We start from the raw sequence: 140,359 nt of genomic DNA, 5'->3' as shown, positions 1-140,359 counted from the left end.
CGGGTTGGGTACATCCGGCTCAGTAACAGAGCAGATTTGAAGAGCAGGGCACTGTGACTGACTGACTGATGCTCAGAGCCTCAGACTCCAAATACAGGACCAAACTATCAACATCATATTTGGTGAACACACATTGGCCTAAGCTACTTTCTTATTGGAGGGTCTAAAGTGCACTTACCAATTAAAATATTTTGTAACACTTCATTTTAAGGAGTCCTTATTACAGTGTAATTACACTGTAACAAGTATTGTAATTAATTGTAATAAGTCATAGTTACACTGTAATAGCAACATGTAACTGGTGGTAATTGCAGTCAGTAATTACAGGGGTGTAACAATGAATGCTTGTTACCATGCTTGTTACCATGCTTGTTACAAATGTTAAAGTTTCCGATAGCATCCCAACCGAACCATATTTCAGCCTGTGATAAGTGTTAGCCAATTGAAAACTGACTTCCTCATTGACATAACTCTGCAGTAAAGGGCTCTGGAGACTGATGCCCAGGCCCAATGGCAAAAACGGGTTCACAAACAGTTCACATCAAAAAATACTTTAAATTGTTAAATAATTTAACGGTGCATTTGACAATGGGTTAATTACTTTAACCATCAATAAAAAAAGTGATACATTAATAAAATGTTATGGTTAAAATTGTGAGAGTAATTTGTGCTTGTCAAATTGTAAGCCTATTAAGCTTGGTTGAATAATTGGTTTATAAATCCACTTAAAATAATCATAAGACAAACTCTTATTCCATCATGCAACCTTGCAAGGGTTTCACTGTTGAGGAACACTCTCAATTTTGGATGGGATGCATTGTTGTAATTATATATTTATCCCAGGAATTAAGGCATCATGTCAAGATCTGCCTATCTGCGCAACACGTTCGAAATAACGACGACCTCGAACGTACCCACGTGTTGACACAGATGTCATGTAACAGTGCGCAAAGAACAGGGTCGAGAAGGTCAGTGTGCTAAATCCAGACATAAAAGACTGTCGCAAAAGAACCAAAGTGTTGTAGATCAAAAACGTCAACACAGGAGAGCGAAAGTATGTTTTCCATGCAATTTGTTTAGCTTTTTTGGATACATGAATTCTGCTGAACGATTTAGCATAGGTACATTACATTACCAAAAGTATGTGGACACCTGCTCGTCAAACATCTCATTCCAAAATCATGGTCATTTATATGGAGTTGGTCCCCCCTTTGCTGCTATAACAGCCTCCACTCTTCCGGGAAGGCTTTCCACTAGATGCTGGAACATTGCTGCAAGGACTTGCTTCCATTCAGCCACAAGAACATTAGTGAGGTGGAGCACTGATGTTGGGCGATAAGGCCTGGCTCGCAGTCGGAGTTCCAATTCATCCCAAAGGTGTTCGATGAGGTTGAGGTCAGGGCTCTTTGCAGGCCAGTCAAGTTCTTCCACACCGATCGTGACAAACCATTTCTTTATGGACCTCGCTTTGTGCACGGGGGCATTGTAATGCTGAAACAGGAAATGGCCTTCCCCAAACTGTGCCCACGAAGTTGGAAGCACAGAATAATAATAATAATAATATGCCATTTAGCAGACACTTTTATCCAAAGCGACTTACAGTCATGCGTGCATACATTTTTTGTGTATGGGTGGTCCCGGGGATCGAACCCACTACCTTGGCGTTACAAGCGCCGTGCTCTACCAGCTGAGCTACAGAGGAATCGTCTAGAAAGTCATTGTATGCTGTAGCGTTAAGATTTCCCTTCACTGGAACAAAGGGGCCTAGCCCGAACCATGAAAAACAGCCCCAGACCATTATTCCTCCTCCACCAAACTTTACAGTTGGCACTATGCATTCGGGCAGGTAGCGTTCTCCTGGCATCTGCCAAACCCAGATTTGCAGACAGATGGGGAAGCGTGATTCCTCACTCCAGAGAACGCGCATGGTGATCTTAGGCTTGTGTGCGGCTGCTCGGCCATGGAAACCCATTTCATAAAGCCCCCGACAAACAGTTATTGTGCTGACGTTGCTTCCAGAGGCAGTTTGGAACTTGGTGGTGAGTGTTGCAACCGAAGACAGGCGATTGTTATGCGCTACATGCTTCAGCACTCAGCAGTCCCGTTCTGTGAGCGAAGTGGTAGTATCTGAGCCGTTGTTTCTCCTAGACGTTTCCACTTCACAATAACAGCACTTACAGTTGACCGGGGAAGCGCTAGCAGAAATTGACTTGTTGGAAAGGTGGCATCCTATGACGGTTGTCACACCCTGATCTGTTTCACCTGTCTTGTGCTTGTCTCCACCCCACACCAGGTGTCTCCCATTTGTCCCCATTATCTCCTGTGTATTTATACCAGTGTTTTCTGTGTGTCTGTGGCCAGTTCGTCTTGTCTCGTCAAGCCTACCAGCATTTTTCCAGTCCCTGTTTTCTAGTCCTCCCGGTTCCGACCATTTCTGCCTGCCCTGACCCTGAGCCCACCTGCCATACCATTCTGCCTGCCTTGACCTCGAGCCTGCCTGCCGTCCTGTACCTATCTGACTCTGACCTGGTTTACGAACTTCTGCCTGTCCTTGAGCTGCCTCTTGCCTGCCCCTTGTCTATTAATAAATATCAGAGACTCTAACCATCTGCCTCCTGTGTCTTCATCTGGGTCTCATCCTGTGTCGTTATAATGGTGCCACATTGAAAGTCACTGAGCTCTTAAGTAAGGCCATTCTACTGCCAATGTCTATGGAGATCCCATGGCTGTGTGCTCGATTTTATACACCTGTCAGCATCGGGTGTGGCTGAAATAGCTGAATCCACTAATTTGAAGGGGTGTCCACATAAAAAAAGGCTATTCACTATACTATAGGCTACATATTTTAGTCACCACACGAATAGTTATTTTTACATTATTGAGTAGGCCTATATCTTTGTTTAATCTAATTAATCAAATTATTAATCTAACAATACAATTCGTTTTATTTTGTATGAAATGTAAGCTATTTTATATGTTGCAATAAAGTTGACTAAAGTAGAAGCTCATCTTTTGTTTGTATGTATTTTCACTTGGTAATGAGTAATAAGTAATTATATAGAAAATGCTCATAGGTAACTATAAAGTTACACTTCATTTTAAATAGCTAAATCCTGTGTAACAACTAGCAACAACCATGTACTTAATGCAGATATCCCAGATATGTACTCTGTGGTGAATTATTGTGTTTATTTTTTCACTTGGATGGCGATTAGATTTTCATAATGGGTAACTTACTTTGTAGGTGCACAATAATTACAAGTAAGTACATCTCAAGATAAACTTCATTTAAACTAGCTAAATCCTGTGTAACACCTAGTAATTGCACTGTACTTATACAGATATGACATGTACTCTGTAATGTACTAGTGTATTTATCCTCCCACTTGGACGGCGCTTCCAGAAGTCTTAAAATGAGGGCCAGGTTGTCAGGATGGGTAATATACTATATAAGTACACAGTATAAGTACCCCTCAAGCTATTTTTCATTTTAACTATCTAAATCCTGTGTAACACCTAGTAATTACATTCTACTTATGCAGATATTACATGTACTCTGTGTGTACTAGTGTGTTTATCCTCTCAATTGGATGGCAAGAAGGTTCAGGTTGTCATAATGGGTAACGTACACATTAATTATAAGTTATTTCTTTATTATAATCTGGGATGACACCCTTATGGTAGACCCTAGTCAGTGAGGTTGACCTCTATCTGATCTGTTTTTGTAAACGCAACCAAGTTAACCCAGATGGGACACTTTTTGGGGGCAAGTGCTAGCAACAACATTGAGTGGAGATTTTGAAGAGTGCGTGCTCGCGGGTAGCTAATTGGAGCCTATTGAGCCTCCAACCTTTGTAATCTCAGACACCCAGCGCATCTGTCCACAAGAGATTACAACCTTGTGACAGTTATTACTGAATTGGATCCAGCTGAGAAGAAACTAAACAATAAATTGTTGAATTTAGTTTAAACTTGCCCATTTGTAACAAGCATGGTAACAAGCATTTGATGTTACACCTCTGTAATTACAGACTGCAATTACCATCAGTTACATGTTGTTATTACAGTGTAACTATTAGTTATTACCATTAACAAAAATATTTGTTTTAGTGTAATTACACATTTAATTACACTGTAAGAAGGACCCCTTAAAATGAAGAGTTACCAAATATTTTGTTTGCACATCTGGAAGGTTTGCAGTGTTTGGGATTTGTAATTGAGACTTCTACTGTACTTTGTATGTCTGTATGGGCACGAGTCAGTATGCTGTATTGGCATTTTGAGGCCCAAGCAGAATCTCAACCATCAACACAACAATTACTTACTTTCACTTTCGTAACTCAACCTTCGCTGTTTACATCATCCCAGAATTTAGTGACGCTTGAGTTAGCTGAATTCCCATTGGCTCTAGAAACATGCACAAAATCAGTGCGAATCATTATTCTCTGGTCATTTCTGCACAAAATCAGTGCGAACCGTTATTTTCTGGTCATTTCTGCCTGGAGGTCAACACAGAGAGCCTTGCAGATAAAACACACTCCTATTCGAACTACATTTGAACATTAATACAGTACTGACGGGCCAACGACGTCATGAAGTGTTTCATCCTTCTGCTCTTAGGCATAAGCCTTCATGCTACATGTGCAGGTCAGTGTATGAAGTTTCTATTAATATTAGATTCACCTTTGAGATGTATTTAAAAATATGTCGTTATATTTAATATTACATCATTGTGTGTTTCCACAAAGTTTGCAACCCTTTTTTATTAACTAGCAGAGGTGGGACCAAGTCATTATTATTCGAGTCGCAAGCAAATGTCAAGTCACAAGGTGTGTCTCAGTAGAAGGGGAGAAAAAAAATCTATACATGCAATGACTTGTTCAACAACAAATCTGTATCAATTTATTGAGGCTACCAGACAGCCCTTTTCATTATTTTGTCTACAACACATTTTGATTATGTAATAATTAATTTGAACAAAAAATTCAAAATGCAAGCTTCATAACTAAATTATAAATGTCAATCAATCTTTACATAACCGAAAGACCAATAGGCATATGCTAGTAATTGTTCCTTGATGCCCCATTGCTGGTGAGCTTGCAAAGTAAACAGTTAATATTATTTTGGAGCTGCATATTTATTTATTGCAGTCATATCTCTCTACAATTTGACGTTTGCGCACCACCCGATCCTAAAGCTGTACAGCAAATCAGCAATCTGTTCGTTAGATGATCAGTTCTCAAACTTTTTGACCTGCGACACGCGCACGCACAAGCGCCCACGCGAATACAATCGCTGCGCAAATGTAGCCTGTCATTACAGCCATAAATGGTGATGCATTTTCAAAACGCAAGATACAGAAATAAACTGGGTTTTACACCTGCATTTTGAGCTGAACTTTATTCATGTTAGCAGTCAATATCGACTAGGGCAGTGGTCATCAACCTTTTCTGAGTCAAGATCACTTTAATAGTCAAAATGAAGGCCAAGATCTTTTAAGCATGACTTAAAAAACGTAAGCCTATGCAACATAACCTATTAAAAACAGTACTGTACTAATGAGGTTTGTGCAGTTGGCTATAGGCCCAATACATTATCACCGCATATTGACTTTGCTTGAATTTCCCTGCCAATACATTGTTGTTAGGACCACTTAAAAATATATATATTTCCAAATTTGAGGTGGGCTACATGATCACACCGGTAATAGATTAGTTGTTGTATTACTTTTGAGGCACAGCTGAGTGAGAATATGTTTAAATAATTTGCTATTTATTTTTATTTTGTGGGCTGATGGTGCCTGCATCTGATGGTCAGTCTCAGCGGAGGGAGACAGCAGCAGAGTGAGGGTCTGCCTCTCAACGCAGCCTGGTCTCATAGACTAGACGTAATATAGTACATGTAAATCTAAACTCTAAATACTATGATTGTGTAACGACCCTGGGTTTATAAGCGCGGATATCGACTCTGCCACGTGAGCATGCTTTTGGGGCACAGTCGATGGCGCGCTGGACTTCGGGCTAGAAGGTTGAGGGTTCGAGACCTGCTCCCTGCCTGTTTCATTACATTGATGTCAGAAGTGATCGGACCTTGCATCCACGAACGTGCGTGTGCTTGGCCGTTGAACGCGTTCCTGTAAGATGTTGAGTTGTAAGCTAGCGCGAGGACACACACTTTGAAAGGAGGGAGTTTTGTAACGACCCTGGGTTTATAAGCGCAGATATCGACTCTGCAACGTGAGCATGCTTTTGGGGCACAGTCGATGGCGCTGGACTTCGGGCTAGAAGGTTGAGGGTTCGAGACCTGCTCCCTGCCTGTTTCATTACAATATGTTGCGTTTGGTATGGTTACATAAGACAGATGGTTACTTGGTCAGGGTGGATGGGTGGTGTATAACGCAAAGGTCTATCAACCCAAAGGATGCGAGTTCGAATCTTATCACGGACAACTTTAGCATTTTAGTTAATCAGCAATTTTTCAACTATTTACTACTTTTGAGCTACTTTGCAACTACTTGGCATGTTAGCTCACCCTAACCTTAACCCTTTTAGCTAACCCTTCCTCTAACCCTAACCTTAACCCTTTAACATAGCTCCTAAACTTAACCCTAACCCCTAGCTTAGCTAACGTTAGCCACCTAACTACAATTCATAACATATACGTTTTTCTAATTCGTAACATATTGTACATTTTGCAAATTCATAACATATAATACACATTGTAATTCGTCACATTGTAATTTCATTTGAAATGAGTGATGGACATCCACTAAATGAATACCAACCATAGGAAACGTAACATACAGTATCATAATAAACGGTATGTGGCGGATTTACTGTCAAGGGCTGATGTGGATGTGGTGTTGGAGTCAGGCGCAGGACACAGAAGCTTAGTCGATCCGACTTTTAATAGTCACAGGAGCAAAGTACAATCCAAACAGGCCTCATAAACAGGAGGCGAGCGAATACGCAAAACAGTGCGTAAAGTGCGAACAGCACTAACAATAAGCAAACAAAACAACCTACACCAAACGACAGGCGTACAACGACACACAACTACAAACAAAACCAAAGGAAACTTATAGGTGACATAATCAAGACGTGATAAGGAACAGGTGCACTAATCAGACAAAACCAAACAAACATAGATAACATCAAACAGTGGCAGCTAGTACTCCGGGGACGACGAACGCCGAAGCCTGCCCGAACAAGGAGGAGGAGCAGCCTCGGCGGAATTCGTGACATTTACGTACATAATAATATGAAATGCTCTGAAACCAGGTTGGAAAGCATGGTCTGACTGTAGTCTTTTTTTCCCTCACAGAAATCTTAATAAATTCTCCAGAATATGTTACATCTTCATCTCATAAGTATTGAAGGCAGTGCGATGTTACAGCTATCTTAAGACATATAGCCAGTATGCAGAACTGCGGTATATAGACAAATTAACTCACCCAAACTAGGCCTATCTGAAATATGATAATAACAATGAAATCGGCAGGTAGCCTGTTGTTCTGGCAAAGATGTGTCCGTAGCAGATTGCTAACTTTTATTTTATATGGATAATATAAACATAGGCTATTCTGTTTTTGTCAGGCAAAACCGGAGAAAATGAAACCGGTGCTTTCTGGTCACTAATCTGGATATGTGCGCCGCCATTGCGCAAATGCTGATGACTGGTAATTGGTCAACAATCAGGACGTTTAACTTTTCAGTTCTGAAGCACAAATAAGATGTATTTGAGACAAGAATTTGGTGTAATGCCGTAGGCCTATGTTAGTAACCAGATCGAATAGGCAAAGGTATACCTATGTAGCCTATTAAACAAATGCTAGGCTATACCTATGTAGCCTATTTAAATATGTATGAAAAATATGTGTTCTTCCCATTCAGTTTCACACTCGTAACCCCCCCAAAACCTTCTTGCGACCGACTCCCACTTTGAGAACCGCTAGCTCACCCGACCTGTGTTGATTGACAGTTTGCTGGTCCAATCAGAGGACCAAGTGTGCGTTTCACTAGCCAATCTGTTGCACACTTTTTTGCAAGCTACTGTCTCTGGCTGCGTGGAGAGTAATCCTTGGAGACTGTGGCACAAAATAACTGACAAAACGTTACAAAACCTGGCCAGATAATTTCAAGTCATCAGTCTCAAGTCAAAGTTGAGTCTTGAGGCTCCATGTTCAAGTCAAGTCTCAAGTTATTTTATTTTCTATCAAGTCTAGTCTCAAGTCATCAAATTTGTGAAAAGTCATACATCCACACCTCTGTCAACTAGATATTAAATCTTTTTTAATTTGTTATTTTAATTTGTTCCAACTCTAATATGAATCTACCTACGGGACTTGGCAGGTGGTCGCAATGACAGGCAAAATAATCCCTCATAGAGCATGTGCGTTGTAATTAAAAGTGTGCAAGAATCACAAGCCATGATACACTTTTGAGGTTTAGAATATAAAAATATGATCATGGAGTTGTACAATTTATGTATTTCCTCAGCTTCAACTTCTATGAAAACGCAAGGCCAAAAGCCGAAACGCATTGGTTCTACTTTTACAGCCCATGTACACTAGCATGCGGTAAATTGCTGCGTGCTGCTTCGGCCGCCCAGAGTGGCTCGCTTGTGGGCGTGCAGGCAGCATATAGCAGCACGTTCGGTTGTGCACCAAGAATTCAGCATAGCAAATTTGTATGAAGGTCTAGTTATTAAATGGGTAAATAGTTTAATCCATTCTCCTTTTAATGAATTTATTCACAGGTAAATAGTAATACGCTCTAAACCGCTCTGGTGGTAAACAAACTTTGTTGCCCTGTCTCCAGTCGTCCACATGGCTGGGAGAACGTATTCAAGTAAGTAAATACATTTTGAAAATGTTTTTAAAAACAATGTTTTATTAGCTATAGCGAGCTACAGTGCAGGCTAACTCAAATGAGCTGCTAACGTAGCTAGCTAGCTATCTAGCCAACTTTACATACTGTATAGCTAGCTAGTTAAGTTAATTAAATATCACCAGCTACCTAACTTCATATTAGCTAGCTATCTTGATGTATTTATCGTTGTAAATTAAATACACAAACTCCAAATGCATTTGTAGATAGCTAGCTAACAGCCATGGAAGAGGGTGTAAGGATAGCAGCTCCAGCTGTCAAAGAAGGGAGAGAGAAGGCTATTTTGGATAGGGCAGGTACTTTTGTATAGTTCCAGTCCCTAAAAAGAAAAACTGAGGACAGAGATAATAGCAACATGGTATTCAGTGCTGTCTAATTTGTGTATAATTAAACCTGTTTCTTGTGATGTTTTCTGTCCTCAGATACAGAGAGCTGTGAAATCCTGTCTGCAGACGAAGAGGTCCCAATGAAGAGCAGTGGTTCTCAGTTCTGGTCCTGGGGACTCAAAAGGGGTGCACATTTTAGTATTTGCCTTAGCACTACATGACCTGGTGATGTAAAAGTCTAATAATGACATTGTCTTCCATATTCCTACAGATACTGTACCTTGCAACTGGAGATTCCTTCAAAATGATTGCCTACAGTTACCGTGTAGGGCACTGCATGGCAGTGGTGGAAAAAGTATGCAATGGTCATACTTGAGTAAAAGTAAAGACACTTAAATAGAAAATGACTTAAGTTAAAGTGAACGTCACTCAGTAAAATACTACATGAGTAAAAGTCTAAAAGTATTTGGTTATAAATATACTTAAGTATCCATTTGTTTTCAATTTTTTTAATATTTTATTTTTTACAGATAGCCAGGGGCACACTTCAATATTCAGACATCATTTACGAACTAAGCATTTGTGTTTAGTGAGTCCGCCAGATCAGAGGCAGTAGAGCTGTCCAGGGATGTTCTCTTGATAAGTGTGTGAGTTGGACAATTTTCCTGTCCTGCTAAGCATTCAAAATGTAATGAGTACTTTTGGGTGTCAGGGAAAAGTATATGGAGTAAAAAGTACATTATTTTCTTTAGGAATGTAGTGAGGTAAAAGTAAAAGTAGTCAAAAATATACACTACCGTTCAAAAGTTTGGGGTCGCTTAGAAATGTCCTTGTTTTTGAAAGAAAAGCACATTTTTTGTCCATTAAAATAACATCAAATTCATCAGAAATACAGTGTAGACATTGTTCATGTTGTAAATGGCTATTGTAGCTGGAAACAGCTGATTCTTAATGGAATATCTACATAGGCGTACAGAGGCCCATTATCAGCAACCATCAGTCCTGTGTTCCAATGGCATGTTGTGTTTGCTAATCCAAGTTTATCATTTTAAAAGGCTAATTGGTCATTAGAAAACCCTTTTGCAATTATGTTAGCACAGCTGAAAACTGTTGTGCTGATTAAAGAAACAATAAAACTGGCCTTCTTAAGACTAGTTGAGTATCTGGAGCATCAGCCATTGTGGGTTCGATTACAGGCTCAAAATGGCCAGAAACAAAGAACATTCTTCTGAAACTCGTAAGTCTATTCTTGTTCTGAGAAATGAAGGCTATTCCATGCGAGAAATTGCCAGAAACTGAAGATCTCGTACAACGCTGTGTACTACTCCCTTCACAGAACAGCGTAAACTGGCTCTAACCAGAATAGAAAGAGGAGTGGGAGGCCCCGGTGCACAACTGAGCAAGAGGACAAATACATTACAGTGTCTAGTTTGAGAAACAGACGCCTCACAGGTCCTCAACTGGCAGCTTCATTAAATAGTACCCGCAAAACACCAGTCTCAACGTCAACAGTGAAGAGGCGACTCCGGGATGCTGACCTAGGCAGAGTTGCAAAGAAAAAGTCCAGTGTCTATGTTTTTTTGCCCATCTTAATCTTTTCTTTTTATTGGCCAGTCTGAGATATTACTTTTTCTTTGCAACTCTGCCTTGGTCAGCATCCCGGAGTCGCCTCTTCATTGTTGACGTTGAGACTGGTGTTTTGCGGGTACTATTTAATTAAGCTGCCAGTTGAGGACCTGTGAGGCATCTGTTTCTCAAACTAGACACGCTAATGTATTTGTCCTCTGACACCCTACAACCCACACCTACACACTCGTGTATCAATCTGATTGATGTATTGTGCTGTGCAGTAAGCAGGCTCAGGAGTCCAACTGTCTCCTTCCACCTTCAAAGAATAGGCAAGAGGACCAACCATGGAGAATAGTAAGACACTCCATCATGTATGTAACTACGCTATATTGTTTGTCCTCGTGTGTCTGTGCATGTTTTTCAGTATAAAGTACTCTGCAGCCACTCAGTGTGGACAATGTGGACACCAGGTGAGGCCAGACACATAGATAGATTCCTGTTGAAAACTCTTTAACTACCTTATTTTCTCAAAATCAGTCTCCCTCCATCACTTCATCCCTCTCCCCCTTTCTCACTAAATCCTCTAGGTCAGTGGTATTCAATTCTTACCTTCTTATCCTCTGAGGTCTAGAGCCTGCTGGTTTTCTGTTCTACCTGACAATGAATTGCACCCACCTGATGTCCCAGGTCTAAATCAGTCCCTGATTAGAGGGGAACAATGAAAAAAACGCAGTGGAACTGACTTTGAGTTGTGTTTTAGGGCTCTAGGTTATATCAGCTGTGTCGGTGAACCCCTCCCGCTTCTGAACTGCCTGACACATAGAGGGCACAGCATGATCAGAGGTGAGAGGTCACTTGGTCAGGTCAACATGAAGTATTATTGAAGAGATGCTTTACATTGAAATACAGATAGAGATGTAGTAGTAGCAGAGTTAATGATCCAAGGTCAGTTTTGCATTTCACCTTCTGATGATTATGATGTCTGACAATGTTATAATTAAGAAGACACAAGGCTTAATCATGTCATCTGTCTCTTGTCTGCAGGAAGGTTGTTATTTTTATGTATTTTCTACCCTCTTTTCGTGATATCCAATTGGTAGTTCCAGTCTTGCGTGCATGCGCCCAGCCCGCCACAAGGAATCGCTAGAGCGCGATGGGACAAGGACATCCCAGCCGGCCAAACCCTCCCCTAACCCGGACGACGCTGGGCCAATTGTGCGTCGCCTCATGGGTCTCCCGGTCGCGGCCGGCTGCGACACAGCCTGGGATCGAACCCAGGTCTGTAGTGACGCCTCTAGCACTGCGATGCGTCACTACAGACCCCGTCTGCAGGTATGTTTTGATGCGAGAGAATTTGCCAACCCCCAGTCTGGTCATCGCCACCTCCCCCGCTCTAAGATAACCCTGGGGGCCCAAGGCTGGTTAGGAGACACCGCTAAAGACTCTATTATGTAATTGTGACACCGCTAAAGACTATTATGTAATTGTGACACCGCTAAAGACTCTATTATGTAATTGTGACGACCTGAGAGAATATGTAGCACTGTAATTCATGAATCATAATATGCCATTTAGCAGACGCTTTTATCCAAAGCGACTTACAGTCATGTGTGCATAAATTTTTACGTATGGGTGGTCCCGGGGATCGAACCCACTACCCTGGCGTTACAAGCGCCGTGCTCTACCAATTGAGCCACAGAGGACCACATATGCTGTCTTCCCTGCTCCTCTGTTCTTTCTGTCTTTGACACTCTCACACCTCTCCCTACCTTCTCTTTCTTCTTTTCATAATGCACACCAGATGGCATTGAAGTACAGATTGAACTTGTATTTATAATATAATATTACAATTGTAATATTTGTAATGCTTGTATTATGTATTAATAACACTTGAACTTCTTTCAATAAAGCTTTTCACATTCTCTACTGGAATTGGTTCACATTCACATTGAAATTAAGTCTCTCATTCGATGAAATGCTACACCTATCCCCCCCCCCCCCCCCCCGCTACTTTATTGGAGAAACTTGTACTTACTATGCCTGTGATATGTGGTTGTCCCACCTAGCTATCTTAAGATGAATGCACTAACTATAAGTAACTCTGGATAAGAGCGTCTGCTAAATGACTAAAATGTAAATCATGTGTTCTAGTCTACTGCAGAGTTACAATGTGTAACCATTGATGTCCCAGGACCATGGATCAGTAAACACTGTTGAAGTGCGTAATTGTAATAAACACATGCAGATGCAGCATCATTCAAAGACTGGAGTTTGATACTCCTGGTATTGGATATGACTGAAAAAGAAGACATTCGTACCTGAACCGCACCTTTATTCGCCGAGGTAAAGTACATGATCAGTGAATATATTGAATGTACAGGCTACAATGTGGGGAACTCTTGCTTGGTAATAACTACATTAATATACGACTTGCATACTTGGCACAATAAAGTTATGTTATATTGTACTCAATCCATAGGCTTCATTAAAGCCATTCAGAGTGTCTTGATGTCAATACAACCGGCTGTGATAGCTGAGGTTCACAGCTAGCCAGTGGTGGAAAAAGTACCCAATGAGTCACCTAGTAAAATACTACTTGAGTAAAAGTCTAAAAGTATTTTTATACTTAAGTATCAAAAGTAAATGTAATTGCTAAAATATACTTAAGTTTTAAAAGTAAAAGTATAAATCATTTCAAATTCCCAATATTAAGCAAACCAGACGGCACCATTTTTTTTTTTTTACAGATAGCCAGGGGCACACTCAGACATAATTTACAAACAAAGCATTTGTGTATAGTGAGTCCACCAGATCAGAGGCAAAAGTGATGACCAGGGATGTTCTCTTGATAAGTGCATGAATTTGACCATTTTCCTGTCCTGCTAGCAATTCAAAATACTTTTGGGTGTCAGGGAAAATGTATGGAGTAAAAAGTACATTATTTTCTTTAGGAATGTAGTGAAATAAAAGTAAAAGTTGTCAAAAATATAAATAGTAAAGTAAAGTACAGATATCCAAAAAAACTACTTTAGTACCTGAAAGTAGTTTTACTTAAGTACTTTACACCACTGTAGCTAGCTAGCTAGCTAATATTTACATTATAATATTGACATGTAACAGTCGTGTGTAACAGTCATTTTCTGCAATTTCTTGGGGATTATTGATTAACTGGTGGAAGCAATTAAAACCACTGTTCTGAACTAATATTTATACAAAACATTTTAGGGTTCATACACAGATCGGCTACATAGCTAGCTATACATCCATAGGCATACAGGTCTTTTTATCCCCCATTACACAATAAGGAAGAAAATAGTTAGCTAGCTATGTTACTTCAGCTGCATTGCATGGCAAATATCAGCAAGGCAAGTTTACAAAATTGTACATTAAATTTGCAGTAAATGCTTTAGCTAGCTAGCTAGATTATTTACATCAACTGGTTCACAAGATGACAGCCTGGTTTGCTGGTTTTCTCAGGAGACCCTAAAACATGAAATAACACGAATTACATTTTCCTACTGATGTCAAAGCGCCCATAAAGCTAAATAGCTAGCTAGCTGTTTAATTTTAGCTAGTCAGCTAGCTTGCTAAATAGATAATTTCTTAAATTAACTTCATGACAAAAGAATATGCATAATCGTTTGTCTCTACGTTAACTAACATAGTCCTCTCAACTGTAAATTTTTTTTGCATGATTCGTTATGATATTATAATTAACCAATAAGGCCCAAGGGGGGTATATGGCCAATATGCCACGGCTAAGGGCTGTTATGCACAACGCAACGCAGAGTTCCTGAATACTGCCCTTAGCCGTGGTATATTGGCAATATACCACAAACCCCTGAGGTACCTTATTGCTATTATAAACTGGTTACCAATGTAATTAGAGCAGTAAAAATAAATGTTTTGTCATACCCGTGGTATACGGTCTGATATACCACAGCTGTCAGCCAATCAGAATTCAGGGCTCGAACCACCCGGTTTATAATTACTTACATTTGCTTCCATCGTAGTATTTTGTCAGCCATCTGCTGAAGAAAGTCTCCAGTGTTGGGTCGCAGAGCGTCAAATTCGTCAGGGGAACCACGCAATATGATTGGTCATCGCCCACCTTTCCCCGCTGGTGATTTGTATAAAGTTGGGAAATGCAGAACTTTTTCACCTCCCACACCACGTTCGCACCGCCCAACGGTCCCCCGCCCACTCTGCTTCTTACCGCTTTTCTTTCATTGAAAATGAATGGCGGTGCTGCCCCTAGTGTATGCCGGTAGATGTTTTTTTATTTAATGATATTGTCCTCCCACGAGTTGCTGAATCTCCTATTTCCTCAGCTAAAATACCTTTCAAATAGAAAATGTCATTTTCTAGAATATGAATCTCTTTTCAAAATCACTGATGTTTGGTCTGCTACCAAATGTTTTGTCACACTAGGCTACTTCCATTAGTTGTGCACATAGTATAATTAAGCAATAAGGCCAGAGGGGGTATATGGACAATATACAGTGGGGAGAACAAGTATTTGATACACTGCCGATTTTGCAGGTTTTCCTACTTACAAAGCATGTAGAGGTCTGTAATTTTTATCATAGGTACACTTCAACTGTGAGAGACGGAATCTAAAACTGTCATGAACCCTGCATCCTGAGTCGGTTCCTGCCTGTGTTGCCATTTTTCTGCTCGGAATCTCCAGTTTCCTGAGGGTTCGTGAACGCTCCCGGCCTGGTTGCCGGGCGACGTTGCTAGGCGGGAGATCTCCCGATTAACCGCACCTGCATCTCATCAGCGGTCTGCACACCTGGTCCTGATCATCACCCTTCTTAAGCCCTGACCTGACATCCATTCCCTGCCGGATCGTTAGCCATGAACAGTATGTTTGTCAGTGTATCAGCCTTGGAGTTTCTAGCGTTAGTTTTGTTGTTTTGCACCTTGTTGGCTTGCCGTGTACTTACCTCCGTTTTGTTTCTATCTGCAGTCAATCTCCCGGAACCTTCACCCAACCCCTGCCTGGTTGTCGGCGGCTGCCGAGCCATTCTTGGATCTACCACTGCACCTCCACCAACTCATCTCCGCCGTCCGCTCTGTCCCCTGGATTATTCTACATCGTTTTTTTGAATCTGTTAAATAAATACTCACCTTCGTTTCAACTCACCTTGTCCTGGTCTGCTTCTGGGTTCTGGCTTAGTAAACCGTGACAAAAACAAAAATCCAGAAAATCACATTGTATGATTTTTAAGTAATTAATTTGCATTTTATTGCATGACATAAGTATTTGATACATCAGAAAAGCAGAACTTAATATTTGGTACAGAAACCTTTGTTTGCAATTACAGAGATCATACGTTTCCTGTAGGTCTTGACCAGGTTTGCACACACTGCAGCAGGGATTTTGGCCAACTCCTCCATACAGACCTTCTCCAGATCCTTCAGGTTTCGGGGCTGTCGCTGGGCAATACGGACTTTCAGCTCGCTCCAAAGATTTTCTATTGGGTTCAGGTCTGGAGACTGGCTAGGCAACTCCAGGACCTTGAGATGCTTCTTACGGAGCCACTCCTTAGTTGCCCTGGCTGTGTGTTTCGGGTTGTTGTCATGCTGGAAGACCCAGCCACAACACATCTTCAATGCTCTTACTGAGGGAAGGAGGTTGTTGGCCAAGATCTTGCGATACATGGCCCCATCCATCCTCCCCTCAATACGGTGCAGTCGTCCTGTCCCCTTTGCAGAAAAGCATCCCCAAAGAATGATGTTTCCACCTCCATGCTTCACGGTTGGGATGGTGTTCTTGGGGTTGTACTCATCCTTCTTCTTCCTCCAAACACGGCGAGTGGAGTTTAGACCAAAAAGCTATATTTTTGTCTCATCAGACCACATGACCTTCTCCCATTCCTCCTCTGGATCATCCAGATGGTCATTGGCAAACTTCAGACGGGCCTGGACATGCGCTGGCTTGAGCAGGGGGACCTTGCGTGCGCTGCAGGATTTTAATCCATGACGGCGTAGTGTGTTACTAATGGTTTTCTTTGAGACTGTGGTCCCAGATCTCTTCAGGTCATTGACCAGGTCCTGCCGTGTAGTTCTGGGCTGATCCCACACCTTCCTCATGATCATTGATGCCCCACGAGGTGAGATCTTGCATGGAGCCCCAGACCGAGGGTGATTGACCGTCATCTTGAACTTCTTCCATTTTCTAATAATTGCGCCAACAGTTGTTGCCTTCTCACCAAGCTGCTTGCCTATTGTCCTGTAGCCCACCCCAGCCTTGTGCAGGTCTACCATTTTATCCCTGATGTCCTTACACAGCTCTCTGGTCTTGGCCATTGTGGAGAGGTTGGAGTCTGTTTGATTGAGTGTGTGGACAGGTGTCTTTTATACAGGTAACGAGTTCAAACAGGTGCAGTTAATACAGGTAATGAGTGGAGAATAGGAGGGCTTCTTAAAGAAAAACTAACAGGTCTGTGAGAGCCGGAATTCTTACTGGTTGGTAGGTGATCAAATACTTATGTCATGCAATAAAATGCAAATTAATTACTTAAAAATCATACAATGTGATTTTCTGGATTTTTGTTTTAGATTCCATCTATCACAGTTGAAGTGTACCTATGATAAAAAATTACAGACCTCTACATGCTTTGTAAGTAAGAAAACCTGCAAAATCGGCAGTGTATCAAATACTTGTTCTCACCACTGTACCACCGCTAAGGGCTGTTCATAAGCACAAGTTATAGGCCTACTCAGGCTGGTTATAGGCAGACTATCACGGTCCTATTTAAAAAGGACTGAAGACAGAAACAGATCATTTTGTTTCCATTGAAACCAAAGTGCTGTAACATATATAAATTAAATCAAATAGCCTAGTATACACACCAAAACTTTTTCAAATGTTCAAATCAAAAGGCTATTGCACAGAAAAACGTGGACAGTCGGGTGCATGGCAAATTCAGAACCGCTGGACAGCAACATAATAAACTAAAGCATTGATCATTGGGAATGAGATCAGAATGATGCTAAGGCTTGATCCATTAATTAAATAATTAAATAGGTAGCCTAGCCTATAAAACTAAAACAATCAATTTTCTTAAATCAGAAGGCCTGATTAACATGACATTTATAACGCAGCCACATCCCAAACTCCGGTGTCGATGTGGTGAGATATATAGATTTGTTGGATACCAATAAGGGGATACCAGAGGCTCAGTAAGCCACACCCCTGTGGGCAGAGGCATGTTGCACTGGGACACGTTTTAATACAGAGAAAAGCCTCTCGTTTTACTATGGGTCCGCCATGGTTTTGTGTAGCCTAGTTATGCTACTATATTTGAGACCAGTGTATTGCAGTTCATTTAATCTTTGACTTAATAAGTTAAATATCTTTGAGTAGTAAACTGGGAAACAACAAGGAGTCCCGGACAGTTCACAATAGAACATACCGGAGGGGGGCATCGTTAACTAGGCTACCAAAATTATTGGGATCATCTGGTTACCACCAGTGTTTGGAATACATTGAGCTAGTTGATAAAACAGACCATGGGACGCTTTTTCACAGATTTATTAAAAATTGTTTTCAAAGATGTAGCCTACGATGCAATACTCGTGATTATTTTAAGGAGAACTTAGCCTACATTTGAACACCAACCGGAGAAGCTTCGCTATTCGACATCTTCCCATTCAAGTAGCCTAGTTTTGTTGTTTGGCTACTTGAAGAGAACTAGGGTCTGTCACTCGCAGCCCACCTCTTCCAATGCATTGTGGAAAAGTGTTCATCGAATTCTACTAGATGAATAGCCGAAATTAGTATAACACCCTGTTATTTAAACCATACCATTTATTTGGAAAATTAATATACTATAAAACATATTTTTGCATACTGAGAATGCGTCATGCGTGATTGCGTTGTTTCCCACTATTCGTTGATTTTGGTAGCACATCCCACATCTAATTGATCAGCTGTTCTCAAAGCCAAAATGAGTATGACATCCGGGCACTTAGAGTATACTCGATTTTCTAAATGCCGCATTATGGTGTTTTCTAATAGAGTTGATCAGGCTGTTGATTGTGGCCTGTGGAAGGTTGTCCCACTCCTCTTCAATGGCTGTGCGAAGTTGCTGGATATTGGCAGGAACTGGAACACGCTGTCATACACGTCGATCCAGAGCATCCCAAACATGCTCAATGGGTGACATGTCTGGTTAGTTTGCAGGCCATGGAAGAACTGGGACATTTTCAGCTTCCAGGAATTGTGTACAGATCCTTGTGACATGGGGCCGTGCATTATCATGCTGAAACATGAGGTGATGGCCGCAGATGAATGGCACGACAATGTGCCTCAGGATTTCGTCACGGTATCTCTGTGCATTCAAAATGCCATCGATAAAATGCACTTGAGTTAGTTTTCCATAGCTTATGCCTGCCAATACCATAACCCCACCGCCACCATGGGGCACTCTGTTTACAACGTTGACATTAGCAAACCGCTCGCCCACACGACGTCTGTGGTGAGTGATTTTGAAGGAGTCAGGCGCAGGAGGATAAATCACAGAATAAATGGTTTATTCCATAACACAGTGGTACACAGCGATGCGTAAAACACTCCAGTGCGGAAATACGGCACACTGGAAAACAACAAGGCACACGGGAGAATATCCCGGCGATACACAATACAAAAGAGCTGCACCGAGCTATATTAATCTCCACAATAAACAATCACACACAAAGACAAGGGGGCAGAGGGAACACTTATACAGGTACTGATGATGGGATATGAACCAGGTGTGTGAAATAAACAAGACAGAATAAATGGAATGATGAGATGAGAAGCGGCAGTGGCTAGAAGGCCGGTGACGACGAATGCCGAAGCCTGCCCGAACAAGGAGAGGAGGCAGCGTTGGAGGAAGCTTATGCTAGAGAAATTAACATTAAATTATCTGGCAACAGCTCTGGTGGACATTCCTCCAGTCAGCATGCCAATTGCTCGCTCCCTCAAAACTTGAGACATCTGTGGCATTGTGTTGTGTGACAAAACTACACATTTTAGAGTGGCCTTTTATTGTCCCCAGCACAAGGTGCACCTGTGTAAGGATCATGCTGTTTAATCAGATTCTTGATATGCCACACCTGTCAGGTGGATGGATTATCTTGGCAAATGAGAAATGCTCACTAACAGGGATGTAAACAAATTTGTGTACAAAATTTGCGAGAAATACGCTTTTTGTGTTTATGGAACATTTTTGGGATCTTTTATTTCAGCTCATGAAACATGGGACCAACACTTTACATGTTGCGTTTAGATTTTTGTTCAGTATATTAAACTTTATTTTTCGCATACTCAAGCAGCCTACTATTTAGGACGCAAGTAGCCTATGGGTATTCGGACACTGCCAGTATTTCCCATGACTGTTGGAATGGAGTTAAATCATAGCATTTTAGTAATCTTATAAACGTTGTCTACCTTACAGCTACGCATTCACTGCGTTATGTGTACACTGCGACCTCCGGAATACCAGACTTCCCAGAGTTTGTGACTGTTGGGTTGGTGAATGGAGAGCCCGTGTCATATTATGACAGCGTCATCCGCAGAGAAACCCCCAGACAGGAGTGGATAAAAGAAGCAGTTGGCCCTGATTACTGGAATAGAAACACTCAGTCCTCCATTGGTGCCGAGCAGACCTTCAAAGCCAACATTGATATTGCCAAGCATCGCTTCAATCAGACTGGAGGTGAGTGATGCACTATCCTTAATAAGTTATATTTCAAATATGCAAAGAGTAAACATCTTTTGTAAATGGCCAATTCAGCCAGTCATTCCAGGGTAATTTTCTTCATGATGATGATGGTGATGTTGATGATGATGGATGATGTGTGTTTGGTCTTCTCTGCTCTAATTGTGTGTGGATCTGGCGCCAACGAAAATGGCGGCCTCGCGACTAGCTCTTAGGAAACTTTGCAGTATTTTGTTTTTTTATGTATTATTTTTTACATTATTTGCTCAGAAAGTGTTTTGTATCATTACATACAGCCGGAGAAAACTATTGGATATCAGAGCGGCGGTAACACACCAGCATTACGACCAGGATTACGACTTTCCCGAAGCAGATCCTTTGTTTGCCCTCCCCAGGGCAATTGAACTGATTCCAGCGGCTGACCCAAAACATTGCAGGCGGAGGAGAGGCACTCGGAGCGGCCTGCTGGTTCGACTTAGGAGGCGCGCACACCACCCACCGCTTCCAAGTATACTACTCGCTAATGTTCAATCTCTGGTTAACAAGGTCGAAGAACTTAGAGCAATGATTTCTTTCCAGAGAGACATCAAGGCCTGTAACATACTTTGTTTCACAGAAACATGGCTCTCTTGGGATATTCTGTCGGAATCGGTCCAGCCAGAGGTGTTCTCAGTTCATCACGCAGACAGGAATAAATATCTCTCCGGGAAGCAGAAGGACGGAGGTGTGTGTTTCATGATTAACGACTCATGGTGTAATTGTAGTAACATACAGGAACTCGAGTCCTTTTGGTCACCCGACCTAGGATATCTCACAATAAAATATCAACATATCGACTGTTGTACTCGCGCTGCCAAAATCCTCGACCATTGCTATTCGAACTTCCGGGATGGTTATAAGGCCCTCCCCCGCCCTCCTTTCGGCAAATCTGACCACGACTCCATTTTGCTTCTCCCTTCCTATAGGCAGAAACTCAAACAGGAAATACCCGTGCTAAGGACTATTCAACGCTGGTCTGACCAATCCGAATCCACGCTTCAAGATTGTTTTGATCACGCGACTGGGATATGTTCTGGGTAGCTTCCGAAAATAATTTAGATGTATACACTGAAACGGTGACTGAGTTTATCAGGAAGTGTATAGGTGATGTTGTGCCCACTGTGACTATTAAAACCTACCCTAACCAGAAACCGTGGATAGATGGCAGCATTCGCGCAAATCTGAAAGCGCGAACCACCCCATTCAACCATGGCAAGGTGACTGGGAATATGGCAGAATACAAACAGTGTCGCTACTCACTCCGCAAGGCAATTAAACTGGCTAAACATCAGTATAGCGACAAAGTGGAGTTGCAATTCAACGGCTCAGACACGAGACGTATGTGGCAGGGTCTACAGACAATCACGGACTACAAAAGGAAAACCAGCCACGTCGCCGACACCGACGTCTCGCTTCCAGACAAGCTAAACACCTTCTTTGCCCGCTTTGAGGGTAACACAGTGCCACTGACGAGGCCCACTACTAAGGACTGTGGCCTCTCCTTCTCTGTGGCCGACGTGATTAAGACATTTAAGCATGTTAACCCCCGCATGGCTGCCGGCCCAGACGGCATCCCTAGCCGCGTTCTCAGAGCATGCACAGACCAGCTGGCTGGTGTGTTTATGGACATATTCAATCTCTCCCTTTCCCAGTCTGCTGTTCCCACATGCTTCAAGATGGCCACCATTGTTCCTGTACCCAAGAAGGCAAAGGTAACTGAACTAAATGACTATCGCCCTGTAGCACTCACCTCTGTCATCATGAAGTGCTTTGAGAGACTAGTCAAGGATCATATCACCTCTACTTTACCTGTCACCCTAGTCCCACTTCAATTTGCTTACCGCCCCAATAGATCCACAGACGATGCAATCGCCATCACACTGCACACTGCCCTATCCCATCTGGACAAGAGGAATACCTATGTAAGAATGATGTTCATTGACTATAGCTCAGCATTCAACACCATAGAACCCTCCAAGCTCATCATTAAGCTCGAGGCCCTGGGTCTGAACCCTGCCTTGTGCAACTGAGTCCTGGACTTCCTGACGGGCCGCCCCCAGGTGGTGAAGGTAGGAAACAACATCTCCACTTCACTGATCCTCAACACTGGGGCCCCACAAGGGTGCGTGCTCAGCCCCCTCCTGTACTCCCTGTTCACTCATGACTGCGTAGCCAAGCACGCCTCCAACTTAATCATCAAGTTTGCAGACGACACAACAGTAGTAGGCTTGATTACCAACATTTACGAGACCGCCTACAGGGAGGAGAGGTGAGGGCTCTGGGAGTGTGGTGCCAGGAAAATAACCTCTCACTCAACGTCAACAAAACAAAGGAGATGATCGTGGACTTCAAGAAACAGCAGAGGGTGCACCCCCCTATCCACATTGATGGGACTGCAGTGGAGAAGGTGGAAAGCTTCAAGTTCCTTGGCGTACACATCACAGATAAACTGAAATGGTCCACCCACGCAGACAGTGGGGTGAAGAAGGCGCAACAGAGCCTCTTCAACCTCAGGAGGCTGAAGAAATTCGGCTTGGCACCTAAAACCCTCACAAACTTTTACAGATGAACAATTGAGAGCATCCTCTCGGGCTGTATCACCACCTGATACGGCAACTGCACCACCCGCAACCGCAGGGCTCTCCAGAGGGTGGTGCGGTCTGCCGAATGCATTACCGGGGGCAAACTACCCGCCCTCCAAGACACATACAGCACCCGATGTCACAGGAAGGCCAAAAAGATCATCAAGGACATCAACCACCCGAGCCACTGCCTGTTCACCCCTACCTGGTTAAATAAAGGTGAAATAAAATAAAAAATAAAATATCATCCAGAAGGCGAGGTCAGTACAGGTGCATCAAAGCTGGGACCGAGAGAATGAAAAACAGCTTCTATCTCAAGGCCATCAGACTGTTAAATAGCCATCACTAGCACATTAGAGGCTGCTGCTGCCTATTGAAATCACTGGCCACTTTAAGAAATGGAACACTAGTCACTTTAATAATGTTTACATATCTTGCACAACTCATCTCACATGTATGTACTGCATTCTATTCTATAATATTCTACTGTATCTTAGTCCATGCCACTCTGTCATTGCTTATCCATATATACATTTACATTTACATTTACGTCATTTAGCAGACGCTCTTATCCAGAGCGACTTACAAATTGGTGCATTCACCTTATAGCCAGTGGGATAACCACTTTACAATGTTTATTTTTTATTTTTATTTTTATTTTTTATTTTTATTTATTTTTGGGGGGGGGGGGGTTGGGGTAAGGGGGGGGTAGAAGGATTACTTTATCCTATCCCAGGTATTCCTTAAAGAGGTGGGGTTTCAAATGTCTCCGGAAGGTGGTGAGTGACTCCGCTGTCCTGGCGTCGTGAGGGAGCTTGTTCCACCATTGGGGTGCCAGAGCAGCGAACAGTTTTGACTGGGCTGAGCGGGAACTATGCTTCCGCAGAGGTAGGGGAGCCAGCAGGCCAGAGGTGGATGAATGCAATGCCCTCGTTTGGATGTAGGGACTGATCAGAGCCTGAAGGTACGGAGGTGCCGTTCCCCTCACAGCTCTGTAGGCAAGCACCATGGTCTTGTAGCAGATGCGAGCTTCAACTGGAAGCCAGTGGAGTGTGCGGAGGAGCGGAGTGACGTGAGAGAACTTGGGAAGGTTGAACACCAGACGGGCTGCAGCATTCTGGATGAGTTGTAGGGGTTTAATGGCACAGGCAGGGAGCCCAGCCAACAGCGAGTTGCAGTAATCCAGACGGGAGATGACAAGTGCCTGGATTAGGACCTGTGCCGCTTCCTGTGTAAGGCAGGGTCGTACTCTCAGAATGTTGTAGAGCATGAACCTACAGGATCGGGTCACCGCCTTGATGTTAGCGGAGAACGACAGGGTGTTGCCAAGGCTCTTCGCACTCTGGGAGGAGGACACAACGGAGTTGTCAACCGTGATGGCGAGATCATGGAACAGGCAGTCCTTCCCCGGGAGGAAGAGCAGCTCCGTCTTGCCAAGGTTCAGCTTGAGGTGGTGATCCGTCATCCATACTGATATGTTTGCCAGACATGCAGAGATGCGATTCGCCACCTGGTTATCAGAAGGGGGAAAGGAGAAGATTAGTTGTGTGTCGTCAGCGTAGCAATGATAGGAGAGGCCATGTGAGGATATGACAGAGCCAAGTGACTTGGTGTATAGCGAGAATAGGAGAGGGCCTAGAACTGAGCCCTAAGGGGGATACCAGTGGTGAGAGCACGTGGTGCGGAGACAGCTTCTCGCCACGCCACTTGGTAGGAGCGACCGGTCAGGTAGGACGCAATCCAAGAGTGAGCCGCGCCGGAGATGCCCAGCTCGGAGAGGGTGGAGAGGAGGATCTGATGGTTCACAGTATCAAAGGCAGCAGACAGGTCTAGAAGGACAAGAGCAGAGGAGAGAGAGTTAGCTTTAGCAGTGCGGAGAGCCTCCGTGACACAGAGAAGAGCAGTCTCAGTTGAATGACCAGTCTTGAAACCTGACTGGTTTGGATCAAGAAGGTCATTCTGAGAGAGATAGCAAGAGAGTTGGCTAAAGACGGCACGCTCAATAGTTTTGGAGAGAAAAGAAAGAAGGGATACTGGTCTGTAGTTGTTGACATCAGAGGGATCGAGTGTTGGTTTTTTGAGAAGGGGTGCAACTCTCGCTCTCTTGAAGACGGAAGGGACATAGCCAGCGGTCAAGGATGAGTTGATCAGCGAGGTGAGGTAAGGGAGAAGGTCACCGGAGATGGTCTGGAGAAGAGAGGAGGGGATAGGGTCAAGCGGGCAGGTTGTTGGGTGGCCTGCCATCACAAGTCGCAAGATTTTATCTGGAGAGAGAGGGGAGAAAGAAGTCAAAGCATAGGGTAGGGCAGTGTGAGCAGGACCAGCAGTGTCATTTGACTTTACAAACGAGGATCGGATGTCGTCAACCTTCTTTTCAAAATGGTTGACGAAGTCATCCACAGAGAGGGAGGAGGGGGGGGGGGGATTCAGCAGGGAGGAGAATGTGGCAAAGAGCTTCCTAGGGTTTGAGGCAGATGCTTGGAATTTAGAGTGGTAGAAAGTGGCCTTAGCAGCAGAAACAGATGAAGAAAATGTAGAGAGGAGGGAGTGAAAAGATGCCAGGTCCGCAGGGAGTCTAGTTTTCTTCCATTTCCGCTCAGCTGCCTGGAGCTCTGTTCTGTGAGCTCGCAATGAGTCATCAAGCCACGGAGCTGGAGGGGAGGACCGAGCCGGCCGGGAGGATAGGGGACATAGAGAGTCAAAGGATGCAGAAAGTGAGGAGAGGAGGGTTGAGGAGGCAGAATCAGGAGATTGGAGGGAGAAGGTTTGAGCAGAGGGAAGAGATGATAGGATGGAAGAGGAGAGAGTAGCGGGAGAGAGAGAGCGAAGGTTGCGACGGCGCATTACCATCTGTGTAGGGGCAGAGTGAGTAGTGTTGGAGGAGAGCGAGAGAGAAAAGGATACAAAGTAGTGGTCAGAGACATGGAGGGGAGTTGCAGTGAGATTAGTAGAACAACAGCATCTAGTAAAGATGAGGTCAAGCATATTGCCTGCCTTGTGAGTAGGGGGGGACGGTGAGAGGGTGAGGTCAAAAGAGGAGAGGAGTGGAAAGAAGGAGTCAGAGAGAAATGAGTCAAATGTAGACGTAGCGAGGTTGAAATCCCCCAGAACTGTGAGGGGTGAGCCATCCTCAGGAAAGGAACTTATCAAGGCGTCAAGCTCATTGATGAACTCTCCAAGGGAACCTGGAGGGCGATAGATGACAAGGATATTAAGCTTAAATGGGCTAGTGACTGTGACAGCATGGAATTCAAATGAGGAGATAGACAGATGGGTCAGGGGAAAAATTGAGAATGTCCACTTGGGAGAGATGAAGATTCCTGTGCCACCACCCCGCTGACCAGATGCTCTCGGGGTATGCGAGAACACATGGTCAGACGATGAGAGAGCAGTAGGAGTAGCAGTGTTTTGAAATATATGTATATTTTCTTAAATTCCATTCCTTACTAGTTTTGTGTGTATTGGGTATATGTTGTGAAATTGTTAGATATTTCTTGTTAGATATTACTGCACTGTCGGAGCTAGAATTTGTAAGTCGCTCTGGATAAGAGCGTCTGCTAAATGACGTAAACGTAAATGTAGAAGCACAAGCATTTCGCTACACCCGCTATAACATCTGCTAAACACGTGTATGTGACAAATAACATTTGATTTGATTTGATTTGATTTGGTCTCTCCATCTCTCTCTCCTGTTGTTCCTGACTGAACAGAGGATCCTCTCTCACTTCATCTATCTATGACATCATCACTAGTGGACAGTCTTCATTTAGCAACAGTGTTTTATTAATTGACATACCTCACTGAAAACTACAGTATTCTACAACATTCATTTGTTAGAGTAACACTACTGTAATGAACACAATGTGTATCTTCAACACAGTAGATAGAACCAAGCCAACATCAGCTGGTGTAGAATAGATCCACACTCTCTGAGTCTCCTCATCAACTCTCTCTGTCTCTGTGGTGAAGGTGTGACGTCATCATCACACTGTAGAGGTCTGAGCTGATCTCTCTGTTTTATTCCAGTCTGGTTGAACAACTAATACATGATGATGGAGATCCCACTGGCAGATGGAATCTGGAGGACAGATGGAGCGATGATCCTCTCTCTCTCTCTTTTTCCCCTCAGGTGTGCACATTGTCCAGAACATGTACGGCTGTGAGTGGGATGATGAGACTGGAGTCACAGAGGGGTTTGATCAGTTTGGATATGATGGAGAGGATTTCATAGCATTTGACCTGAAAACATTGACATGGATCGCTACAATGCCACAGGCACTTGTCACCAAACACAAGTGGGACAGTGACAAGGCTTTCAATGAGCAGAACAAACACTACTTAATGCAGACCTGCATTGAGTGGCTGAAGAAGTATCTGGACTATGGGAAGAGCACTCTGAAGAGGACAGGTACAGAGACACTTGATATGACATAGCTCTACTTACACAGCAATGATGTGATATTTCATTATCAGAAACCATTTCACAATGTGTTGTATTGACCTCACATTAACTTGAGATTCATGTACAATATGATTATAATGAAAAGCATTTGTCATTTAACTCTCATGTTCTCTCTTTTTCTGCCACCCGCTCTGTCATTTTCTCTCACATATCTATCTCTGTGTGTCTGTCTATTCCCTCTATTTATTATCTCCCTCCAGTTCCTCCTTCAGTGTCTCTGCTCCAGAAGACCCCCTCCTCTCCAGTGACCTGCCACGCTACAGGTTTCTACCCCAGTGGAGTCATGGTGTTCTGGCAGAAAGACGGACACGATGAGCATGAAGATGTGGAGCATGAAGAGACTCTCCCCAACGAAGATGGAACATTCCAGAAAAGCACCCACCTTACAGTGACGCCTGAGGAGTGGACGAAGAACAAGTATCAGTGTGTGGTTCAAGTCACGGGTATCATGGAGGACTTCATCAAGGTTCTGACTGAGCCTGAGATCAAGACCAACTGGGGAAAGACCAACATCAGTAAGAGGGAGAAATATACACTATACCCAACCCTCCAACTGAATGTGCCCAATATTCCTAATCTTTGTTCACTTATCTATTCAGTAACACTACCTTTCTGACTGCATGTTCTCATTGACCTCATGAACTTTTATTGACATTGGGGATGCTGCTTGGAGTTCATTTGAGATGAAAACGCACTGTTCTGTTGAGTACAGGTGCAATTGACCCAACCCCCATCATTGGAGGGGTGGTAGCTCTCCTATTGGTCATTGTTGTTGCTGGGGATGTCATTTGGAAGAGTATATTATATAAGAGAATATTCCACCAAACCAAGCTATCAGAGTCAATAATAACATCATGTTTATCTCTGTGTTTCAGGCTTCATTCCGGCCAACAGTAAGTGCCTGCCTTTATTCTGCTTCTGACTTCATCACTGAAACTGAAACACAAACGCTTCATCATGTAGTTGTTCACCATTTAGCTTCTGACTTTGGATTAATTGTGTTGGAATGAATGCATTTTAGAATGTGGTTGTGTCTGTTTTCCTTGTAGCTTCTGATGTTGGTTCCAACTCCTCCCACAACTCTGCTCCAAAGGAATGAGCTTTCTCTCTCACTAATCAAACAGGTGAATATCTCTCTGGGTGTCTGTCTTTGAAACACCAATGTCAACTTTACCACCAATCCTTAATTGACATGAATGCATGTGATGATGTACACAGGTTTCAGTTATTAGTGGATATCTAAAGTTAGGATTTGGAGTCTTCAGTGGAACATGCTGTATTAGTTTGTCATCTTCACTGACCTCTGTCTGTCTGTCTGTCTGTCTCTGTCTGTCTGTCTCTGTCTTTCTCTGTCTTTCTCTGTCTGTCTGTCTGTCTTTCTCTGTGTGTCTGTCTGTGTGTCTGTCTGTCTGTCTGTCTGTCTGTCTTCACAGGAGAGAAGCACAGAAAAGAGAAGAAAGACAGTGAACTCTTCTATTTTGAGTCAAAGTAATGTGCACCCAGCCACAGACACCTTTCTCTAAAGCACTATCTGGTGATATAACTAATAACTGCACAACTAAACTATACAATGACAAAAATTGTGTTTTTTACACTAAATGGGTCTGATAATGGCGATATTGGTGTTTAAACTATACTGAACAAAAATATAAACAACATGCAACAATTTCAAAGATTTTACTGAGTTACAGTTCATATGAGGAAATCAGTCAATTGAAATAAATAAATTAGGCCCTAATCTATGGATTTCACATGACTGGGAATACAGATATGCATCTGTTGGTCACAGATTCCTTTAAGAAATGGGCCTCACAATGGGCCTCAAGATCTCGTCACGATATCTCTGTGCATTCAAATTACCGTCGATGAAACCGCTCCCCCACACGACGTCATACACGTGGTCTGCGGTTGTGAGGGTGGTTGGACGTACTGCCAAATTTTCTAAAACGACGTTGGAGGCGGCTTATGGTAGAGAAATTAACATTCAATGCTCTGACAACAGCTCCGGTGGACATTCCTGCAGTCAGCATGCCAATTGCACGCTCTCTCAAAACTTGAGACTGTGGCATTGTGTTGTGTGACAAAACTGCACATTTTAGAGTGGCCTTTTATTGTCCCCAGCACAAGGGGTACCTGTGTAATGATCATGCTGTTTAATCAGCTTCTTTATATGCCACACCTGTCAGGTGGATGGATTATCTTGGCAAAGAAGAAATGCTCACTAACAGGGATATAAACAAATTTGTGTACACTTTGAGAGAAATACGTTTTTTGTGCGTATGGAACATTTTGGGGATCTTTTATTTCAGCTCATGGAACATGGGACCAACACTTTACATGTTGCGTTTAGATTTTTGTTCAGTATAGTTTGAAAAGCAAAAACAAATCTGTCATTTTATATTCACTTAAATGTTTTTCTATTTGTTCATTAACGTTGTTTTGCTGTATTTCTGTTTTTACATTCTGTAAACATTATAAATAGCAGGATGTGTGTTCTTGATGGCGATGTGATGATTTCACCCACATTTTGAAGAGAAATGACAAGTTATATGAAAACTATACTGGACAAAGAGTTTTCACGTTTGCTAATATGCAACACTGAAGTTGTTAGATGTTACAAACTAAGTGCTAAAGCTATGCTGTGCCACACTGTCAACACCCTGGAATAAGGAATATCACTATTGTCATAATAATAGACAATATTAATAACTTCAAGCTTTTTGAAGCTTTTGGAGTTTTCTGCTACACAGGTATAGCAATTAAAAAATGTAAACCTGGAAAGTGATTACATCAATGTGAAACTAGTGATAAAACTATAATGATGCCACCTTTTTATCCCACAAATACATCCCTGGGTTTTTGTGATACATACTCCATGGTGTCCAGTAATGCTCTGCTACATCATTGTATAGTCATTTTTATTCTTAACATTGCTGTACAAATTATTTTCTCAGATCTTTAGTTTTATTCAAAACAAAAAAACTCTCTATTAAGTTAGAAGTAGGCATTGGTCTGAAGCCGAAAAAGAAAGGAAATTCACGAGTACCACATTGCCTACTCCACCCATGCTCTACCAAGGTTTTCCAGCACACAGCTTTGACCTAGCTATGTTGGTATTGTACTTCAAACTATGTGTAAGCAGGTTGCTTAGGATTCAAACCTTCTCAAACAGCCTAATTCATACTCTTAGAGGTGCTTTCACAATAATGTGATTTGTACAGCATACAAGGTAAAAGTATTAGATTCTTCACACACCACTGTAAGACATAATCCCATTACGCTACTGTTTCAAGCTTTTTTAATTAAATGAAAGCAAGCTTTGCTTTTATACTTACAAGACCATCAGACTTGATGGAGCTGTTTTGTCTTGTAGTAACGTGGTGCATGTCTGTATTTCCTTAAACCTTCCTGAAACCTTTATTTTAGCAATACATGGCATTGAAAAAAAATATTATAATAACATTTGGTCAGGTGCCCAACGTTACAACAGGTGGTGGTGTGTTGGAAACAGTAGCTCAGATAGAGCCTGTCTGCATTCTCGATTTCTGTAACTGTTAGCTTACCTGTGTTATATTGACGTAAGCTCAGAACCACTTGCGTTTCAAACATGGTCCTGTTTTATCCATTTCTGTGCTGATCAATGGACAGTTCATTACCTCTGTCAAAATAATATGTAGCTTAAAGTTGTTTGTATTTGTATTTATTTTTGTAATAAAGATAGTGACGCAACAATACACATTTATAATAGGCTAATATCTAAAAATACATACAGCCAAATTATATATATATATATACACCAGTATACATAATTTTAATAGCAGGACGCTGTGAAGTCCATTATCCCTCTGAAAAGTATGAATTAAGCTGTTTGAGAAGGTTTGAATCCTAAGCAACCAGCTTATACATAGTTTGAAGTACAATACCAGCATAGCTACTGTAGTAGGGTCAAAGCTGTGTGCTGGAAAACCTTGGCAGAGCATGGGTGGAATAGGCATTGTGGTGCTCATGTGAGTTTCCTTTTTTGTTTTGGCTTCAGACCAATGACTACTTCTCACTTAAAACATAGTTTTCGTTTTTTAATTCCCATGGTTTTTACACCAGAAGGTGATTATGCAACATTATTATACAACATTATAGTACAAAATAACACAGCAATACAAGTTAAGTAAAAGTAAACTATGACCAATGGCAACAGAAATAATATAGTACTGAAGAAATGCCTAGTACAACATTACCTGTAAAATAAAAAAGTGAGTTATCACTAAAAATATAATGTACAAACAAATGTATATTAATCAGATATAGTCAACTTTGTAAATACAATTCAGGTATGGCCACAATTGCTCTTGACAAGCTATAGGTTTATGCTGGCTTTTTTGTTAAAGCCCAGTTCTACCACATCTGATTCTACTATTCATGGTCTCGATGAACAGGTGAGGTCTTGATAAACAGCTTAGTAGAATCAGGTTTGGTAGCACTGGGCTTGAATAAAAAAAAAAACATGCATAGATAACCCTGTGGATCGTCAAGTACAATTTTGGCAACTCCTGATACAAAGACTGCTGAGAAACACCTGTAAAATACAAAGTCATTAGACAAGTACAAAACACTCTTAAGAAAAATGAAATAAATATTTACAAATCTGACATCAGAAATACAATGTAAAAAATATGGATACATTTAGCCAGAATTGTCTTGTATGGTGATGATTAATCGTTTTATGAGTCGTTGTTGAAGATTAGCCTATTGCAGAGATAAAAAGGGAGAGTGAAAGTCTGACAGGAGATCCTCTCAGTGCAGAGATAACGCCTTATGCTCAAGGACATAGAAATACAGCAGGTAGAACAGATTGGAATTGGTACTTCAATATGTATGTTCGCTAGAAAAACGAGAAACATACAGAAAATTGTTTATTGTCCTTGCAAAAGTCTAAATTGTACATTTAAAGCTTCCCTGAAATGGGAGCAAGAAAGGAATCTGGGTATGATATTTTTCAATTGGAATGGAGTTCTATTTATTCCACATCTATACTGCTACTACATTTTGCACCCTTCTTTTTCGCGGGCTTCCAAGCAGATACTCATTCATCAACATGGACGTCGGCATGAAGACTGTGTGAGCGCAGTGGTCTACTGCATCGCAGTGCTAGCTGTGCCACTAGAGATCCTGGTTCGAATCCAGACTCTGTCATAGCCTGCTGCGACCGGGAGACCCATGGGGCGGCGCGCAATTGGCCCAGCGTCGTCCAGGGTAGGGGAGGGAATGGCCGGCAGGGATGTAGCTCAGTTGGTAGAGCATGGCGTTTGCAACGCCAAGGTTGTGGGTTCGATTCCCACGGGGGGCCAGTATGAAAAATAAAAAAATAATGTATGCACTCACTAACTGTAAGTCGCTCTGGATAAGAGCGTCTGCTAAATTACTAAAATGTAATGTAAAAATGTGTGGCTTGTTCGGCATTCGTGGATACACTGGTTGGAGAGGCGTGCCAGGGCAGTCGGGAATCATCACAACCTTGGCCTTGTTGACTGACATAGGTGGCTCGGAAAGCGAGAAATGAAGTGGGACGAACTGCTCAGTGTTCTGCGCCATCATACGGCCTGTGCTACTTCTCCCCCTGACATCGTAGTCATCCATCTAGGTGGAAATGACTTGGGATACATCAAGGGGATGGCACTGGTGCGGCAGATGCACGAGGATTTCGAGGTGATTCATCCGAATGTTCCCGGTACAACGGTTGTCTTCTCAGATATCGCGCAGCGGAGGAGCTGGATGTTTGAAAGGTGCATAGAGAGGGCCCGGCGCTCTGTCAATCACCTGGTGTACAGGGACATGCACACAATCCGCCACCCTGCCATTAAGCAGTGTGTCCCTGGGCAGTACTGTAGGGATGGAGTGCATCTGACGGATGAGGGCAACGACGTATTCCTTGAGGGTTTGAGAGTTGGTCTCTTCACTGTTCTCGCCCCTGTTGTAGTAGCAAGACACGTGCAGTAGTACACACCACACTCCCTGTCCATTTGTCACTCAACGATAATCAACGAACTCAAAGGTTCTTTTAATAACCCCCTCAAATCAAAATCGAATCAAATTTTATTGGTCACATACACATATTTAGCAGATAATGTTGTGTCACGGGACTCGCCTGAAGGTACTGTCACGGGACTCGCCTGAAGGTAACCGGTACCGGTAAAAAAAATGATGGAAGTATGGAGGTAGTTTTTTGCCTACCCAAAAAAAGGGGTTAAATATGTGTAAATATATATATATACACTACCAGTCAAAAGTTTGGACACACCTACTCATTCAAGGGGTTTTCTTTATTTTTACTATTTTTTTACATTTTAGAATAATAGTGAAGACATCAAAACTATAAAATAACACATAATCATATAGTAACCAAAAAAGTGTTAAACAAATACAAATATATTTTATATTTGAGATTCTTCAAATAGCCACCCTTTGCCTTGATGACAGCTTTGCACATGAAACTCTTAACCAATACCCTTCCTCTTAAGGATGGTCAATTTAAAGCGACACTTCCGTTTGCTTTCTAATGGCACTGGAGGCGGAGAGATGGCCATAAGTGCTCACTCTACCACAGTAGACTTCTCAGGGTATTTGATGACTCTGGTAAGTAATAAAGCATTTGTTTAATGATATCTTACAGTAAACAAAAACCTTTCTCTACATAAAAACACTGAGTATACAAAACATTAAGAACACCTGCTCTTTCCATGACATAGACTGACCAGGTCAATCCAGGTGAAATCTATGATCCCTCATTGATGTCACTTGTTAAACCCACCTCAATCATTGTAAATGAAGGGGAGGAGACAGGTTAAATAAGGATTTTTAAGCCTTGAGGCAAATGAGACATGGATTGTGTATGTGTGCCATTCAGAGGGTGAATGGGCAGGACAAAACATTTAAGTATCTTTGAACGGGGTATTGTATTAGGTGCCAGACACACTGGTTTGTATCAAGAACTGCAACACTGCTGGGTTTTTCATGCTCAACAGTTTCCCGTGTGATTCAAGAATGGTCCCCCACCCAAAGGACATCCAGCCAACTTGACACAACTGTGGGAAGCATTGGAGTCAAATTGGGCCAGTATCCCTGTGGAACGCTTTCGACACCTTGTAGAGTCAGTGCCCCGACGAATTGAGGCTGTTCTGAAGGCAAAAGGGGGGTGAAACTCAGTATTTGGAAGGTGTTCCTAATGTCTGGTATACTCAGTGTATACCCCTTGATTATGGCTTGTGCCTTTATTGTAGTACCGTCACTGTGTTATGAGATCATAACTAGAACAATAAGAAACTATTACTGGATATAGTCAATGGGATAGTTGTTGTTGTCATGAGATACTTTTAAAACATTATGTGGCTGGCCACCCCTTTACAACTCGGAAGGCATGGTTTTGCAGATATTAAAAGTGAACAAGACAGTTTCGGTAAGCGATTGCCCTCAAACAACTTGTTTCAAGGTGAAATCATTGAAGGAGAAAACCTAAAACCTCGGTTTTGAGTTACAGCAGCTGACAATCTGCAGCGGATGTTGTTTATTTAAAGCAGAATGCACCCATCAACTCAGTGGCCTTGGGGATAGTGTCGGCCGTGAGATTGGAAGGTTGGGTTCAATCCCCAGTTTAGTCATACCAAAGACTCTAAAAAGCGGGACCCAATGCATCTCTGCTTGGCACTCCGCATTAAGCAGATGGATTTGGGGTAAGACATACCAGGTGGTATACTTGTATATCAAATTGTCTCACGCTACTGAAACAGGAGACAGGCTTCTGCTCCATGGGCTGTTATCCAGAGGTAACGTTATTTCCCATACATTTTTCACCAAACCTAAACTTTACTATGTGAAATGCAAAGTTCTCTACGTTGTTGACCCCGAATGATGGTGAAACTGAATTCCCGATTGCGAATTGTGCCTTTACACATCACAGATATGTCAAAGAAAACAATGTATATTTGCATTGGAAAATGTGTAGTTTTTGCTCCATTCTATTAACAGTTTATTTGTTACTTTTTAATGGAACTTTTTATGACTAACTATTTTTCTTCTTTCAGGCTGAGTGCATGATGTGAGAGTAGAGCTCTGCCAGTGTGAGCCGGAAGCAGTGTCATTGGTCAGGTACATGCTCTGGCCTTGCACACCCTGCCAGCCTCAGACTGCAGTGGTCTGCTCACTACTCAAGCGGATAACCAGCCTGCAGCTTGAGAGTGCTGTTTCTCTGAGGGCCATAGCCCTGTCATTCAATTTTCCTCTTAGGACAGTATGTAATCACTTTTATAATCTGATTCTATAATGTGTCTACTTTGTCTGCAAAAGTTCATAACCAAATTCCTGTTTTGGTAAAAAGGATCTGTCATAGAAACCAAGTGCTACTTGTATGTGAAGATGCATTTGCTGTGTGTTGATGGCCTACTAGATGGAATGCAGTAATGAATCAGAGTGCCTTTAAGTGACTCTGTTTATTCATTTCAGGGAAGAGACTTGTATACTACCCTGACAAATGAGTCCTATGAGGAGTTCCGACATACTATGTCAGAACTTGACTTGTTGCGCTGTCTGGTCCCAGAAACTGCCAATGGAATCCAGTGCCTGCTCTCTCCCAAGGTTTGTTGTATCTTATTGGCCTATTAAATGTTTTACCTCTACGGGATCGGTGTCCCTTATACGGGACGGTTGAGCTAACGTGCGCTAATGTGATTAGTAAACCTTCCAGGACATAGACATGTCTTACATAGGCAGAAAGCTTAAATTCTTGTTAATCTAACTGCACTGTCCAATTTACAGTAGCTATTACAGTGAAAGAATACCATGCTATTGTTTGAGGAGAGTGCACAACAACAACAAAAATTATCACGGCAACTGGTTTGATACATTCACCTCTGAAGGTAAATAATGTACTTACATTCAGTAATCTTGCTCTGATTTGTCATCCTAAGGGTCCCAGAGATAAAAATGTAGCATAGTTTTGTTTGATAAAATCCATTTTTTTTATATTCAAATGTCGGAACTGGGTTCTACATTTTGAACCCCTGCTGTCTCTGGCTCTACACCCACCCCGCCCAGGCATCTAGATGTGTGAAAGATAAATGAAAGTTAATGTATAAGCTAATGATCGATCATGTATGACATTCCTGGTAGTGTGTAAACTTACATTTTGTATTACCATATACTTTTTGTATGTTCTCTATAGTTATGTACTTGAAAATGTATCAATTGACCAATTCGGCACATTTGGGCAGACTTGATACAAAATAGTCCAGTATTGCAATGCTTCACTGGATCAATCTGAAACTTTGCACACTGCTGCCATCTAGTGGCCAAAATCTAAATGGCGCCTAAACTGCAATATTATATTGTGGCCTTTCTCTTGCATTTCAAAGATGATGGAACAAAAAGAAAAATAGAAAACATTTTTTGTTTGTATTTTCTTTTACCAGATCTAATGTGTTATATTCTCCTACATTAATTTCACATTTCCACAAACTTCAAAGTGTTTCGTTTCAAATGTTTAGCAAGAATATGCATATCCTTGCCAGGTCCTGAGCTACAGGCAGTTAGATTTGGGTATGTCATTTTAGGCGAGAATTGAAAAAAGGGTCCGATCCTTAAGAGGTTAATCACCCCCCAAAAACACTTCAAAGCATAATATATCAATTGTGATATGTCCCTCTTTTATAAACACAAATTATCTATTAGAAACATCTCTGTTACATTTTTGTCAAACAATTGTACAGACTAACAGACTTCTAGTCTTTTATTTTAATTGTTAATTGGGATCCCAGATCCAAGTATATTTGACATCTCTTTACAGGACAATGGAACAGTGGTGGCAGCAGCGGATGGGCGTTTTGGTTTGCCTAGGAAAAAGTAGTATAATATGCCATTTAGCAGACACTTTTATCCAAAGCGACTTACAGTCATGCGTGCATACATTTTTGTGTATGGGTGGTCCCGGGGATCGAACCCACTACCTTGGCGTTACAAGCGCCGTGCTCTACCAACTGAGCTACAGAGGACCACATTTTTGGATCATGAGGAAAAGTACTTTGCAAACCAAGCTAATGTGGATTGATTTGTTTATAAGCCCATATCACCAACAGGGGTAAAGTGATAACATTATAACTTCCATTGTTACCTTATGCACAACTAGAAGGGAATGTGAATGAAATCTATAATTATTTGATATCAAACCTTGCCACTAATTCATATTTAAATGATGCAGTTATCCCTCCACTTCATCTGTTTGACTCAGTGGTCTTAAGGTTGGATACAGTATGTTGGTATTGTGTGTTGAATGTAATATTATTGGTTGTCTCATGCAACATCCATTTAGGCACTGATCCTGGCACCACTGTGTTTGATCTGCTTCAGGCAACAGCTCAGTACGTTATACCTGTACTGTACTTGATATTTTTTTTAAATGTGTAGGGTTGCCAGGGAATTTGAAGCAGGCAACGCCATCAGGTCCAAACCCAAAACAACGAAATTGGACGAGACAGGCGTGTTGGTGCTCATGCCTGCAAGCATGAGCACCTGCTTCACTCTTTGAACATGAAAAATTGATAGGTGCGATGCAGTAATAATGAGGTTTTTTTTCATGTTCTTTTTCAGTATTTTTTGCAGTGTTTGATTAATTTAGTATGCAAATAAAGATGTATCTCTTCTGTAGTTTGTCAAATGCAGTGTACCTGCTGAGAGATGAATGAGGAGATGGGAGGCAAGAACATCAATCTCATCTTCATGGAGGACATTGTATGCAAGATGCATGTCACGATCGTTGACGAACGAGAAGGACCAAGGCGCAGCGTGAGATGCATTCATGTTTATTTAATTATAGAAATAAACACCACGACAAAATAACGATACGTGACGTCCTACGGTACACACAACAAACCTCACACGGAACAAGATCCCAAAACCCACTAGTGCCAAGAGGCTACCTAAGTATGGTCCCCAATCAGAGACAACGAGCTACAGCTGCCTCTGATTGGGAACGACACCGGCCAACATAGATCTACACATACTAGATCTAAACATAGACAATCAACATAGCACAACACGACACAGAAAATACACACCCTGACTCAACAAATACGAGTCCCTAGAGTCAGGGCGTGACAGTACCCCCCCCCAAAGGTGCGGACTCCGACCGCGCCACATAAACATAACAGGGTAGGGGCCGGGTGGGCATTCCGCCTCGGAGGCGGATCCGGCTCCGGGTGTGACCACCACTTACTCTCCACCTCCCTGTTGCGCCCCTGGTCTGGTCTGGACCTCGGCGCGCTGCTTCCCCTCTCCTTCCTCCCACGACTTACCAAGCCCTGTCTGGACCCTGGTGTGGGAGACCCTGAACCTGGAGAGGGGCTGACATCTGGGTCTGGACTGGAACCGCTGACTGGAGCTGGACCACGACGAAGGTGGATCGAACTGCTCTGGCTCCGGAGTGGAGCCGCTGACCGGAGCTGGACTGGACCCCGGTGGAGCGGATTGCTCTGGCTCCGGAGTGGAGCCGCTGACCGGAGCTGGACTGGACCCCGGTGGAGCGGATTGCTCTGGCTCCGGAGTGGAGCAGCTGGAACAGGCACGGGCCGTGCCGGACTGGACACACGCACCACTGGCTTGGTGCGGGGAGCAGGAACGGGCCGGGCCGGGCTGGCGACGCGCACCACTGGCTTGGTGCGAGGGGCAGGAACAGGCCGGACCGGGCTGGCGACGAGCACCACTGGCTTGGTGCGAGGGACAGGAACAGGCCGGACCGGGCTGGCGACGCGCACCACTGGCTTGGTGCGAGGGGCAGGAGCAGGCCGGGCCGGGCTGGCGATGCGCACCACTGGCTTGGTGCGAGGGGCAGGAACAGGCAGGACCGGGCTGGCGACGCGCACCACTAGTTTGGTGCGAGGGACAGGAACAGGCTGGACCGGGCTGGCGACACGCACCACAGGCTTGATGCGAGGAACAGGAACGGCCGAACCGTACTGGGAACACGCACCACTGGCTTAGTGCGGGGAGCAGGAACGGGCCGGACCGGACTGGCGACACGCACCACATGATTGGTGCGAGGAGCGGGACTGGGTTCCTTCATTAACCCCAGCTCCTTCTGCTGCCTAACCAGCTCCTCTCGCCGTGCCTCTACACTTTCCTTCTGCTCCCTCTGAACCAATGGCCCCCCTAATCTGGTGGCCTCCTCTGCTAACCAGCGCAACCGCCCTATCGCGGACTCCTGCTGCCTTGTTGTCCACACCGTCTGCCCCCAAAAATTTTTTTGGGGGGATTGTCTCTCCCCCGTGATCAGGGCCTCCATCCCTCTTGCCAGCCTCTCGCTCATCTCCTCCCAAGTCCATCCTCTCTGCTCCTCATCGGCACACTGCTTGGTCCAGGTATGGTGGGATCTTCTGTCACGATCGTTGACGAACGAGAAGGACCAAGGCGCAGCGTGAGATGCATTCATGTTTATTTAATTATAGAAATAAACACCACGACAAAATAACAAATTAACGATACGTGACGTCCTACAGTACACACAACAAACCTCACACGGAACAAGATCCCACAACCCACTAGTGCCAAGAGGCTACCTAAGTATGGTCCCCAATCAGAGACAACGAGCTACAGCTGCCTCTGATTGGGAACCACACCGGCCAACATAGATCTACACATACTAGATCTAAACATAGACAATCAACATAGCACAACACGACACAGAAAATACACACCCTGACTCAACAAATACGAGTCCCTAGAGTCAGGGTGTGACAATGCAACCACATGTGCAAGTAATTCACCTTTTTTATTCAAGATCTCGTTTATTTTAACATTTGAATAGCAGTTTTCACCAAAAATATTATTTGACATTAACATTTTGTCCATGACTTTTTAGAGAAACTTTCCTGAATTGAAGCATGTGATCAAATTTGTTGTGCCAGTTTTCCATGCTTATGGACATGACTTGCCATGTCAGGTACTTGAACATGATCATTAATGTTGTCAGTAGGTATTTATTCATATTTTATACGTTTTAACCAAATAACCCTTTTACCATGGTTTGATATGATTTTATATTTCTAGATGAAATTCAACACAAGATATGTCGAAGGTGCTGTGGGGCTGTGGTCGTATCTGAGGCATTTTGGTCAGGTCACCAAAGGGATGACGCCATCCCATCGTATTGACCTCCTGACTGATGCCCTTCTCCACCATGGGAAAAAGATGCCCCAGAGGAAACGTTAGTACACTTGGAATTGTTATTCATTTACTTGACTCTAGTGATGTTCCTAACATTTCCTGTTTTTTTGTTTTAGTGGACTCTCTGCCACAGAGGCTTTCCTGAGCAACAGAAGTTGCAACAGAGTCAGAAAGGGAAATGGCAGAAATTGGACAGTCTCTAACAGGTAGACCATTGCATCAGTTCTCTAAGCATAGAATTTCAGTATTGATTAGAATTTGTTGTCACATCTGTCAATGTTGTTATGTTTTAGGAACAACAAATCAAATCACATTTTATTGGTCACATACACATGTTTAGCACATGTTATAGCGGGTGTAGTGAAATGCTTGTGCTTCTAGCTTCAACAGTGCAGTAATATCTAACAAGTAATATCTAACAATTTCCCAACATATACCCATAAGCTGGAAAGCTTGCTGAGCACCAGCATGCAGAAGGACAATGTTAATTATTCAGAAGGGCTTTTATTGAAGGCAGTGGCAGAAACTTTGAAGTGGAGGACATCGAGGAAGTGGATGAGGATGAGGACTATGACGATGACGATGATGGTGATTATGACGACAATGATGGTGATGGTGATATTGATGAAGGAATAGATTAATGAGGCTGAGTGTGGCGGGGGCGGGGGGTTACATGATCTATTTGTTGTTGTGTGTTTATTGTTTATTGAACATGTCCATTCTGTTTTAATGTACAGTACCAGTCAAAAGTTTGGACACACCTACTCATTCCAGGGTTTTTCTTTATTTTTACTATTTTCTACATTGTAGAATAATAGTGAAGACATCAAAACTATGAAATAACACATATGGAATCATGTAGTAAGCAAAAAAGTGTTAAACAAATCAATATATATTTTATATTTGAGATTATTCAAATAGCCACCCTTTGCCTTGATTACAGCTTTGCACACTCTTGGCATTCTCTCAACCAGCTTCATGAGGTAGTCACCTGGAATGCATTTCAATTAACAGGTGTGCCTTCTTAAAAGTTAATTTGTGGAATTTCTTTCCTTCTTAATGCGTTTGAGCCAATCAGTTGTGTTGTGACAAGGTAGAGGGGGTTTACAGAAGATAGCCCTATTTGATAAAAGACCAAGTCCATATTATGGCAAGAACAGCTTAAATAAGCAAAGACAAACGACAGTCCATCATTACTTTAAGACATGAAGGTCAGTCAATACGGAAAATTTCAAGTTTCTTCAAGTGCAGTCGCAAAAAACATCAAGTGCTATGATGAAACTGGCTCTCATGAGGACCGCCAAAGGAATGGAAGACCCAGAGTTACCTCTGCTGCAGAGGATAAGTTCATTAGAGTTACCAGCCTCAGAAATTGCAGCCCAAATAAATGCTTCACTAAGTTCAAGAAACAGACACATCTAAACATCAACTGTTCAGAGGGGACTGTGTGAATCGAATTGCTGCAAAGAAACCACTACTAAAGGACACCAATAATAAGAAGAGACCTGCTTGGGCCAAGAAACACAAGCAATGGACATTAGACCGGTGGAGAATGCCAAGAGTGTGCAAAGCTGTCATCAAGGCAAAGGGTGGCTATTTGAAGAATCACAAATATAACATATATTTTGATTTGTTTAACACTTTTTTGTTTACTACATGATTTCATATGTGTTATTTCATAGTTTTGATGTCTTCACTATTATTCTACAATGTAAAAAATTGTAAAAATAAAGAAAAACCCTTGAATGAGTAGGTGTGTCCAAACTTTTGACTGGTAGTGTATGTAATTGTATTCCTGCACTTTGTTTAAAAACAGATGTTTTATTGTTATTTTGGGGTTAAAATAAGCACTTTAAGCATCTGTGGACATTTCGGTTTAATTGTTAGATGTGATATAGGCCATGTCATTTACCATTTATGTCATGGTGAGGGGAACCTGATGTGAGCCTGGTATACCCCAACCTGAGTCTAATGGAATAGACAGGTTTGTTTCCGCCAAAGTATTGTCTTTTCATTGACCTGTTAGTTGTGGAGTTTGTAAATATCAATTTAGATTATTTTGTAAATATTGTCATTTGAACATCTAGATCACCTTTGTCATCTTTAAATAAAAGAATAACTTCTGCACCTGATCCTGCCTGCCTCCTGCAACATTTAACTGTCCAAAAATGGATTTAGCAACTAAGGATTCTAGCTTTGAAGGCTACAGAGATAAAACAATAAAAGAAATAGAGATCAAGCCCTGTAGAAGTCTGATAAATTGACTTTGCTGGAGAGAGGAGACACGGGGCCATGGTGTGGTCCAAGTAGCACATTTAATAAATAATTATTCTCGGTACATGCATTTAGGGCCCACATTCAACATGCAAGAAGTGAGAACAAGTTAGTCCTACATCTTAGATGCAAGGGCATAGTACAAAATGAATAGCATGGCATTTCCATCTACAGTTTGGTGTCAAAAGCTGTGGCAAAAAATTATTGTATCCTTTACAGTGTCTAAACAAACCACAGAAGGGGTTAGAACTACAATTTTGGCGCCATTAACCGGTCGCCGCCGATGGATGTGAAGCAACGTGAAACGGAGTTGTAGTTCTTCACAGAAAGCGTAGGTGCATTCAAACTATTATACTTCCTAAGCACTGAAACATTTTTCCATTTTTGTTTTGGAATCACAATCACGAAACACCCCTTAAACAAATTACATAATGTTCTCACTACAATTTAGGACTTACAGTGGTGAACTTTATTTTTTATAAATAGGCCTATAGGCTTTTAGCTAGGATTGAATAAACTCATCAATAAACTTTGGAAAAAGCTTGATTGTACTACTAGAGACTTTTAATGATAAGAATAAGCACATATTTGATTGATCAGCGGGGTTATGTCCACATGCCAAGCCAACAGGCTCTGGGCGAGAGCTTAAAACGCATCAGTTTCACTATCTGAACGCTTGAATCACTACATGGGCTAGGGTTGAATACTCATCATATAGGCAAGACTACACATATTCATATACAGCATACATAGGCCTACAAGTTGTAGGTCATACGAGTTTTAAGTTTTAGGTCAGAGCGGTGGAGCCGTGAGGTGTTGCCTCACTTGAAGCTAACTGCTGCGTGCCTGAGTGACCTGAGATAGAAGAGAGTTCTGTATGACCATCTGAACTCTGACTCTCCCATCTGCTGCGGATGAAACAGGTTTAAAGGGCTCTCTATTCAATCCACGTCGCTGAAGTTCAGCTTTACAGCGTGACTCAAAATTAAAGGAAATGTTCCCGCTTTCGCCGAGACTGCATTCATGGTAAATGCTGCATATGTCAGCTCAATCTGAAATGACCTATTCATTTCTATCGTCTATGTTTCAGCTGTGATTCTGTCGGCATTTTCTGATTAATCAATTCTTGTTGCTCCATCGGTCTTTCGTTTGAATCACAACTACGTTTTGTCATGATTCAACTGGATTTGAACCCAAATGCAGACAACTACACCGAGCCAGAGAAGGTTTAACAGGTTTATTTACATAGTTCAATTTGTCCAGGTTTCCAATAATAGGGGAAGAGCAAGTCCAGGTTTACAGGGAGGGTAACAGATCCAGGTGCAGAGCAGGAGTGGTACCGTAACGTCCTAGTGTCCGTGGTGAGTCCAAAAGGAAGGTCCGGTAGTGGAAAGCAGGATGGTGGTGGCAGGAGTGAAGCGGAGGCAGGAGTCAGGTTCCAATAATATGGTAGTCTTGACTATGATCTGACGATGAGTGGCAAGTTTGACCGGGTCTTAAAGGCTGAGGTTATTATGGTAAATGAGCTGCAGCTGGAACCCTGACTCCCGCACACCAGACTTCACTCCTGCAATCAAAAACAGACAGAGGGGAGGGGGAGAGCAGAGAGAGAGCTACCTAGCAGCAGTAGGCCTAACACGTTTTCGTATACAATGTCGGATTGTTTTAAATAATTTATGTAATAAATAGGCAAACAACTGACATTGTTACAGAGTTGTGAACAAATATGCATCCATTTTGTATTTTACTTCCTAACCCTAACCCTAGCTCGGTTGATCTCTTTATCAATATCTTCACCAATATCATTCCAATTGACGTGTAACATGACATGTACCTTCATTAATACCTAAATAAAGCTGTACTGCATCAGCACAATGTCAATGTTTTAAGTGGTGCACTTTTTTAAATGTGTTTTTCGGTCATTAAAATTCATTTCAAGTTTGAAATTATGGGGCCGACATTATTTAATAAGGGTCCCTTAGTGAACCTTCACCTTATGATATGTCAATCTATTCAGGATTTACAAATCATCAACGTTTGGTTAAAATTGACCTTTCGGGGGCACCACTGAGCCCCCCCATGTGCACCAGGGTTATGGGGTTGGAAAATTATCCCAGAGATGTATTTGTGCCAAACCCCAAGTCTGAGCTACAACAGACAAGAAAGTCAATTTTTGCATACATGACCAGATCTGGTGTCATGCTCGTGGATTGACGGACCGGACCAAGGTGCAGCGTCGTAGGCGAACATATTTCTTTATTCAATGAACACCGACAAAACAACAAAATACACACGAACGTAAAGTTGTGTAGGCTACAAAGCAGCTATACAAAAACAAGATCCCACAACCTAAGGTGGGGAAAAGGCTGCCTAAGTACGATCCCCAATCAGAGACAACGATAGACAGCTGCCTCTGATTGAGAACCATACCCGGCCAACAAAGAAATAGAAAAACTAGAATGCCCACCCAAATCACACCCTGACCGTCGCCGGAAGCTCCGGACCGCGGACTGTCGCCGGAAGCTCCGGACCGCAGACTGTCGCCGGAGACTCCGGACCGCAGACCGTCGCCGGAGACTCCGGACCGCAGACCGTCGCCGGAGACTCCGGACCGCAGACCGTCGCCGGAGACTCTGGACCGCAGCCAGAGACTCTGGACCGCAGACCGTCGCCGGAGACTCTGGACCGCAGACCGTCGCCGGAGACTCTGGACCGCAGACCATCGCCGGAGACTCTGGACTGCAGACCGTCGCAGGAGGCTCCGGGCCATGGATCTTCACTGGAGGCTTTGTGCCATGGATCATCACAGGAGGCTTCGTGCCATGGATCATCACTGGAGGCTTCGTGCCATGGATCATCACTGGAGGCTTCGTGCCATGGATCATCACTGGAGGCTTCGTGCCATGGATCATCACTGGAGGCTTCGTGCCATGGATCATCACTGGAGGCTTTGGGCCATGGATCATCACTGGAGCCTGGCAAGTGCGGGGCGCTGGCACAGGACGCACTGGGCTATGAAGGCGCACTTTAGACTGGCAAGTGCGGGGCGCTGGCACAGGACGCACTGGGCTGTGAAGGCGCACTGGCGACACAGTGCGTAGGACCGGCACAGGATATACTGGGGCGTGGAGGCGCACTGGAGGTCTGGAGCGTAGAGCTGGCACAACCCGTCCTGGCTGGATGCTCACTTTCGCACAGCAAGTGCGAGGAGCTGGCCACAAGCGCACCGGGCTGTGAATGCGCACTGGAGACAGTGCGTATCACCGCATAACAAGGTGCCTGAACGGTCACACGCTCCTTAACGCGAGTGCGGGGAGTTGGCTCTGGTCTGACACCTGGCTCCGTCAACCACCCCGTGTGCCCCCCCCAAAAAAATGATTTGGGGCTGCCTCTCGGGCTTCCGTCGTGGTCGTGAACTACGGAGTCGCCGTTGATCCTCCCTCGCTGCCTCCGTCTGCTCCCATGGAAGGCGATCCCTTCCTGCCTGGGTGTCCTCCGCCCAGGGTCCCTTTCCGGCCAATATCTCCTTCCAGGTCCAAAATGTCTTCCCCACCTGTGTCCATGATGTCTGCTCCTCCTGGCCACGTGCTTGGTCCGTTTGTGGTGGGATCTTCTGTCACGCTCGTGGATTGACGGATCGGACCAAGGTGCAGCGTGGTAGGCGAACATATTTCTTTATTCAATGAACACCGACAAAACAACAAAATACACACAAACGTAAAGTTCTGTAGGCTACAAAGCAGCTATACAAAAACAAAGATCCCACAACCTAAGGTGGGGAAAAGGCTGCCTAAGTACGATCCCCAATCAGAGACAACGATAGACAGCTGCCTCTGATTGAGAACCATACCCGGCCAACAAAGAAATAGAAAAACTAGAATGCCCACCCAAATCACACCCTGACCTAACCAAATAGAGATTCAAAGGGATCTCTAAGGTCAGGACGTGACATCTGGCTTGATAAACACATAGGGTTTTCGGCCGTCAAAAGCTGAATAATAGGTCAAACAAGTATTTAAATGTATGTATAAAATCATAATTATATCAACATTAGAGCCTCAACAAACAAAAAAATATACATTATTTAGGCATTATATTATATGTGTGCCCATATATGTGTGCCCATACAGCCTATACAGGTGCATTATCATAGGCCCTACGTCTATTTCGGATATTGCTTGACAATGATGCACTGAATTCATTGTCATGCAGATGGAGGTGTCATGATTTGTGTTTTAACTTTTGATGATGTTTGCCAAGGACAAATAGGGCTCAAGCAGATGGACACATGTTCTCCACTCGCATAATATGCCTTGATGCAGCAGCGCCATATGATGCAAGTAGCCTTCCACCATGAATGTTAGAACATACACTTATTTGCATGGCTTTAATATAGGCTATGTTGACATATAGACTCAATGTCAAGTTGTAGCCTATTGAGCCAAAGCAGATAGATGCACCTGTCGCATTCTTGCACCTATAATAAACTCCACTATAAAGATGTGCTTATTATCGCATAGGCCTATAGGCTGTTGCATAGTCTATTTGAAGGTAAGACGGCCATATAATAAGATCAACTGTTGTTCCCTGTTATGAGTCGATTAAATATATTGGCCTTAAGTAGACTGCAATTTCTACAAGTAGGCTAATATAATGGACAGTGGACTACCAGTGGTTCATACTGTTGTGCAGCTGCATGTTGTCACGAATGTTGGTGGAATGCGGTAGGCCAGAGTCAAGCGCAGGACACAGAATGAGATGAAGAACCACTTTACTGAGTAGTGAAGAAAATACAAGCAAAACCCTCCAAACAACAAAGGAGGAGCAAAACCCGCTCACAGAATGACACTCGTACAATCCAATAAACACGCACACCAAACAGTGGACGTGAACAGGTTAAATAGGAAGACAAACTAACATAATAGGGAACAGGTGTGCAACAACAGACAACAATCAAGTGAACATAGAAACATATAACATAGAGCGGCAGCAGCTAGTACTCCGGTGACGACGAACGCCGAAGCCTGCCCGAGCCAGAAGGAAGGGCAGTCTCGGCAGAATCCATGACAGTACCCCCACCCTGACGCGCGGCCCCAGCCGTGCGTCGACACCGGCCTCGGGGACGGCCAGGAGGACGCGGCGCGGGGCGAGTGTGATGATTCTGATGGAATTCTCTCAACAAGGAGGGATCGAGGATATCCCTCCTAGGAACCCAGCACCGTTCCTCCGGACTGTACCCCTCCCACTCCACGAGATACTGCAGGCCCCCCTCGACGCCCGCTCGATGTCCGCGTCAACCTCCCACACCACCGGTGCCACCAGACACGACGCCAGAAGTATGGGAGTGGGCTCCACTGAACTCTCCTCCATGTCATACAGTCGGGACAGAGCATCTGCCTTAGCATTCTGGGAGCCCGGCCTGTAAGAAAGGGTGAAAACAAAACGGGTTAGAAACATGGACCACCTTGCCTGGCGAGGGTTTAACCTCTTCGCCGCTTGGAATTGCTCCAGATTGCGGTGGTCAGTCAAAATGAGAAAAGGGTGTTTAGCCCCCTCAAGCCAATGTCTCCACGCTTTCAGGGCTTTCACCAACGCCAACAAATCCCGGTCCCCCACATCATAGTTGCGCTCCGCCGGGCTGAGCTTCTTCGAAAATAAAGCACAGGGGCGGAGCTTGGGTGGCGTGCCCGAGCGCTGAGAAAGTACAGCGCCTATCCCAGCCTCGGATGCGTCCACCTCAACCGTGAAGGCCAAGGAGGGATCCGGATGAGCCAGCACTGGAGCCGAGGTAAACAGGTCCTTCAGGCGACTAAAAGCCCTGTCCGCCTCAGCTGACCACCGCAGACGCACCGGTGAAGTGGATGGCCGAATGTATCCCTGTCTCAGAGACTCTGTGACATATGTCTCCATAGCCGCCCTCTCCTCCTGAGACAAAAGATACACGTGACTCCGGGGAAGTGCAGCTCCTACCTGGAGATTTATCGCGCAATCCCCCGGACGATGAGGTGGTAATTTAGTCGCCGTCTTTTTACTGAAGGCGATAGTCAAATCGGCATACTCGGCAGGAATGTGCATCGTGGAAACCTGGTTTGGACTTTCCACCGTAGTTGCCCCCAAGGAAAATCCGTGACACATGTTTTGGATGTTAGACCAATAAATTGTCTTTATCATCCTTTTTGGACGTTGCTTACTGACTGTATATTTCTCTGACTCCTGTCTGTCATACCATGCAAATTCATCAGGGGAAAGTAGGCCCACGGGAGGCTCGCACTCCCAGCTGTAGCCTAAATGGTACAACATTCAGCCCCTTCAAAACACCCTAATTCATCACACCCCTCACGCAGGTCCACTGATATCGGAATCACTATTTCAATTTGCCTACAGATTCAATAGTATTTGCATTTCAAAATGCAATATTCTCATAAATGTTGATGATTTTTTCTCATTAAGAGACTCACTAAGAGGCTATAAGTTGTTCAGACCAATGTGCTGCTCTAACATGTTAACATCGTGCCATGTGACTATACTGTAGCCTACATCTATAGTCTACTGTAAAATCATATGCTGCTTTAGGTTAAATACTATCGTGTTCTGTAGGACAAATGGAAAGAGTACCTATGTCCTAGCATTAGAAATTGTGGTGTAGTGTACCTACAATGCACTGCTTCAATGTATATGTTGGGTAACATTCCACTCAATAGGAGTGAAACGATTGGATAGGCCTTACTAGTGTTGGATTTTGCAAGTCACATTTTAGAAAGATTTATTGTCCAGTGTTGCAATGGGCAGAGATGGCTTTTACATACAACATGCTGCACCAACACTTTTTATTGCAACTAAATAATTCACACACACTTGCTTATGTGGATGATGTCTCCATAGTCTAGAACCGGAAGGAAAGTTGACTGAATGATCTGCTTCTACTTCTTAGTTAGAGGCATTTTTCCTGCTGCTCCTATGAGCCGTTCTGGCTCACACAAGCCAAGGCTCCTGCAAGGTTCCTTCTTACTTATCTACATGGAGGCATTGGTACCCTGAAGCACACTCCACCACACCCTTTGCTTTATCTGGTGAGAAGTGAAATATTGTCGATCATCATCTACAGCCCATAAATTAACATCCTAAATCATCATTTGAGAAACATGCAGTTTAAAGTCATTTGCCAATGGATTGGGAAAGGAAGATGCTACGTCCATCGCAATAGATGAACATATGATTCATATCTAGTTTTTACATACCGAAATATATTGTGAAATGTTTATTGTTTTCACAACCCTTTAAGTAATGACAATAAGGACAGTGACCAGAGTAAAGGTAGTATGCATGTGTGCTATGACTACTGCTTCCAGAATTTATTCAGCGAAGATGTTTACAAGAAACGTTAACAGTAAATGACATTCTATCTGGACCAAGGATGACAGGGCTGACAGTTTTAAGCATGTGGCTCAGTTGGTATGAGCAATACGAATACTTATATGTCAAAAAGAAAAGAATGGGCAGATTGTTTAAAAATTGTATCTTTATTAACAATATTCTGAATAGGATTTATACATACATTCAACAAAGTGATTGCAGCATTACTGCAAAAAATGAGAAGGCAAGTGACAAGGGGAGAAAGTAGAGAACTTGTCTGTCTGCCCTATATTAACCACCACAATACAGAAATACAAATAGGAATATTTCTTTTATTTCAAATGTTCATAAAGTTGGGAGATGTCCCATGTCACCAGGTTGTCTGGATATACAGTGGCTTGCGAAAGTATTCACCCCCCTTTAAGTTTTTTCCTATTTTGTTGCATTACAACCTGTAATTTAAATTGATTTTTATTTGGATTTCATATAATGTGGTCCTCTGTAGCTCAGCTGGTAGAGCACGGTGCTTGTAACGCCAAGGTAGTGGGTTCGATCCCCGGGACCACCCATACACAAAAATGTATGCACGCATGACTGTAAGTCGCTTTGGATAAAAGCGTCTGCTAAATGGCATTTAAAAAAAAAATGGACATTTTGGACATACACAAAATAGTCCAAATTGGTGCAGTGAAATGAAAAAAATAACTTGTTTCAAAAAATAAAAAATAACGGAAAAGTGATGCATGCATATGTATTCACCCCCTTTGCTATGAAGCCCCTAAATAAGATCGGGTGCAACCAATATACCTTCAGAAGTCACATAATTAGTTAATAAAAGTCCACCTGTGTGCAATCTAAGTGTCACATGATCTCAGTATATATACATCTGTTCTGAAAGGCCCCAGAGTCTGCAACACCAACCAAGCGGCACCCACTCCAATTTGCATACCGCCCCAACAGATCCACAGATGATGCAATCTCTATCGCACTCCACACTGCCCTTTCCCACCTGGACAAGAGGAACACCTACGTGAGAATGCTATTCATTGACTACAGCTCAGCATTCAACACCATAGTGCCCTCTAAGCTCATCACTAAGCTAAGGATCCTGGGACTAAACACCTCCCTCTGCAACTGGATCCTGGACTTCCTGACGGGCCGCCCCCAGGTGGTAAGGGTAGGTAACAACACATCTGCCACACTGATCCTCAACCCTCAGGGGTGCGTGCTCAGTCCCCTCCTGTACTCTCTGTTCACCCATGACTGCATGGCCAGGCACGACTCCAACACCATCATTAAGTTTGCCGACGACACAACAGTGGTAGGCCTGATCACCGACAACGATGAGACAGCCTATAGGGAGGAGGTCAGAGATCTGGCCGTGTGGTGCCAGGACAACAACCTCTCCCTCAACGTGACCAAGACAAAGGAGATGATTGTGGACTACAGGAAAAAAAAGAGGACTGAGCATGCCCCCATTCTCATCGACGGGGCTGTAGTGGAACAGGTTGAGAGCTTCAAGTTCCTTGGTGTCCACATCACCAACGAACTATCATGGTCCAAACACACCAAGACAGTCGTGAAGAGGGCACGACAAAGCCTATTCCCCCTCAGGAGACTAAAAAGATTTGGCATGGGTCCTCAGATCCTCAAAAAATTCTACAGCTGCACCATCGAGAGCATCCTGACTGGTTGCATCACCGCCTGGTATGGCAACTGCTTGGCCTCTGACCGCAAGGCACTACAGAGGGTAGTGCGTACGGCCCAGTACATCACTGGGGCAAAGCTCCCTGCCATCCAGGACCTCTATACCAGGCGGTGTCAGAGGAAGGCCCTCAAAATTGTCAAAGACTCCAGCCACCCTAGTCATAGACTGTTCTCTCTGCTACCGCACGGCAAGCGGTACCGGAGTGCCAAGTCTAGGTCCAAAAGACTTCTCAACAGCTTCTACCCCCAAGCCATAAGACTCCTGAACAGCTAATCATGGCTACCCGGACTATTTGCACTGCCCCCCCACCCCATCCTTTTTACGCTGCTGCTACTCTGTTAAGTATTTATGCATAGTCACTTTAACTCTACCCACATGTACATATTACCTCAACTACCTCAACTAGCCGGTGCCCCCGCACATTGACTCTGCAACGGTACCCCCCTGTATATATAGCCTCCCTACTGTCACTTTATTTTACTGTATATATAGCCTCCCTACTGTCACTTTATTTTACTTCTGCTCTTTTTTTCTCAACACTTTTTTTGTTGTTGTTTTATTCTTACTTTTTTTGTTTAAAATAAATGCACTGTTGGTTAAGGGCTGTAAGTAAGCATTTCACTGTAATGTCTGCACCTGTTGTATTCGGCGCATGTGACCAATAAAATTTGATTTGATTTGATTTGATTTGATGATGACCAAGGAGCTCTCCAAACAGGTCAGGGACAAAGTTGTGGAGAAGTACAGATCAGGGTTGGGTTATAAAAAAATATATGAAACTTTGAACATCTCACGGAGCACCATTAAATCCATTATTAAAAAATTGAAAGAATATGGGACCACAACAAACCTGCCAAGAGAGGGCCGCCCACCAAAACTCGGACCAGGACCAGGCAAGGAGGGCATTAATCAGAGAGGCAACAAAGAGACCAAAGATAACCCTGAAGGAGCTGCAAAGCTCCACAATGGAGATCGGAGTATCTGTCCATAGAACCACATTAAACCGTGCACTCCACAGAGCTGGGCTTTACGGAAGAGTGGCCAGAAAAAAAGCCATTGCTTAAAGAAAAAAATAAGCAAACACGTTTGGTGTTCGCCAAAAGGCATGTGGGAGACTCCCCAAATGTATGGAAGAAGGTACTCTGGTCAGATGAGACTAAAATTGAGCTTTTTGGTCATCAAGGAAAACGCTATGTCTGGCGCAAACCCAACACCTCTCATCACCCCGAGAACACCATCCATGTTTTTCATCGGCAGGGACTGGGGAACTGGTCAGAATTGAAGGAATGATGGATGGCGCTAAATACAGGGACATTTTTTAAGGAAACCTGTTTCATTCTTCCAGAGATTTGAGACTGGGACGGAGGTTCACCTTCCAGCAGGACAATGACCCTAAGCGTACTGCTAAAGCAACACTCGAGTGGTTTAAGGGGAAACATTGAAATGTCTTAGAATGGCCTAGTCAAAGCCAACACTTCAATCCAATTGAGAATCTGTGTTTGACACAAAGATTGCTGTACACCAGCGGAACCCATCCAACTTGAAGTGGCTTGATGTGCCAAGCTTATAGAGACATATCCCAAGAGACTTGGAGCTGTAATTGCTGCATAAGGTGGCTCTACAAAGTATTGACTTTGGGGGGGTGAATAGTTATGCACGCTCAAGTTTTCTGTTTTTAAGTCTTATTTCTTGTTTGTTTCACAAGAAAAAATATTTTGCATCTTCAAAGTGGTAGGCATGTTGTGTAAATCAAATGATACGAACCCCCCCAAAATCCATTTTAATTCCAGGTTGTAAGGCAACAAAATAGGAAAAATGCCAAGAGGGGTGTGAATACTTTCGCAAGCCACTGTATAATAGTCTATTCACAGCTCCAAACTGTAGGATATTACATTGTCAATTATATAATTAAAATATTTAATTAAGTGCTCCACACTGTAAGATATCATATTTTCAATCAGTTAATTATAATATACTATTAACAGCTACATAATGTTGGATATTACATTTTCAATCACATAATTATAATATTTAATCAGCAACTCCATACTGAATGATGTTACATGGTCAGTCATATAATTATAATAGTCTATTCACAGCTCCGAACTGTAGGATATTACATGATCAATCATATAATTATAAAATGTAATTAAGAGCTCCAATATGTTTGATGCTACTTTGTCAATCATACATAGTAAAGTTTATAATTATAATATTTCATTAACAGCTCTGTACTGGATGATTTTACATGGTCAATCATATAATTATAAAATTATATTAAAAGCTCCATATGGTATGATATTACATTTTCAATCATATAATTATAATAGCATATTCACAGCTCCATACTGTATTATATTACATGTTCAATCATAAAATTGTAAAAGTCTATTCTCCCCTCCATACTGTATGATATTACATGGTCAATCATATAATTATGATAGTCTATTCACGTCTCTATACTGCATGATATTACATGATAAATAATATAATTATAACAGACTATCCATAGATCCATACTGAATACCATTACTTGGTCAATCATATAAATACAATAGTATATTCCCTGCTCTATACCGTATCATATTACATTTTCAATCAGAAAATTAAATAGTATATTAACAGCTCCACACTGTATGATATTACATGGTCAATCATATAATTATAATAGTCTATTCACATGTGTATACTGTATGATATTACATTTCAATCAGATAATTATGATAGCATGTTCACAGCTCAATACTGTATGATATTTCATGGTCAATTATATAATTATAATATTATATTATATGCTTCAAACTGTATGATATTACATTTTCAATCAAATAATTATAATAGTATGCTCAAGCTCAATACTGTATGATATTACATACCAATCATATAATTATAATGTTTTTTTCACTGCTCCATACTGTATGATATTACATGTTCAATTATATAATTATAATAGTGTCTTCACACCTCCAAAGCTTATGATATTACATGGTCAATCATATAATTATAATAGTCTCTTCACAGCTCAAAAAATTATGATATTACATGGTCAATCATATAATTATAATAGTCTCTTCACAACTCCAAAGCTTATGATATTACTTGGTCAATCATATAATTATAATAGGATATTCAAGGCTCAATACTGTATGATATTACATGGTCAGTCATATAATTGTAATAGTCTATTTCCCGCTCCATAATGTACGATATTACATTATCAATCAGATAATTATGATAGCGCGTTCACAGCTCCATAATGTATGATATTACATGGTCAATCATATAATTAAAATATTATATTAAAAGCTCCATACTCTATGATTTTACATTTTCAATCAGATAATTTCAGTAGCATATTCACATTTCCATACTGTATGACATTACATGGTCAATCATAAAATTATAATATTATTTTCACTGCTCCATACTGTATGATTATGCATTTTCAATCAGATAATTATAATAGCATATTTAATACTCCAAACTGTATGATATTACATTGTCAATCAGATAATTATAATAGTATATTCACAGCTCCATACTGTATAAAATTAATGGTCAATCATATAATTACAATATTTATTTAACAACTCCATACTGTATGACATTAGATGTTCAATCAAATTTTTTTATAATAGTCAATTCATAGCTCCATACTGTATGATATAAAATGTTCAATCAAATAATTGTAATCGTCTATTCCCCACTCCATGATGTATGATATTACATTCTCAATCAGATAATTATAATTGTCAATTCACAGCTCAATACTGTATGATATTACATGGTCAATCATATAATTATAATATTATTTTCATTGCACCATACTGTATGATTATTAATTTTCAATCAGATAATTATAATATTATATTCACAGATCCATACTGTATGATATTACCTGGCCAATCGCTTAATTATAGTATTATTTTCACTGCTCCATACTGTCTGGTATTAAATTATTAATCAGACAATTATGATAGCATATTCACAGCTCCATACTGTATGACATTACATGGTCAATCATATAATTATAATTGTCAATTCACAGCTACATACTGTATGATATTACATGTTCAATTATATAATTACAATATTTCTTGAACAACTCCATACTGTATGACATTACATGTTCAATCATATAATTCTAATAGTCTATTCACATCTCCATACTGTATGATTTTACATGGTCAATTAATATAATTATGTTTGTCTATTCACAGCTCTGTACTGTATGATATTACATTTTCAGTCATATAATTATAATAGTATATTCACAGCTCCATACTGTATGATATGAAATGTTCAATCAAATAACCATAATAGCATGTTACCATCTCCATACTGTATGATATTAAATGTTCAATCATATAATTGTAATAGTCTATTCCCCACTCCATGATGTATGATATTACATTCTCAATCATATAATTATAATAGTCAATTCACAGCTCAATACTGTATGATATTACATGGTCAATCATATAATTATGATGTGGTCCTCTGTAGCTCAGCTGGTAGAGCACGGCGCTTGTAACGCCAAGGTAGTGGGTTCGATCCCCGGGACCACCCATACACAAAAATGTATGCACGCATGACTGTAAGTCGCTTTGGATAAAAGTGTCTGCTAAAATGGCTAATTATAATATTCTATTAACAGCTCCATACTGTATGATATTACATGGCCAATTATAATATTATTTTCACTGCACCATACTGAATGATAATTCATTTTCAATCAGATAATTATAATATAATATTCAATACTCCAAACTGTATGATATTACATGGTCAACCAGATAATTATAATAGTATATTCATAGATCCATACTGTATGATATTACATGGCCAATAGCTTAATTATAAAATTATTTTCACTGCACCATATTGTATGATTATTAATTTTCAATCAGATTATTATAATAGTATATTCACAGATCCATACTGTATGATATTACCTGGCCAATCGCTTAATTATGATATTATTTTCACTGCTCCATACTGTCTGATATTAAATTATTAATCAGGCAATTATGATAGCATATACACAGCTCCATACTGTATGATATTACATATCAATCAGATAATTATACAATTATTTTCAGTGCTCCATACTGTATGATATTACATTCTCAATCATATAATTATAATTGTCAATTCACAGCTACATACTGTATGATATTACATATTCAATCATATAATTATAATAGGTGATTCACATCTGTATACTGTATGATGTTACATGTTCAATCATATAATTACAATATTTCTTTAACAACTCCATACTGTTAAACATTACATGTTCAATCATATAATTATAATAGTCAATTCACAGCTCCATACTGTATGATTTTACATTTTCAATCAGATAATTATAATAGCATCTTCACAGCTCTGTACTGTATGATATGAAATGTTCAATCATATAATTATAATAGTCAATTCACAGCTCCATACTGGATGATATTATATGGTCAATCATATAATTATAATATTCTATTAACAGCTCCATACCGTATGATATTACATGGCCAATTATATAATTATAATATTATTTTCCACTGCACCATACTGAATGATTATTCATTTTCAATCAGATAATTATAATATAATATTCAATACTCCAAACTGTATGATATTACATGGTCAACCAGATAATTATATTAGTATATTCACAGATCCATACTGTATGATATTACATGGCAAATAGCTTAATTATAACATTATTTTCACTGCTCCATACTGTCTGATATTAAATTATCAATCAGACAATTATGATAGCATATTCACAGCTCCAAACTGTATGATATTACATTGTCAATCATATAATTATAATTTTCTATTCACATCTCCAAACTGTAGGATATTACATGGTCAATCATATAATTATAATATATTATTAACAACTCCATACTGTATGACATTACATGTTCAATCATATAATTATAATATTCTATTAACAGCTCAATACTGTATGATATTACATGGTCAATAATATAATTATAATATGTGCTTAACAACTCCATATTGTATGACATTACATGGTCAATCATATAAATGCAATATTTCTTCAACAACTCCATACTGTGTGATATTACATGTTCAATCATATAATTATAATAGTCAATTCACAGATCCATACTGTATGATATTACACGGTCAATCAGATAATTATAATGGTATATTCACATCTCCACACCGTATGACATTACATGGTCAGTCCTATAATTATAATAGTCTATTCACATCTCCAAACTGTAGGATATTACATGGTCAATCATATAATTACAATATTTATTTAAAAACTCCATACTGTATGACTTTACATGGTCAATCATATAAATACAATATTTCTTTAACAACTCCATACAGTATGACATTACATGGTCAATCATATAATTATAATATTCTATTAACAGCTCCAAACTCTATGATATTACATGGTCATTCATATAATTACAATATTTCTTTAACAGCTCCATACTGTATGATATTACACGGTCATTCATATAATTATGATAGTCTATTCACAGCTCCAAACTGTAGGATATTACATGGTCAATCATATCATTATCATATTCTATTAAAATCTCAATATTGTACAATTTTACGTTTCCAATCAGATGATTATAATAGCATATTCACATCTCCAAACTGTATGACATTACATGGTCAATCATATAATTATAATATTCTATTAACAGCTCAATACTGTATGATATTACATGGTCAATAATATAATTATAATATGTGCTTAACAACTCCATATTGTATGACATTACATGGTCAATCATATAAATGCAATATTTCTTCAACAACTCCATACTGTGTGATATTACATGTTCAATCATATAATTATAATAGTCAATTCACAGATCCATACTGTATGATATTACACGGTCAATCAGATAATTATAATGGTATATTCACATCTCCACACTGTAGGATATTACATGGTCAATCATATAATTACAATATTTATTTAAAAACTCCATACTGTATGACTTTACATGGTCAATCATATAAATACAATATTTCTTTAACAACTCCATACAGTATGACATTACATGGTCAATCATATAATTATAATATTCTATTAACAGCTCCAAACTCTATGATATTACATGGTCATTCATATAATTACAATATTTCTTTAACAGCTCCATACTGTATGATATTACACGGTCATTCATATAATTATGATAGTCTATTCACAGCTCCAAACTGTAGGATATTACATGGTCAATCATATCATTATCATATTCTATTAAAATCTCAATATTGTACAATTTTACGTTTCCAATCAGATGATTATAATAGCATATTCACAGCTCCATACTGTATGATATTATATGGCCAATCATGTAATTGTAATATTCTTTTCACTGCTCCATACTGTTTGATATTACATTTTCAATCAGATAATTATGATAGCATGTTCACAGCTCCATACTGTATGATATTATATGGCCAATCATATAATTACAAAATTATTTTCACTGCTCCTTTCTGTATGATATTACATTTTTAATTAGACAATTATAATAGTATACTCACAGCTCCATACTGTATGATATTACATTTTCAATCAGTTAATTATAATAGCAAATTCACAGCTCCATACTGTATGATATTACATTTTCAATCAGTTAATTATAATAGCAAATTCACAGCTCCATACTGTATGATATTACATTTTCAATCAGGTAATTATAATAGCAAATTCACAGCTCCATACTGTATGATTATACATGTTCAATTATATACTTACAATAGTGCGTTCACAGCTCCATACTGTATGCTTTTACATGGTCAATCATATAATTACATTAGTCTATTCACAGCTCCAAACTGTAGGATAGTACATGGTCATTCATATAATTATAATAGTCTATCCATAGCTCCGAACTGGTCAATCATATAATTATTATATTTAATTAAGAGATCCATACTGTATGATATTACATGGTCAATCATATAACTATACTTGTCTATTCACATCTGTATACTGTATGATATTACATGTTCAATCAGATAATTATAATAGTATACTCACAGCTTCCTACTGTATGATATTACATGGCCAACCATATAATTATAATATTATTTTCACTGCTCCATACTGTATGATTTTACATTTTCAATCAGATAATTATAATATTCTATTAACAGCTCCATACTGTATGATATTACATAGTTACATTTTACATTTACGTCGTTTAGCAGACGCTCTTATCCAGAGCGACTTACAGGAGCAATTAGGGTTAAGTGCCTTGCTTAAGGGCACATCGACAGATTTTTTCACCTAGTCGGATTGGGGATTAGAACCAGCGACCTTTCGGTTACTGGCACAACGCTCTTACACAACGCTCTTACCCACTAAGCTACCTGCCGCCCCCATTCACATAGTGAATCATATACTTATAATAGTCTATCCAGAGCTCCATACTGAATGCCATTACATGATCAATCATTTAGTTATAACTGTCAGAAACCATCTCAGGGAAGCTCATCTGCGTGCTCATCATTCTCACCAGGGTCTTGACCTGACTGCAGTTCAGCGTCGTAACCATCTTCAGTGGGCAAATGCTCACCTTCGATGGCCACTGGCACGCTGGAGAAGTGTGCTCTTCACGGATGAATCCCAGTTTCAAGTGTACTGGGCAGATGGCAGACAGCGTGTATAAGGTTGTGTAGGTGAGCGGTTTGCTGATGTCAACGTTGTGAACAGAGTGCCCCATGGTGGAAGTGGGGTTATGGTATGGACAGGCATAAGCTATGGACAACGAACACAATTGCATTTTATCGATGGCAATTTCAATGCACAGAGATATGGTGACGAGATCGTGAGCCCCATTGTCGTGCCATTCATCCGCCACCATCACCTCATGTTTCAGCATGATAATGCACGGCCCCATTTCGCAAGGAGATGTACACAATTCCTGGAAACTGAAAATGTCCCAGTTCTTCCATGGACTGCATACTCACCAGTTATGTCACCCCGACAGCATGTTCCAGTTCCCGCCAATATCCAGCAACTTCGCACAGCCATTGAAGAGGAGTGGGATAACATTCCACAGGCGACAATCAGCAGCCTCATCAACTCTATGTGAAGGAGATGTGTCGCGTTGTATGAGGCAAACGGTGGTCACACCAGATACCTACTTTTTTTAAAGGTATCTGTGACCAACCGATGCATATTTGCAACTCAGTAAAATCTTTGAAATTGTTACATGTTGAATTCATAGTTTTGCTCAGTGTAGTTAGTAATTTCGAAGCCGTAGTCATAGTACTGGCATATATTATGGTATTACAGTACTGTATTGGCCATTGGAATCTTGTTACAGCAGTGTGAACCCCCACATCAAAAAGACCCCAACAACTTCATTTTGGATACATGTTTACTGTATAGGGGATCCATTTCTTTCTTGTTTTGACCTTTCTGGAATACCTGGTTATTGTATTGTATTGATGTTGTATTACTGCACTGTAGGAGCTAGAAACTCAAGCATTTCGCTGAACCTGCTGTAACATCTGCTAATTTGTGTACCCAACCAATAAATGTTGATTTGATTTGTTATATACAGTACATCTCTGATCTTGTCAATATCAGAATATATATTTTTTTTTTACTGTGAAGTAAAATCATAAGTCATCATCACAGTAAGTACGTTTGAGTATATATCATACTTTTTATGTTTCTACTTTACAGACATACTGTACATTTTCATTATGCAGTTATCACAATCTGTAGTAGACAAACCAGTTTGAATGTCAAATCTATAGGTTTACCAAACATTTAAGTGATCCTCAATTAAGAGCAGTTGGATTAAGTAATATTAAAATGTATTTTTGAAACAACTGCCTTTTTGATGATCTGTTTTGAGTTTTGTACTACAGATGTAGGATCTTAATTTGATCACCCTTTTGCTGCTGAGAATTTTATGCACATCTGTAGTGTATTTGAGGTTGAAAAAAAAGATTGTAATTTCCACTTTAAAATGTCAGACTTGATTTGCCCTAACGAAAAATTTATCAACCCATACAAAAATGTACATTAATTATAATCCTCATAATAATGCACATTTCCTGTTGCTGCAGGATTATTTTACTGCTGTAGCAAACTGTCTCACATTAAGATCCCACATCTGTAAGAGTTGGGAAAATGTCACCAAAGTGATTTTTTAAAAACTGTAGTTTGAGCGATCTTCTTCACTGACCTCTGTCTGTCTGTCTGTCTTTACGGGGAGAAGCACAGACAAGAAAAGTAAAATGGTAAACTCTTCTAGAATTTGAGTCAAAGTAATGCAACCAGGCACAAAACCCTTTCTCTAAAACAGCACTATCTCGTGATAACGTCTTATAACTAATAACTGCACAACTAAACACTACAATGACAAGAATCTTGCTTTTACAGTAACTGGGTCTGATATTGGGGTTATTGTTATTTAAACTAGTTTGAAATGCAATAAAATATGGGGTTTTACAGAAAAATTATTTGTGTAATTTATTAACCTAAATCTGTTTCTATTGGTTTATTAACATTGTCTTGATGTATTTCTGTTTTTGATTCATTCTGATTTACATACTGTAAATATTATAAATATCAGGATGTCTTTTCTGTTGCGATGATGTCTCCCACATTTTGAACAGAGATGACCAGTTATGAAAACTATTCTGGAAAATGAGTTTTAACTTTTGCTGAAGTTGTTAGATGTTACAAACTAAGTGCTAAAGCTATGCTGTGCCACACTGTCAACACTCTGGAAAAAGGATTATCACTATTGTCTTAATAATAGACAATATTAATAACTTTGAGCTTTTTGGATTATATTTCTGCTGTACAGGTATACCAATCAAAAAATGGAAACCTGGAAATGGTTAACATCAATGTAAAACTAGTGATAAAACTATAATGATGCCACCTTTTTAGGCAAAAAATATATTCCTGGGTTTTTGTGACACATACTCCATGGTGTCCAGTAATGCTCTGCCACATCATTGTATAACTGTTTTATTCTTAACATTGCTGTACAAATTATTTTCTCATATCTTTACATTTTTATAACAGACACATTGGGTTTAGCCTGAGGGCCAGTATATTTGTGCCCTCATGCCAAGGAGTTGAAAGAGAGCAGAAACAGACTGGTACCCAGGCAAAATCTTATGTGCCATTTATTTTTCTATATAACTCTTAGTTAGAGGATTACAATCATACATTTATGTATATGGTTGATTTTCAGAAATAAATGGTTGCTAACTTACTAAATGTATCTTTGTGCTTCATATTGTTGTCAATGAGCTTTGAGGAGCTTCAATCAGCAGCCAAACAGAACATGCGCCCTGGTCACATGATGTAGTACTGAAGAGACTAAATTCAATAGTGTTTGCTACTGTGAATGGACAGACATTTCATAATAGACATCACACTTAATCAGATACCCTCCCCTTCATTCTCTGGTACATGGGCTATACTGTAGTCCTCTCATCTAGTTTCTTGACCTTTGACCCCTCAGGCCAGTCACCAGCAGGGCTGTTAAGACACAGTTACTGTCATCACTAATCAGACGTGTATGAAAAAGAAAACACACAACTACGACCCTCATTATAGTTCAGTCTTGGGAACAAACATGGCAGACCAGCCAGACCTACAGTGTGTCATAGACATGATTTGAATGACCAGTTACTTACTGGAGAAAGACTAGTGAACTGGTGTAGGCTATGTAAGCATTAGTGAGGCCTATATATCAGTGGTTCTCAAACCTCTTCCCAGGGACCCCAAACATTTCACAATTTTGTTGTAGCCCTGAACTAACTCACCTGATTCACCTAGTCAAGGGCTTGATCAAATCAAATCAAATCAAATTTTATTGGTCACATGCGCCGAATACAACAGGTGCAGACATTACAGTGAAATGCTTACTTACAGCCCTTAACCAACAGTGCATTTATTTAAAAAATAAATTAAAATAAAAAAAATAAAAAAAATAAAGTTAAAATTAAAACAACAAAAAGAAGTGTTGAGAAAAAAAAGAGCAGAAGTAAAATAAAGTGACAGTAGGGAGGCTATATATACAGGGGGGTACCGTTGCAGAGTCAATGTGCGGGGGCACCGGCTAGTTGAGGTAGTTGAGGTAATATGTACATGTGGGTAGAGTTAAAGTGACTATGCATAAATACTTAACAGAGTAGCAGCAGCGTAAAAAGGATGGGGTGGGGGGGCAGTGCAAATAGTCCGGGTAGCCATGATTAGCTGTTCAGGAGTCTTATGGCTTGGGGGTAGAAGCTGTTGAGAAGTCTTTTGGACCTAGACTTGGCACTCCGGTACCGCTTGCCGTGCGGTAGCAGAGAGAACAGTCTATGACTAGGGTGGCTGGAGTCTTTGACAATGTTGAGGGCCTTCCTCTGACACCGCCTGGTATGGAGGTCCTGGATGGCAGGAAGCTTTGCCCCAGTGATGTACTGGGCCGTACGCACTACCCTTTGTAGTGCCTTGCGGTCGGAGGCCAAGCAGTTGCCATACCAGGCGGTGATGCAACCAGTCAGGATGCTCTCAATGGTGCAGCTGTTTTTTTTTTTGTTTTTTTTTGAGGATCTGAAGACCCATGCCAAATCTTTTCAGTCTCCTGAGGGGGAATAGGCTTTGTCGTGCCCTCTTCACGACTGTCTTGGTGTGTTTGGACCATGATAGTTCGTTGGTGATGTGGACACCAAGGAACTTGAAGCTCTCAACCTGTTCCACTACAGCCCCGTCGATGAGAATGGGGGCGTGCTCAGTCCTCTTTTTTTTCCTGTAGTCCACAATCATCTCCTTTGTCTTGGTCACGTTGAGGGAGAGGTTGTTGTCCTGGCACCACACGGCCAGATCTCTGACCTCCTCCCTATAGGCTGTCTCATCGTTGTCGGTGATCAGGCCTACCCCTGTTGTGTCGTCGGCAAACTTAATGATGGTGTTGGAGTCGTGCCTGGCCATGCAGTCATGGGTGAACAGAGAGTACAGGAGGGGACTGAGCACGCACCCCTGAGGGGCCCCCGTGTTGAGGATCAGTGTGGCAGATGTGTTGTTACCTACCCTTACCACCTGGGGGCGGCCCGTCAGGAAGTCCAGGATCCAGTTGCAGAGGGAGGTGTTTAGTCCCAGGATCCTTAGCTTAGTGATGAGCTTAGAGGGCACTATGGTGTTGAATGCTGAGCTGTAGTCAATGAATATCATTCTCACGTAGGTGTTCCTCTTGTCCAGGTGGGAAAGGGCAGTGTGGAGTGCAATAGAGATTGCATCATCTGTGGATCTGTTGGGGCGGTATGCAAATTGGAGTGGGTCTAGGGTTTCTGGGATAATGCTGTTGATGTGAGCCATGACCAGCCTTTCAAAGCACTTCATGGCTACAGACGTCAGTGCTACGGGTCGGTAGTCATTTAGGCAGGTTATCTTAGAGTCCTTGGGCACGGGGACTATGGTGGTCTGCTTGAAACATGTTGGTATTACAGACTCAGTCAGGGACATGTTGAAGTAGTTGGTGAGTAGTTGGCAATTTGAATTAGGTCTGCTAGCTCTGGAATATTTCAAATACATGGAACGGCTGCCGGCTGGGGGTCCCCGAAGAAAGGTTTGAGAACAACTGCTATATATAATGGGATGTAGCTCAGTTGGTAGAGCATGGCGTTTGCAACGCCAGGGTTGTGGGTTCGATTCCCACGGGGGGCCAGTATGAAAAATATAATTTAAAAAAATAATAAATGTATGCACTCACTAACTGTAAAAATAAAAACATGCAGATATTTGTTATATATAACTATAAACAAGATATATTTAAATGTATTCATCAGTATCACCATTAAAACATCTCAAGAATAAATTAAATGTACTTGCACTTTCTATTTCAACTGATGTTTCTCAGATCTACCTGGTGCCTGATGGCATTGTACTTCTTTCATCTCCTATTGCATCATAATTCCTTCACTGGTGTGTTTTCATTTTACCTGCAGTGTCATTCCCAACAGTTACTCATTATTCAATGATGTTTTCTTTTTTATGTGAGAAATAAACATAACACCATAGCATACATTTGGTGACTTTATTGGCAAAAAAGAAAGACTTACAGTGGGGAAAAAAGTATTTAGTCAGCCACCAATTGTGCAAGTTCCCACACTTAAAAAGATGAGAGAGGCCTGTAATTTTCATCATAGGTACACGTCAACTATGACAGACAAATTGAGGAAAAAAATCCAGAAAATCACATTATAGGATTTTTTATGAATTTATTTGCAAATTATGGTGGAAAATAAGTATTTGGTCACCTACAAACAAGCAAGATTTCTGGCTCTCACAGACCTGTAACTTCTTCTTTAAGAGGCTCCTCTGTCCTCCACTCGTTACCTGTATTAATGGCACCTGTTTGAACTTGTTATCAGTATAAAAGACACCTGTCCACAACCTCAAACAGTCACACTCCAAACTCCACTATGGCCAAGACCAAAGAGCTGTCAAAGGACACCAGAAACAAAATTGTAGACCTGCACCAGGCTGGGAAGACTGAATCTGCAATAGGTAAGCAGCTTGGTTTGAAGAAATCAACTGTGGGAGCAATTATTAGGCAATGGAAGACATACAAGGTCTCATCCCTTTTCCCGCACTATATTCAAATGACAGTATGCATTCTACAAATGGTGGAAAAGGCAAAATATGATAATAACACAACAACAACTGATGGTAGTAGCTAACTACTGTAGCTAACTAGCCAGCTAACCTCTGTAGCTAGCCAGCAAGGTAGAAAGCAATGCTAAAGGGATTGCAAATGGGTTAGGATAAATCTAGCCAAACAAAAACGTTTTTTTTTCTTCTAATATTAGCTTGCTGGCTAGCATTTATGAGGCCGGCTAACACGTTCCTTACAGGCTAGGAACGTATTTCCTCCAACGTTATAATGAAACAGTGCCTCTCGGTCCCAAAACACACGTTTTCTGGAGACTTGTGGGAGGAGTGCTGATCGGTAGACTGACTGCATCCAGACTGAAGAGAAATCCGCACACATTGCATCACTAACCACCTCCTGAACTGGTCAGTCAGATCTGAACACAATCAGACCACAAAGCGACTTTTGTGCGTCTAGACCCGTCTTTTCAATGTGATCTTTGTATTCTGATAGCAGAAGTTGCATGTATGTTTCAAGTGTAGACATGACCTAAGATAGCTCTATTGTGTTATCCTCCCAAACCACAAGCCCTCTGAGAATACTATAGGAAGAATACATTGTTTCTCCTCTTTCACATCAAAGTAATCCTCCTCCCATGTTATTGATTTGAGTCAAGGCCATTGTAAGAACTAAACATTTACATTTTAGTCATTTAGCAGACGCTCTTATCCAGAGCGACTTACAGGAGCAATTAGGGTTAAGTGCCTTGCTCAAGGGCACATCGACAGATTTTTCACCTAGTCAGCTCGGGGATTAGAACCAGCGACCTTTCGGTTACTGGCACAACACTCTTAACCACTAAGCTACCTGCCGCCCCGGCAGACCTCCCTGTATGTAGGCCTACCACAATATGCTTGCAGGTTATCTAGACTGGCTTGTCTTAGATTAGAAAAATATTACTTTATTGTCAATTGTCACAGACTATTTTTATTTTTCCTACATCAGATATATGCCAAAGAATGACCTGTCAACACTTTGTGGAACATTTCAGAGGTGAGGACCTACAGTATAACTACATGAACCTGGCAAAGATCAAGATATGGCTTCTCATTCACAAGTCTGACCATAATACAGGTCATTCTAAAGAGTGTTAGGACCTCTCAGTGATGTGGTGGCCTCTTACTGAATGTTTTTGCATTAACGCCATATAACTATCATAGACTTGGTATAATTACATTATGACTGTCATCAGACATTTTCTTCTGTTTCAGACCAAATACAGTTCAATGAGTTTGATTATCTGCTTGTCTCAATCTTCTGTCTGTCTGTATGTCTGTCCTCATTTGCCCCTGCAACATGTGCTGTTTTTTCATGACATATTGATACTGAAACCCAGTGGCGGCTCCTGAAAAAATTCTCAGGAGGGGCAATTTTTCTGATGATTTAGGTGACCTACACACATTTTAAAAAAGATATGTCCAGCAACAACATGAAGACAGGGGCAGCATATAAGTCAATACCAGAAGCATTTATTGACTGATCTGGGGAGATGGATTCCAGTTTCTGTGACAGATTATAAATAATCTCTGATGCCTTTGTTATATTAGCTTTTGGTTGAATGTACTGTCGTAGTAAATATATAATGTTATAGCTTGGTCTGACTAAAATCTTGTGCATGACCCATTTTGTGTTGGGCGTTTGTTTTCAATCAATGCTGTTCCTATCCTATAACAATGGACAAAAGAGTCCTATCTTGTCAGCCTTGTCAGCAGGTGGCCAAGGACAACACCCACGCCATAGGTCTCTCAGTTCTTCCAACTCACGAGTTCTTGCTCTGAGGACACACACACACACACACACACACATCATCACTGATAACACACACACACACACACATCATCACTGTTAAACACACACACACACACACACATCATCACTGTTAAACACACACACACACACACACAAAAATCCCCTCTCTTTAGGCTGAACATTTGAAGACAGAGAACCCGACTCAGAGCCAATGCAACAGTGGAGGGGACCTCGCCCAACTCATCAGGACCAATCAGAAGATCAGAACTACTAGATTCAACCTACATCATTTATTGTATAAAATGTCAGCACACAATGTTTTCGGGGCTCTCTTCAGATAGCTCCCTAAGAGTTTGACGAACGAGTCCGTGCACGCGATTCCAGATATCTTTACCTCTGAATAAACTGCCTTTATTATACCATATCCACCCTGTCCAAAGTCTCTACTTGGTCTCAGTTCTCCAGTAAACTTGTGATTATCAACAGTACACAACGGTAACAAACAATTGGGGGAACTCACGGGGCAGATAGTAAGGTCACAGTGACACAGAAAGCAGTTCAATGTCGGGGCTCGGGGGTACAGAGTCGCTCTCTTACCAGGATCGATTTTCCCTGTGACTGTCAGATCGAGGTCCGCTTCGACCAGGGTGAAGCCGGCCGGCTCCACTTCTCTGTCCGGGACTCTGTCATCCAGCCAAGTCTCCCAGCTGTATTGGATTCCGCTGCCAGCAACGTTTTCATTATTTAGTCCGTTCGTAGCGGGTATGTACACGATCAACAAGATCAGTCCAAAACCCACCACTCGAAATCCATGGTTGGCAGAATGTTTGTAAACTAAGTGTACAAATTAAAAACATAAAATAACGCCACTAAGTGTACAAATTAAAAACATAAAATAACGCCACACTGCAGGTCGCAAAGAGACGCTGCTAGCCGCTATTTGCTTAGTTACGTTCATGGTTACGTCACGTATGACGAAAGCGCGTAAGTGCAAGCCCACAGACACCCATAGAGAATGTATTGAAAGCTTTGAAATTTGAAAAAAATAGATTTTACATGACAGGCTATGAGAGACTTCTGGGCGATTTTCAACCTGACTGAAATCGCCCAAAAACGGGCGGGGCCATTTGAAGCACGACTTTAGCCTGATTTGACATTTAGTGGCAGTCAGATCAGATTACAACACTGATAACTACTGTTGCCGTGATATAATTGATTAGAAAAAAAATCCCTTCCTTTTCCCGTTTGGCAGTGCGTCGCCCATATCGCCCTATTGAACAGGCCGTCCCTGCTGAAACCTACAAACTCATATCCGTGCTGGGGTGATGCTGTTTGGGATGCTGCTCTGTATAGAACAGAGATGAACAACAGCCTCAACCTCTAGTGCTGATGACCATGACAATGAATCAGCATACTCTAATCTAGACTTCCAAGGGGCATGTGAAGTAATTACATAGATATTGACATACATAATAATTAACATGATTGACGTTGGTAATTTATAGGGCTTTAGTTTCTCACTATATTTGAACCTGCATGCACTCTCTGGAGACATTAACTATTTAGAATGGCAACTATGCCCTCAAAGCTAGTGAAAATATCTAGTCCCTCCGCTCCAGGCCCAAGGAGAGCACTGTTTTGGGCCTAATGGTTGATTGACATTCATACAATTTACTTTCAGTTTTGTAAAAAAAAAAAGTCATCCTCTGCTGGTTGGTTCCACATGGATTTTAGGCTACTGATACTTGAGCTAGCTAAATTCGCATTGGCTCAAAAACGATATACAAGCTAATATCATTTTTTTGGGATCATTTGTGACTGATGCCTCAAGAGGGAAAGATTGGCAGAGAGAACACATTGGGAAATGAAGGGCCAACTTTGAAATGAAATGTTTAATCCTTCTTGTGCTGGGAATAGGCCTTGTAACAACGGTTAATGTTCTAACACCGGTTAATGTAATAACTTTTATATTTGTAATAATAACACCGGTTAACATAATAACATTTTAAACGGTTAACGTAATGTCATTTTCCGCTAAATGTAATAAGTTATTACATTAACAGTTGAGGAACAACTTTTTGGATGAGTAATGTAATAACTTCCACCAACATACCTAAATCAATGTTTTGATGTACTACTTCCCTCAATATGATTCACATACCACCACCCACAGCCAATTACAACACAAATAAACTCATGTACATCATACAGGAATACTTATACATAGAGACACTCACAAGCACAGATTGAAATGTACACACATTCACAGTCATAGAGACTAGGGCTGGGAATTGCCAAGGACCTCATGATACAATATTATCATGATACTTAGGTGCCGATAGAATATGTACTGGGATTCTCACAATTATTTATGTATTGCGATTCGATACTGTGTTTTATTTGCGATTTGATGTTCCAAACATCTTGCTCACCATGTCTGCTGCAGAAGGATGTGAGAGCAATGATAAAACGAGTTCTGACAGTCATGGAAATAAAAGTGCTGATGATGAATTGACTCCCTATTTAAAAAGAAGATAGAGAAGAAGCTAAGAAGGAAACATACTGGAGTTTTGGTGCAGGTACAGCAAACTAGAGGAAAAATAATATAGCAATATTGTCAAATGATCCAATACATTGTCAAAAATAATATCCCGATATGCAACTGTATCGATTTTTTCCCCCCATCACTAATAGACACGCACACACACACACACACACACACACACACACACACACACACACACACACACACACACACACACACACACACACACACACACACACACACACACACACACACACACACACACACACACACACACACACATACAGAGGAGGGTGGACTCAAACAGTGTTGAGGTAAGCCGAAACCCTTTCCTGTTAGAGCATCAGCATGCAGCCATCTTGTTTCCTTCTATCCTCAATTATAAGATGGCCGACACACTGACGCATCATCTAGTTCAAGTATCACACACACACCCTTTTGTCTCTTTCTGTTTCTTTCTTTCTGTCTCTGTCTCTCTCTCTTTCTGCCTCTGTCTCTCTCTCGTTCTGTCTCTGTCTCTCTCTCTTTCTGTCTCTCTCGCTCTCTTTGAACAGGATTCATAATTCTCTCAAACATGATGTTCTCTTGTAATATTCCACCAAACCAAGCTATCAGAGTCAATAATAACATCATGTTTATCTCTGTGTTTCAGGCTTCATTCCGGCCAACAGTAAGTGCCTGCCTTTATTCTGCTTCTGACGTCATCACTGAAACTGAAACAGAAATGCTTCATCTTGTAGTTGTTCACCATTTATCTTCTGACTTTAGATATATTGTGTTGGAATGAATCCATTTTAGAATGTGGTTGTGTCTGTTTTCCTTGTAGCTTCTGGTTCCAACTCCTCCCACAACTCTGCTCCAAAGGAATGAGCTTTCTCTCTCACTAATCAAACAGGTGAATATCTGTCTGGGTGTCTTTGAAACACCAATGTCAACTTTCTCCCCAATCCCCTATTGACGTGAATGCATGTCATGATGCAAGATATTAGTAGATATCTCAAGTTAGGATTTGGCCCGAGTCTGTTCAGCAGAATATATTGTATTAATTTCAGTCATCTTCTTCACTGATGTCTGTCTGTCTGTCTGTCTGTCTGTCTGTCTCTCTCGCTGTCTGTCTGTCTGTCTGTCTGTCTGTCTGTCTGTCTGTCTGTCTGTCTGTCTGTCTGTCTGTCTGTCTGTCTGTCTGTCTGTCTGTCTGTCTGTCTGTCTGTCTGTCTGTCTGTCTGTCTGTCTTCACAGCAGAGAAGCACATACAAGACAAGAAAGACAGCAAACTCTTTTAGAAGTTTGAGTCAAAGTAATGTGCACCCAGCCACAAAGACACATTTCTCTAAAACAGCACTATCTGGTCATAACTTACTGTAACTAATAACTGGACAACTAAATTCTACAATGACAAAAATATTATCCTTTTTTTTTTACAGTTACTGAGTCTGATATTGGGGTATAGGTATATAAACTAGTTTGAAATGCAAAAACATATGTTTTTTTACTTAGTTATTTGAAAACTATAACGGAAAAATTGTTTTCACTTTTGCTAACCTGCAACACTGAAGTTGTTAGATGTTACAAACTAAGTGCTGAAGCTAAGCTGTGCCACACTGTCAACACCCTGGAATAAGGAGTACCACTATTGTCTTAGTAAAGACAATACTAATAACTTCTGAGCTTTAGGATTATCTTTCTGCTACACACGTACACCAATCAAAAAATGGAAAGCTGGAAAGTGATTACATCAATGTAAAACTAGTGATAAAACTATAATTATAAACTGGGTGTTTCGAGCCCTGAATGCTGATTGGCTGACAGCCATGGTATATCAGACCATATACCATGGGTATGACAAAACATTTATTGTTACTGCTATAATTATGTTGGTAACCAGTTTATAATAGCAATAAGGCATCTCGGGGGTTTGTGATGTATGGCCAATATACCACGGCTAAGGTCAGTTCTTAAGCGCGACGTAACGCAGAGTGCCTAAGAACAGCCTTTGCCATGGTATATTGGCCATATATCACAAACCATAGGTGTGGCCATCTACCACACCTCCTCGGGCCTTATTGCTTAATGATGCCACCCATTTAGCTCAAAAAATATATCCCTGGTTTTTGTGATACATACTCCATGGTGTCCAGTAATTCTCTGCTACATCATATAGTATTGTCACTACAGACCCCCTGGTTTGATTCCAGGCTGTATCACAACCGGCCGTGATTGGGAGTCCCATAGGGCGGTGCACAATTGGCCCAGCGTCGTCCGGGTTTGGCCGGTGTAGGCCGTCATTGTAAATAAGAATTTGTTCTTAACTGACTTGCCTAGTTAAATAAAGGTAAAATAAAAATTAAACAAATAGCCATTTTATTCTTAACATTGCTGTACAAATTATTTTCTCAGATCTTTACAGTTTTAAAACAGACACATTGTCACGGTTTCGGCCGAGGCTGCTCCTCCTCCTTGTTCGGGCAGGTTTCGGCGGTCGTCGTCCCCGGAGTACTAGCTGCCACCGATCTATGTTTCATGTTCGTTTGGTCTTGATGTTGTACACCTGTGTCTAGTTAGTCCTCGTTAGTGTCCTATTTAGTTCTCGTTGTGTGTGTTTGGTGTTGTGTGTGATTGCTCCTCTGTTTGGTGTTCTGAGCTATGTATCTTCCCTCCGTTGTTTGGAGAGGTTTTCGCACATGTTAGTGCGCCTTTTGTTTGACGCCTGTGTGCGCCTTTATTTCGCCTCCGGGCTTATGGTTCTCGTGTACTACGTGAATAACTCACTAAAGTCTTTTGGACTAAGCTTCTGCGTCCTGCGCTTGATTCCTGCACCACACCCACCTTCAGCACCCCTGACACACATTGGAGGTAGCCTGAGCGCCAGTATGTTTGTCTCTCTGATTCAGAGGAGTTGGGTTAAATGCAGAAGACACATTTCGGTTTAAAGCATTCAGTTGTACAACTGACTAGGTATCCCCCTTTCCCTTCTCCTTTCACTTTCTGCTATCATGCCAAGGAGTTGGAAAGAGAGCAGAAACCGACTGGCACTCAGACTATCTTGAAGGAGGTTATTTATTGTATATCTTTTGTGTGATTACATTTCTATATAGAGAATTATTGGGTGGAGGATTGCAATCATAAATGTGTATATAAGGTAGATTTTTTAAAATAAATTGATACAGTGCTGAAGAGACTAAATTCACTAGTGTTTGCTACTGGGAATGGACAGACGTTTCATACTAGACATCATACCTCATCAGATACCCTGCCCTTCATTATCTGGTACATAGACTATACTGTAGTCCTCTCTCATCTAGTTGCATGACCTTTGACCCCTCAGGCCAGTCACCAGCAGGGCTGTTAAGGCACAGTTACTGTCATCACTAATCAGATGTGTATGAAAAAGAAAACACACAACTACAACCCTCATTATAGTTCAGTCATGGGAACAAACATGACAGACCAGCTAGACCTACAGTATGTCATAGACAGGATTTGAATGACCAGTTGCCTACTGGAGAAAGCCTACACCAGTTCACTAGTCTATGTACACATTAGTGAGGCCTCTATATAACATACAGATATTTATTATATATAACTATAAACAAGATAGAATGTTATTTATTCATTAGTATCACCATTAAAACATCTAAATAATCGATGACATTTACTTGCACTTTCTATTTCAACTTATGTTTCTCAGTTCTACCTGGTGCCTGATGACATTGTACTTCTTTCATCTCCTATTGGATCATAATTCCTCCACTGGTGTGTTTTCATGTCATCTATAGTGTCATACCCAGCAGTCCCTTTCTTTTTTATATGTGAAATAACAATCATAACACCATAGCAAAGATTCTAACCCTAAAGGCTCTAATGCCATTCAAATATAGATTAATATGTTTTATATATCCATTCAACAGATAAAATCAGCTACCTTTTCAAAAGGAAATATATTATATTTCATTCTTCCCAAGTCGGAATGTCACAGAATTTACTGACTGTTTGCAGAATGCAGAGAAACAATGTAACAAGAAGGATTTCATGACCTGATACTTTCATCTGATAAACAAGCTATGGCCTCTGCTCTGCCCATCTTACTTCCTGGTGTATGTGCCAAATGCCAGTTCTCTGTTGACAATAACAAGTGACTATGCCAGAGGGAGTCGTAGACGCTTCCTCCAACCACTGATACAGGGTCAGATATTTGTTTCACCACCCATTTTTTATGTTAGGATTGGAAGTAGAGTAATCTGATCCAAGATTTTGTGATGAGAGGCAACTTCTACATTGAGCATGACCGAGACAGAGTAGGCTGAAGTTGTCCTATGACGCTGATCTTGGGTCAGTTTTGCATTTCCCCCACTAATGGTTAAGGTTAGGATTGGAGGAGGGGAAGCTGATCCTAGATCTGTTCCTAGGGGAATCTTTACCCCGGAGCGACAAAGACACCCAAAAGTCTAGTGACTCATCAGGTGATTTATTTGAAACAGTGGTGAGGAGAGTTACAGTCTACCTATAGATGGCACTGTGGCATTGTTCATCCTTCACTGTAGCCTATGTAACTGATGGTTTGTCCATTTTATTGTTCTTATCAGGGACTTTCCATTCACAAACTTATTAACTAACTGAACTTGATTTGGTTATCCCCGCCACACACATACCAGAACACACTGTGGGAGTGTTAAACAATTCCAGGACACATTTTCATTGGGGAGAGAAAATGATAAAATATGACCAAAGATGCCTTAGTTGGACCTGTAGTTACTATAGCAATGATCACAGTGTTTTCAACTAGTATCCACTGGCACTGTTTTAGTTATTTCAGTAGCCTAGTCTTTATGAGACAAAAACACTTTTTAAAGGAAAGTAATGTAAGCTAACAAGCAAAGAATGTTTCAACGTTGTCACGATCGTCTGAAGGAGCGGACCAATACGCAGCGCGTGGAGTGAACATGATGACTTTATTATTTAAAGCAACCACGAAGAAAACAACAAATGACGATACGTGAAGTTCAAATACTGATACAGACTAACAGCAACACGGAAACAATAACCCACAAAACAAAGGTGAAAACACACAGAATATATATGGCTCCCAATCAGAGATAACGAGCCGACAGCTGACACTCGTTACCTCCGATTGGGAGTCATTAACCAATCACCACTAAATACAAACAAAATGAAACTCACCCATCCCCAACACCACCAAATGAGATACACCCTGGCTCACATATACAAGTCCTAGAGCCAGAGTGTCACAGTACCCCCCCCTAAAGGTGCGAACTCCGGGCGCACCAACATCAGGACTAGGGGAGGGTCTGGGTGGGCGTCTGTCCATGGTGGCGGTTCTGGCCCCGGTCGTGATCCCCACCCCACCACAGTCACAACCTGCTTCGGTAGCCTCCTCCCAATGACCACCCTCCAACTAACCCCACCTGGACTAAGGGGCAACACCGGACTAAGGGGCAGCATCGGCCTAAGGGGCAGCACCGGGATAAGGGGCAGCACCGGGATAAGGGGCAGCACCGGAACAAGGGGCAGCACCGGGCTAAGGGGCAGCACCGGACTAAGGGGCCGCACCGGGCTAAGGGGCAGCACCGGACTAAGGGGCAGCACCGGGCTAAGGGGCAGCACCTGACTAGATGGCGGATCCTGGCTGGCTGGCTCTCGCGGATCCTGGCGGGACGGCTCTGGCGGATCCTGGCGGGACGGCTCTGGCGGATCCTGGCGGGACGGCTCTGGCGGATCCAGGCTGGACGGCTCTGGCGGATCCCGGCGGGACGGCTCTGGCGGATCCCGGCGGGACGGCTCTGGCGGATCCCGGCGGGACGGCTCTGGCGGATCCCGGCGGGACGGCTCTGGCGGATCCAGGCTGGACGGCTCTGGCGGATCCTGGCTGGACGGCTCTGGCGGATCCTGGCTGGACGGCTCTGGCGGATCCTGGCTGGACGGCTCTGGCGGATCCTGGCTGGACGGCTCTGGCGGATCCTGGCTGGACGGCTCTGGCGGATCCTGGCTGGACGGCTCTGGCGGATCCTGGCTAGACGGCTCTGGCGGATCCTGGCTGGACGACTCTGGCGGATCCTGGCTGGACGGCTCTGGCGGATCCTGGCTGGCTGACGGATCTGGCTGCTCATGGCTGGCTGACGGATCTGGCTGCTCATGGCTGGCTGACGGATCTGGCTGCTCATGGCTGGCTGACGGATCTGGCTGCTCATGGCTGGCTGACGGATCTGGCTGCTCATGGCTGGCTGACGGATCTGGCTGCTCATGGCTGGCTGACGGATCTGGCTGCTCATGGCTGGCTGACGGATCTGGCTGCTCATGGCTGGCTGACGGATCTGGCTGCTCATGGCTGGCTGACGGGTCTGGCTGCTCATGGCTGGCTGATGGTGCTGGCTGGGCGGCTGGCGGTGGAGGCGGACCCCAGCCTCGGATTGCAGTCATCACCTCCAGCAGGGCGGCTCCCATCTGCAGGAGCTGCTCTTTCTGGTCCCGAACCTGAGCTTCCAGTCTAGTATGGGCTGCGTCGGCTCCTGCTGATTCCATAGCAGGTGTATGATTCTGTCTGGCGGAAGGCTCTAGCGGCTCCTGCCTGGCGGACGGCTCTGAAGGCTCATGGCAGACGGGCAGTTCAGGCGCCGTTGGGCAGACGGCCAGTTCAGGCCGGCTGGCGACGCACATCGTGGACCTGGTGCGTGGAGTAGGAACAGGCCGGTCCGTACCGGGAACACACACCACTGGCCTTAACTGGGGATCAGGAACGGGCCGGACCGGACTGGTAACACACTTCAGTCTCTCCTGCCGTGCCACAACAACTTCCCTCCCTCTACTCGCCAATGGCTCCCGTAATCCGATAGCCTTCTCTCCTTTTCTCCCTGTGGCAGCCTCCTGCTGCCCAGCTGCCCAAGCCATGTGCCCCCCCCAAAAAATTTCTTGGGGTTGCCTCTCTTCCACGGGCTTCCAGCCTCGCCTTCGCGCTGCCTCCTCGTACCACCTCCTCTCGGCTTTGGCTGCCTCCAGCTCTTCACGAGGGCGGTGATATTCCTCCGGTTGTGCCCAAGGACCCTTTCCAGCCCGAATCTCCTCCCATGTCCAAAAATCCTTAGGAGGCGTCCATAACTCCTGTGTCCAGACCCTTTGCTCCTGGACGCGCTGCTTGGTCCTTTTATGGTGGGTTATTCTGTCACGATCGTCTGAAGGAGCGGACCAATACGCAGCGCGTGGAGTGAACATGATGACTTTATTATTTAAAGCAACCACGAAGAAAACAACAAATGACGATACGTGAAGTTCAAATACTGATACAGACTAACAGCAACACGGAAACAATAACCCACAAAACAAAGGTGAAAACACACAGAATATATATGGCTCCCAATCAGAGATAACGAGCCGACAGCTGACACTCGTTACCTCCGATTGGGAGTCATTAACCAATCACCACTAAATACAAACAAAATGAAACTCACCCATCCCCAACACCACCAAATGAGATACACCCTGGCTCACATATACAAGTCCTAGAGCCAGAGTGTCACAAACGTAAAGCCTCCCACTCAGCAGTTTGGTTATACAGTGGGGGAAAAAAGTATTTAGTCAGCCACCAATTGTGCAAGTTCTCCCACTTAAAAAGATGAGAGAGGCCTGTAATTTTCATCATAGGTACACGTCAACTATGACAGACAAATTGCGAGAGAAAAAAAATCCAGAAAATCACATTGTAGGATTTTTTATGAATTTATTAGCAAATTATGGTGGAAAATAAGTATTTGGTCACCTAGAAACAAGCAAGATTTCTGGCTCTCACAGACCTGTAACTTCTTCTTTAAGAGGCTCCTCTGTCCTCCACTCGTTACCTGTATTAATGGCACCTGTTTGAACTTGTTATCAGTATAAAAGACACCTGTCCACAACCTCAAACAGTCACACTCCAAACTCCACTATGGCCATGACCAAAGAGCTGTCAAAGGACACCAGAAACAAAATTGTAGACCTGCACCAGGCTGGGAAGACTGAATCTGCAATAGGTAAGCAGCTTGGTTTGAAGAAATCAACTGTGGGAGCAATTATTAGGAAATGGAAGACATACAAGACCACTGATAATCTCCCTCGATCTGGGGCTCCACGCAAGATCTCACCCCGTGGGGTCAAAATGATCACAAGAACGGTGAGCAAAAATCCCAGAACCACACGGGGGGACTTAGTGAATGACCTGCAGAGAGCTGGGACCAAAGTAACAAAGCCTACCATCAGTAACACACTACGCCGCCAGGGACTCAAATCCTGCAGTGCCAGACGTGTCCCCCTGCTTAAGCCAGTACATGTCCAGGCCCGTCTGAAGTTTGCTAGAGTGCATTTGGATGATCCAGAAGAGGATTGGGAGAATGTCATATGGTCAGATGAAACCAAAATATAACTTTTTGGTAAAAACTCAACTCGTCGTGTTTGGAGGACAAAGAATGCTGAGTTGCATCCAAAGAACACCATACCTACTGTGAAGCATGGGGGTGGAAACATCATGCTTTGGGGCTGTTTTTCTGCAAAGGGACCAGGACGACTGATCCGTGTAAAGGAAAGAATAAATGGGGCCATGTATCGTGAGATTTTGAGTGAAAACCTCCTTCCATCAGCAAGGGCATTGAAGATGAAACGTGGCTGGGTCTTTCAGCATGACAATGATCCCAAACACACCGCCCGGGCAACGAAGGAGTGGCTTCGTAAGAAGCATTTCAAGGTCCTGGAGTGGCCTAGCCAGTCTCCAGATCTCAACCCCATAGAAAATCTTTGGAGGGAGTTGAAAGTCCGTGTTGCCCAGCGACAGCCCCAAAACATCACTGCTCTAGAGGAGATCTGCATGGAGGAATGGGCCAAAATACCAGCAACAGTGTGTGAAAACCTTGTGAAGACTTACAGAAAACGTTTGACCTGTGTCATTGCCAACAAAGGGTATATAACAAAGTATTGAGAAACTTTTGTTATTGACCAAATACTTATTTTCCACCATAATTTGCAAATAAATTCATTAAAAATCCTACAATGTGATTTTCTGGATTTTTTTTTCTCATTTCGTCTGTCATAGTTGACGTGTACCTATGATGAAAATTACAGGCCTCTCATCTTTTTAAGTGGGAGAACTTGCACAATTGGTGGCTGACTAAATACTTTTTTTCCCCACTGTATTTAAACCATCCAAGTATACTAGAACTATATAATGCATCAGTGTGTCGGCCATCTCTGGATTGAGGATAGACAGACACAAGATGGCTGCATGCTGACACGCTTACGGGAAAGGGTGTGGGACTTACCTCAACGCTGTTTGACTCCACCTACCACTGTATGTGTGTTTGTACGTGTTTGTGTGTGTGTGTGTGTGTGTGTGTGTGTGTGTGTTTGTGCACGTTTCTTTCTATTGCATTTCTATGCTGTATTATTTTATTGCTGTGTTTTTCAATGTGATGGTATAAAATCATTTCATATCAAATGGAGCTAGAGCCAACACAATGCACCTCCTTCAATGGGTCACATCCAGTATGCCAAATAAAGCTCCATAGACCTTAGCCTGAGATAGCTCTATTGAGTCATCCTCCCAAACCACAAGCCCTCTGAGAATACTATAGGAAGAATACATTGTTTCTCCTCTTTCACATCAAAGCATGTTATTGATTTGAATCAAGACCATTGTTAGAACTAAACCTACATCAGCAGATTGCTGCAAGACCTCCCTGTATGTAGGCCTACCACAATATGCTTGTAGTATCTAGACTGGCTTGTCTTAAAATGATTTATTGTCCATTTTTGTAAATTGTCACAGAGACACTGAGATTTTCCTTTTTCCTTTATCCCAATACATCTGACATACTGTTTGCCAAAGAAGGACCTGTCAAATTTCAGAGGTGGGGAATTACATCTACAAGAACCTGTCAAAGATCAAGCTGTCTTCCCATTTATAAGTCTGGTCATAAATAATATAGGGTCATTTTAACAAAGGGCTAGGACTTCTCACTGAGTCAATTAGGTGGGCTCTTACTGTATGTTTCTGCATTAACACCATGTGCATCTTGGCATAATTTTAACTGTCATCCAATATTTTGTCTTTCAGAATACAGTTTTCAGTTAGTTAGCTTGTCTGACATTCAGGACTTCGTATTGCTTCTCAATCTCATGGGTGTCTGTCTGTCTGTCTGTCTCTGTCCTCATTTGCCCTTGCAACAAATAAATGCCATGTTTTCATGACACATTGATACTGAAACCTACAAACTCATACCAGTGTTAGGAGTGATGCTGTTTGGGACGCTGCTCTGTTTAGATCTCCCTCACTAACTTTAAGCATCAGTTTACATTTACATTTGACATTTTAGTCATTTAGCAGACGCTCTTATCCAGAGCGACTTACAGTTAGTGAGTGCATACATTTTCATAAAGGCCACAGGCCTACACGATTGCAAGTGTGTGAAGAATGGGCTCCAGGGAACTGATCGTATTAGGAATGAGTAGGCTTAGGCCAAAGTCTTAGCACCAGGAACTAAAGCCTTGTCAACTTGTATCTCTGGGCTAAGAGCAAGAGCAGCACTGTGGGCATCTAAGCCACTATAGGGATTGTAATGAGATAGAGAGAATGTTTGGTGTGAAAAGGATATCTGGCAGGACTCTCCTGTAAGGCCAGGACTAAGCCATTCCCTCCTTGGGATCGCAGCATTGTCAGAGCACCTTACCGATCACTGCACCTGTACACAGCCCATCTGAAATTAGCCCACCCAACTACCTCATCCCTATATTGTTATTTATTTTGCTCTTTTGCACCCCAGTATCTCTATTTGCACATAATCTCTTGCACATCTAGCATTCCAGTGTTAATACTAATTGTAATTATTTTGCACTATAGCCTATTTATTGCCTTACCTCCATAACTTGCTACATTTGCACACACTGTATATATATTTTCTGTTGTATTTTTTTGACTTTATGTTTTTTTACCCCATATGTAACTCTGTGTTGTTGTTTTTATCGCACTGCTTTGCTTTATCTTGGCCAGGTCGCAGTTGTAAATGAGAACTTGTTCTCAACTGGCTTACCTGGTTAAATAAAGGTGAATTTTTTTTTTTTATACATGATCTCAGTGTAACAGAGAGATACAGCACTAACAGAACAGAGATGAAGAAGAGCCTCAAGCTCTAGTGCTGATGACTAACTGACCATGAGAACTGATCTGCATCACTCTCTAGAGACTCCATTTCAAGGGGCATGTGAGGTCATGTTAAAAGTTGACATAAATCTTTGATGTCCTATATGCACTGGAATATCGATGATTGCATAATTTAAGTCAAATTATTAATTAAAGTATACTGTGTAATCAAAAAGATCTGCTATGAGAAATGAATGTTTAATATATAGTCAATGAAAAAGAAGAAAGAAAAAATGTGTACGTTTTTCATTCATAGACCTTTAGTTTCTCACTATATTTGAACCTGAACAAACTCTCTGGAGACATACGTTATCTTGAGCTGCAATAAACCATCAAAGTTAGTAGTGAAAATATCTAGACCCCCAGTCCCAGGCCCAATGAGAGCACTATTTTGGTCCTAATGGTTGACTGACAACACACACCTTACTTTCAGTTTCGTAAGTGAACCTTTGCTGCTTAGTTCCAACCGGATTCTAATGATGCTTGAGCTGGCTAAATTATCATTGGCTCAAAAAACGATATACAAGCGCGTTATAAATTGGTGCGAAAGATCGTCACCATAATTGTGTCTTACCGCTGAAGTGAGTGGCGGTGTTAGAGAGAACCTTCATATAAAGATACAGTTATTGGAGACAAAATATACTTCGGAATTGATTAACGTCAACATGAAGGGATTTATCTTGCTGGCGCTGGGAATAGGCCTTCTTCATACAGCATCTGCTGGTCAGTATACATTTATTTTAGATTTTACAAAAATATATATTTTTCCGTTTATGTAGGTAATGTATTTAAGGCCTAGCGTTATGCTTAAATTCATTATACGGGATTTTGGCAATGAAGTCCTTTATCTACTTCCTCAGAGCCAGATGAACTCGTAGATATCATTTTTATGTCTGCATGCAGTTTGAAGGAAGTTGCTAACTAGCGTTAGCCCAATGACTGGAAGTCTATGGCAACAGATAGTCATTGCGCTAACGCTAGTTAGCATTGGCTCGCAAAACTACCTCTAACTTCATTCGTACTGGATGTAGAGACATACTACAGCCTAGGTCTATGTTCTTTATTCCGAGAAAAAATGATTATTAATGGATTTATGCAATATGGTCATTATAAATTATATATATATATACATGTATATTTCTTTAGGAGTTTTGGAATATTCAAAATCACTGTTGGGTCTGCCACCAAAATACTTTTTGTTTCACTATGTGCATTTTTGTTGAATAGTGTTGAATTTAGTTGTGCATAGCTATATGTTTTTGTAGTCATACTATAATGCACTGGAAAGTAACGTTACACGCCTGAAGATGTGCTGTCCATTAAGTTACAAGACTCTCCCTGTCCTGTCTAGTAATACCTCGATGTAACAGTTCCACACCTAACTGATCAGATGATAAGTGGGTTGGTAATAGAGAAAGTGTTCACTTGAATGAAATCACGTTTTATATTAAGTCGTAATAAGCATATGAGGGGTACATCATGGCTTGGGAATGTGTACTGTAATTCCAATCTTTTTAAGTTGCAGTATGTTCCGTTTCAGTTCCAATCTTTTTGTGATGAAGGTGAAGATGCAGGATATTATGAATGTACATCAATTTGGCCTGTAAGGAAAAAAAGTTTGGCATGTTATTTTGCAGTATCATCCTCAAGGTGGCAGTATAATACCAGAAACAAAGTTTCTCTACTCTGTTATAGAAGTAACCATCCCTTTGCCTATCAATACAAATTGTATTTGTCACATGCGCAGAATACAACAGGTGTAGACTTTACCGTGAAATGCTTACTTACGAGCCCTTTCCCAACGATGCAGAGTTAGATTAAAATTAAAATAAGACAAGTTAGGTAAGAACATATTAAATAATAACACAAGAGGAATAAAATACACAAGAATGAGTCTATATACAGAGAGTACCAGTACCATATCAATGTACAGAGAGGTACGAGGTAGTTGAGGTAGATATGTACATGAAGGCAGGGTAAAGTGACCAGGCATCAGGATAGATAGTAGAGTAAGAAAAAAGAAAAGAGTAGCAGCCGCATATATGATGAGCATGAAAGTGTGTGTTTGTGTTTTAGTTTTATATTGTAGTTTATTTGAAAACTTTTCAAATACTCAAGGTAGTCAAATATAGTTTATTTACTTTAAACTAAAAGGCAACTATTTTCTTTGATATTCAAATATGGGTCTCAGAAAAACAAATAATATTTGATAGTATTTTGAATACCTCTCAGAAAACCTTTTGAATATACGCAAGTTCTTTGAAAACCAAAACATATATTTATTTGATGGCTGACAAATATTTGATGAAGAACCAAAAAACTACAACAGTTAGTTGAATTAGTCAAAATATATCATCATAAGCACATGGTTTCGAGGGCTCTTGTATATGGATTTTAATATAGCCTATAGCCTAGAATTAATTACATGAGGGACATGGAATCACCTCAACATTAGAGTAGGCCACTTTTACAGCTTCAAAATGACTAACAAATATATTTTCATAATGAGTGAGACATAAGGTTATACAGTAACAGTTGACATCAAGTTCTTATACATGTGTAGTAACTTTGATTAATAGCAACATTGTTGTTAGATGGGACTTTGGAAATTGCTTTATAATTGCATAATAATGGAGTTATTACATAAGTGGAATAAGGAACAGTCACTATTCCTCTTGTGTACAGAACTTACAAACACTCTCAGCTCACTGCTATGCAATTAAAATGCAATTACCAAAGTATTATTTAACAACATGCTAATAAAATGTTGCTCCAAATGTAATTTAGTTTTATTGCACAGACATAAGAATGTTCAGCGTTACTGAGAATGCTAACAGTATCAAAATATTGCTATTAGGCTAAGTGTCGAAAGGAAATTAATATCCAAAAACAGCTTTCTTGAATCAGCTACAGCCAAGGTAGGTGAAAAATCATGTTAGTATGTATTTTGAGTAACTATCACTTTAAAGATGGTATAGTGTGTGTTTGAACCAAGAACACTTGCCCTCAGATGGACATAGGTGTTTGAAGTTGTTTTTGCTAAGTATCCAACTTGCTGTTTGCAATGTTTGCACATGGCTTTGAATTACTCGGCAGTATTTTCAGGTATCATTAAATTAATTGCAGCTTTCAACCTTTTCAGTGGCATGTTGAAAGAGTCATACAGTAGTTGAGTGTTACAACTCATTTATACTTATCTGTACAAAATATAATTGGTTAATTGGTTTGACTTGATTATGTACATCTGGGGCAATGGACATTCAAGAGGATGGACATTTACAAAATGTTCAGATTGAAATGTAGATCAATTATGACTGTCAGATAGAGTGGAGTAGTATAGGAGATTGTGTGTGGTCTATTCATTCTATTTATATCTTTAACATGCAGTTCCAGATACAGCCCTGTCATTAGTTGAAGAGATTCCCTAAAAACCTGCCACTTTGAGAACTTAAACAGCAGGTTAGGAGAATTAACGTAGCAGGTTAGGAGAATTAGGTTAAGGTTAGGAAAAGGGTTAGGGAAAATGCTCTCCTAACCTGTTACGAAAAGTCACTTGTATCAAAGTGGCGTGTTTTTAGGGAGTCCTATTAGTTGAAGGCAGCCAATCCAATAGTTTCAGAAAATAAGGATCTGTATTCAAATATTTTGTAGAAGAAGTTGCTTTCTCAGATCTGTATTCCAATAGTTTTCAAAAGTAGTCACATTCTGAGATCTGTATTCAAATAGTTTTCAAAAGTAGTCTTTTTTTCTATTCTTTTTTTTTAGCTTTCCACAAAGCATGGTTAAAACCATAGTGATTCCTGGTCTGGTATGTGTGTGTGTGTGTGTGTTATGTGTATGCGTATGTAGTGAATGTGTGTGGGTTTGTGTGAGAGTGTAAGTGAGTGTGTCAGTAGTCTTGTGAGTGTGCATAGAGTCAGTGCAAAATAGGGTCAATGCAGATAGTCCGGGTAAGCATTTTATTAACTATTTAGCAGTCTTATGGCTTGGGAATAGAAGCTCTCTTGGAGCCTGCTGGTCAAAGACCCGATGCTCCGGTACTGAGACATCGCCTGATATAGAGGTCCTGGATGGCAGGGAGCTTGGCCCCAGTGATGTACTGAGTCATCGCCTGATATAGAGGTCCTGGATGGCAGGGAGCTTGGTCCCAGTGATGTACTGAGACATCGCCTGATATAGAGGTCCTGGATGGCAGGGAGCTTGGTCCCAGTGATGTACTGAGACATCGCCTGATATAGAGGTCCTGGATGGCAGGGAGCTTGGCCCCAGTGATGTACTGAGACATCGCCTGATATAGAGGTCCTGGATGGCAGGGAGCTTGGCCCCAGTGATGTACTGAGACATCGCCTGATGTAGAGGTCCTGGATGGCAGGGAGCTTGGCCCCAGTGATGTACTGAGTCATCGCCTGAAATAGAGGTCCTGGATGGCAGGGAGCTTGGCCCTAGTGATGTACTGAGACATCGCCTGATATAGAGGTCCTGGATGGCAGGGAGCTTGGCCCCAGTGATGTACTGAGACATCGCCTGATATAGATGTCCTGGATGGCAGGGAGCTTGGCCCCAGTGATGTACTGAGACATCGCCTGATATAGATGTCCTGGATGGCAGGGAGCTTGGCCCCAGTGATGTACTGATGATCAGCCTTTCAAAGCACTTCATGATTACAAATGTGAGCGCTACGGGATGATAGTAATTTAGACATGTTACCTTGGAGTTCTTGGGAACAGGGACAATGGTGGTCAGCTTGAAACATGTTGGGATTACATACTGGGACAAGGAGAGGTTGAAAATTATTGTGAAGACACTTGCCAGCTGGTCTGCGCGTGCTCTGAGAATGTGCCCTGGTATTCGTCTGGCCTAGCGGCCTTGCGAGTGTTAACCTGATTAAAAGTCTTACTCACATAGACCTATAGCTTGCTCACTGACAACATTAGGGTGCTACTGACATATTCAGAAAATAAGCTAAACAGTCAATTCTGCCACCTTTGAGAAACAGAATTGACCATTTACCTTCCTCTCTGAATATGATGTCAGCATCACCCCACGGTAATGTGAACATTGACAGGTTTTGCCCCTGGACTACAAAAATCAAGAAAATGTAAATATGTGTTTTTGCAGTTTTCTCCCCTTAATTAAATATAATCCTCTTATAGACTGTCATAAAAGTATATTTTGATGCCATATTACCTTTAGTTAAGTCTGTGCTGATTCAAATAGTATAAATCACTTGGTAGTTCCTATCGGGATGAATACAGTATAAGGTCAAATGTAAAGGTGCTCAAAAAATAGTGTCATCTTATCTATTAGTCATAGTGCTCTTGGGCTTGAGTTATTATCAGTGTACTTCTCTGACACATTCACTTCAAACATTAACACATGCTGTACATTTGGAAGGGATATCATGCTTTCATTGTATATCACAGGTAATGAATCCACAGAAATATCACATTGTTCCATTTCAGAATACTTTTCTTAAAATTCAGTGTCTCCATCTATATATCAGACACTGATTCCAGATAATTATCTTGATAAAACGTTCTTGGTTCTCCATGTCTGATACACAAAATGTGTAATATCTAGGGGTTACATGCTGTCATAGCAACTTTCCTTATAAATGTCATCCTGCAGTATAACAAAAACACCTATTTTGGTAAAAAGTAAAAGTGTTCAAAGTAATATTTAATAAACAACCAGTGTGGAGGAAACTAAAAAGTGAATACAGAGAAAATGTAAACCTCTGTTTAGCTTATATGATTTTGAAAAACAATTGTCTGTTCAGAATTCAACATTAACATTGACTTTTTTTCCTCTAGTGACTCACTCCCTGAAGTATTTCTACACCGCATCATCTGAAGTTCCCAACTTCCCAGAGTTTGTGGGTGTGGGGATGGTGGATGGTGTTCAGATGGATCACTATGACAGCAACAGCCAGAGAGCGGTGCCCAAACAGGACTGGATGAACAGGGCAACAGAAACACTGCCACAGTACTGGGAGAGCGTGACAGGGTCTTACATGGGTGCCCAGCAGGCTTTCAAAGCCAACATCGATATTGCAAAGCAGCGTTTTAACCAAAGTGGAGGTAAGTCCTTCATCTTTACTTCATCTGATCAGTTGCACTTGTGTTTGTGCTTCTAAACTATCAAAACAGGCACTTCCTTATTCTAGGAGACAAGAATTACACAGGATTAGAGAAGTGATAAAGTTACAGATGTAGAATATCAGGGATGTACAGATCTGCTCCTCCCGTCCTGTTTCTGTTTCCTTCAAACACTTAGTTAGCACACAGCATCATTAGCTGATATCAGTATTAGAAAGCATCTAGCATGGACTCCTTTGTTTCTTACTGTATGGATGGTCCTAGTTCTTGCTCCTGGACACCAGCAAAGCATTCCATTTATAACTACTGTGTACTGTTTTAAGTGTGTGAAGGACAGATGACTATGACCATACCACTACTGTAAATGGCATCAAACTATAAGCTCTTTATGCATGTATGGCATTGGTAAGGTCACTCTCCAATTACCTGAATGGCAGGTTGGTGAATGGAAGATCTCTATGTGATCTCTCCTTGAGATACTTGTGTAAGTTTAATTTATCAGTCATTACCTCACTGAGTCCCGCTAGTCTGGTCTGTGGGGCTTTCATGCTGTGTGTGTGTATATTATTATCCACACTGTCCAGCAGTGTGCTCCCCCTCTGTCCCCCACAGTAGATCTATAGTCTCATCAGCCTCCCTGAGTGTCTCTCTGATCTGATGGGACAGTAGAGAGAAGCAGAGGAGCAGAACATGATGATGATGATGGTGATGGTGATGATGATGGATGATGTGTGTTTGGTCTTCTCTGCTCTAATGGACCAAAGCTCCCAGTGACTCCCTGTGGGTTCTGCTGCTGGAGCTGATCAGGCCTCTCAGGGGAACTCTCTACTAGGGCTGACACCATTTAGTCGACTGGTCGATTGTTTGGTCGCTAGGCTGTTGGTCGACCGTGATTTCTTTAGTGGAGCAGTAGCAAATTGTTTATTTTTTACACGGTGCATACACCACCTGTCTGATTGGCTCCTGTCTCAGTAGACTAATCCATTGGGGGATGGCACAGTCCATCAAAGACATGCTACTGAAATTGTTTCTATTATCTAATAACAATGGTGCAACACTAATAAAAATAATATTATTTTATAACAAATGCGCTTTCTCCCGCGTTGGATAGTGGTCGCTGTCCGCGGCTCTGAAAGGTAATCTACAATGTGACGTTGAATTGGCGCCTTTCCCTATATGTTGCTATGTGCATAAAAGCGAAGTTAACCAGCATATTGGTGTTGAGAACAATGTGGCGGAGGCAGCAGAGAAGTAAGGAGATGAGAAAACAGCCCTTGCCTTAATTGTCAGAAACAAAGTGAGGAGAGAGGAAACCCCAACTTAATTAGGTCTATAATCAACAGCTTAACTGTTAAAGGTTCCTGGCTTTATAATGCATCAATATATCTATATAAATAAGACAGATCCTGCTTTTGTTGCCTGTTTGAGTGTTTGTTTAATAGCCTACTGATTCCAAGCCTCGCGTAACTGCAACATGTCGGATAAAGCAATTTCACAAATTCGTCTGTTTTTAATATTTGCTCTGCTGTAATAAAGGCTTTACTATGTTCTATTGTTGGACCAGACTCTGGTATTACTTATAATGTATTTAGTGTTGTTTACACTGTTCCAAACGGGCAGAAATATGATATTGTAATCTAACAGCACCTGTTTGTCACACAATATGTACGCAGCTCTCGCTCCTATACACTCCTTTTTCTTGATCTCCTTCTTATTGGTATTATTAAAGTTATTATTATGATCATCATTATAATAATAAATAATGTCATTATCATTAGTAGGCTTTGTATAGTAGTAGCCTTGTATAACCAGCATTGAGCTGTAGACCTAAGAGCACGTCCTGTTTATTCTTAATACCGTAACTTACTTAGGCCTATATTTCAATATATAGGCTACTGTATCAATCAATCAATCAGTCGTTCATGTCATCACACAGACGAGTCATTCATGCTTTGAAATGCAATCAAGCGTTTTAGTTTTCAAACGAAATAACAAAGGGAGCCTTGAATAATTAGCCTAAACAATAAATAAACTGCAATCCATGAATGCATGCAGCTGTTTTTAGTCTTTGCTATTGTAGTGGCGATTCCATATGAACAGCCACTGGCACAGGAGAGCGCTGTCCATAACACGTCCACAAGAATTAGCTTTCCCAAACATTACTCTTTTTGGGTGAAGTTCCCATTTATTGCGCATATAAAATAGAAATAGCTCCAATACACATATTCCTATAGAAAAGGTGCAGAGAGATGCATTCTATAAGCTGTATCTGTGATACAGTAAGAACTGTATGCCCTCTCCTCTCACCTGTGCTAACCCTTCCTGGTCACCTGTGCTAACCCTTCCTGGTCACCTGTGCTAACCCTTCCTGGTCACCTGTGCTAACCCTTCCTGGTCACCTGTGCTAGCGATATACACACACACTAGGTGTGGGCGATATGAAAAAAAATTAATATCACAATATTTTCCACTGTCCAGACGATAACGATATAATATCACGATATACTGTAAAAGAAAAATGTTTTAACATTTTATGAGCCCTTAAGTAATAAATGACTAAATATTGCTTTTAACCTTATAGAAACATAAAGGGGGCATTGCACATTTTTTACATTATTATTTGTTTTAGTTCTGTGGTAAACCTGTGCAAACATAAACAAAGGTATATGAGTTAAATAAATATGCAGTAACATTTTATAAAAATATATTTAAAGTAGTCAGGATGAAAACTTTTTCCTGCCAAATATAAGAACTGCAGTCTTTTTTCAGCATAACACTGGTCATTATCAATTCAAGTTGTAAACCTTTTCAAATGAACTTCAAGCATTAACCAGACAGTCTGTATGTTTCTCAGTTCAGCATGTAACAATTCACTGCCTCCCTCTTCACAAGTTCCGTGCCAGGAACACCAGTCTATTGACAGTTTCTGGCTTCAAAGTTGCCCTGTGGCATGTGGCCACATTGCCCCCCCAGTGCTAAATGCTCTCTCAGAGGGCGAACTTGTGGCAGGGATGCATAAGTATTTCTTTGTCAGACAACTCAATTGTGGGAAGTTGGATGCGTGAACTCGCCACCACTCCAAAGGATCAGCCTCACTGTCTGCTGCCATCATCAGAGTGTAGCTGTCCAGCTCTTGCTCGGTGACCTGTCTCTGGGTTCTTAAGGCAGGTGCACTACTGGTTTTCTTAAAGAAGCTCCCAAGGCTCTTCTTGGACTTCTTTGCTGATTGTGGAGCAGTGGCAGCTTCTTTCTCTCTCTCACTCTGGTCCTCTTCAAAAGAGAAGTCTCCCACGGCTGTGTTCCCTACCAGGAGGGCTTCTGTCTCGGAGGCAGCTCTCACCTTCACATCCACCAGCTTCTCAGTGGTCATGTAGGTGGTCTTGAACCTTGGGTCCAGAAAGGTAGCCATGGTGAGCAGCTCATCTGTTTCAGGGTCGGTGTATTTGTCATTCAGGTAATTGAGGTCCCTCATCTTAATCTCTCCGGTCAGTTTGGCTTCGCCCTCATTTGATTTCAGAACCTCCGTCTTGAACAAATGGAGGACCGGCTTCAGATAGGACACACTCACGTATGTCTCTCCTGACAGGGCATCTGTGGAATCCTGGAGGGGCTTAAGTGCTGCCGTGATAGATTCAAAGACCTCAATGTCTTGCCAGGAGGGTGCAAGGTGACGTGTTTTTTTGTCTGCTGCCAGGACTTGTGTGATGGCCTTTTCCTGCTCCAGGACTCTTTCCATCATCTGCAGTCGAGATCCCCACCTTGTCGGGGATTCCGTGATGAGCTTGTGGAGGGGCAGGCTCAGTTTATCCTATGCACTTGTCAGGGCCTTCTGCTTCTTCCAACTATAGGAAAATGTGCTGACCACTTTCTTGCACACTCCTGTGGCCCGGGAAACTCGAGGTTCGTTTTGGACACTCCTCTCTGCAAAATAAAAAGGTGAAAAATAATTACATATGAATCACAATTATTCAATAGAAATAACATAGCATCTGCTGTAATTACAACAATTTACAGCATGGACACTGGACATGATTACAAATGTAATCCATCTATAGCTTTACAAACAACTGTTGTGATTAAGAGAGCTATGTTGCTTTAGAAAACGGGATCATTTATTGGGTAGGCTATTATTGAAAGAGAGAGGATAGATTAATATATTGAAACCATAGGCTAATGTATCAATTATAAATAAAAGCAATGTAATCCATGTAATGTTTGGATATTGCACACATTTACAAATTAAAATATTCTAGATTTGCATAGCTGTATATATCCGGCTTAACGTATAAGAAGGATCAGGCAGTGTAGTCAGGTCTAACTTTAAACAGAGGAGATGAGGAATACAATAGTTATTCTGCATTTTAAGTTGCGGTTTTTAAGTGAGGTTATTTTTCTACCTAGCTCTGTGTGTTTTGGACGTTGAAACTTACCAATAGCAATGTGTAGCCTGTGTCGAAACACCCTTGTCTTGTCCATTTGTTCAGCTCCAATGCTTTGACCATGTTCGATCCGCTGTCGGTAGTCATACATACTTGACGCGACTCTTTCAAGCCCCAGGATGAAAGTGCCTCCCTCAGCCCAGATGCAATTATTTCTCTGGTGTGGTCATCTGGGAAATAAGAGATCTGAAGGCATTTGCTTTGCAGCTTCCAGTTGTCGTCAATGAAATGAATCGTGAGGCTAATGTATGGCTCTGTGGTCTGGCTTGACCATAAGTCGGCAGTGGTAGAGAAGAATGCAGCGTTACGGATTTCGTTGGCAACTCTGTCCCGACATTCTGTGTATAGTTCTGGCAGACATGTTTTGCTGAAGTATTTACGGCTCGGGATCTCGTATCTTGGGTCTAGAGTTCGAATCAACTTTCTGAAACCGTCTTTCTCCACAGTTTGAATTGGTTCCATGTCTTTCGCTATGTGATACGTAATTGCACTCGTTATCTCATTCCACTTCTTGCTCTTCTTGTCATAGGGAGTACCACTAACGAATGATGCCTTGAGTGACAGCTGAGTGCGGGTCTGGCTTGAAGATGTCTTGTGACTTGCTCCGCTGCTCTGGGGGTTTGTTGCACGCATTCTGGTAGATTCTTCATATTCGCGCACATGCAGGGTTTTCAGGTGGTGAAAAAGATTGCTGGTGTTTCCACCTTTAGCTAGCACAATGCGTCAACACAAATTACACAGTACTGTTTGCCTTTGGCTAGCACAATGCGTCAACACAAATTACACAGTACTGTTTGCCTTTGGCTAGCACAATGCGTCAACACAACCTACACAGTACTGTTTGCCTTTGGCTGGCACAATGCGTCTCCACAACCTACACAGTACTGTTTGCCTTTGGCTAGCACAATGCGTCAACACAAATTACACAGTACTGTTTGTTGGTCGAGGTTGGATATCTTAAAGCCAAACCAGTTCCAAACGACAGAGGAGGCCCCCTTTTTTTCGAACCAATTCTTCCTCGTCCTGTAACGTGTGTAACTTCCATGCTTCTAGTTTTTTTCTTTGCTAAAAAAAGGCTATGTTTCTAGTAAAGTAAACAATTTGAACTAGCCCAATAGGCTGTATCACTCGACAGACATTTTGAACGAAAACCCCCCCGCCTTATTTCATACATTAATTTATAATGATATGCACAATATGGCAAAATCCATATCATGGCACAACGTCATACCGGTATTCACATTCATACCGGTATACCGCCCACCCCTAACACACACACACTTGACCAGTGACCCATGACCCCAACATATAGTGCCCTCTAGTGTACAAAACAAGTTAAAATGACCCTTGACAGACAACATACACACAACACATAAACAGGCTATAACGGCTCCTACACACCCGCCCCTAATTGTTCTCTGACTTAGGCAAGAAAGAATTATACAAATGCAAAAAAAGGAGCCAACAATGTATGTGTGTATGTGTCTTCTTGGAGGGATGATCTTTAGGGCCAGAGGTTGCTAGCTCTTAGCCCCAGCTCAGCCTATAACAAGGTGAGTTCTGTTGTAGCTTGATGGGTCGTCCAAGGCAGCATCCTGTAGCACCCAGTGTGCCGTTCCTGCCTGTGTCTCGTGTAAATGGGGTGGGCAGTAACAGCAGGGCAGCCAATCTGTCCTGGGTTGTCACCACCTTCTCCTAAGGGACGGCCAGACCCACACCAATCGGGTCCCAGCGGTGTGGGGTCCATCTCCAACACTGTCGTCATCAGCAGGGGCGATGGCCTGTGGAGCATCGCTGCCAATCAGCAACTCCACGCCGGCCCCAATATGACCCTGCTGTACATAGTCAGACAGACCGTGTTTCATACAGTCCACAATTTGAGTCTTTTTTCATTATTTCCATATATATATATACATCTGTCAATTTCTTAAATGTTCTGTGAATATCTTCAGTAAACATTTTATCAGAGCAGTTGTTCTGGGAGAGAACGTTGTTCTCCTCTTCCTTTACAATCCATCTTCATCTCACGCAGCCCATTCACCAGAATGTTTATTCAATAACAGGACGCCACTCTTTGCCTTTTCTCCAATGCTAAGATAATACAGAGGTCAATACTCTGTTCTAATGTTTAAAATGAAGCATCAACATATTGGATAGCATTTCCCTATGAAACACAGACTCCAATTCCTATTCCACAATGCTACAATTTACAAAACAGTGTTCAACTTGCATCGAGCGGCACAAGAGTGAAGGGCACATACCAATGTCCTTTGATGATCAATGGCGCGGGAGATTTTGCTCCTGGATTCTTCTCGTTTCGTCGGGAAATGTTTGCCACAATCCTTGTTCGTTGTCATGGGCATAGCACGAGTGATTCCAATAATCCGACATGCTGCATGCAAAGATCCATTAGTCCAATTTCCAACGAGAGTTAAGTTCTTACTTTTGTAGTGGCGATTTCCTATGAACAGTCACTGGCACAGGAGAGAGCTGTCCATAACACATCTACAAGAATCAGCTTTCCCAAACATTACTCTTTTTGGGTGAAGTTCCCATTCATAGGGATGACCCCATTTAGTCGACTGGTCGATTGTTTGGTCGATAGGCTGTTGGTCGACCGAGATTACTTTAGTGGAGCAGTAGCAAATTGTTTGTTATTTCACGGTGCACACACCACCTGTCTGATTGGCTCCTGTCTCAGTAGACTAATCCATTGGGGGATGGCACAGTCCATCAAAGACATGCTACTGAAATTGTATATGTTTCTATTATCTAAGAATAATGGTGCAACACTAATAAATATAGTATTGTTTTATATAGTATTGTTTTATAACAAATGCGCTTTCTCCTGCGTTGGATAGCGGTCGCTGTCCGCGGTTCTGAAACGTAATCTTCAGTGCACTGTTGAATTGGCGCCTTTCCCTATATGTTGCTATGTGCATAATAGTGAAGTTAACCAGCATATTGGTGTTGAGAACAATCTGGTGGAGGCAGCAGAGAAATAAGGAGATCTGGGGATCACACACACGTATAGCTCCAGTAGGCTGACATTATTGAGAGATAATCTTCCTCATGTTAGTCTCTCCATCTCTCTCTCCTGTTGTTCCTGACTGAACAGAGGATCCTCTCTCACTTCCTCTATTTATCTCTGACATCATCACTAGAGGAGAGTCTTCATTTATCAACAGTGTTTAATTCATTGACACACCTCACTGAAAACTACAGTCTTCTACCACATCCATTTGTTAGAGTAACACTACTGTACTGAACACAATGTGTATCTTCAACACAGTAGATAGAACCAAGCCAACATCAGCTGGTGTAGAATAGATCCACACTCTCTGAGTCTCCTCATCAACTCTCTCTGTCTCTGTGGTGAAGGTGTGACGTCATCATCACACTGTAGAGGTCTGAGCTGATCTCTCTGTTTTATTCCAGTCTGGTTGAACAACTAATACATGATGATGGAGATCCCACTGGCAGACGGAATCTGGAGGACAGATGGAGCCGCTGATTTACTGTGTGTGTGTGTGTGTGTGTGCGTGTGTGTGAATGCGTGTGTGTGTGTTATCCATAGGGCCCAGCTGTGTGCTCCCCCTACAGTGGTTCCTCATTTAAAAGTTGCATCATACTGCAACACAGCTTGCAGGATGCTGGGGTATGGTACAGCATGTTACAGTACATGACATCATAGTATTTTACTGTCAGCCATTGTTGCCGTTAATGCTCTTTGAAACCACCAGCGGGCATCTTTGAGGGCGTCTTTATGAAGCTTGCTTACTTTCCCAAATAATCCTACAGAGGTCCATGCAGGCCAGACGTTTTGATTTCTATACCCTATCTGAAAGAGCATAACAACTTAATGAATTTCCTTGACATGAAGCAACCATAGCCTCAGCTACTATAGCACAGAGAAATACATCTTTAAAACATGCTATTCTGTTATTTTGAAATAAACTGTCTTAGTATCATGTTTTGTCTTTTATGATATTTATCTTAATGTAGGCCTATTGCTAGAGTGTAAAATACACATATTTGGGTCAATTCAGGGACAGGTGGGTTGAAGGTTTTTATTGAAATGACATGGAGCTGTAGGACTAAGAGTCCTGTTTACTGCAGCTGTCTTAACCGAACGTACCTATTGGCCTAAAGGCCTACTTCAATATATATCAATCAATCATTCATGGATTTGTGCATGTCATCACCCCAGACAGCACACATACATCTCGCCGACGTCTGCCTGATGTATACATGATACATGGGGCTGATGTAGTATGGAGAGCGTTTGCACATTGGCAAGATGTCGCCGAGACGTCGGCATTAGATCGCATTTGGCCTTCAGCCGCTGTTTGGATGATGCATGTCAAAGCTGCTAAATTATACTGGCAATAATAAAAAACATTATGAAATACATTTTAGTAATTTAACCAACAGTAGTGAGTGCATACATTTTCATACTTGTCCCCCATGGGAATCGAACACACAACCCTGGCGTTGCAAGCACCATGCTCTACCAACTGAGCTACATGGGACTATACCAGACTTTTAGTGATTTTGTTTGTTGGTAAAATGAAGAGAGAAGATTCAAGTTAATGTCCAGTTCATTAGGCTATTGCCATACCATCAAGTTCTTAAAAGAACTCCAGCACAGAGAAGATAAATAAATATACTGCAACATGTCAGCTAAAGCAATTGAATTTAGGAATTAATGGCTGTACTAAAGACTTTAAAACCTTTTTTTGTTAGAACAGACTACATGGGATTGATTATAATTTGTTTGTAAATGATTATTGTATTTGTTGTGTTTACACTGTTCGAAATGGTCAGGAAAAAGATGAATCACATACTGTAATAAGCAGGCAGAGCTAGCTCCTCCTACCTTCCTTGATCTCCTTCTTCATGTCATTATCATTAGTATGCAAACATCCATTAAACATCCATTAATACAATTAAAGTCCCTACAAATAAAAATAAACTTGGCAAGAGTCTATTGTCCTGCTAATAGTCCATCATGGGTGGATGGATTGTTGCCTCTGCCTGTTGGAGGTGGAGTCCCAGAGCCACAGGTGAGCCTGGCATGGATTGTGACTATCTCGTTCCTCGTCCCCTTCAACGCGTCATTCTCCGCCTGACTCTCCACCAATGCCGCCTGGCTCTGGACCAATGCATCAGCTGTCGCCCGTACATTATGAATTACAAGTGACTCCTTCACACAAATGCTGCGTACAGAAACACATTTTAAGAATCTAGCAAAACTCACCTCTTTCTTGGGAACCATGCGTTTTTTCGGTGCGGCCCGTTGTCCGGCCCTTTGTCAACTGATCTCCACAAATGGAGTGCACAGTTATCTATTTTATTACACAGTATGCCTACACATTGATAGGCTATGGATGTATGTATTTATTTATTTTTTAAGAAAATGCACTGAAACCAAAATACCTTTAGGTTTGGTGATCCTCTCAGCTCCGGCTCATTTTCAAGTCCTCTGGTGGTTACAGTCCTAACCCTGGAACGGGTAGCACCATAGAAAGAAGCTGGCTTGCTGAAAACTATGTCCATTCTGTCTGTTCTCTTTAGTCGCAATGAAACAATTCTGAGATAAACAGATCATTTTTGAATGGAGTACTGGAAAGGTGTGACTCCAGGTTACAATAGGCCATCAGTATACAGCAGATCTCCCACTGCCCTCACTTTGATTATGCAGTAGCACATACTGTAGCACCATCACCAGGATCTCTATTCAGTTAAGTGAGCGGATTAGGGCTTTCAGGAGGAACGGAAAATCTACTGGAGATATTTCAAAAATACTATTAGACTTGGGGATTACGGTCACGGACAGTGCTATTCGCAAACACTCTCGTCAGATGCCTGTGTTACACAGTCCAGTTACAGCTTCTTCTGACAAAGTAGAAAGGAAAAAATACGTCTTTTTTTGAGTGTCCGCGCGGGACAGAGGAAGAGCAATTCTTACACTATTGTTCTAAATTCAATCACTCTCTTCTTCTTCATCCTCATCATTCAGTTCTTTCAAATTCAATTGTAATACATTTAGTCACTCCCGTTCAACAACTCCAAATCGCTTTTGCACGTGCTCCAAAGGGAGAACTTCAAATAACATGATATACGTTAATTAAATAATCGAAAGGAAAAATGTGATTATTTATTAGCCTAGTGGATATAAGTATTTTAGGCATATCATGTGAATTAGGCCTCATGTAAAATCATTGTCAAAAGCGCAAGAGATACTGTTGCATGACAAACAGGTGCTGTTAGATTACAATATAATGTATCTGCCAGTTTGGAACAGTGTAAACAATACTAAATAATGTAGAAGTAATACCAGAGAGTCTGTTCTAATGGAAAATAACATCGTAAAGACTTTAATACAGCATAGCAAGGTTTAAAAACAGCCGGATTTGTGGAATTGCTTTATCCGACATGTTGCAGTTGCATGAGGCTTAGTGATCACAGAATCAGTAGGATATTAAACAAACACTCAAATAGGCAGCAGAGGCAGGAACAGAAGCATAGGGCTGAGTGACTCACTCATTCCTGGCTTTCGTTCAAAATAAGTTATTTTATAATGCAGAGTTAAAGACACATTCTTTCTGATTGTCTTTAGCATGCAGTCTCTCTCCTCTCGCTACAGCTCATTTCCTTTCAATCATTATTTTTGTTAGGGCAAATCTGATCTGTGATATTGAGTTAGAAATGTATAACTTTAGAGTACTTAAGCCTTGAATACATTGCAAGTTTGCCATTTTTTGGCCATAAGGCCACACTTTACAATAGGACTTAACTATCATGACAGCATCTATCTGTAGTCTAAACTGTGGCACAAATTGGGTGATTTTTCACAGCTAGCCAAACTATTACACTATCCTTTTGGAAATGAATGGAGGTGTGAATTTTTCAGTCAGTCTCTCCTATCACGCTAGAGTCCTGCATCAGGCAAAAACAATCTGGTGCCAGGTGTTCCCGGTGTTGAGAGAGAACTTGGGTAAATACAATGGCGCAATTATGACATGTGGACTGACTATTTTTGAAAAATAGGATACTTGTGCCTTACAGGCCATTACATAAACCAAGAGTGGATGTTATCCACCACGGAGTCGGATAATGCAGCTCAAAACTTCAGATAACATAAGGCCAGCTATTGTGAAAGAATACTTGTACTTGTGGATCTTGTTGATTTCCTCTATCGCTTCAAGAGGCCTACTGTCCAAGTTATTGTTGGAGTATATTTATTTGTTGTCTAATATTAGAAGGCTCTTTGAAGCGATTTAAGTTGTCAATGTGCCGCATTGCATTGTGAAAAAAATTATATCTCGTTCTTAATTCATGGCATGGTTTCTTTTTAGGCAAATGTTGAATAGACATGCAGACAAATTAATTAATGCAGGAAAAGAGGAATATTAGCCTACTGTCTGTAGTCATAAAAACAATTAGGCTAAATAAATTGATGTTATTTTGTTGGGTAACTGATCAGCTCTCGGAAGTCATTAAGAGGCGGCTTCTATCTTCAATATAATCATTCATTCAGAAGGTTAAACCCATAGGTCTTAGACCTGTGGTAAATTAAATTAGATTACCAGGTTCATTTTTCATCAGGTTATAATAATCCATGCCTTCTGGGAATGTTAGAAAATCAAAAAGTTATGGGTAGAGTTAGAAATGTGGCTGTCAGAAGTATTACAATGGAAATTAACTTTTAATCCGTCTGTCTGCATATTTCAAGGGTGCAGTGAGATACCCAATGGGTTGGACGATACTTTTCTCGTCAATCATCTTGAAAAATCGTATACTTAAAAACTGAAAATCATGTCAACCTTGAAATGCTTTATTATCCAAATGTTGAAAGTGCGTGGGCGACAGAGAGAAACAAAATGGTGCTGTTTGAGACCATGTGGCAGAGACTGATGCGTTCATTTACATTCTTCATTGTAACCACAATGTCACAAATAATTGAACACACACAACATGAGCAGATTAACTTGGTCAAAACATTTCTTTATTAAAGACGATCAGAAAGAATGTTGGTACTTATTTATTTTGATCCAAAGCCACGAATGAGTGAGTCACTCAGCTTTATGCTGACAAATATAGCTTTATGCTGAAAGATAGCCTACTAAATAGGCCAAGCCTAAACAAATATATTAAATTGCCTAAATAAAGTAGTACATTTCATAAATACAGGAAGTAGCTGAGGTCTTGAAAATATGGGCAACCTTTTCCCCTCCCTGTCCTCGCTGGACTCTTTCATTCAGTTTCTTCTTCACATCAGCAAAGAAGGACTCCATGTTTCAGAAACTCTATATAGAGGGGCTATCAGCCTGTTTGTTATTTAGAATTCTTACATTCTGTTTCTCGAGGGAGAGAAACCAAAAGCATAATCAGCGTTCTAAACTCCCCCTTGTGATAGTGTGGCGGAATGACGCAATTTACCACAATCTGCCACCATCTACCACAAGAGCATAAGCTCAAAACCTTTAATTGAGGAACCACTGTATGTCTCCCACAGTAGATCTGTAGTCTCCTCAGCCTCCCTGAGTGTCTCTCTGATCTGATGGGACAGGAGAGAGAAGCAGAGGAGCAGAACATGATGATGATGATGGTGATGATGATGATGATGATGTGGGTTTGGTCTTCTCTGCTCTAATGGACCAAAGCTCCCAGTGACTCCCTGTGGGTTCTGCTGCTGGAGCTGATCAGGCCTCTCAGGGGAACTCTCTACACACTCACACACACTCACCTGTCACCCTCAGGATCTGGGGATCACACACACACACACACACACACGTATAGCTCCAGTAGACTGACATTATTGAGAGATAATGAAAGAGAGAGACCCTGCTCTACGTATTTTACTGGTTGTGACTCACTGACTCCGCCCCCGGTTAGAGGGGAATAAAGCAGCTCAGGAGTTAACACACACAGGACCTTTATTCACACACAGCAGAAGATGAACATGGGGATGAAATGTGGGAAAGGTAGATTAATGGTAGTTGTTCTGTAACGGACAGAAACAGAGGTAATGAATACACACATACCCAATGAGTACACCAGGGCACAAAGGCACAGATACAGAATCTTACAGAATATAGCAGTAATGACTGTATAGATTGCATACGCCACCTGCAGAGTATTACACCACACAGTAAACTCAGAGGGGCAACATGCAATAGACAATAGTAGTAACTAACTATGAAGAACAATATACACGTCACACAACTCACTTTGGGCACGCACCCCATCCCACAAGTCCAGAGATATGAGTGAGTGGAGTTGTTGATGGGCAGAGACAGAGATGTTGCTCTCAGCCACTGCTTGTGGGAGACTGCAAGTGTTGTGTGACCTGCAGCGTCAAGAGGATAGGCAGATGTCCAGCCCCCTAGTAACCTCCCTAGCAACCTATCAGGGCACAGGTCATTCAGGTCAGAGAGAGTTTGAGAGGCAGGTTTATGGTACCATCTAGACTCTCAGGCTCCGGTCCTGGGGGATGGGGAGTGGAGTGTGCAGCTCAAGGTTGTGAGGTGCTGATAACCATCACTGGCGGGGAATTTGTAACAGATAATCTTCTTCATGTTAGCCTCTCCATCTCTCTCTCCTGTTGTTCCTGACTGAACAGAGGATCCTCTCTCACTTCCTCTATTTATCTCTGACATCATCACTAGAGGACAGTATTCATTTATCAACAGTGTTTTATTCATTGACACACCTCACTGAAAACTACAGTCTTCTACAACATTCATTTGTTAGAGTAACACTACTGTACTGAACACAATGTGTATCTTCAACACAGTAGATAGAACCAAGCCAACATCAGCTGGTGTAGAATAGATCCACTCTCTGAGTCTCCTCATCAACTCTCTCTGTCTCTGTGGTGAAGGTGTGACGTCATCATCACACTGTAGAGGTCTGAGCTGATCTCTCTGTTTTATTCCGGTCTGGTTGAACAACTAATACATGATGATAGAGATCCCACTGGCAGACTGAAACAGATAGAGTTCATCATTCTCTCTCTTTCTCTTTCTCTCAGGTGTGCACATTTTTCAGAGGATGTACGGCTGTGAGTGGGATGATGAGACTGGAGTCACAGAGGGGTTTGAGCAGTTTGGATATGATGGAGAGGATTTCATAGCATTGGACCTGAACACATTGACATGGATCGCTCCAACACCACAGGCACTTATCACCAAACACAAGTGGGACAGTGACAAGGCTTTCAATGAGCAGGAGAAACACTACTACACCCAGGAGTGCATGGAGTGGCTGAAGAAGTATCTGGACTATGGGAAGAGCACTCTGAAGAGGACAGGTACATAGACACTCTATATGACGTAGTAGATCCATTAAAACAGCAGTGATGATGTGATATTGCACTAAGGGATATCAAGGAATGTAGCTCAGTTGGTAGAGCATGGCGTTTGCAACGCTAGGGTTGTGGGTTTGATTCCCACGGGGGGTCAGTATGAAAAAAATTAATAATAATGTATGCACTCACTAACTGTAAGTCGCTCTGGATAAGAGCGTCTGCTAAATGACTAAAATGTAAATGTAAATTTTACAATGCGTTGTATTGAAGTCACATGACATTGTTATTTTTCTCTCTTCTATCATGCTCTGTCATTTTCTCTCCCAACTCTTTCTCTGTGTCTGTCTATTCCTACAATATGCACTCTCTCTTTCCTTCCATCCCCTTCTATTTACTTCTCAACCTCCTCTCAACCCCCACCCTCTCTCTCCAGTCCTTCCCTCAGTGTCTCTGCTCCAGAAGACCCCCTCCTCTCGAGTGACCTGCCACGCTACAGGTTTCTACTCCAGTGGAGTCATGGTGTTCTGGCAGAAAGACGGACAAGATCAGCATGAAGATGTGGAGCATGGAGAAATCCTCCAAAACGATGACGGAACCTTCCAGAAAAGCTCCCACCTGACAGTAACGCCTGAGGAGTGGAAGAACAACAAGTATCAGTGTGTCGTTCAGGTCACTGGTATCAAGGACGACGTTATCAAGGTTCTGACTGAGGCTGAGATCAAGACCAACTGGGGTAAGAGGGAGAGATTCAAATACACACTATACTCAACCCTCCTGCTCAATGTGCCCAACATTCCTCATTTCTAAGTTCAGTCATCTGCTCAGTAACACTACCTTTCTGACTTTATGTTCTCCTTGACCTCCTGAACTTTTATTGACATTGACAGGGATGCTGCTTAGAGTTCATTTTTGACTAAATGTACCATCTAGTACTATTGTCTGAATGCTCTGTTCTGATGATTACAGAAGACCCAACCATCAACTTTGTCCCCATCATTGGAGGGGTGGTAGCTCTCCTCCTGGTCATCGCTGTTGTTGTTGGGGTCGTCATTTGGAAGAAGAAGAGCAAGAAAGGTGAGTGAGGAGAGAAAGACCTCTCTATATTCATATGTAGGCTACACTGTCATCTTAGATATTATCAGCAGTGTTTTAGTTAGTAGTTTAGAAGTAGTAGTCAAGTCATAGTACTGGTTTACAATCATGTGTTGTAGTTAGTGATGGTAGAAGTATGTTTGATTTAATCATATTCACGTAAATAAAGAGTAATGTTGTCACTTACTGTATATGTGATGTCTGCAGTAGGATATGCAGTAGAAATACAGGATTCAGAATACTCTCAAACTGATGTTCTCTTGTAATATTCCACCAAACCAAGCTTTCAGAGTCAATAGTAACTTCACTTTCATCTCTGTGTTTCAGGCTTTGTTCAGACCAGCAGTAAGTGCCAACCTTCATGTTGTTCTCTATTCTGAAAAGATTACTGTTTTTTTTGTGTTGGACTGTATGATATCCATTTTAGAGTGTGGCGGTGTCTCTTTTCATTGAAACTTCTGATGCTGGTTCAAACTTAGATGTCAATTGATGTAGCGACTTAGTTAATATGGAAGGCTGCAATTACTGTGAACCATGCATTAGGAACTTGTGAATTAACCTGAACTCATTGATTATATTTCAATCAGTCTTTTTTTTCTAACATTGGGGTTTCATTTCTGTTTTAGCTTCCGACACTGACTCTGACAACTCTGGGAAAGGTGCCCAGAAGATTTGAGAGACCTCTCTGCACTTCTGTAACATCAGAGTAAGTCACTTAAGGTGTCCTCATATTAATGCGCAAACTGATACAATAACCACACTGGTACACAGTCTTACTGTCTATAGTGTGTTTATGTGCGTGTAACCTCTCTCTCTTATGTGTTTTAGGAAGGAGCTGAAGAGGACAGGCAAAATGGAAACAACAAACGTTGAACTTCTCAAGAACATAACACACGTAGTATACTTACACACACATCAGTCTCACACACACCTGTCTCTTACACACACACACACACACCACAGGAGGTTGGTGCCACCTTAATTGAGGAGAGCAGGCTTGTGGTAATGGCTTGAGTGGAATGGTACCAAATACATCAAACACATGGTTTCCATGTGTTTAATGCCATTCGATTTTCTCAGTTCCGGCCATTATTATGAGCTGTCCTCCCCTCAGCAGCCTCCTGTGACACATACACTATAAACACAGATCTGTATATCAACAAAAAACTCTGCTGTCAAAAATATTATTTGGTGATTTTCATTTTAACAGTTTTACTTTAATTGAATCTATGGTTTGGCTTTTTAAAAGTTGTGCTGTAATTTTGTTTAATTATATAATGTAATATTGCCACTGTGTGAGGTTATCTCATTCTTATAGGTATATTAGAATCAATGGAACACCATGAAAGTGTCTTTCTGGAAAGGGTTAGATTGTTGTGAGATGCTAAATTAAGATTTTAACTTAGATTATTCTACAAATAAAACTTAAATTAGCTTGATTTTCCCTTAAGTGAAGCCATCAAAACAACCACATTTAAAAGATATTGCTGTAAACTGGAAAAACATAACTATTTTGTTTCAATGTGTAGTGTAGCTGAACATATGTGTAGGTTTTAGTGGTATAACATACAGTAATTGTTATGTTATAACTTTGCTCACACTTTAACTTGTTTAATTGCATGGCCATAAACCAGACAAGGCCTATCCACATGTTCCATTTGTACATTTTTCTCTTTAACTGAAAGTGGCTTTATTGTTCTAGTTTTTTAGCTTTTATGATACTTTGATTTCTGATATTTTTTGGCTAGTAGGTTCTGTAGAAATAAGTTGGTGATGGGGCAAGTTGAACAATTATTTTATTGCAAGTGTTTGTGCTTTGTACATTATGGACGCTCTACACATAGATCAATGATCTACCAAATCTAATGCAAGTCCAGAAAACAGGATAGTAAATGTGATCCATTTAAGAGATACATAATCAACCAGCCAAACAAGACAAATTAGAGACCAAATTCATGCATTCTGTAATAATGTTCTTACACTTTTCAATAAAGTCCACAAAATTTGAATGAAAGTGTCATACTGAGTCTTCTAATAATGTTTGCAGGAAGATATTATGTTCTAAACAGCAAATGATCTGAAGTGAAACAATATCATTTTGTATATGGGCTTAAGAAGAAGTAATATATATTTTGATGACCTGTATGAAAGGTGATGGGTGGCAGGTCGGCTGGTGGTTAAGAGTGTTGGGCCAGTAGCCTACTAGGTAAAAATCTGTCTGTGCCCTTGAGCAAGGCACTTAACCCGTATTGCTCCTGTAAATTGCTCTGGTTAACAGCGTCTGATGACTAAAATGTCAAATGTAAATGTTTGAATAAAATGCTTCTTAAAAAGGGGGATAATCTCTACACTGTTTATTTTGTCATTATCATATGATGCAGATTAGGATAAATCACTGCTAGTTTTCATTCTCTTCTAATCAGGGACTGAGTCAGACCTGGAAAACCAGGTGAGTGAACCAATGAATCAATGACATTTATTGATCAATAAACAGCCAGGCAGAAAAACTGAAGCAGTACATCGGCCTTCTAGGGCTGAAATGAATAATGCTATAAAAACCTCTTGCACAGAATCCTGCCTGGCAACATGACATCGACGTTGGGTTCCTTTTTAAATAGGCTACTGTTGATACTAAATACTTTTATGGAAGGTGTTGTTATAAGGGATGCAATAATTTTTTTATAATAACCCACTGGGACCTATACTATACTCCCCATGTAACTACTGCACACAATATTCATATCCACAGTGACTCATTTATCAAGCTGAGAAAGTTAACATAATATGGGAGGCTACTTCAGGTTGTATGGCAAATTAATTTAAGCTCCTTATTAGACCTTGTCACAGTAAAACGTCCTCTGATAGCACAAACATTGTGTTTGTAGAATTTAATTTGTACAATTAACTACAAAACTAGGGTGTAACTTTATTGTATGGTGCCAAAATATACATGGGTCCTGGGTCAACAATTATGCTGTAAACAGTGCTTAACTTAGGCAGGAGCTCACTGGAGCTGAGTACAAGCACCTCAAATGTTCTACTGCTTGAGCTCCTGTTCCTCTTATATTAAATAAGAATTTTATTCAAACATCTTTTATTAAAGGGCAACAAAATATCTAGAATGTTATTTATTCAAAAGCCTATTATATTGTTACAAAAGTGTTGTGGAATTCCTATACCTAAATGTAAACAGTATGTGGGGATCTATGCTCTTACAACTAGATGTGATGCCTAGCTTAGAAAGAATACATTAATGATTAAACATAATAGGTTTGTGCTGTACTGATATAGATTGTTTAACATAACAAGCTGTGATTAATGTGAGGAACCGTTAGGGGGTAGGCTGAGATAGACTTGTGACTCACACACACACACTGCCTCTTTGTTAAACTGCTCAAGGACATGTGTACTGCAACAGAAACAACTAACACATGGCAACAGTGAAGCGCCAAGGGGCTGGGACCAGCCTGTGCGCCATCGATAGGTTGGGTAAGTTTAAACCACACCCAGCCTCTACTCTGACAGGCCCAGCCTGGAGCAGGAACTATCTCTGTCAGAGTATTAAAGAAGAACCTTGGGTTGAAAAAGTTAGTTCTCTGACTGCCCTGCGTGGTGTTTCAGTGGGCCCGTATATACGAACATCATATTTACCATTCAAGTGTTTGCATTAATTAAAATACTAGTCTATTTTAGAAGATGTGTATTGACCTCTTTTTGTTCCTATACCAGATTCGAATTGACGCAACTTGACAAGTACCTGCATGCAAAATGAGTACCGGCACATTTCAGTCCAAGTGAAGCACTGACTGTAAACAACAAAGGGCATAAAGAAATAGGTCCTCATTTTGGGTGCTGTACTGTTTACATTTAGGTGTAGGAGTTCCACAATATTTTTGTAACAATATAATAGGCTTTTGAATAAATAACATTCTAGATATTTTGTTGACCTGTATGAAAGATGTTTGAATACAATGCTTATTAAAATAGTGGATAATCTCTGCACTATTTTGTCCTGAACATTATCATATGATACAGAGATTAGAATAAATAATGTTCTGTCTCTTCATTTGTCTGGAGGTCCACAGCACTGCTGCTTTTCCTGATTGCCTTCTAATTAGGGATTGATTCAGACCTGGAATGCCAGTTGAGTGAACTCTGGCCAATGAATCAATGATCCATAAACTGCCAGGGAGAACAGAGCAGGTGGAGCAGTACTTCTGCCCTATAGGGTTGAATTGAATAGCCTATCATACCATATTCACCAAGACCTGTTGCACTGAATCTTGCCTGGCAACAGATGACATCAATGTTGGTAGACTTGTATGGAATGTATTTGCTATAAAGGATGTAATTCTCTTTTTATAATAACATGCTGGGACCTACAGTATACTCCCCATGTAAGGACTGCACACACTATTCCACTATTCATATCAACAGTGACTCATTTATCAAACAGAGAAACTGAACATTATATGGGAGAAATAGGCTACTTCAGGTTTTATGGCAAATTCATTCCATTGATTTAAAACTTCATTTGATAGCACCAACATTTTGATTGTAACATTTAATTTGTATAATGAACTCCTACACTAAGATGGAAATTTACAGAATGGTGCCAACCAAAAGATACCCGGGCGAACACATCCGACTGGTTTGGGACATGTACTGTATTTGTGTTTCAGGAAACAGTTTGTTAGAGGCAGATACTCTAGATAAAATGATAAGGACTTTACTTCCTCCAACTGTTGGTTATGAGGTTATGTTATTTGACCCTTTTGTATGCAAACATATTTGACTTATCCTCTTCAAGTCACAACGTTGTCATGTCATAATTGATTTAACGTGTATTTTCAGACTACAGAGAAAATAAAAGTCAAGGTTTGTAGTATTGTATTAAACAATCCTACAAACCTTTTCCAATGACTGGCACTGGGAAATAACTGGTAGATTCTCATATAACAGTGTTCCCCAACTGGCGGCCCATGGGTGATTTTTTAATTTTTGTACATAAAATACTTTAAAACACCAGCAAATCAGCTCCAAGTGATTTTAATTTGGGAAATCTGTTTCAAAGTATTCCCACGCATAATAGAGAGATATACACTGAGTGTACAAAACATTAGGACCACCTTCCTAATATTGAGTTACACCCCCTTTTGCCATCGGAACAGCCTCAATTCATCATGGACTCTACAAGGTGTCGAAAGCGTTCCACAGGGATTCTGGCTGATGTTGACTCCAATGCTTCCCACAGTTGTGTCATGTTGGTTGGATGTCCTTTGGGTGGTGGACCATTCTTGATTCACACGGGAAACTGTTGAGTGTGAAAACCCCAGCAGCGCTGCAGTTCTTGACACACTCAAACCAGTGCGCCTGGCACCTACTACCGTACCCCGTTCAAAGGCGTTTAAATATTTTTCTTGCCCATTCACCCTCTGAATGGCACACACACAATCCATGTTCCAAGGCTTAAAAATTATTATTTAACCTGTCTCCTCCCATTCAGCTACACTGATTGAAGTGGATTTAACAAGTGATATCAATAAGGGATCGTAGCTTTCACCTGGATTCACCTGGTCAGTCTAGGTCATGGAAAGAGAAGGTGTTCCTAATGTTTTCTACACTCAGTGTATGTGATCGTATACAAATGTAAGCCAGGTTTGAAATGATTATGTTTTAGTCAAATATATGTTTGTGCTTCTTGCGGTCAATTTGCAGTCTAGAAATATTTTTTTTATTTTGTTCCGGCCCCCTGACCATCCACTCAAGAAAACATCTAGTTGATAATCCCTGTACATTTGATTTGGACTGGTAACAGTTGCAGCAAATTGTGATTTTTCTTTGGGACATAAACATTGTTTGGCATGTAAGATCTTCAGGTTAAACAATAGAGGCCAGAGTATACAGTTTGAAAACTGTCTTTATTTGGAGCAGTGTTGGGATCAGTTGAGAGAGAACACAGTGTGCCTGTGTGGGTGTGGAAACTGATCTGGGATCAGAACATGCCTTTCCTGTAGCGGTGGATGAGCTCTGAAACGTCCTCCTTACACACCTTTATCCAGCCATCCTCTTGCATGTGGTACACTGGACAAACACACAGACACAGTTACACATACATGCATTTAAAATACATACATTCATTTAAAGGTATTGTTTACATGTTATTTTCCTATGGCTTCAGCATATGACTACTTTCTAATATGGATAAAGCCTTATGAGATAAGATTATAATTGAATATTTAGTTATAACCTCTTACATGGAATTCACACCTGGAATTTACACAACAAACACCTACAGTGCCTTCGGAAAGTATTCAGACCCCTTGACGTTTTCCACATTTTAAAATGGATTCATCTACACACAATACCCCATAATGACAAAGCAAAAACAGGTTTTTAGAAATGCTTGCAAATGTATTAAAAATAAAAAATAGAAATATCTTATTTACATAAGTATTCAGACCCTTTGCTATGAGACTCGAAATTGAGCTCAGGTGCATCCTGTTTTCATTGATCATCCTTGAGATGTTTCTACAACTTGATTGGAGTCCACCTGTAGTTAATTCAATTGATTGGACATATATAAGATCCCAAGGTTGACAGTGCATGCCAGAGCAAAAACCAAGCCATGAGGTCAAAATAATTGTCCGTAGAGCTCCGAGACAGGATTGTGTCGAGGCACAGATCTGGGGAAGGGTACCAAAATATTTCTGCAGCATTGAAGGTCCCCAAGAACACAGTGGCCTCCATCATTCTTAAATGGAAGAAGTTTGGAACCATCAAGACTCTTCCTAGAGTTGGCTGCCCGGCCAAACTGAGCAATCGGGGGAGAATGGCCTTGGTCTGGGAGGTGACCAAGAACCCGATGGTCACTCCGACAGAGCTCCAGAGTTCCTCTGTGGAGATGGGAGAACCTTCCAGAAGGACAACCATCTCTGCAGCACTCCACCAATCAGGCCTTTATGGTAGAGTGGCCAGACAGAAGCCACTCCTCAGTAAAAGGCACATGACAGCCCGCTTGGAGTTTGCCAAAAGGCACCTAAAGACTCTCAGACCATGAGAAACAAGATTCCCTGGTCTGATGAAACCAAGATTGAACTCTTTGGCCTGAATGCCAAGCGTCACATCTGGAGGAAACCTGGCACCATCCATATGGTGAAGCAAGGTGGTGGCGGCATCATGCTGTGGGATGTTTTTCAGCGGCAGGGACTGGGAGACTAGTCAGGATCGAGGGAAAGATGAACAGAGCAAAGTACAGAGAGATCCTTGATGAAAACCTGCTCCAGAGTGCTCAGGACCTTAGACTGGGGCGAAGGTTCACCTTCCAACAGGACAACGACCCTAAGCACACAGCCAAGACAATGCAGGAGTGGCTTCGGGACAAGTCTCTGAATGTCCTAGAGTGGCCCAGCCAGAGTCCGGACTTGAACCCGATCAAACATCTCTGGAGAGACCTGAAAATAAATAGATGAGCAGCAACACTCCCCATCTAACCTGACAGAGCTTGAGAGGATCTGCAGAGAAGAATGGGAGAAACTCCCCAAATACAGGTGTGTCAAGTTTGTAGTGTCATACCAAAGAAGACTCGAGGCTGTAATCGCTGCCAAAGGTGCTTCAACAAAGTACTGAGTAAAGGGTCTGAATACTTATGTAAATGTCATATTACCGTTTTTTATTTTTAATACATTTGCAAACATTTCTAAAAACCAGTTTCTGCTTTGTCATTATGGGGTATTTTGTGTAGATTGATGAGGGAAAAAAAAAATACATTTTAGAATAAGGCTGTAACCTAACAAAATGTGGAAAAAGTCAAGAGGTCTGAATACTTTCCGAATGCACTCTATCTATGTTTCTTCACATGGTCTCACATGAACTGCCTTAGTGAAATCATAATCGTTATAGAATGAGTATAGGTTTAGAACAAGGTTACTCACGGTTGACCACCCCTCCAGAGTAGGCGTCTCTGTGTGTGGCGTGGGTGATACCGCGGCGACCCAGCTCGTACGCCTCCTCTACCGTCATGTCCTCACGGTAGCCGCTGTCAACCACCCCGTACGCATAGCTGCTACCACAACCAGTAGAGAACATATGACCAGAGAGACGTGTGGCGTTGTCATCCACGTAGTACAAACCAGGACCCTGGACAGCAAGACACAAATATATTGAAACTCATCAACAGACGTGACAATTGGAGGCACTCAAATGGTACTCAAAAATGTCGGGTACCATAAGGATGAAAATGTAGGCTTTCAAATAAACACACACACCACACACACACCACACACACACACCACACACATATACCACACACACACACACCACACACACACATACCACACACACACCACACACACACCACACACACACACACACACACGCACATTCCACTCCTTACTCCCACCCACCCTGTACCTTATTGTCCCAGCCAACGATCATGCTGCCCATGGAGAGGCCCATGCCCCTGTAGCCCAGCATCATGTTACACAGCAGCTTAGAAGCAGCAGACACTGAGATCCTCTGCTTGTTCCTCAGTTTGTACAGCCTGAGACACAAAGAGATGGAGGGTCAGTCACTGTATGAGACAAGGCAGTCAGAGTGCTAACACACTGGTTTATTCCAGATACATGTTAACACCCCAGATACATAAAGGGTCAAGGCATTAATGTGGCTTAGAAGCAGACCAAGAAGACTAAGATAGGGAGAGGGCGAGTCAGCATTATGACAAAACATTAAGTAGATGGTAACCACAAAGTCAATGGTTGATACTGATATGGTTGTGAGGTGATTACTTTATGTCCCATGCATGATGTTATGAGTGTAAGGACATTGATTGGCAAACGTTCTCTTAATCCAACCCTTGCCCATAAGCCTGATTTACACAGACAGGCATTGTTGATTGTGATATTAACACCATGTAACTGTATAGCGGGACTCAATCCCACAGAGACAAGCTCCAACAGACCTGCACTCCTTAGCCAGCAGTCTCTCCCAGTACTGGCAGTCAGCAGCACTGCCGGACATGGTCCCCAGCAGGTAAGGGTTGATCTCTATCACCTTGTTAGCCTCCTTCAACGCTACAGGGAAAGATAAATACATGGCAACAGGGTGGTTAGACAAAGTTGTTAGAGAATGATTGCTTTATGTTTGGTTATAGAGCTCTGGGGAACTGAGATCCATTCTGCATCTGGCGGTGTCTGATGTGTCTACAACTGCTGCTGGAACAGAAATCTAATGGGCCAACTCAAGGCTGATCACATCAACCTTCCAAGGTAAATCACATCAAAATGGATGATCTTACAATCACCACTTGTAGATTTGGTTTAGTACTCACAATACAGTAGGTAGTTATAGTAGTAACAGCAGTATGTAATAGATCCTTTATAGCTCAGTTGGTAGAGCATGGTGCTTGTAACGCAAGAGTAGTGGGTTATATTCCCGGGACCACCCATATGTAAAATGCACGCATGACTGTAAGTTGCTTTGGATAAAAGGGTCTGCTAAATGGCATATATACAGTGGGGAGAACAAGTATTTGATACACTGCCGATTTTGCAGGTTTTCCTACTTACAAAGCATGTAGAGGTCTGTAATTTTTATCATAGGTACACTTCAACTGTGAGAGACGGAATCTACAACAAAAATCCAGAAAATCACATTGTATGATTTTTAAGTAATTAATTTGCATTTTATTGCATGACATAAGTATTTGATCACCTACCAACCAGTAAGAATTCCGGCTCTCACAGACCTGTTAGTTTTTCTTTAAGAAGCCCTATAGAAAGCTAATCCCTATAGAATGTGATGTTTACAAATGTAGCTGCCAGCTGAGGCCCTGGAGTCCACAGCCACAATGACACGGAATTTGAAAGCCAGTGTAGCAGTACCATGGTTCAGATCTATGGACACACCACCTTCACAACCGCATGACCTGAGGAACCCTGAGGGCTAGAGAGAAAGAGAGCCATATAGAGGGGAACTGAGAAATAGATTGATCTCATGTTTGTGCGTGCATGCATAAAAGTGTGGTTGAGGTGAATTGTGCATCTCCATTGAACCATGCTTTAGTAATGTATTGATCACTTCACATAGTAAACATTAGATAGATCATTTAGATCATCATATCATTGTCACAGAAGAAACATAAACTACATGCAGATTGAAAGTGTAAAATAGATTTTGGCACATACCCAAGATCACTGTCCTCCTTTAATAATCTAATATGTGTAAGCACATTTTTATTGAATATCATTAATCCATTTTTCTCTCTATATACATTTTTTTTTTAACCTTATTGTCCCAGCCAACAATCATGCTGCCCATGGAGAGGCCCATGCCCCTGGCATTGACTTAAAGGGTCAATGCATTAATGTGGCTTAGAAGCAGACCAAGATAGGGAGAACGGCTAGTCTAGATCAGCAATATGGACAAAAAGTTGAGTAGATGGTAACCACAAACTAACTCAAAGACAGACCACATAAACAATATACGGCAGTACAATAATGACAAGATGAACATTCAACTCTTATAAGACATCCACTCCAACAGGGACAGAAAATTCCTGATTTCGTCGCTTGATAAGATGCCCTACTCCTGTTCCAAGAATCTGTCCACAAAGTTCCGAGTGGGACTTATTAAACACTTACATCGAAAAGGGCCATAATGATTCAATCAAATATAAGAAGATTGTAGACTCAGTAGCGGTGCGTGGGTAAAATCACTGAGGAAGCCAAGCCAAGCCAGTAAAAAAAAACATATTACAACCTACACTACATGACCAAAAGTATGTGGACACCTGCTCATCAAACATCTCATTCCAAAATCATGGCCATTAATAAAACATTTGTTAAATTAAATTACATTAATTAATTAATTAATTAAATTAAAATGTATTAAAAGTTAGTCCCCCCTTTGCTGCTATAACAGCCTCCACTCTTCTGGGAAGGCTTTCCACTAGATGTGTCTCGGAATATTGCTGCGGTGACAAGAGCATTTGTGAGGTCGGGCGCTGATGTTGGGCGATTAGGCCTAGCTCGCAGTCGGCATTCCAATTCATCCCAAAGGTGTTCATTGGGATTGAAGTCAGGGCTCTGTGCAGGCCAGTCAAGTTCTTCCACACCGATCTCCATAAACCATTTCTGTATGGGACCTCGCTTTGTGCACAGGGGGCATTGTCATGCTGAAACAGGAAAGGGCCTTCCTCGAACTGTTGCCACAAAATTGGAAGCACAGAATCATCTAGAATGTCATTGTATGCTGTAGCATTAACATTTCCCTTCACTGGAACTAAGGGGCCTAGCCAAAACCATGAAAAACAGCCCCAGACCATTATTCCTCCTCCACCAAACTTTACAGTTGGCACTATACATTCGGGCAGGTAGCGTTCTCCTGGCATCTGCCAATCCCAGATTTGTCTGTCGGACTGCCAGATGGTGAAGCGTGATTCATCACTCTAGAGAACGTGTTTCCACTACTCCAGAGTCCAATGGCGGCAAGCTTTACACCATTCCAGCTACGCTTGGCATTGCGCATGGTGATCTTAGGCTTGTGCGCGGCTGCTCAACCATGGCAACACATTACATGAAGCTCCTGACATACAGTTATTGTGCTGACTTTGCTTCCAGGGGCAGTTTGGAACTCGGTAGTGAGTTTTGCAACCAAGGACAGACTATTTTTACGTGCTACGTTCTTTGTCGTGGTAGAAATATTTGTCTAAGAGATAATCAACTCAAACGAAATATCTCTCAAGACACAGGAGCCTGTGAATTCAAGAATTAGACTTTATTGCATAACAAAGCCTGAGTTTTTCTCCATGGAGCAACTGTCCCTTTTTGGCTTAAAGATCTCTTATATCCACACAAATGAAAAAAACATTCGTACATTCCTAACTTTTTTTAGTTCTGTACCACCCCTCTCATTCTATCATTCTATTGGCTGCGTGCTTAGGCCCCTTCTTAAAAGCCCCTTCTTAAAAAACTAATGTAATGCATACCATATGTCTATAACAAACCCATGGCCACAGTTTAAGAGCCCCTGTGAAAGAACACATGCATTCATTTAAAACACAGCATATACTCTATGTCTATATTACTTATTTAAACATATATCTGGATTATAAAATATCAAACATGTTCATTCTGTTTCACCATTATCATTTCATAACACATTATAAAACATTTATCATTCATCATCCTCCCCGGCCCCTGAGATTATGTGCATGTGGCCATGTGTGTCACGGTTTCGGCCGAGGCTGCCTCTCTCCCTTGTTCGGGCAGGCTTCGGCGTTCGTCGTCTCCGGAATTCTAGCTGCCACCGTTGTATGTTTCATGTTCGTTTGCTTTTGTCTGTTTGTTTTCACACCTGTTTCTAGTTTGGGCGTAATTAGTGTCCTATAAGTTTCTCGTTGTGTTTGTCTAGTGTTGTGTGTAATTGATTTTCGTCAGTCGTGTGTTTCGCTCGGTTGAGCTTCTCTCCACTGCGCTGGAGTATTTTCGCACCTGTTTGTGCGCTGTTACTATTTCGCCTTCGTGCGTATTTTCGCCTTCGGGCCAGTTGTCCTTTTGCCTTGGTTTTGGCTTTAATACAAGTCTTTGGATTATCGTTCTGAGTCCTGCGTTTGATTCCACCACTACACCTACTGCACGCCCTGACAGAATTACACACCAACCATGGAATCAGCAGGAGCCGAAGCAGGACAGACGAGACTGGAGGCCCAGGTTCGGGAACAACAGGACCAAATCCTGCAGATGGGGACCGCCCTGCAGGAGGTGATCACCACCCTCCGAGGCTGGGGTACGCCTCCACCGCCTCCCTCCCTGCCAGCACCATCGGCCAGTCCGCCCATTCCAGCGCCGGAACCTCGAGGAGTCCGACTCTCTCTCCCGAGGGCCTACGACGGAACCGCGGCTGGGTGTCAGGGATTCCTCCTCCAGGTGGAGCTATACCTGGCCACCGTGCACCCGGCACCTTCGGGGCATGAGAGCGTGTCCGCCCTGATCTCCTGCCTGGCCGGGAAGGCGTTGGAGTGGGCCAACGCGGAGTGGAGGAAGATCGACGCCACGACTATTACCTACGTCGAGTTCTCCCGCCGCTTTAGTGCGGTGTTTGACCATCCCCCGGAGGGGAAAGCGGCGGGGGAGCGTCTGGTCTTCCTCCGGCAGGGGAGGAGGAGTGCCCAGGAATTCGCGCTCGAATTCTGTACTCTAGCGGCAGATGCAGGGTGGAATGATCGGGCCCTCGTCGATCTATACAGATGTAGCCTACGAGAGGACGTCCGTCGGGAGCTGGCTTGTAGGGACACCAGCCTCTCTTTCGACCAGCTGGTCGACATGTCCATCAGGCTGGATAACCTACTGGCTACCCGCGGACGTCCTGCGGAGGGTCCGTCCATTTCACCCTCCAGCGCCTCCGAGCCGTGTCCCATGGAGCTCGGGGGCGCTGGCGCTAGAGAGAGGAGGAGTCGGCAGGCTAGGGGGTCCATCCACTGCACCAACTGTGGTCGGGGAGGACACACCGCGGCTAGGTGCTGGGGATGGCCTCCTAGGGGAGATGACGACAGGTTCCGCACTGGGGATTCCCTCCAGGTGAGTAGGCGCCCCACTCACCCAGAGCTCACTGTTGCCCATTTTTGTATGCCTGTGCGTTTTCCACAGGTAGCACCTCATTCCCAGCATAAGGCGCTGGTAGATTCAGGCGCGGCTGGGAATTTTATTGATAAGAAGTTTTGTTTAGCGTTAGGGATTCCCCTTATTCCTGTTGATGTTCCTTTCCCCGTTCATGCCCTAGATAGCCGTCCGTTGGGTACGGGCTTAATCAGGGAGGTCACGGCGCCACTTAGGATGTGTGCGCAGGGGGGTCATCAGGAGATGATTCAGCTGTTCCTGATTGACTCTCCTGCGTATCCGGTGGTGCTGGGCATGCCCTGGTTGAGTACCCATAATCCAGCTATTTCGTGGCAGGAGAGGGCTCTGATGGAGTGGTCTGCTCAGTGTGTGGGTAGATGTTTGGGCGTTTCCGTAGGGGCTACCTCGGTGGAGAGTCCAAACCAGGTGCCCGCATTGCACGTTCCCCCTGAGTATGGGGATTTGGCTATTGCGTTTAGTAAGGCGAGGGCGACGCGGTTGCCACCCCATAGGCAGGGAGATTGTGCGATAGACCTCCAGGCAGGAGCTGCGCTCCCACGGAGCCATGTGTATCCTCTGTCTCAGGAGGAGAAGAAAGCTATGGAGATTTACATAGACGAATCTCTGAGACAAGGATACATACGGCCTTCCGCTTCCCCTGCGTCCTCGAGTTTCTTTTTTGTGAAGAAAAAGGATGGTGGGTTGCGCCCGTGCATCGATTACCGTGGTCTCAATCAGATTACGGTGAAGTACAGTTATCCACTCCCGCTGATTGCAACCATGACTGAGTCGTTGCATGGGGCGCGTTTCTTCACGAAATTAGATCTCAGGAGCGCGTACAACTTGGTGCGCATCAGGGAGGGTGATGAATGGAAGACAGCCTTTAGTACCACCTCGGGCCATTACGAGTATCTGGTCATGCCATACGGGTTGATGAACGCTCCGTCAGTTTTCCAATCATTCGTGGATGAGATCTTCAGGGACATGCAGGGGCAGGGGGTGGTTGTGTACATTGATGACATTCTCGTGTACTCGCCTACCCGTGTCGAGCATGTGGCCCTTGTGCGTAGAGTGTTGCGGAGGCTGGTGGAGCACGACCTGTATGTGAAGGCAGAGAAGTGTCTGTTTTTCCAGGAGTCGGTCTCCTTTTTGGGTTATCAGTTGTCTGCGTCAGGGGTGAAGATGGAGGTAGACCGGGTGTCGGCCGTGCGTAATTGGCAAACACCAACCACTGTGAAAGAGGTGCAGCAGTTATTGGGGTTTGCAAATTACTACAGGAGGTTTATCCGGGGTTTTGGACAGGTGGCAGCTCCCATCACGTCTCTGTTGAAGGGGGGTCCGGTGCGTCTGCAGTGGTCGGCCGAGGCGGACAGGGCGTTTGGGAGGCTGAAGGACCTGTTTACCTCGGCCCCGGTGCTGGCGCATCCGGATCCCTCTTTGCCGTTCCAGGTAGAGGTGGACGCGTCAGAGGCCGGTTTAGGAGCCGTGCTTTCACAACGGTCTGGCGCGCCACCTAAACTCCGCCCCTGTGCTTTTTATTCTAAGAAGCTCAGTCCGGCGGAGCGGAACTATGACGTAGGGGACAGGGAGCTGTTAGCCGTGGTACAGGCTCTAAAGGTGTGGAGGCACTGGCTTGAGGGGGCTCAACACCCTTTCCTCATTTTGACGGACCACCGTAACCTGGAGTACATCCGGGCGGCGAGGAGGCTGAACCCTCGCCAGGCAAGATGGAGTATGTTCTTGACCAGGTTTACTTTTAAAATCACGTACATCCCTGGGTCACAGAATGGCAAGGCAGATGCGCTGTCTCGGCGGTATGACACGGAGGAGAGGTCCGTGGAGCCCACTCCCATACTGCCTGAGTCGTGTCTGGTGGCACCGGTAGTGTGGGAGGTCGATACTGAACTCGAGCGGGCGTTACGCACCGACCCTAGTCCACCACAGTGCCCGGAGGGTCGGAAGTACGTTCCGCTCGAGGTTCGGGATCGATTGATCTATTGGGCTCACACGTCACCCTCCTCTGGACATCCGGGTATCGGCCGGACAGTGCACTGTCTTAGTGCCAAGTACTGGTGGCCCACGTTGGCAAGGGATGTGAGGGTTTATGTTTCCTCCTGCTCGGTGTGCGCCCAGTGTAAGGCGCCTAGACATCTGCCTAGGGGTAAGTTGCTACCCCTGCCCGTTCCACAACGACCATGGTCCCACCTCTCTGTAGACTTTATAACAGACCTTCCCCTCTCCCAAGGGAATACTACTATCCTGGTCGTTGTGGACCGGTTCTCTAAGGCCTGTCGTTTGCTCCCCATGCCGGGTCTTCCTACTGCCCTACAAACTGCCGAGGCACTGTTCACCCATGTGTTCCGGCACTACGGGGTACCCGAGGACATTGTGGCTGATCGGGGTCCCCAATTCACCTCCAGAGTCTGGAGAGCGTTTATGGAGCGGTTGGGGGTCTCGGTGAGCCTCACCTCGGGGTACCACCCGGAGAGTAATGGGCAGGTGGAACGCGTAAACCAGGATGTGGGTAGGTTTCTCAGAACATACTGCCAGGACCGGCCGGAGGAGTGGTCAAGGTACGTTCCCTGGGCCGAGATGGCCCAGAATTCCCTACGCCATTCCTCCACTAACCTAACTCCATTTCAATGTGTGTTGGGTTACCAGCCGGTTCTGGCACCCTGGCAGCAGAGCCAGATCGAGGCTCCTGCGGTGGATGAGTGGGCGCGGCGCTCGGAGGAGACGTGGAACGCTGCACACGTCCACCTGCAGCGGGCCCTCCGACGTCAGAAGGCGAGCGCTGATCTCCACCGCAGTGAGGGACCGGTGTACGCACCTGGTGATCGAGTCTGGCTCTCTACCAGAAACCTGCCCCTCCGCCTGCCCTGTCGGAAACTGGGTCGGCGGTTTGTAGGGCCATTTAAAGTCCTGAGAAGGTTGAACGAGGTATGTTATAGATTACAGCTACCTGTGGAGTATAAGTGTATTAACCCCTCGTTCCATGTGTCCCTTCTCAGGCCGGTGGTAGCGGGCCCACTCCAAGAAAATTAGATCTTGGAGACTCCTCCGCCCCCGTTGGACATCGAGGGGGCACCGGCGTACTCCGTGAGGTCCATCTTGGATTCGAGACGTCGGATGGGGGGTCTCCAGTATCTAGTGGAGTGGGAGGGGTACGGTCCGGAGGAGCGGTGCTGGGTGCCGAGGAGAGACATTTTGGACCCGTCGCTCCTGTCGGAATTCCATCGGGGGCATCCGACGCGCCCTGCTCCGCGTCCTCCTGGTCGTCCCCGAGGCCGGAGTCGGCGCACGTCTGGAGCCGCGCGTCAAGGGGGGGGTACTGTCACGGTTTCGGCCGAGGCTGCCTCTCTCCCTTGTTCGGGCAGGCTTCGGCGTTCGTCGTCTCCGGAATTCTAGCTGCCACCGTTGTATGTTTCATGTTCGTTTGCTTTTGTCTGTTTGTTTTCACACCTGTTTCTAGTTTGGGCGTAATTAGTGTCCTATAAGTTTCTCGTTGTGTTTGTCTAGTGTTGTGTGTAATTGATTTTCGTCAGTCGTGTGTTTCGCTCGGTTGAGCTTCTCTCCACTGCGCTGGAGTATTTTCGCACCTGTTTGTGCGCTGTTACTATTTCGCCTTTGTGCGTATTTTCGCCTTCGGGCCAGTTGTCCTTTTGCCTTGGTTTTGGCTTTAATACAAGTCTTTGGATTATCGTTCTGAGTCCTGCGTTTGATTCCACCACTACACCTACTGCACTCCCTGACAATGTGTCAGGTCATAAGGTCATAAGCATAAAGAAATGCTAACACTAGTTCCATTGTTACTTCAATCTCCACACAGCCATCACGTCATTGACATTCCCAGACCAGCTGCAGGGAGTTTTTATGAAAAACACATAAATGTCTCTGCTCTGTATTCACCCTTCAACTGGTTCTCAATCCATAAACATTTTAAGGCATATAGGTTTTTAATTTTACAACATATCCATGCTTATTACTAATATTATTATTTTACCTTTGACCTCTCCCTACATTTGCCTTAATGATACATAAAATAATACCATATCTTCAGCACTCAGTGGTCCTGTTCTGTGAGCTTGTTTGGCCTACCACTTACGGCTGAGCGGTTGTTGCTCCTAGATGTTTCCACTTCACAATCACTTACAGTTGACCGGGGCAGCTCCAGCAGGGCAGAAATTTGACGAACTGAATTGTTGGAAAGGTGGCATCCTAGGACGGTGCCATGTTGAAAGTCACTGAGCTCTTCAGTAAGGCCATTCTACTGCCAATGTTTGTCTATGGAGATTGCATGGCTGTGTGCTCGATTTTATACACCTGTCAGCAACTGAAATAGCCGAATCCACTAATTTGAAGTGGTGTCCACATACTTTTGTATATATAATTGCGTTGTTTGCTCTATAACCCATTATTTCATAAGCCACTGCGATATACAATAAGGCCTTGACAACAAAAAGACAACAGTCACACAGGGTGGAGGAATCGGTGTCCTGCTCTGTACCTGTTATACTGAGCTTCTTTAAGAAACTATTGGACTCAGGTCGCTCTGCCTCTACCTTGAAGGTGTATGCCTCAGCCATATCAGCTAACCATTTACGCGTAGATGGAAAATCGACAGGGGCCCAATACCTCATCTGCCAATTCTCACAAGGTGTCTGCCGGCTGCATCCCTGCAGGGCCGTCCACATGGCATCCTGGGATCTGTCACTAGTATTGGAGGCTTTGACGAAACCTACTTTCGAGAATACGGAGGAGCCGGACATAAAATGGTTATCTCTGAAAACGGCTTTCCTCTTAGCTATTTCATCAGCGCTCCACACGCTCTCTATGAGCCCTGTCTGCCTACGATGGAAGGCAGACAACCTAGGCGTGACCGTATGGCCCAATCCAGTCAATCAAGCCATCGAACTGGAGTTCTACTGCCCCTCTCCTTTCCAGAATGCTGAGGAGGAGCGAGCAAATCTCCTGTGTCCAGTCCGTTCCCTCAAACACTATACGCAAGCCTCTGAGCACTGTCCAAGCAGAGGCTTTCACACTGGGTTGTGGATGTCATCACTCAGGCCTACAAGGGTGTAGGGCTCAATGTCCCAGAAGGTGTGATATGTCACTCGACCAGAAGTGTCGCTGCATCCTGGGCTGCACTGAGAGGCGTCCCCCTGAATGAGATACAGTGCATTCGGAAAGTATTCAGACTCCTTGACCTTTTCCACATTTTGTTACGTTACAGCCTTATTCTAAAATGTATTAAATTGTTTTTCCCCCTCATCAATCTACACATAATACCCCATCATGATAAAGCAAAAACAGGATTTGATAATTTTTTTGATATTTATAAAATATAAAGTATTCAGACCCTTTCCCCAGTACTTTGTTGAAGCACCTTTGGCAGCGATTACAGCCTTGAATCTTCTTCGGTATGACGCTACAAGCTTGGCACACCTGTACTTGGGGAGTTTCTCCCATTCTTCTCTGCAGATCCTCTCAAGCTCTGTCAGGTTGGATGGGGAGCGTCGCTGCACGGCTATTTTCAGGTCTCTCAAGAGATGTTCGATCGGGTTAAAGTCTGGGCTCTGGCTGGGCCACTCAAGGACATTCAGAGACTTGTCCCGAAGCCACTCCTGCGTTGTCTTGGCTGTGTGCTTATGGTCGTTTTCCTGTTGGAAGGTGAACCTTCACCCCAGTCTGAGGTCCTGAGCACTCTGGAGCAGGTTTTCATCAAGGATCTCTCTGTACTTTGCTCCATTCATCTTTCTCTCGATCCTGACTGGTCTCCCAGTCCCTGCTGCTGAAAAAACATCCCCACAGCATGATGCTGCCACCATCATGCTTCACTGTAGGGATGGTGCCAGGTTTCCTCCAGACGTGAGGCTTGGCATTCAGGCCAAAGAGTTCAATCTTGATTTCATCAGACCAGAGAATCTTGTTTCTCATGGTCTGAGAGTCCTTTAGGTGCCTGTTGGCAAACTCCAAGTGGGCTGTCATGTGCCTTTTACTGAGGAGTGGCTTCCGTCTGGCCACTCTACCATAAAGGCCTGATTGGTGGAGTGCTGCAGAAATGGTTGTCCTTCTGGAAGGTTCTCTCATCTCCACAGAGGAACTCCGGAGCTCTGTCAGAGTGACCATCGGGTTCTTGGTCATCTCCCTGACCAAGGCCCTTCTCCCTCGATTGCTCAATTTGGCCAGGTGGCCAGCTCTAGGAGGAGTCTTGGTGGTTCCAAACTTCTTCCATTTCAGAATAATGGAGGCCATTGTGTTCTTGGGGAAATGCAATGCTGCAGAAATGTTTTGGTACCCTTCCCCAGATCTGTGCCTCGACACAATCCTGTCTCGGAGCTCTACGGGCAATTCCTTCGACCTTATGGCTTGGTTTTTGCTCTGACATGCACTGTCATCCGTGGGACCTTATATAGACAGGTGTGTGCCTTTCCAAATCATGTCCAATCAATTTAATTTACCACAGGTGGACTCCAATCAAGTTGTAGAAACATCTCAAGGATTATCAATGGAAACAGGATGCTCCTGAGCTCAATTTCGAGTCTCATAGCAAAGGATCTGAATACTTACGTAAATAAGTGTATTTATTTATTTAATTTTTTATAAATTTGCAAAAAAATCTACAAATCTGTGTTCACTTAGTCATTATGGGGTATTGTGTGTAAATTGATAAGATTGTTTTATTTTTTAATCAATTTTAGAATAAGGCTGTAACGTAACAAAATGTGGAAAATGTCAAGGGGTCAGAATACTTTCCAAATGCACTGTATGTGCAGCTGCTACCTGGTTGTTGCCCTGCACATTCTCAAGATTTTACAAGGACAACAGCGCATCCTGCCACATCATGGTCTCTGCCATTCTTCCAGTGGTACTGGTGCATTAATCAGAGGTTCGTAGTGTTAGTAGTGCTATTACCCATGACCTTGTTGGTATGAGTCATCCATACTTTCAACCGTACTGACGGTCTGAAAGGTATGAAGTAGAATGGAAGTTATGAATTGAACTGGAAGACTGTCAGTACTTTCCCGTCACTCTGGATCTTTTGGGAAGAAGATTCTCTGAGACAGTGCGTGGTCTGATGTACGGTTTTATATGAATCGCGGGGGCATGTCCTCCCACGCTGTCACGTTACTGGCGTGACTTTGTTGTTATTATTACTCGACCCGCGCGGAGTGCGAGGGATATAATCCATACTTTCAACCGTATTGACGGTCTTCAAGATATTCGTAGAACCATAGTTACATTAGTAACTTCCGTTATATCACCTGCAGCATGGTCAAGCAAGTTAATTTTTTCGACAGTTTACTAAACAACTACTGATTTAGAACCACAGCGTTACCATAAATCAGCACAAAGACAACAGACACTGCCTCCGCTATTCCAGCACCATTTCAACTTAAACATTTAAACATCATCAAATCAACAAGGCTATATATGCTTAGTTTAATATACTGAAAACAAAGTTAAAGATACCAAAAACAATTTAGTCAAAAAATGTTGACTCATTCTACTTGTAGACTAGTTGAATGCCAATGCCATCCTCCTCTCTTTCATGTTGGCAAAACGGTCTAAAACTTCCTCGTATGGGCAACAATGAACCACTAAGCTAGTTAGCTAGCTAGCTAGTTAACGTGAGCCTACTAGGCTACATCTAGGCTACATATTGAACTTCAATTGTCTCAAGCCACAGGCACAACATTTTAATTTATGGTTAGATCAGAATTGCCGTCATAATCATTGGCTGGTACAGAGAATTCAGTTAAAACCACAAGTCCAAATCCCCATTTCCATCCATGGCTTAGGAAGGGGCCGATTTAGCAAACTAGCTACTGCAGGACATCAACACAAGCAGATGAGAAACGGACAAGTGATTTGATTGGTCAGAAGCCAAATCCGAACTGGCCTCCCTTGGAGGGCATTTTGCTACACCAGGACAACCCACAGTTGAGCTCAGCTCAAGGCTGATTGGCTAATTATTTTATAGTTTTTTTTATCAAGGGAGGCCAAATATTTGTTGCCATCAATCAATAAAATGCTACGGCAGTAACATGTTATACTATTTTGGTCCAGACAGCATCAGATACATGGGCTACACATGCTGAGACAGAGGGGTGCTGTTTCCCTTGCTTGGATGATTTATCAGGTTAGATTCAGCCACGTGCGAAGTGACGGAAATTGATGAAAAAATTATGAAAACAGAGAGAGACGAAAGATAATTTTATAATCGTGTTTTTTTAATTCGTCAAATATTTGGGGAAGACTGGGTTCCCTTTGTAACCATAAATACATGCCACTATGTAGACTAACTCTTAATAAAATTTGAAAGCGAAATACAGCTTGACTTTGCTGTGATGCGTCAAGGAAATATCTTTCTTTACAATGCATACGAAACTGAAAGGGTATTTAAGGTAACTTTTCATTCGCGATCAACAAAGTAACCAAGTGTAGCTTATATGCATAATTGTGCATTCTGAGTATTATTTGACAATAGTCTAGCCACACGTCAATCTGATAAACAATTGTAATTTTTTAAACATAATTTATCACAACAACATACAGTAAACCGTTTGGCCAATTGCAGAGCATCATTTGTTGTCGTCATCAGTAAATATCAAGATTTACCTGTAGAGGTTTCGCGTGCTCAAGGAGTCCCTCACAAGGAGTCACAGGGAGAGTTCTAAATGAGCTCTATTACATTTGAAATATCTAAATCCCCCTGGAAAGTAATAGCATATTCTTAATTGGTGAACCATGGCAAGAACATAAAAACATATAAACAAATGAAGATGATGTGAGCTGAAACTGTGCTAAAAGGAAAAGCTAGAAATATGGAGGGAAAACTCAAACACATGTTCATGAAAAATAATGTAGCCTTTTTATTCAATCAATCACTTTCCAATATTTCACCCACTGCATAGACACAGCATTAGCCTAGGCCTACTATGCCTGTTCAAAATGTATCACTGACTACAGTTCATTCAACTAACATCTTTACGTCACAAGGTTTTATGGCTTTGCATTGTAGTGTCACCTAGTAGTCAAATATTGTAATTATTAGGTGTATTGTATTAATTGCTTTTATGCCTGAATATTGTGATAAGCCTCTGTGTGACTGTATCTTTGTAATTTCTCAGGTTCAGGCAGTATCCATCCGCTGGACTGTCTCCTGCACTACCACCAGCTCCAGAGGGACTATTTTCTCTGTCAAAATAGATGTTGTACCTTGGCGATACTTGTATCTCCTCTGCCTGACCGAGAGAAGAGAGAGAGAGGGAATGAGAGCGATAGAGAGGGAATGAGAGAGAAATTAACCACTGTTCTGTCAAACAACAATAGTTTTTGCAAATATGCTAAACTAATACTTGAAGCAGAAGTTGAGGATGGTGACACCATTTACCTCTTGTCTTTGTACTCTGACTCCTGGTATGGCCTGATGTAGTCCACCCCATGTTTAGTGATGACACAGATATCTATGTTGTTGCCTGAGCCCAGGTCACTCATGATGCCAGAATGGATGGCATCCCGGACCAACTCCTTAGCCTCCTCCATCTAGTAGGACACAGGGGAATTACTATTTTGAGTCAAATTTATCTGGCATGAAAGGTGGTTACATTGGAGCGGCTATAGTGGTGGATGAGGTGAGTTAATTCAACAGAATATAATGTTTAAATGGGCAATCTGTGATTGCTACATATATTTGTTTACTATTAATGATACAGTATATACCCAACTCCTAGCCTGCCTAAGGAACAACTCCTAGCCTGCCTAAGGAAAAGTCACTCACCTCCATATTAGGTTTGAACCTATCCTCCAGAATCCCCAGAGCGGCTAAGTCACCAGATCCTATACAGAGGTCGAAGTCAAACACAAACAGGAATCAATAACACGTAATGATTTATAGATTATTCATGACTAGTTGATTATTCAACTAATAATGGCCCACACAATAACAGTGTATGGGTTTATGCTTATGTTTGCTTGACACAGTAGCAGTCCCTCATCCATTGCAAGGTATGGCACATTGTCTATGCTCCCATAGGGCCCCACTTTGTAGAGATGATTGCCGGTGCAGTCCACCCCTCCTAGGATTAGACTGGCCCCTATCTGGCCCCTGTACCTAAAGATACACATATGAGATACATTATGAACAAACAAGAATTACTATTTTGAGTCAAATTTATCTGGCATGAAAGGTGGTTACATTGGAGCGGCTATAGTGGTGGATGAGGTGAGTTAATTCAACAGAATGTAATGTTTAAATGGGCAATCTGTGATTGCTACATATATTTTTTTACTATTAATGATACAGTATATACCCATTGATTCTTGAAGAATGTAACTTATAAATGCCTCATGAGCTTAGTTCAATTGTTGTACCCCTATCAGAACCCAAAATATAAAAATGTTTTACTCCAATGTTTGTAATCAATGTAATTGTAAACAAACACTGTATAGCCTCAAAACATGGGCCTAGATTCAATCAGTTCAGCTTTAACCCGCGATAACCGACAACTGCATTGCTTTTGTTTAGGCGATGCATAGCATATCATTTATTTTGTTTAAGCGATGTCAGAGGTGTAACTGCGTTGGAGCTGTAAAATCCAGAAGCGGCTCCCGGCGTTATACTGTATCTAACGCAGACATTGCCATAGGATGCATAGCCGCATTAGTAGAAATACCATGCAGCCGTGTTACAAGTTCTACAGCTGCACCATCGAGAGCATCCTGACTGGTTGCATCACTGCCTGGTATGGCAACTGCTCGGTCTCCGACCGCAAGGCACTACAGAGGGTAGTGCGTACGGCCCAGTACATCACTGGGGCCAAGCTTCCTGCCATCCAGGACCTCTATTCCAGGCGGTGTCAGAGGAAGGCCCTAAAAATTGTCAAAGACTCTAGCCACCCTAGTCATAGACTGTTCTCTCTGCTACCGCACGGCAAGCGGTACCAGAGCGCCAAGTCTAGGTCCAAAAGGCTTCTTAACAGCTTCTACCCCCAAGCCATAAGACTCCTGAACAGCTAATCAAATGGATACTATTTGCATTGTCACACCCACCCACCCCCTCTTTTACGCTGCTGCTACTCTCTGTTTATTATCTATGCATAGTCACTTTAACTCTACCTACATGTACATATTACCTCAATTACCTCGACTAACCTGTGCCCCCGCACATTGACTCTGTACCGGTACCCCCTGTATATAGCCTCCCTACTGTTATTTTTTTAAAACTTCTGCTCTTTAATTATTTGTTATTATTTTTAATTTTTTTACTTATCTATTTTTTACTTAACACTTATTTTTCTTCAAACTGCATTGTTAGTTAAGGGCTTGTAAGTAAGCATTTCACTGTAAGGTCTACACCTGTTGTATTCGGCGCATGTGACAAATACAATTTGATTTGATTTGATGTTCGAATACTGGAATGTGTGATGTAATCTATTCTACACCTTGATTAGGCTGATAGAAATCAATTTTTTTGTTTAATGATTTTCAATTTGAGTGCCTGTCACGGTTTCGGCCGAGGCTGCTCCTTCTCCTTGTTCGGGCAAGCTTCGGCAGTCGTCGTCTCCGGAGTACTAGCTGCCACCATTCTATGTTTCTATGTTTGATTGGTTTTGTCTGTTTGTTACACCTGTTCTTTGTTAGTGTTCATTATGCGTCCTATTTAGTTTTCTTGTGTTTGGTCAGGTGTTGTGTGTAATTGTTCGATGTCACGTGTTGTATTAGTTCGTTGTTCTATTCTCTCTGTATTCATTTTGTTAGAGAGAGTCCCGCACGTTGTGCGCATTTATATTTGGTACTTACCAGTGTGCGTAATTGTTCGCCTGTGGCCTGTTGCCGTGGTTGGCTTGTTTTCTTGGACCTCACTAAAGACATCTGTTTCGAACCTCTGTGTGTCCTGCGTGTGATTCCACGTTACCTCTACACTCAATCCTGACATAATTACACACCATCTCAATGGAATCAGCAGGAGCAACCGCACCCACGGAGATCATCGAGGAGCGCCTTCGTGGACAGGAGGACAGGATTAACCAAATCGGGCACGCCCTGGACAGAGTGATGAACACCCTCCATCGATGGGAGACCAGCGGGGTACCCACACCCCCACCTACCACACCATCACCATCGGTCAGCCCGCCTGTCCAACTTCCGGAACCCAGTGGGATTCGGCTCTCGCTCCCGAGGGCGTACGACGGCACCGCTGCCGGGTGTCAGGGGTTCCTGTTGCAAGTTGAACTCTACCTCGCCACCGTACACCCGGCGCCCTCGGGACACGAGAGCGTTTCCGCCCTCATCTCCTGTCTCACCGGCAAGGCGTTGGAGTGAGCCAACGCCGAATGGAGGAGAATAGACGCCGCAACTATCACCTATGCGGAGTTCTCCCGCCGCTTCCGTGCAGTGTTTGACCATCCACCGGAGGGGAAGGCGGCGGGGGAGCGTCTATTCTACCTCCGGCAGGGGATGAGGAGCGCTCAGGAGTTTGCACTGGAGTTCCGGACTCTAGCGGCAGATGCAGGGTGGAATGAGCGGGCACTCATAGACCACTTCCGCTGCAGCCTCCGGGAGGACGTCCGCAGAGAGTTGGCGTGCAGGGATACCACGCTTTCATTTGACCAATTGGTTGACATGGCCATTCGGCTGGACACCCTGCTCGCTACTCGCGGGCGTCCCGTGTGGGGGTCGCCCATTCCACCCTCCAGCACCTCCGAGCCGAGCCCTATGGAGCTCGGAGGTGCTGGCGCTAGAGAACGGAGGAGAAGGAGCCCGAGGGGGGCCGTCCCCTGCACCAGCTGTGGCCGTGGAGGGCACACCGCGGCTAGGTGCTGGGGAGGGTCTCCTGGTGGAAGAGAAGGCAGGCCACACATTGGGGAGTCCTCCCAGGTGAGTAGGCGCCCCACTTACCCAGAGCTTTCTGTCGTACACATAACCATACCTGTTTGTTTTCCACAGGTTGCACCTCGTTCCCAGCATAAGGCGCTAGTAGATTCAGGCGCGGCTGGGAATTTTGTAGATCGCAAATTCTGTGTAGAGTTAGGGATTCCCCTCTTTCCGGTAAATAATCCTTTCCCTGTACATGCCCTAGATAGCCGTCCGTTAGGATCCGGGTTGATTAGGGAGGTCACAGTGCCACTTAGGATGGAGACGCAGGGGGGTCATGAGGAGACGATTCAGCTCTATCTGATCGACTCTCCTGCGTATCCGGTGGTGCTGGGGCTTCCCTGGTTGATTACACATGATCCTACTATTTCGTGGCGAGAGAAGGCTCTTAAGGGGTGGTCTGCTCAGTGTGAGGGGCTATGTCTGGGTGTTTCCGTAGGGGCGACCTCGGTGGAGAGTCCGAACCAAATGCCCGCACTGCACATTCCCCCCGAGTATGAGGATTTGGCACTCGTGTTTAGCAAGACGAGAGCGGCGCGGTTGCCACCTCATAGACAGGGGGATTGTGCGATAGACCTCCAGGCAGGAGCTTCGCTCCCACGGAGCCATGTGTATCCTTTGTCACAAGAGGAGAAGAGGGCGATGGAGACATACATTGCCGAGTCTCTGAGACAGGGATACATACGGCCCTCCACTTCACCCGCGTCCTCGAGCTTCTTTTTTGTGAAGAAAAAGGATGGAGGTTTGCGCCTGTGTATTGATTACCGCGGTCTCAATCAGATTACTGTGAAATATAGTTATCCACTCCCTCTGATTGCGACTATGACGGAGTCATTACACGGGGCACGGTTCTTCACAAAATTGGACCTCAGGAGCGCATATAACTTGGTGCGCATTAGAGAGGGCGATGAATGGAAGACAGCATTTAGTACTACCTCCGGTCATTACGAGTATCTCGTCATGCCATACGGGTTAATGAATGCTCCATCAGTCTTCCAATCCTTTGTAGATGAGATTTTCCGGGACATGCAGGGGCAGGGAGTAGTCGTGTACATAGACGATATTCTGGTGTACAGTTCTACCCGAGCCGAACATGTAGCCCTGGTGCGCCGAGTATTGAGGAGGCTGTTGGAGCATGACCTGTATGTCAAAGCAGAGAAATGTCTGTTCTTCCAGGAGTCGGTCTCCTTTTTGGGTTATCAGTTGTCTGCGTCAGGGGTGAGGATGGAGGTTGACCGTGTGTCAGCCGTGCGTAATTGGCAAACCCAAACCACGGTTAAAGAGGTGCAGCAGTTCTTGGGTTTTGCGAATTACTACCGGAGGTTTATCCGGGGTTTTGGACAGGTGGCAGCTCCCATAACGTCCCTTCTGAAGGGGGGTCCGGTGCGCTTGCGGTGGTCAGCTGAGGCGGACAGGGCTTTTGGGAGACTGAAGGACCTGTTTACCTCGGCTCCGGTGCTGGCGCACCCGGATCCCGCTTTACCATTCCAAGTGGAGGTGGACGCGTCTGAAGCAGGTATCGGGGCCGTTCTCTCACAACGGTCCGGCACACCACCTAAACTCCGCCCCTGTGCTTTTTATTCGAAAAAGCTCAGTCCGGCGGAGCGTAATTATGACGTAGGGGACAGGGAGCTGTTAGCCGTGGTACAAGCCCTAAAGGTGTGGAGGCATTGGCTTGAGGGGGCTCAACACCCTTTTCTCATTTTGACTGACCACCGTAACCTGGAATACATTCGGGCAGCTAGGAGACTGAATCCTCGCCAGGCTCGGTGGACTATGTTTCTAGCCCGGTTCGTGTTTAAGATCACTTACATCCCTGGGTCCCAGAACGGGAAGGCAGATGCCCTGTCTCGGCGGTATGACACGGAGGAGAGGTCCGTTGAGCCCACTCCCATACCACCTAAGTCTTGTCTGGTTGCACCGGTGGTATGGGAGGTCGATACGGAGATCGAGCGGGCGTTACGCACCGACCCTAGCCCTCCACAGTGTCCGGTGGGTCGGACGTACGTCCCGCTCGAGGTCCGGGATCGACTCATTTATTGGGCTCACACGTCACCCTCCTCTGGGCATCCAGGTATTGGCCGGACAGTGCACTGCCTTAGCACAAAGTACTGGTGGCCAACGTTAGCCAGGGATGTGAGGATTTATGTCTCCTCCTGCTCGGTGTGTGCCCAGTGTAAGGCGCCCAGACACTTGCCCAGGGGTAAGTTACAACCCCTGCCCGTTCCACAACGACCCTGGTCTCACCTCTCGGTGGATTTTGTTACAGACCTTCCCCCCTCACAGGGGAATACCACCATCCTGGTCGTTGTGGATCGGTTCTCGAAGGCCTGTCGTCTCCTTCCCATGCCGGGTCTTCCTACTGCCCTACAGACCGCTGAGGCTCTATTTACCCACGTCTTCCGGCATTACGGGTTACCCGAGGATATAGTGTCTGATCGAGGCCCCCAGTTTACCTCCAGAGTCTGGAGAGCGTTTATGGAACGGTTGGGGGTTTCGGTGAGCCTTACCTCGGGTTACCACCCGGAGAGTAATGGGCAGGTCGAACGTGTCAACCAGGATGTGGGTAGGTTTCTGAGGTCGTATTGCCAGGGCCGGCCGGAGGAGTGGGCGAGATATGTTCCCTGGGCCGAGATGGCACTGAACTCTCTCCGCCACTCCTCCACTAAACTAACCCCTTTCCAGTGTGTGTTAGGGTACCAGCCGGTTCTGGCACCTTGGCATGAGAGCCAGATCGAGGCCCCTGCGGTGGATGAGTGGGTGCGGCGCTCGGAGGAGACGTGGAACGCTGCACACATCCATCTGCAGCGAGCCATCCGTCGACATAAGACGAGCGCCGATCTCCACCGCAGTGAGGGGCCAGTGTACGCACCTGGAGATCGAGTCTGGCTCTCGACCAGAAACCTGCCCCTCCGCCTGCCCTGCCGGAAGCTGGGTCGGCGGTTTGTGGGGCCTTTTAAAGTCCTGAGGAGATTGAACGAGGTGTGTTATAGGTTACAACTGCCCATTGATTACAAGAATATTAACCCCTCGTTCCATGTGTCTCTCCTCAGGCCGGTGGTAGCTGGTCCACTCCAGGACTATGAGATAGAAGAGACTCCTCCGCCCCCGTTGGACATCGAGGGGGCTCCGGCGTACACTGTTCGGTCCATCCTAGATTCGAGACGCCGGATGGGGGGTCTCCAATATCTCGTGGAGTGGGAGGGGTACGGCCCGGAGGAGCGGTGCTGGGTGCCGAGGAGGGACATCCTAGACCCGTCTCTTCTGACCGAGTTCCATCGTGGTCATCCTACGCGCCCTGCTCCGCGTCTTCCTGGTCGTCCCCGAGGCCGGGGTCGGCGCACGGCTGGAGCCGCGCGTCAAGGGGGGGGGGTACTGTCACGGTTTCGGCCGAGGCTGCTCCTTCTCCTTGTTCGGGCAGGCTTCTCCGGAATACTAGCTGCCACCGTTCTATGTTTCAATGTTTGATTGGTTTTGTCTGTTTGTTACACCTGTTCCTTGTTAGTGTTCATTATGCGTCCTATTTAGTTCTCTTGTGTTTGGTCAGGTGTTGTGTGTAATTGTTCGATGTCACGTGTTGTATTAGTTCGTTGTTCTATTCTCTCTGTATTCGTTTTGTTAGAGAGAGTCCCGCACGTTGTGCGCATTTATTTTTGGTACTTACCAGTGTGCGTAATTGTTCGCCTGTGGCCTGTTGCCGTGGTTGGCTTGTTTTCTTGGACCTCACTAAAGACATCTGTTTCGAACCTCTGTGTGTCCTGCGTGTGATTCCACGTTACCTCTACACTCAACCCTGACAGTGCCATTATTTATATTGAGCCTACACGTTCTATTTCTGAACTTCTAACAGGAGTGATAGGGCCTACGGGTGTGGCCACTCAGCGATTTTGACAGCTCCAACGCAGTTACACCTCCAACATCACCTAAAATAACGATATGCTATTCGATTGTCGGTTATGGCGGGTTAACACTGAACCCATTGAATCTAGGCCCTGGTAAAAAAAAAAAAAAAACATTTTCACCTCACAGATGGTCAGTCCTTGCATCCATAGCTCTGTTGATGAATTTAAGAGTGGTTACGTTTCTCCAGCCCCATCCCTCAACTGTTTACCAAAACAGTGGCAGGGTTGCCCACTTTGTTGTTGTTTGAACAGCAGATTGCTCCTTAAATGCTCTAATGAAGTGTAATGTTGAAGGCTCTAATGGAGAGTGGTAAAGACACACACACACACACACCTGAACACACACATACCTGAAGAGCATGTCCTGCAGAATATTCACTGCCATCACGACACGTGGATTCCTGCCGCTGTTCATAGAAAATATGGTGAGGTTGGAGGACAGCAGGTCGGTAGTCTTCTCTGTGTCCGCTGCAGTTCCTGCACCACAGCAGCTGAGAGAGGGAGTAGGCAGGAGAGAGGACAGAAAATGGATGCAGGTATGAATATCTCAAATAGAAGTGACAGTTTGTGTTCTGGGAAAAGCCCCCAATTTTGTACTTCTCATTCACTTGTTTCTTACAACCAATTGTGTTCCACAAATAAGCCACACCACACTACCCATTACAGGTGTAGGCCTACTCACTACATATTGGGGGAGATGTAGTGGATCTTAGCACACATCTTATCAGCCACCACTTCACCGGAGGTGGCCCGTGTGTCTGCTCCCAGTACCACTCCATCCTGCACAAATGATCAGCATACACATAAATATATTGAACAAAAATATAAAAGCAACATGCAACCATTTCAAAGATTTTACTGAGTTACAGTTCATATAAGGAAATCAGTCAATTTAAGTAAATTCATTAGGCCCTGATCTTTGGATTTCACATGACTGGGAATACAAATATGCATTTGTTGGTCACAGATACCTTTAAAAAAAAGGTAGGGGCGTGGATCAGTAAACCAGTCAGTATCTGGTGTGACCACCATTTGCCTCATGCAGCGCAACACATCTCCTTCGCATAGAGTTGATCAGGCTGTTGATTGTGGCCTGTGGAATGTTGTCCCACTCCTCTTCAATGGCTGTGCGAAGTTGCTGGATATTGGCGGGAACTGATACACGCTGTCATACATGTCGATCCAGAGCGTCCCAAACATGCTCAATGGGTTACATGTCTGGTGGGTATGCAGGCTATGGAAGACTTGTGACATTTTCAGCTTCCAGGAATTGTGTACAGATCGTTGCGACATGGGACTGTGCATTATCCGGATCACGTCACGGTATCTCTGTGCATTCAAATTGCCATAGATAAAATGCAATTGTGTTCATTGTCCGTAGCTTATGCCTGCCCATACCATAACCCCACCGCCACCATGGGGCACTCTGTTCACAACGTTGAAATCAGCAAGTAGTTTGCCCACATGCCGCCATACACGTGGTCTGCGGATGTGAGACCGGTTGGACGTACTGCCAAATTCTCTAAATGACGTTGGAGGCGGCTTACAGTAGAGAAATGAAACTTGAGACATCTGTGGCATTGTGTTGTGTGACAAAACTGCACATTTTAGAGTGGCCTTTTATTGTCCCCAGCACAAGGTGCACCTGTGTAATGATCATGCTGTTTAATCAGCTTCTTGATATGTAACACCTGTCAGGTGTATGGATTATCTTGGCAAAGGAGAAATGCTCACTAACTGGGATGCAAACAAATTTGTGCACAAAATTTGAGAGAAATAAGCTTTTTGCACATATGGACATTTCTTGGATCTTTTATTTCAGTTCATGAAACATGGAACCAACACTTTACATGTGGAATTTATATTTTTGTTCAGTGTAATTAGAATACACTTCGCCCATTATTGCAGTCACAATACAGATATGAATAATACAAATTGAATAAAAATGAAAGCAAAATACATTAAATGAGACCATTATGCAACAGAGTTGGTTAGATGCCTGGCTGCCCATCATCAATGTGAATCATTTTTACCTTACACACAACTCCAGCTATGGTGGTCCCAGTCTTCATCGGCTTAGGTGCGTTGGTATGTCCTCCCTGAAGCAGACCCTCCAAAGCAACATTTCTAAGTGATAAAGCCAAGATAAAATTGACTGATCATACACTGAAATACAATGTCAATACCAACAGCATCACTACCTAATGAACAGATAAATAAAAAATGCAATCAGCTGAAGAACACATATTACTTTTATTTGAATGAAGGTAGCCTATTTAAAATAATGTAATTGTATTGAAAAAAGCACATATATTTACACTTTCCGAGAGATAATTACTTTCACTTTTGATATAGGCTTGGTATAAATCATGAATAATTACGAAGTTTCACTCTTTACAAGAAATAACAACACTATTATTCTGCTAAAAGATTAAAGGGAAATCATACCTGGAGACGTTGTCAAAATTAAATCCCGATGCAGGTGTTTCGAGAACATTTGATAACGCCATACCTGGGGACGGTTATTTTGGACTCGTGAGATTTTGACTTCCCAGCGATTCTGCATTTCAATTCGCTTGAGGTCGCTATTTTCTTGATCTTATGTATGTGACTGAGGGACGCAGTTTTATCTCTCTTTTTCATCCGTGTTCTGACAATAATGGAAAGACGTTTTATGGACTCTCAAATCAAAGGAGTTAGTACAGGCGTAAGTAATTTGTAATTTGTTATTCATATTTTGTACCCGATAATGTTACAAAAACAATTCTAAATTGAAGCTGCGATAGACAATGCATTTTGCGACCAATTTACCTGTATTTACCCAGAGGATTTTTATTCTAGACTACCTTGATGTTAATTTATCTCAAAAGCCTAGAGCTGAAATTCAGGGAAACGTTTAGGCATTTAACTTGATATTAATACGAACAAAGTGCTGAATTTACTTTCGTTTTCGAGACATTCATATGCAACTCAAGCTCAGGGTACGATACACTTTAGCACTGATCTAAGATCAGTTTAGCCTCCCCAAATCCCAACCATATCCGTAAGGAGGAAAAACGGACCTCAGATAATATATAATAAATATGTAATAAATGCATTATAATACAAACATATTATATCAGCTATATATTATATTGTTTGTTCTATCCCCATCTAAATGATGATACATGTATTGATTGGTTTTGATGCTCTGCATGTTATCTCCTACAGACCACCATCTTGGCGGTGACATTCAATGGAGGGGTTATCATCGGCTCAGATTCCAGGGCGTCCATTGGAGGGTGAGTAGCTTCAACACCTATTAACACCTGGAATCATGTTAATCATATTGCCCCTCCTTCCCTATAGACATGTCTTTATGATAGTTCTACTGTAAAATATAAGTCTGTTACACACAGCATATTAAATAAATCAGCCATATAGCAATATATACATTGGAATGTGTCACCAGGAGTCTCTATCTAATGTGTCTCTGTCTCCACTTCACCCACAGGTACTACGTGTCCTCTAAGACCATCAACAAGCTGATCCAGGTTCATGACAGGATATTCTGCTGCATCGCTGGCTCCCTGGCAGACGCTCAGGCCGTCACCAAGGCTGCCAAGTTCCAGATCTCCTTCCACAGGTATAGACCACCCTATCCCTTTCCCTGTCTCTGTCCCTGGCCCTGGCTGGTTCAACATAGCTCATGATGGTTGATATCAAACTAATGAAGCTTGATTGATGTGTGATTGATTTGTATTATTATTAGCAATAGGGAGACCTCAATTTTAGAGGTGGTCTTAGTAGTAATGTGCAGCCTACTGAACTACAATAGACATAGAAACAAACTGTGGAATAATCCTGAATTATAACAACCATGTCTTCTCTGTGCCTGCGCTGTGTGGTAAGTATCCAGATGGAGTCACCTCCTCTGGTGAAGGCAGCAGCGTCCGTGTTGAGGGAGCTGTGCTACAACAACAAGGAGGAGCTGCAGGCCGGCTTCATCACTGCAGGCTGGGACAGGAAGAAAGGGCCACAGGTGAAGCCCTGGGGCATAACAAACAGTCAAACAGACATATAGAATAGAACACAATAGAGTAGAACACACACACGATTTCTAACTGTTATCTTACCTGTAGGTTTACACAGTGGCCCTGGGTGGTATGTTACTCAGTCAGCCGTTCACCATCGGAGGGTCAGGGAGCACGTACATTTACGGTTACGCCGACGCCAAATACAAACCTGACATGAGCAAAGAGGAGTGCCTGCAGTTTGCTACAAATGGTAAACGTGGATTTTTCCTGTAGAATCTCATAGGCTTCATTGTTTTATCCGAATGCCACTGTTTTTATATAGGATATAAGACGTCAGATATTAAATAATGAATGTAAATTTTTTATTGAATACATCTTCCAGTGGAGAGTGATTGTAGGATGGGTTTGCTATGGGATTGTTGGCACTGGAACACAAAAGAGCTGTTTCCCGAAAATATGAACAGATATGGTCTCATACCCATCTCTGCCTGCCATCTGACCTATTTTCCTCTCTTTCCTCTCTCCCCCTTCTTTTTCTCCTGTTCACCCCACCTAGCTCTTGCCCTAGCTATGGGCAGAGACAATGTCAGCGGGGGTGTGGCACACCTGGTAGTGATCACCGAGGAGGGGGTGGAGCATGTTGTAATCCCTGGAGACAAGCTTCCCAAATTCCACGACGAGTAGTGACACTTCAATCAGCCAATCACTCAGCTGTGACACTGTGAGATGAATTTGGAACCTTCACCCAACCATTTACTGTGGTTCATACTGTACATGTGGAATTTGGTGTTCATAGGCTTAACTATTCACATACGTTTTGGGACTGCGGTTAGAAATGAGCATTCATGATTTCAAAGAGTCCAATGTGAGAATCTTCTCTGCTCCTGCCAATGTGTTTCCTAATCCACACTGTGTTCACTATGTTTCTGTGCGTTATATTTTTTTAACCTAATGACCTCTGTGTATGGAATCAATAAAATCTAAGGAAAAAATATGTTTACACTGCGTGTAAGTGTGTTTGATTATATATACAGTATGTCAATCTGACAGTCCCCACTATAATTGAGTAGGGTATCTCTGAGGGAATATGCCCAATTTACGTTGAGGCATCTTTCTGCGTATCTACACCTATGTTGAAGTCGGAAGTTTATATACACCTTAGGCAAATACATTTAAACTCAGTTTTTCACAATTCCTGACATTTAATCCTCGTAAAAATTCCCTGTTTTAGGTCAGTTAGGATCACCACTTTATTTTAAGAATGTGAAATGTCTGAATAATAGTAGAGAGAATTATTTATTTCAGCTTTTATTTATTTCATCACATTCCCAGTGGGTCAGAAGTTTACATACACTCAATTAGTATTTGGTAGCATTGCCTTTAAATTGTTTAACTTGGGTCAAACGTTTCGGGTAGCCTTCCACAAGCTTCCCACAATAAGTTGGGTGAATTTTGGCCCATTCCTCCTGACAGAGCTGGTGTAACTGAGTCAGGTTTGTATGCCTCCTTGCTCGCACACGCTTTTTTCAGTTCTGCCCACAAATGTTCTATAGGATTGAGGTCAGGGCTTTGTGATGGCCACTCCAATACCTTGACTTTGTTGTCCTTAAGCCATTTTGCCACAACTTTGGAAGTATTAATAATAATAATAATAATATGCCATTTAGCAGACGCTTTAATCCAAAGCGATTTACAGTCATGTGCGCATAAATTTTTACGTATGGG

At 42.6% G+C, this 140,359-nt stretch overlaps 4 protein-coding genes and 1 pseudogene across 8 annotated transcripts; 3 read left to right on the top strand and 2 right to left on the bottom strand.

The window, feature by feature from the left end:
• Window positions 1-4,506: 4,506 nt before the first annotated feature.
• On the top strand, window positions 4,507-30,079 carry LOC311113206 (class I histocompatibility antigen, F10 alpha chain-like). 2 transcript variants are annotated; one of them, XM_084156402.1, is made up of 7 exons: window positions 4,507-4,647; window positions 20,233-20,493; window positions 27,247-27,525; window positions 27,780-28,094; window positions 28,455-28,472; window positions 28,629-28,703; window positions 29,013-30,079. In XM_084156402.1, exons 1-6 carry the CDS (start codon window positions 4,593-4,595, stop codon window positions 28,676-28,678), a joined length of 978 nt encoding a protein of 325 aa, XP_084012528.1. In that variant the 5' UTR covers window positions 4,507-4,592; the 3' UTR covers window positions 28,679-28,703; window positions 29,013-30,079. The 2 variants fall into 2 exon arrangements, with proteins under 2 accessions (XP_084012528.1, XP_084012529.1); XM_084156403.1 differs by lacking the exon at window positions 28,455-28,472.
• Window positions 30,080-82,714: 52,635 nt separating this feature from the next.
• On the top strand, window positions 82,715-106,566 carry LOC311126981 (class I histocompatibility antigen, F10 alpha chain-like). 3 transcript variants are annotated; one of them, XR_014613075.1, is made up of 8 exons: window positions 82,715-82,997; window positions 88,088-88,354; window positions 102,851-103,129; window positions 103,560-103,859; window positions 104,093-104,204; window positions 104,845-104,924; window positions 105,047-106,438; window positions 106,497-106,566. XR_014613075.1 is itself a non-coding variant. In XM_084158710.1 (8 exons), exons 1-7 carry the CDS (start codon window positions 82,940-82,942, stop codon window positions 104,892-104,894), a joined length of 1,080 nt encoding a protein of 359 aa, XP_084014836.1. In that variant the 5' UTR covers window positions 82,839-82,939; the 3' UTR covers window positions 104,895-104,924; window positions 105,047-106,566. The 3 variants fall into 3 exon arrangements, 1 of the variants encoding a protein (XP_084014836.1); XM_084158710.1 differs by adding an exon at window positions 104,546-104,563 and having other exon boundaries at window positions 82,839-82,997; window positions 104,093-104,200; window positions 105,047-106,566; XR_014613076.1 differs by having other exon boundaries at window positions 82,824-82,997; window positions 105,047-106,566.
• Window positions 106,567-110,121: 3,555 nt separating this feature from the next.
• Window positions 110,122-114,876, bottom strand: LOC311115565 (proteasome subunit beta type-8-like; annotated as a pseudogene). The gene is made up of 6 exons (XR_014615254.1): window positions 114,750-114,876; window positions 114,028-114,163; window positions 113,181-113,292; window positions 112,631-112,760; window positions 112,153-112,357; window positions 110,122-110,302 (listed from the first exon to the last, which is right to left on the bottom strand). The product of XR_014615254.1 is annotated as a proteasome subunit beta type-8-like (transcript).
• An 11,813-nt stretch (window positions 114,877-126,689) lies between these two features.
• On the bottom strand, window positions 126,690-137,268 carry LOC311115543 (proteasome subunit beta type-7-like). Its single transcript, XM_084157317.1, has 8 exons — window positions 137,067-137,268; window positions 136,652-136,745; window positions 135,301-135,398; window positions 134,969-135,109; window positions 127,840-127,954; window positions 127,622-127,681; window positions 127,235-127,386; window positions 126,690-127,085 (listed from the first exon to the last, which is right to left on the bottom strand). The coding sequence occupies exons 1-8, from the start codon at window positions 137,126-137,128 to the stop codon at window positions 126,974-126,976; spliced, it is 834 nt and encodes a 277-aa protein (XP_084013443.1). The 5' UTR covers window positions 137,129-137,268; the 3' UTR covers window positions 126,690-126,973.
• Window positions 137,199-139,634, top strand: LOC311115554 (proteasome subunit beta type-6-B like protein-like). Its single transcript, XM_084157318.1, has 6 exons — window positions 137,199-137,325; window positions 137,829-137,899; window positions 138,112-138,243; window positions 138,510-138,639; window positions 138,740-138,884; window positions 139,191-139,634. Exons 1-6 carry the CDS (start codon window positions 137,278-137,280, stop codon window positions 139,316-139,318), a joined length of 654 nt encoding a protein of 217 aa, XP_084013444.1. The 5' UTR covers window positions 137,199-137,277; the 3' UTR covers window positions 139,319-139,634.
• Window positions 139,635-140,359: the final 725 nt, after the last annotated feature.

The sequence above is a fragment of the Coregonus lavaretus genome (genome assembly GCF_964263955.1).
Source record: "Coregonus lavaretus genome assembly, chromosome: 3".
NCBI classification, from domain to species: domain Eukaryota; kingdom Metazoa; phylum Chordata; class Actinopteri; order Salmoniformes; family Salmonidae; genus Coregonus; species Coregonus lavaretus.
The sequence above is the reverse complement of the archived record's forward strand: the minus strand, read 5'-3'. Positions and strand labels throughout refer to the sequence as shown.

Bases quoted from the DNA above. Each gene is read 5' to 3' on its own strand.
- LOC311113206 (XM_084156402.1), top strand. From the start codon at position 4,593: ATGAAGTGTTTCATCCTTCTGCTCTTAGGCATAAGCCTTCATGCTACA. The intron at 4,648-20,232 runs GTCAGTGTATGA...TCTACCTTACAG, and splicing joins CCTTCATGCTACATGTGCAG to CTACGCATTCACTGCGTTAT. The intron at 20,494-27,246 runs GTGAGTGATGCA...TTTTCCCCTCAG, and splicing joins TCGCTTCAATCAGACTGGAG to GTGTGCACATTGTCCAGAAC.
- LOC311126981 (XM_084158710.1), top strand. From the start codon at position 82,940: ATGAAGGGATTTATCTTGCTGGCGCTGGGAATAGGCCTTCTTCATACA. The intron at 88,355-102,850 runs GTAAGTCCTTCA...TCTTTCTCTCAG, and splicing joins GCGTTTTAACCAAAGTGGAG to GTGTGCACATTTTTCAGAGG. The intron at 103,130-103,559 runs GTACATAGACAC...CTCTCTCTCCAG, and splicing joins GAGCACTCTGAAGAGGACAG to TCCTTCCCTCAGTGTCTCTG.
- LOC311115543 (XM_084157317.1), bottom strand. From the start codon at position 137,128: ATGGCGTTATCAAATGTTCTCGAAACACCTGCATCGGGATTTAATTTT. The intron at 135,110-135,300 runs GTGAGTAGGCCT...TCCCTCTCTCAG, and splicing joins TACATCTCCCCCAATATGTA to CTGCTGTGGTGCAGGAACTG. The intron at 127,086-127,234 runs GTAAATGGTGTC...TCTCTCGGTCAG, and splicing joins TCAGAGTACAAAGACAAGAG to GCAGAGGAGATACAAGTATC.
- LOC311115554 (XM_084157318.1), top strand. From the start codon at position 137,278: ATGGAAAGACGTTTTATGGACTCTCAAATCAAAGGAGTTAGTACAGGC. The intron at 138,244-138,509 runs GTATAGACCACC...CTGTGTGGTAAG, and splicing joins TTCCAGATCTCCTTCCACAG to TATCCAGATGGAGTCACCTC. The intron at 138,640-138,739 runs GTGAAGCCCTGG...TCTTACCTGTAG, and splicing joins ACAGGAAGAAAGGGCCACAG to GTTTACACAGTGGCCCTGGG.